The 144,179-nt window shown below is 46.2% G+C and overlaps 1 protein-coding gene across 2 annotated transcripts; it reads left to right on the top strand.

The window, feature by feature from the left end:
• Positions 1 to 47,303: 47,303 nt before the first annotated feature.
• Positions 47,304 to 104,314, top strand: LOC142290495 (retinol dehydrogenase 16-like). 2 transcript variants are annotated; one of them, XM_075334462.1, is made up of 5 exons: positions 47,304 to 47,394; positions 95,966 to 96,304; positions 102,147 to 102,405; positions 103,496 to 103,659; positions 104,036 to 104,314. In XM_075334462.1, exons 2-5 carry the CDS (start codon positions 95,992 to 95,994, stop codon positions 104,269 to 104,271), a joined length of 972 nt encoding a protein of 323 aa, XP_075190577.1. In that variant the 5' UTR covers positions 47,304 to 47,394; positions 95,966 to 95,991; the 3' UTR covers positions 104,272 to 104,314. The 2 variants fall into 2 exon arrangements, with proteins under 2 accessions (XP_075190577.1, XP_075190576.1); XM_075334461.1 differs by having other exon boundaries at positions 47,307 to 47,481.
• The last annotated feature ends 39,865 nt before the right edge of the window (positions 104,315 to 144,179 follow it).

Here is a 144,179-nt window from a genome sequence, read left to right as displayed (position 1 = left end):
GGGGACTGGACCCAGACGAGCTCCCCTCGAGAGGCAACGGCGTTCAGAGACTTGTTTTACCCTGTTGTCAGCGTCTGCTTCATTGCTGAGTGAGTACCCGACTGACCCCTGCACTGCGTCACTGCATCACCCAGCAGAGTCCCGGGGCCTACCCCTACCCGTGGAAGGCAAAGTCACCTAGCTGCCCCACTCCACCACCCCGGGTACTCCCAACCGCAGCGGCGGTACTCCCAATTACCGCACACCACGTGTGGGGTATGCAAGAGGTTGCCCCCCCTACTAATTGTAAGGTAACACCAGTTTCATTGGTTTGCAGTGGGACAGGCGGTGAGCAGAAATCCCATTGCTACCATTGATTGCACTATTTAGCACTTTGAGCACACTTGTCACTTAAACCGTTTATCTCTCTCTCGCTGTATACTAGTGTCCATAGTGAATTCTTCACATGGTTAATTATTTATAAACTATTTGCACATAGCCACTTTATAAGAGCGATATTCTTTGGGCAAAAGTGCAATTATGGAGGAGAAACGGTTCTGCACAATGTCACTTTAAGGGTATGTGCGCACGTGTGCAGCGTAACTGCATGCGTCCTGCGTCCCCTGCACAATCTATGGAGATTGTGCAGGGGCCGTGCGCACGTGGCATGTTAGAACGCAGCGATTCGGCTGCTTGCCGAATCGCTGCGTTCTAACAAGTGACATGTCACTTCTTTCGTGCGTTCTGCATGCTGTCTATAGGGAGAGGCAGCATGCAGAGCGCACGAATCTGCCAGCACCATGTGCTTCAGAACGCAGCTTTTCAGCTGCGCTCTGAAGCGCACATTTTCGGTGCGGTGCAGAGCGCACACGTGCGCATATAGCTTTAAGGGGGCTTTACACGCTGCGACATCGCTAATGCGGAGTCGTTGGGGTCACGGAATTTGTGACGCACATCCGGCTGCATTAGTGATGCCGTTGCGTGTGACACCGATAAGCGATTTTGCATCGTTGCAAACACGTGCAAAATCGCTAATCGGCGACATGGGGGTCCATTCTTAAAAATCGTTACTGCAGCAGTAACGAAGTTGTTCTTCGTTCCTGCGGCAGCACACATCGCTGCGTGTGACGCCGCAGGAACGAGGAAGCTCCCCTTACCTGCCTCCCGGCCGCTATGCGGAAGGAAGGAGGTGGGCGGGATGTTACGTCCCGCTCATCTCCGCCCCTCCGCTGCTATTGGGTGGAGGTTCAGTGACGCTTCGGTGACGTCGCTGTGACGCCGCACGGACAGCCCCCTTAGAAAAGAGGCGGTTCGCTGGTCACAGCGACGTCGCCGGACAGGTAAGTATGTGTGACGGCTCTGGGCGATGTTGTGCGGCACGGGAAGCGATTTGCCCGTGTCCCGCAACAGATGGGGGCGAGTACCCACACTAGCGATATCGGGACCGATATCGCAGTGTGTAAAGTAGCCTTTAGTTCATTTGGATGCACATGAGTATATTAGGAGTGTTAAGAAGAAAGTGTAAATCCCCCTGTGACATATCTTGTGTACATCTACTCTGTATTTTGGTGCTAAAATACAGTGCCTACAAGTAGTATTCAACCCCCTGCAGATTTAGCAGGTTTGATAAGATGCAAATAAGTTAGAGCCTGCAAACTTCAAACAAGAGCAGGATTTATTAACAGATGCATAAATCTTACAAACCAACAAGTTATGTTGCTCCGTCATATTTTAATAAATTTTCAACATAAAAGTGTGGGTCAATTATTATTCAACCCCTTGGTTTAATATTTTGTGGAATAACCCTTGTTTGCAATTACAGCTAATAATCGTCTTTTATAAGACCTGATCAGGCCGGCACAGGTCTCTGGAGTTATCTTGGCCCACTCCTCCATGCAGATCTTCTCCAAGTTATCTAGGTTCTTTGGGTGTCTCATGTGGACTTTAATCTTGAGCTCCTTCCACAAGTTTTCAATTGGGTTAAAGTCAGGAGACTGACTAGGCCACTGCAACACCTTGATTTTTTCCCTCTTGAACCAGGCCTTGGTTTTCTTGGCTGTGTGCTTTGGGTCGTTGTCTTGTTGGAAGATGAAATGACGACCCATCTTAAGATCCTTGATGGAGGAGCGGAGGTTCTTGGCCAAAATCTCCAGGTAGGCCGTGCTATCCATCTTCCCATGGATGCAGACCAGATGGCCAGGCCCCTTGGCTGAGAAACAGCCCCACAGCATGATGCTGCCACCACCATGCTTGACTGTAGGGATGGTATTCTTGGGGTCGTATGCAGTGCCATCCAGTCTCCAAACGTCACGTGTGTGGTTGGCACCAAAGATTTCCGATCTTGGTCTCATCAGACCAGAGAACCTTGAACCAGTCTGTCTCAGAGTCCTCCAAGTGATCATGAACAAACTGTAGACGAGCCTTGACATGACGCTTTGAAAGTAAAGGTACCTTACGGGCTCGTCTGGAGCGGAGACCATTGCGGCGGAGTACGTTACTTATGGTTTTGACTGAAACCAATGTCCCCGCTGCCATGAGATCTTCCCGGAGCTCCTTCCTTGTTGTCCTTTGGTTAGCCTTGACTCTTTGGACAAGCCTGGCCTCGGCACGGGAGGAAACTTTCAAAGGCTGTCCAGGCCGTGGAAGGCTAACAGTAGTTCCAAAAGCCTTCCACTTCCGGATGATGCTCCCAACAGTGGAGACAGGTAGGCCCAACTCCTTGGATAGGGTTTTGTACCCCTTGCCAGCCTTGTGACCCTCCACGATCTTGTCTCTGATGGCCTTGGAATGCTCCTTTGTCTTTCCCATGTTGACCAAGTATGAGTGCTGTTCACAAGTTTGGGGAGGGTCTTAATTAGTCAGAAAAGGCTGGAAAAAGAGATAATTAATCCAAACATGTGAAGCTCATTGTTCTTTGTGCCTGAAATACTTCTTAATACTTTAGGGGAACCAAACAGAATTCTGGTGGTTTGAGGGGTTGAATAATAAATGACCCTCTGAATAAACTTTTCACAATTAAAAAAAAAAAAAAGAAATAACATTCTTTTTTGCTGCAGTGCATTTCACACTTCCAGGCTGATCTACAGTCCAAATGTCACAATGCCAAGTTAATTCCGAATGAGTAAACCTGCTAAATCTGCAGGGGGTTGAATACTACTTGTAGGCACTGTACCTTGTGGTATCACTTGTTTGGGTGTTTGATACTTTAATTGATAACAATAAAGGTTATATTTTAATTACCAGTGCTACACTATTATGGAAGAGGTAGAGAATCTCCTCATAAAGCAAATTGATAAAGCAGCGAGTCTCGGAGAGGTAATTATTATGGGGGACTTTAACTATCCTGATATAAATTGGGGAACAGAAACTTGCAGTTCCAGCAAAGGAAATAGATTTTTGATAACAATGAAAGATAATTACCTTTCACAAATGGTACAGGACCCCACAAGAGGGGGAGCACTACTAGACCTTGTACTAACCAATAGGCCAGACCGCATATCAAATATACAAGTTGGGGGTTACTTGGGGAATAGTGATCACAAAATAATAAGTTTTCATGTATTCTTTAGTAAGATGTCTAGTAGAGGGGCTACAAGGACAGTAAACTTCAGGAAAGCAAATTTTAAACGGTTAAGAGATGATCTTAGTGCAATAAACTGGGATTCTTGTACTAAGTAATAAAAGTACACAAAGCAAATGGGAGACTTTTATGAGCATCCTGAATAGGGCTTGTGCAGAAAATATACCCTATGGGAACAAACATGCTAGAAATAGGAGGAAACCCCTATGGCTAAATAGAGCTGTAAGGGAAGCAATAAAAGAAAAACAGAAAGCCTTAAAAGAATTAAAGAGGGTAGGTAGTGATGAGACATTATATAATTATAGAAAATTAAATAAAATATGTAAAAAGCAAATTAAGTTAGCTAAGTTTGAGACAGAGAGACTCATTGCGAGAGAAAGTAAAAATAATCCTAAAATATTCTTTAACTACATAAACAGCAAAAAACTGAAAAGCGATAGTGTTGGCCCCCTTAAAAATAGTCTTGGTGAAATGGTGGAAGGGGATGAGGGTAAAGCCAACCTGCTGAATGACTTTTTTTCTACGGTTTTTATACAAGAAAATGCCATGGCAGATGACATGACCAGTGATACCATAAATTCACCCTTGAATATTACCTGCTTAACCCAGCAGGAAGTACGCCGCCGCCTCGAAATCACTAAGGTTGACAAATCTCCGGGCCCGGATGGCATACACCCCAGAGTACTACAGGAATTGAGTTCTGTGATAGATAGACCATTATTTTTAATCTTCTCAGATTCCTTAATAACAGGGTCGGTACCGCAGGACTGGCGCATAGCAAATGTGGTGCCAATATTCAAAAAGGGGACAAAAACTGAGCCGGGAAATTATAGGCCGGTAAGTTTAACCTCTACGGTTGGTAAAATCCTTGAGGGTTTCTTAAGAGATGCTATACTGGAGTATCTCAAGAAAAATAACTTTATGACAGAGTATCAACATGGGTTTATGAGGGATCGATCCTTTCAAACTAATTTGATCAGCTTCTATGAAGAGGTAAGTTCAAGCCTGGACCAGGGAGATGCAGTGGATGTTGTGTATATGGACTTTTCAAAAGCTTTTGATACGGTGCCACACAAAAGGTTGGTACATAAAATGAGAATAATGGGGATAGGGGAAAATATGTGTAACTGGGTTAAAAACTGTCTCAGTGATAGGAAACAAAGGGTGGTTATTAATGGTACGTACTCGGACTGGGTCTCAGTTCATAGTGGGGTACCACAGGGGTCAGTATTGGGCCCGCTTCTTTTCAACATATTTATAAATGACCTTGTTGGGGGCATGCGGAGTAGAATTTCAATATTTGCAGATGATACTAAACTCTGCAGGGTAATCAATACAGAGGAGGATAATTTTATATTACAGGGAGATTTATGTAAATTGGAGGATTGGGCTGAGAAGTGGCAATTGAAGTTTAATTTAGATAAATGTAAGGTCATGCACTTGGGTAGAGGAAATAACATTTATGATTATGTACTTAATTGTAGAACACTGGGTAAAACAGACACAGAAAAAGTCTTGGGTGTATGGGTGGATGGTAAACTTCACTTTAGTGGACAGTGTCAGGCAGCTGCTGCCAGGGCTAATAAAATAATGGGATGTATTAAAAGAGGTATAAGTGTTCATGAAAAAAATATAGTTCTACCTCTGTACAAGTCACTAGTGCGACCGCACTTAGAATACTGTGTACAATTCTGGTCACCGATATATAAGAAGGACATAGCTGAACTGGAGAGGGTGCAGAGAAGAGCCACCAAGATTATTAGAGGAATGGGTGGGCTGCAATACCAAGACAGGTTATTAAACTTGGGGTTATTTAGTTTGGAAAAACGAAGGCTTAGGGGGGATCTAATCACAATGTATAAATATATGAGGGGACAGTACAGAGACCTTTCCAAAGATCTTTTTACACCTAGGCCTGCGACTGGAACACGGGGGCATCCGCTACGTCTTGAGGAAAGAAGGTTTAATCATAATCACAGACGAGGATTCTTTACTGTACGAGCAGTGAGACTATGGAACTCTCTGCCGCATGATGTTGTAATGAGTGATTCACTACTAACATTTAAGCAGAGCCTGGATGCCTTTCTTGAAAAATTTAATATTACCAGTTATGTATATTAGATTTTATGACAGGGTATTGATCCAGGGAACTAGTCTGATTCCCGGATGTGGAGTCAGGAAGGAAATTTTTTCCCCATTGGAACTTGTTTGCCACATTGGTTTTTTTTTGCCTTCCTCTGGATCAACATGTTAGGCTACGGGTTGAACTAGATGGACTTAGAGTCTCCCTTCAACCTTAAAAACTATGATACTATGATACTATGAAAACTATGATATGTCTACACAAACTATCAGAAAGTGTTTGCAGATTTGACTTTGAGCCAGATATCCATCTACAGGTTTTACATTGACCTCATGCTAACACTCTCAAAGGCTATAATGGTGCTGAGCAAGACTGCAATTGAGGCTGAAATAAATGCCTATCACTTTCAGCAGACTGCATGGCCTAGGTGTGATACCATGGCCTGCAACTTTTCCGGACTTGTTTCCTATCAAAAACATCTGAAATGTCATTCATTATTAATTGCAAAGTGAGCTGCCAGCAGAAAATTCCTCAGGCAACCATTAATAACCTCATTGATTGCATGCCAAGGCGTGTAGGTGCGTGTATTTCTGCACGTGGTGTTTATACTTTATTCTGAACAAATCAAGATGTTTTGAAAAAAGTTTGTTCCCATTTTTTCATCATTGGCATATTAATAACATGGTTATTGATCCTGTGATTTTCATAATTCCATGCCTTTTCTTTCTTCATATTCCAATTTTAGTGTTGATGAATGTATGCAGTTTGAGGTCAAACTGTGCAGCATATTTTTCTTAAAAATAAGGTTTGTTCCCAATTTATCACAGGTCTAATGATGGGGTGTTATTCTAGCAAAGTGTTTTATACAAGTTACACCATGAATTCTAGACAAGAATCTACTCAAAATGTTGACAGGACTGAAATTTTGACTATGAATGTTGTCAATTTTGGGACTTAAAAATACTTCCAGCTTGACCACTATGATATTGTCAATAATTATATATAATCACTACTGGAGTAGAATTTCAGGATGTATAGATCTATTTGAGGCCTACTAGAATTGTATTAAACCCCTTTTCAACTTTTTAGTGCTTACCCAGTCTTAATAATGTCCAAGTGACTTTAACATACGCGGGGCTGCTGATAATTCTTTGGCTTTACCCAGAAAGAAACAAGATAGGATGATGAAACTTTACATTTATTCCACATAGTCTCCACTGATGTCAACACACTTCTTACATTGGTATTCCATGTTATGTAAGCCTAGCAAAAAGAAGGATTTCAGTGGTGCCTCAAACCATGCATGCTTAGCAGCCATCGCATCAGAAATGGTGTGAAATTTGGTACCGCTGAGATGTTTCTTCAGGTGTGGAAATGGATGATAGTCGGAGGGAGATAGATCTGGTGAAAAGGTGGCTGGTCAACCAGCTGGAAGCCCAGTTCTGCAAGTTTTGCCGTGGGTGCTTGTGCAGTGTGAGCGGAGGCGTTGTCTTGCAAGAACAAGATTCCTTTGGACAGCTTGCCGCGCCTTTTGGCCTTCAAAGCTGCCTTTAATTAATCCAAAAGTTCAATGTAATACCTTGCATTGATGGTGAAATCCTTTTGAAGGTAGTTTACTAGCAGCACACCCTCCTTATCCCAGAACACAGATGCCATCACCTTAGTGGCAGAACACTTTTGCCATAAGCAATAAACACAACATTTTGAAAACATATTAGACACATAAGGCTTTCATGTGATGTAACATTCGTTACATAGAAACAAAAAATGATCACAAAGCCAAAGACTTATCAGCAGCCCATCGCATCTGGCTAGGGGAAAAATAGATTGTAATGGATTAGCAGTAACCAACAGCTGTATTCAGGTGGTGTCTACAGGTTTAATATTAGAATATTACAACAAACAAGTGTGCAAAAAAAATATTTTATTTTACAATTTCACACTTTGTGAGGTGCACAGTTGTGTTTAAATTTCTAGAATGTGGAAACTTTTCATTTGTCTTAAAAACAAACAAAAAAAAATATTGTCTGCCCATCATACAAGCCTGGAATGACATATTTTCTTTGACACACAAGGCTTGGTTTCGGGAGATTTTTCTGAAGTATTAAACTGCCCTCCTTGTCTGCAATATGGGAATAATTATTTAAAAATTGCAGTTAAGTTGCTGTTATTACAGTATATAGAAAAACAGGAGGACAAAGTGTATATGTGCAAAAATAGAAATTTTATTATGAAAAACCACAATAGACAAATGTTAAAAGACAGGTAAAACATCACCACAATGAATCATCTGGGGGATATAAAGTTACACAATAATGGTAAGGCTCTTCTCAGAAATATAATCATAACAAACCTAATACCCAGGATAAATTAAATCCTGAAGATGAAAATTGTAAGGGTGTCAGGATAAGTAATTAAAAGTAGATCTGAGAATCCCAGCCATATATCTAGAGTTTAATTCAAAATGAGGGAGTAAGACCAAGTTCTACAAACACCAAATCAGGGCAATTGATTAGGTTAAGACATAAGTGTCGGTAATAGACTAGAAAAGTTCTTTACAAGTTCTTTACAAGGGCAAAAAAACCACACATAGGTCATATAATGGGTAACCTGTAGAGCTCCCAGTGAGGACGAGTGGAAGGGTGTCGAGAGCATACAGGGTTAAACCCTCAGTCTGGAAACCCCCCCAGAGAGGAACCTGGACTTCAGCGATGCGCGTTTCGCATGGTGAGGTTGCTTTTTCAAGATGGAGAGGCACCTCTTAGCAAACCTAATTGGTTTCAATGTTGAGGATTTTGTTTTTGAAATTACAGTATATAACAGAGAAATCAATTCACAATCAAACCAGGTGACTCTGCAGGTAGAGCGCCTCCCTGTATCATTTGAATGTTTGATAACCTGTGGCTCCACTGATTTTTATCGATTTTTAAATAAAGACGTAGATGTCCTTTACATTTTATTTAACACTAGAAGTCCCAGAAATTTCGAGCTCCCCCCTGAAGTCCCGAAAGAGGGTCAAATGACCCTTAGGGGTACTTTACACTTTGCGACATCGCTATCACTATATCGTCGGGGTCATGTCGTTAGTGCCGCACATCCGGCGCCGATAGCGACATCGCAACGTGTAAATCCTAGATGGAACAATGAATGAGCACAGAAGCGTACAATCTCACTGATCTGTGTAACATCATTAATTTCCATAATGTCGGTTCGACCGCAGGTACGATGTTGTTTATCACTCCTGCAGCTCCACACATTGCTGTGTGTGAAGCCGCAAGAGCGACAAACATTTCCTTACCTCCGTCCACCGGCAATGAGGAAGGGAGAAGGTGGGTGGGATGTTACGTCCCGCTCATCTCCGCCCCTCCGCTTCTATTGGGCAGCCGATTAGTGACGTTGCGGTGACGTCGCTGTGACGCCAAACGCACCTCCCCCTTGAAGGAGGGATTGTTCGGCAGTCACAGCGACGTCGTCGAGCAGGTATGTGCGTGTGAAGTTGCCGTACCGATAATGTTCGCTACGACAGCAATCACCACATATCGCATATGCGACGGGGGCGGGTGCTATCGCACTGGACATCGCTAACCGATGCTAGCGATGTCGCAGCGTGTACAGTACCCCTTAAGGGTGCTTTACATGCTGCAACATCGCTAGCGATCTCGTTAGTGATGTGACACACCAGATCGCAGATGCGATCTGCCAAGGTTGATTTTATAGCGCCGGTCACATGTGCGATCTCGGCAGATCGCATTTGCGATCTGGCGTGTCACATCGTTAACGAGATCGCTAGCAATGTTGCAGCGTGTAAAGCACCCTTTAGTCCAAACTGAATAGAACTAACTAGAAACTAAATGGCTAAACTCAATGGAAAACAACAACCTCCTTTGGTGCGACAGTAATGGCCTTAATTACAGAACAAAAGACGGTGATTATAGGATGTTAGCTAAAATCCTTCAGGTTATTCAACCCGTCTCTGGGTTCCAAAGGTAGAAATGTTAAATGACCCCTCTCTGGGACTTCTATTGTTAAAGGAGTTGTCCGACAAACTCCAAAAAAAATTTTAAGCTAATCTGTATTGTCATATAAAACATCCCTACATTATTATTTTTATTTTGTTTTCTAACTTTTGTTCCTCTTGAATTATCACTTTTTTCTCTGCAGCTCAACCAAACATGACATTTTCCTGTTCCAAACCTCACAGTCAGAGCTGGCACTGTCCGGCCTCCCTGTCCAGCCCCACACTCTGCACACACATTCCCTGTTAGTATTCTGCCCCAGCACCTGACAGATAAAGGAATACTATTTAATGGAGACTATATATAGTCTCCAATGTGAGTCTATCAGATATATACACACATATACTCACACACACATAGAGTTATATAATATATTATATATAATCCCGCCTCATGGACTGTCTCCTCTGCCCCCCTAACTACCCTCTCCCCTGTCTCTCACTCGTGCACTGTCTTCTCTCCCCCTGTACTCTCTTCTCTGCCATCCCCCCGCTCTATATCTCACTCGTGCACTCTTTCTTCTCCTGCACTCTGTTCTTATCCCCCCACTCGCACCCATGCTGTCTCTTCTCCTCAATGCTGTGAAGAGTGCAGCCTGCTTATAGCTAGGTGATGCAGAGCTCAGTGCTGTTGTTCGCTGGTGTCAGGTGACATCCCTGCTCTCTACTCCTGGCTGCATTCATCACAGTGTGAGGAGAGAGACAGCGCATGGGGGAGGAGGGCCACAGTTACCCGGGCCCCATACATCACAATGAGCTGTGGCAAACAGCACTGATGGTGTCCTAGACAGAGAGTATGTGCCCTGTTTGTCCAGAACCCGGGCACATACAGGGTACAGATAGCAGCGCACAGGGATCAGGGGAGAATACGGAATAAGGGGAGAGGGTGGGGAAGGATGAGAGGGGCAGGGGCTCATTACACTGCCCCTGGTCGGCTGCAGGATGGCAACATGACGTCGGCTGTCATACCCATCAACAAGGTCCAGCCCCTGTTGACTTATCACAGGAAGCAGCAAAATCACGGCAGGCGCCGTCACATGACCGCTCTGACTCGGGGGAGGGGGGCTAACAGCAGGGCAGGTAGGTAGTCACGATCTACTTACCTGTTCTAATGTAGTCCATTAGTGAATAACAAACAAGTAAAATAAGCCGGATAACCCCTTTAACACTAGAAGTCCCAGAGAGGGATCATTTAACATTTCTACCATTGGAACCCTATGGGGCTCGAAATTCCTGGGACTTCTGGTGTTAAGGAAGTGCCAATTTTTTTCTATGGATTGAATTCAATATTGCAGCATTGTTAATGGTGATAAGCAATTTTTTTTTCAATTGTTGTTAATTGATATGAAAATTGAATTCTCTGGAACCACGGAATTTCTGAATATTCAACTCAAAGTCAATTTGCAGTAGATCTATCTGCTCATCTGTAATTGTAAATTAATCAAATTGAATTGTATGACGTTCGCACTTCTTATGGCAAGCTGTGAGACAGAGGAGTCAAGGAGTTCTGGGTCAAATACCAGGAGAGCACATAAAGGCAAAAAGGGTAGGGAAAAAAAGAACAGATTGAAGTCCATAGTCTGATCCAAACAGTTAGTATAGAGTCAGAGTCTATGCAAAAGACTAGTCTAAAGGCAAAGTTCAAGGTCAGGCAGCAAAGGATAAGAATAGCAAAACATGAAACACACACACTCCAAGTTGCAAAGCTATAACTGACAATGGTTTGACCATTGTCAGTTAGCTAAATAGCCATATAATCATCCTAAATGGGCGACACCCAGAAGAAACCCAACAGACCTGGTCAGATTGACCAGCTGGGGTGTCATTCCTAATTTCAACAGCCCAACACACCCCTGCTTCTTATTAGGCAGCTGAGCTGTCACTAACAATACTGACAGCGCAGAACACCCTTGATTCTATAGGACAGCTGAGCTGTCACTTACTGTGTCCCTAGGACACTGAGTGGTGAAATCGTAACAGTACCCCCTATTTAAGGTGTGGGGGGGAGAGTCATTGGAACGGTCACAGCTTCCCAGGAAATCTAGAATGGAGGGCCCTGATCAGCAAATCGCCCTTCACAGATCGTGCCAGAACCTGGTATTTCTCTTTGGGTCCATATCCCTTCCAATGGATACGATATCGGAGAAAAATTCGGACCCTCCGAGAATCCACAATCCTCTGTATGTCCTATTCAAGCCCTCCATCGACAGACTGGGATGAGGGAGATAATATAGAAGGGACAAACCTCTTTAGCAGGGATTAATGGAAAACATTAAGAATATGAAGACAGAGAAAGTTTCCATCGAAAAGCTACCAGATTGGCTACTTGCAGAAACTCATAAGGGCCAATGAACTTAGGACCCAACTTTGCCGATGGCACTTTAAGTTCAATATTTCTGGTTGACAACTAAAACCTTACACCTACTTTAAAGACAGGACCCACCTAATGTTTTCTATTGGCCTTCTGTTTTTGATGAGTCTGAGCATAAAATTCTTAACAGTGATTTTGTTCAGTTATAAGAAATTGAGGCAAGGACAGAGACTACCATCCCTCTTTTTTTTACAAAAAAAAAAAAATCCAGCGACTAAAGGGGGGAGGAAGGACGGATAGGACCTTTCCATAATTTTTTTTTCACATAGTTTTTCATGGCAGCACGTTCATGCCCAGACAAATTGTAACAGTGAACTTTAGGTAATTTGGCATCATGGATAAAAATAATAGCACAATCATAGGGACGATGGGGAAGAAGTATCACTGCACTTTTTCAGAAAACCCATCTCTGAAAGTTTTTCAGGTCTCCCAGCTAACACTCCAGACTAGAGAAGCATGCTAGTACAGAACCTGGTTCAGGCTCTACTTAATAATGTTCTTCTGACACAATGGATAACAGGATTGTGAATGGAAGCTCCAGTATCAACTCAGGAGATAAATTACCCAAAATAAAGCAGTGGATTGATTCAGAGGGCTCCCACCCGGAGTGTGAAATTCTGGTACAACTTGACAAGATTTTGAAGTTAAGGTGTTTTGTCTTTGGTGGAGTTTTGAATGGGAATTTCGAAACTAACTGAACTAACTGTCCCGAATCGTAATTTCAGAAACAGTCCTGCATCAATGAAGTTAAAAGCTGACCCACAATTATTAAAAGCCAATGCTGGTGACCTAGTTCTTGAAAAGTAGATCCACTTTAACCCCTTTACGACTGCGGGCAGTAATATTACGTCCTAGCAGTTATAGTGTTAATCTGCCGGCAGCCGGGGGGATATCTGTGCACATTTTAGCTGATTTCTACAGCTGACATGTGTGCCTGCCAGGCACGAGCAGAATGGCATTCTGCCCGTGCTTTTTAACTTCTTAAATGGCGCTGTCAATATGTGACAGCATCATTATAATAGTCATCGTGGTAGACGTTTACTCACAAGGACTCCACTGGAAGTCACGTGACGTGATCACGTGGATCCGGTGGTTATCATGGTAGCACAGGGTCATGTGATGACTCCTGTGCTCATATGACTAAGGTCCTGTAAACAAACAGCCGAGTACTGGCTGTTACAAGCGATAATCATTTCTCCCGGTCTGAGCGATGCTGCTCTGATCAGGATAAATGAATGAGTGATCAGACTACTGATCATTATAGCCCCCTAGAGGGACTAGTAAAATAAAAAAATAAAGTTAAAAAATTTTTGAAAGTAAAAAAAAATAAAAAACCTAAAAGTTCAAATCACCTCCACATTCGCCCCATTGAAAATTAAAGGATTAAAAAAATAAAAAATATACACACATTTGGTATTGCCGCGTTCAGAAATGCCCGCTCTATCAAAATATCAAATCAATTAATGTGATCGGTAAACAGCATAGCGACAAAAAAAATCCAAATGCCAAAATTAAGTTTTTTGGTCGCCACAAATTTTGCACAAAATGCAATAACAGGCGATCAAAATGTGGCATCTGCGCAAAAATTGTACGGTTAAAAACATCAGCTTGAGATGCAAAAAATAAGCCATCACTGAGCCATAGATCCCAAAAAATGAGAACACTACAGGTCGCGGAAAATGGCACAAAACGTACCCCACTTTTTTAGGACAAACTTCTGATTTTTTTTTAACCCTTTAGATAAAAATAAACATGATCATATTTGGTGTCTACGAACTCCCACTGACCTGAGGCATCACATCGACACATCAATTTACCATATAGTGAACACTGTGAATAAAATATTTCAAAAACATGGTTTCATTTAAAACTACAGCTTGTTCCACAAAAAATAAGCTTTCACATTAACATATTGACTGAAAAATAAAAAAGTTACATCTCTCGGAAGAAGATTAGCGAAAAAAAACCCCGGAAAGCACAAAATCGGCCGTAAAGGGGTTAAGAAGTACTTTATCTGATGAAACAAAGGATGCCTGGAAGTCTGAGTGACCTCCTTGACAATCACTCAGACGTACTGTTGAAACAAGAAGTTTACATACTGTACACTATCTAAAAAGACACATATGCATGTTTTTCTCACTATCTGACATGAAATCAGAATAAACCTTTCCGATTTTAGGTTAATTAGGAACCAAAATGATTTATATTTGCAAATGCCAGAATAATAAGACAATGTTTTAAGGCATTTTTACTACTTTCTGCAAAGTGAAACATACACAAAGAGTGCTATGCCTTTAAACAGTATGGGACAGCCCATATGATGATGTCATATCTCTGGAAGCATCCGATAGGTTTATTGGCAAAATCTGAGTTAATTAGAGACACACCTGTGGATGTATTTTAATGCACACCTGAAACACACTGCTTCTGTGTAAAGAATCATTGGAAAGTCAAAATAAATCAGTCAAAATCTCAAGAAGAGAATTGTGGACTTGCACAAGTCTGTTTCATCCTTGGGTGCAATTTCCAGATACCTGAAGGTGCCTGGTTCATCCGTACAAACAATTATGCACAAGTACAAACAAGGTGGTAATGTCCAGCCATCATACCGCTCAGGAAGGAGACAGGTTCTGTATACCTGAGATAAACGTGCTTTGGTCAGATACGTGCATATCAGTATATCTATATTTATATATTATAAAAAATAACTAATAAAATTTACTTTTTGTACAATTAAAGTTTTTTCACTTCAAATTTTTTGGAGCATTTGTATATTTTGGAAGGGATCTGTTAATATAGTGGCCTTTTGGTATTCATCATATATTAACCCTAAGACATCAAAGAAGATGTCAACAGAAAGCAGTTCTGGGGCTTGTGAGGACAAAGAAAATGCACAGGGACATGATTTTTTACACTCGCTGAAACTCATCCCCTAAAGACCAAGGTTGCAGGGTAAAAAATAGCTTACAGCTCTCAGGGAGCATCCTAAACTGTTTTGTTTCTCCCTTGAAAAGTTATGAGGAAAAATCACTACGGGTTCAGGAGAGATAAACTGCACGTCTGAAGGTACCGGTGTTACAGCCACTGCCAGCAGTAAAGGGCTATAGGGAACATTCGTCAAACTACATAACTGACTCTGCAATTGGTACTTCAATTATTCAAGATTCTGGTGCTCTTTAGCCAGACCCTGAATCATTTGAGTCAGATTTGAAACCTGATCACAAAGCATATGAATGGGATCCATGCTTGAGTAAAAAAAAATGTACACAGTCATAATGTGACGCTGGCTGTCGTCATTTCTCACAGCAAGCCATGAGGCAGTCAAGGAGTCCAGTGTCAAATACCAAGAGTGCACATAAAGGCAAAAAGGCTAAGGTAATAGAGTAAACAGGTCACAGTCCATGGTCACATCCAAACAGTATGTATAGAGACAAAGGGGTTAGGCAAAAAAGTAGTTAAAAAACAAAGTCTAAGGTCAGGCAGCAAAGGATCACAACAGCAAAACATGAGGCACACACTTCTCAGAGCAAAGCTACAACTGACAATGGACTGACCATTGTCAGCCAGCTAAAACGCCAGATAATGATCCTGAACGGGCAACACTTGGTGGAAACTCAGCATAGTTGGCCAGATTGCGCAGCTGGGCTGTCACTCATAACTGACACTGACAATTTAGCATACCCCTGATTCTATAGCTGTCACTCACTGTGTCCCTAGGACAGGGTGAGTGGTGAAATTGGGACAAATTGACTACATTTCTAATCAAATTAATCATTATGAGACAACCAAAGAGATGGATAAAACAGTCATCTCTAAGAACAAATGGGTAGTCTGCTAGCCACCGGCTGCAGCCATCATTATAATTGCAAGTGAAAGAGATATGGGTACAGTCTACCAATATGATATAACTAATGTGATCATTCTGAAATACATATGGATAATGCCACTATTTTTTTTGTAGATTTTTGAAAAATCCTGCAAAATCAAAAACCATCATCTCTATTACCTACTAGCTTATCATCACCATCTACAGATGTGGATAAGAGACATTCAGAATATTCTGGACAGGAAAATAGTGATTAAGTCCGATCCATTGAAATGAAAAGAGCAGTGGTTATGCATCTGCCCAAGCAATATATTTAAATAGGGAACTTTGGGACCCCCACACTTGAGATCAGAGGGAGGTTCTAGAGGTTGGACCCTTGAGGTCTTATACTGTACATCCTCTGGATATGTATAAATTATGTTTATGGGACTACCCTGTTTAAGGCTCATGTAGTGACAGAACACAGGAGACCCATAAGTGTGGGTTTTTGATAAAACTTGTGCCTGGCCTCGTGATTTTTTTTTCTGGCTTTATAATGACAAAGCTTAAAAACTCACTGTTCCTAGTGATCTGTATACAAGAGAGGGGCTATAAAACTTTGTTGACATCTATAAATATAATTGCCTTATTCTGTCTGTATGTCTGTCTGTCTGTCTTGCTCCAAAATGAGTCATTACAGTGACAACCATCGCATTGGCCGCTCGGCTCGGCCCAGCCACGCCCCCCGCACGCATTGGCCACTCGGCTCGGCCATGTCCCCACACACTGTGCCCGCTCAGCCACGCCCCCACACACTGTGCCTGCTTGACCACACCCTCACACACTGTGCCCGCTCGGCCACGCCCCCCACACACATTGGGCACCTATATACCTCCCCCCAGGACTACTCCTATTATACTCCTCTCCCCCAGGACTACTCCACCTATTAGACACCTCCCCCAGGACTACTCCACCTATTAGACACCTTCCCCCAGGACTACTCCATCTATTATACTCCTCCCCCTAGGACTACTCCTTCTATTATACTCCTCCCCCCAAGGACTACTCCTCCTATTATCCTCCTCTTTCCCCAGGACTACTCCTCCTATTATCCTCCTCTCCCCCCAGGACTACTCCTCCTATTATACTCCTCACCTCCAGGACTACTCCTCCTATTATACTCCTCTCCCCCCATGACTACTCCTCCTATTATACTCATCTCCCCCAGGACTACTCGTCCTATTATCCTCCTCTCTCCCTAGGACTACTCCTCCTATTATACTCTTCTCCCCCCAGGACTACTCCTCCTATTATACTCCTCTCTCCCCAGAACTACTCCTCCTATTATACTCTCCCCCCAGGACTACTCCTCCTATTATACTCCTCTCCCCCCAGGACTACTCCTCCTATTATACTCCTCTCTCCTCAGGACTACTCCTCCAACACACATACACCGCACAAAACATACCTCCCCCAAAACACACACATGCACCCCACACAAACCGCGCAACACACACACACAACGCTGCAGAGTCACACAGCGCTCCACAAACAACGCAACACACACAATGAAACACACAAACAACACCGCTCTTACACACCGCCACACCCAGACAACACCCAGAACATTTACAGCGCCCTACACAAACACTTGGCAACTACACACAACAACCTCTATATATATATATATATAAAACAAAAATCATACATTAACTACACAATAGATTCTAGAATACCCGATGCGTTAGAATCGGGCCACCTTCTAGTTATCAATAAGCATGCAATTTGCACTTTGTTTCTAAGTGGAAAACCATAGGCTGAGAGGCACGTCAGGGTAAAGGCACGGGCTTTCTAAGAATAGGTGCATGTGTGACGCCCCAGGGGTACTGATCCTTTTCGGGGACGCCACAGGGCTTATTCAAGATGGCGAACAGGTAATGTCAGTTTTTATATGTTGTGACGCCACTCACGGCTTGCGGTCAGGGATGTGGATTACCGCCGCTGCCGGTTTTACCAGCATCTGGGGCTGCTGGGGTCTGCATCCAGATGATGTAGCCTCCCATGAGTGAGGCAGACCCCAGGGGCTCGGGTGAGTAGGATAGCGGGTCTCGGAATAATACAGGCTGAGTCCAAAAGTCTTTCAACTGGTTTTTACTCACTTCAGATGTTGTTGTGAGCTGACCCGGGCGTTGCTGTGATTAACCAGGAAAGACCAGGGTTCCTTCGGGCAAGTCTGAGGGTAACCTGTTAGCTCACCTTCCTAGCACTCTGTGTTGGGATAATCCCCTGACGTGGAGTACCATGGGGGTCTATCCAGGGAGTTGCTACTGCCTTTTCTCCCCTGTGTTCGGCCCATTTGCCGGCAGCGTGGACCAAGTGAGATGGCTCCAGGCTCTGTCCCCTTATGGGTCCCTGCGTTGCTGCTGAGGCTCATACTCTGTGAAGTTGATGAGGTACTTGTAGTTCCCCTCAGCGGCAGGTTTAGCAGGTAGTTAAACTTGAGTCTGCTCTAGGGACCTGTACCCCATACGTGCCTAGTCACCAGGTACCTCTGACTGTCTTCCAAATGACCGTTCTCCCCCGCTAACGGTTACTACCCTGTGTAGGGTCTGGCTAGTAGCCGCGCGTGTATCTACCTCACGACCGCCACTCACCACCACAAGAAAGGCTCTCCTCTCTACCCTGACAACCTCTGCACTTTAGCTCCCAGCCCCTCCGCTTCACCCCTTGACATGATTTGAAAGCCAGCCCCCTCCAGAGACTGCCCAAGGGTCCCATCTACTTGTGTGGGAGAACTGGTTGCTATGTGTTTGTGCGTACACACCTCGTTTGGGCCTTAGGATTACCTGGAAGTACTGTCCCAGCATGGGTGCAGTACTCAGTGGTGCCTGACCGGGTCAGGGGTGCTACACATGCTCGCGCACTAATTGCTCTCTCAGGAGTCCTGTGTGGCATACGCAGGCTCTAAGAGCCGGCCGCAGGGACTGGGAAAGCAGGAGCTTTCGCTGAGCGACTGAGAGGGTGAGTGTATCCCTTTCTCCGCCAAGGGAAGAGGGCAGGACAGTGCGGGGAAGCCGGTAACAGCATTACAATATAATAAAACATCCCCACCACCACCGGATTATAATGTCACTAGCTGTACTACCCGGCTTCGCCCGGGTTAGTAACTGTTGTTAACAAAATAGAATGTATTAACAAAATTTATTCTGCACACAAAAAACACAAAACAAATAGATGGAAACGTAATTATTAAAAGGCAAAAACTAAGCTAATAGAAGCATTTCACAACATACTGTATATTTCAACACCACAGATATTCCCCATAGATTTAACTAAATTGGCCAAGTAATGTGCTCCGTCTGTCTCTTTTCAGGTCTGTTTCTTTGCCCGTCTGTCTCTTTCACCGTCTGTCTCTTTCACCGTCTGTCTCTTTCACCGTCTGTCTCTTTCACCGTCTGTCTCTGTCTGTCTCTTTCACCGTTTGTCTCTGTCTGTCTCTTTCCCTGTCTGTCTCTATCTCTGTCTTTTTCCTGTCAGTCTCTCTCTCTCTGTCTGTCTCTCTCTATCTGTCTCCCCACCGACATCTTATTACCTCACATATAAGCTTCTTATACTATGAATGTTTTTTGTTCCTATAGCAGCCCATCACAGCTCCTACTAAGAACTAGAGATGAGCGAACCGGTCGCGGTTCGGCTCGAGTTCGGTTCGCTGAACGGAGGTCTCGTTCGAGTTTGGTTCGGTGAACCGGTTCGGCGAACCACTCGAACCGCATAGGAAACAATGGGAGGCAATCACAAACACATAAAATCACCTAGAAAACACCCTCAAAGGTGTCCAAAAGGTGACAAACAACTCACAACACAACACAAACACATGGGAAAGTGACAAGGACATATACTCATGCAAAAACAAAACAACTGGACAAGGAAAAAGAGGAGGAGACACAGATATAGGCATGGCATGCCCTTCTAAAATCATGTAAAACACCGCAAGGTTACTCCAAGCGGAATCTCCCTTTTTTTCCAAAAATTGGGCCCCACACACACCCACCCCTTCAGTGGTAGCACTTGTGCCTCAGTTGTACACTTCACAGCTAGATTTGCATCAAGCACATTCAAAAATATGCCATACTTAACCGTCCCCAGGATGACACCGGGGTAGGTAGCTAAGTCTTTGCTGATCCCAGCTCTGTTCATCTTGGATCATTTTTAAAAACAATGTAAGCAAGGGTTACTCCAAGCGGAGTCTCCCTTTTTTCCAAAAATTGGGCTCCACACACACCCACCCCTTCAGTGGTAGCACTTGTGCCTCAGTTGTACACTTCACAGCTAGATTTGCATCAAACACATTCAAAAATACGCCATACTTAACCGTCCCCAGGATGACCTCAGGGTAGGTAGCAAAGTCTTTGCTGATCCCAGCTCTGTTCATCTTGGATCATTTTTAATATAAAAAAGCAAAAAAGAATATCATTACTTACAGCAAGATGGAATTACAGCTGTATATTGGCCAGGCCAAAAGACTACTACTACTCCAGCAGGATACAGCTAAACCCTCACTAGGTGGAGGCAACACAGGTGCATGTGGAGCCATTCACACTCACTTCCAAATATGGAGGAGGTGATGGCTGGATGGTGAAACTGCACACTGGTGGCTTGCATAGAGCACTGTTCACACTAGCAGACGCACAGTCACAAACCCGTAGCCTATTAGGTGACGCCCATACTATTAGATCAGGCGGGCTGCCAAGCCGTACCCCCACTGCGCGCTATGTAGGGACAGAAACTCTGATAGCAAGGCCTAACAAAAAGGGGCCTGGCTGTATCCTGTACAAAAAAAGTTTTTGAGGTTTTTTGTTAGCGTTATGGCCATAAAACGTAAGCCTACAACCCTCGTCACGGGAACCTCATGCTTGTAGGTCCCTACACTATATATAATATAAAAAAGCAAAAACGAATATCATTGTTTGTGACTGTGCGTCTGCTAGTGTGAACAGTGCTCTATGCAAGCCACCAGTGTGCAGTTTTACCATCCAGCTATCACCTCCTCCATATTTGGAAGTGAGTGTGAATGGCTCCACCTGCACCTGTGTTGCCTCCACCTAGTGGGGGTTTAGCTGTATCCTGCTGGAGTAGTAGTAGTCTTTTGGCCTGAGCAATATACAGCTGCAATTTCATCTTGGATCATTTTTAAAAACAATGTAAGCAAGGGTTACTCCAAGCGGAGTCTCCCTTTTTTTCCAAAAATTGGGCCCCACACACACCCACTGCCTTCAGTGGCAGCACTTGTGCCTCAGTTGTACACTTCACAGCTAGATTTGCATCAAGCACATTCAAAAATATGCCATACTTAACCGCCCCAGGATGACACCGGGGTAGGTAGCAAAGTCTTTGCTGAACCATGACTTGTTCATCTTGGCTCCTTTTTAAAAACACAGCAAACAAGGGTTACTCCAAGCGGAGTCTCCCTTTTTTCCAAAAATTGGGCCACACAGACACCCAACCCTTCAGTGGCAGCACTTGTGCCCCAGTTGTACACTTCACAGGTAGATTTGCATCAAGCACATTCAAAATCCACAAGCATTTACTCTCCCCAGGATGACACAGGGGTAGTAAATTCCTTGTGGATCCATGACTTGTTCATTTTGATGAACGTTAGTCTGTCCACACTGGACAGACGCGTGCGCTTATCTGTCAGCACACACCCAGCAGCACTGAAGACACGTTTAGAGACAACGCTGGCAGCTGGACACAACAAAATCTCCAAGGCGTAAGTGGAGAGCTCTGGCCATTTTTCAAGATTTGAAGCCCAAAATGAGCAAGACTCCATTTGCAAAGTCATGGCATCGATGTTCATTTGGAGATACTGCTGTATCATCCTCTCCAGCCGTTGACTATGTGTCAGACTTGTTGTCTCTGGTGGCCTTGCAAAGGATGGTCTAAAAAAATTATGAAAAGATTCAATAAAATTGCTGTTACCAGCACCAGATACGGTGCGGCTGGTACGCGTAGACTGTTGAAGATGACGAGACCGTCCCGTTTTTGTCAAGTTACAACTGGGAGATTCACTCCCTGCACCAGGGTTGTTTGGTGGAAAAGCCGAGCTAAGATCGAGTAACAGCTTCTGCTGATACTCCTGCATACGTGCGTCCCTTTCTATGGCTGGGATTATGTCACAAAATTTGGACTTGTACCGAGGATCTAATAGTGTGGCAAGCCAGTACTCATCATCACTTCTAATTTTGACAATACGAGGGTCATGTTGGAGGTAGTGCAGCAAGAAGGCGCTCATGTGTCTTGCGCAGCCATGCGGACCAAGTCCACGCTGTGTTTGTGGCATAGAGGTGCTAACCGTTCTTTCTTCCTCTGACATCTCCCCCCAACCTCTTTCAACAGAAATTTGACAAAGGTCTCCCTCATCCGCTGAGTCTTCCATGTTCATGGACAATTTGTCCTCCATTTCTTCATGTTCTCCTGCACCTTCCTCAACATTTCACCTGCTACAATGCGCCCTTGTTGATCCCTGTCCCCCATGGTCCCATGCCTGCCGCGTTGGTGATGATGAACGTCTGGACCTTTATGATGTTGTTGTCTCTTGCGCATATGAATCCTCCTGTAGTTCCTTCCCTTCCTGTTGTCCCACCCCCTGACTCCAAATAGTGTTTAGCGTGTGCTCCAGCATGTAAATGACTGGAATTGTCATGCTGATAATGGCATTGTCAGCGCTAAACATTTTCGTCGCCATGTCGAAACTGTGCAGAAGGGTGCATAGGTCCTTGATCTCAGACCACTCAATCAGGGTGATCTGCCCCACCTCTGCATCTCGTTGGCCCAGGCTATACGTCATGACGTATTGCACCAGGGCTCGACGGTGCTGCCACAGTCACTGTAACATGTGGAGAGTCGAATTCCAGCATGTCGGCACATCGCATTTCAGGCGATGAACCAGCAGGCCGAAAGACTTCTGGAGCGATGCAAGTCACTCAGCAGCGGTGGTTGAACGGCGGCAGGGAGCAGACAGTTTTCGGGCCCTGTTCAGAAGGCATAGTGTGTTAAAAATTGCTGGACAACAAGGTTCAACACGTGAGCCATACAAGGCACATGTGTCACCTTGCCCAGGAGAAGGGCCACACCCAGGTTTGCAGCATTGTCGCACACGGCCTTACCAGGCTGCAGGTTGAGTGGAGACAACCATTTACCAAACTCAGTCTCCAGAGCTGCCCACAACTCAGCCGCTGTGTGACTCTTATTTCCAAGACATTTCAAGCTAAAGACCGCCTGATGCTGTTGCACTCTACTGCCAGCATAGTAATGAGGGGTGCGTGATTCCTTCTGCGCAGTTACAACGCTGGTGACCTGACCAGGCAGGCTTGGGGCGGAGGTGGAGGACCCAGACGAGGTGGAGGAGGCAGAAGCAGTGGCGGAACTTGGACAGACAGAGGATTGACACACAAGTCATGGGGACGGCAAGACTTGTGCAGCAGACCCTTCACCATCTATCACCATAGTTACCCAGTGCCCAGTCAGCGACATGTAACGTCCCTGTCCATGCTTACTGGTCCAAGTATCGGTGGTGAAATGCACCCGTTCACACACAGAGTTTCTCAAGGAAGTGGTGATGTTATGTGCGACATGCTGGTGTAGCGCAGACACACCTTTCTTAGAGAAGTAGTGGCGACTGGGTATCTGGTACTGGGGCACAGCGACAGACATAAGGTCTCTAAAATCCTGTGTGTCCACCAGGCGGAAAGGCAGCATTTCGGTAGCCAAGAGCTTACAGAGGGATAAAGTCAACCTCTTAGCTTTGTCATGGGTCGCAGGAAATGGCCTTTTATTTGTCCACATCTGAGGGACAGAGATCTGGCTGCTGTGTGTAGACGGTGGTGAGTAGGGTGTCCCTGAAAAAATGCAGGTTTGTGAGGAAAGTGCAGCCGTAGACATGATGTTGCCTTCATCCAACGTTGATGCTATTGATGTCTGAGAGAGCTGTACACACGCACTTGTTTCCCCTTCCAAACCATATGACGACCTACCAAGCAAACTGCCTGTTGTGGTTACAGTGGTGGAAGTTGTGCGTGGAAAACCAGGTGTGACAGCTGTCCCCACAGTCCTAGAAGATGAAGAGCGCGCGGATGCACTGGAAGGGGCAGGCGGTGGATGGTTCGCTCCGCTAGGCCGCATTGCAGCACGGTGAGCTTCCCACCGGGACATATGATATTTATTCATGTGACGATTCATGGAAGAAGTTGTCAAACTGCTGAGGTTTTGACCTCTACTAAGAGAACCATGACAAATTTTACAGATCACATAATTTGGGCGATCTTTTGCTATGTCAAAAAAGGACCAGGCTAGGCAAGGCTTAGAGGGCATGCGACCTGTTGATCCACCCCGACTAGTGCTCAGAGGCAGAGTGGTGGCTGAGGATGCAGTTGTAGACGTGCTACCAGTACTCCGACTCTGTCCAGGAAGGCGCAAGGTAACTTCGTCATCAGTTGCATCCTGCTCCACCACCTCTGTTGACCTTCTTGAGTGCCTGACTGTGGGTTGACAGTAGGTGGGATCTAGAACTTCATCATCAATTGTTGTGTTTGCACTCCCCTCCCCCTCACACCGAGCCTCTTCTTGCCCTGACCAAATATTTAAGTTGTCATCCCAATCGGGTATCTGCGTCTCATCTTCATCAGTGTGTTCCTCATTGTCTATAACCACAGGTGTTACAGTTTGTGACAAAGGGTCAACATTATTCTCAGAAACTTGGTCCTCACGGCCTGAATCAGAGTCACAAAGGTTCTGGGCATCACTGCAGACCATTTCCTGATCTGTACTCACTGTAGCTTGGGAGCAGACCTCTGATTCCCAGGCTATAGTGTGACTGAACAGCTCTGCAGACTCAGCCATCTCAGTTCCACCATACTGTGCAGGGCGGATGGAGACTTCAGAGCTGGGAGAAAGCAAGAGTGATTGGGATGACAACTCAGAGGACTGGTGTTTTTTGGATGCGGTAGTTGAGGTGGCGGAGAGGGCACTTGTTGGACCACTTGAGATCCATTCAAGCATTTTCTTTTTTTGGCCATCATCTACCTTTGTTCCAGTTGTTCATGTTCGTAAAAAAGGGAGCACATCGGATTGTCCACGGTAAGTAGTAGACATCTTACTTTTACTGGTAGATGGTCTATCTTCAGCAGATGTTAATGGAGCTTTGCCACCTTCCCCACGGACAAACCCTTTTTTTCCCTTTTACAACACGCCTCTTCCCCTTTCCACCAGCATGTGTCATTTTGCCACTCATTTTGATTGCGACAAGATTGTGCACTTAAAATGTGGTAGTAAAAATTAAGAGGTGGCGTAGATTGCAACGGTGGTCTAGCTTTATTAACAGCAGAATAAACAACAATAACTATCCCTGGCAATGCAACTATGGCCCTTAAACTGGCAGCATAGTTTGCTATTAGAATGGCTTAGTAACAATGAGTTTCAGTCTGCAATGAAGAGGTGCCGCAAATAGCTTTGCACCAGTGGAACAATTATGAAGTCCAACAGCCACTTTTAGGATGCCACTAAGTTTCCTCAGTGTTTGCTAGTATAATGGCTTAGTAACAATGAGCTTGAGTGTGCAATGCAGAGGTGCTGCAAATAGCTTTGCACCAGTGGGACAATAATGGAAGTCCAACAGCCACTTTTAGGATGCCACTAAGTTTACTCAGTGTTTGCTAGTATAATAGCTTAGTAACAATGAGTTTGAGTGTGCAATGCAGTGGTGCTGCAAATAGCTTTGCACCAGTGAAGCACAAATTGAGTACAACAGACACTTTTAGGATGCCACTAAGTTTCCTCAGTGTTTGCTAGTATAATGGCTTAGTAACAATGAGTTTGATTGTGCAATGCAGAGGTGCTGCAAATAGATTTGCACTAGTGGGACACTAATGGCAGTCCAACAGCCACTTTTAAGTTGCCACTAAGTTTCCTCAGTGTTTGCTAGTATAATGGCTTAGTAACAATGAGCTTGAGTGTGCAATGCAGAGGTGCTGCAAATAGCTTTGCACCAGTGGGACAATAATGGAAGTCCAACAGCCACTTTTAGGATACCACTAAGTTTAGTCAGTGTTTGCTAGTATAATGGCTTAGTAACAATGAGTTTGAGTGTGCAATGCAGTGGTGCTGCAAATAGCTTTGCACCAGTGGGACAATAATGGAAGTCCAACAGCCACTTTTAGGATGCCAGTAAGTTTACTCAGTGTTTGCTAGTATAATGGCTTAGTAACAATGAGCTTGAGTGTGCAATGTAGAGGTGCTGCAAATAGATTTGCACTTATGGGACACTAATGGAAGTCCAACAGCCACTTTTTGGATGGCACTAAGTTTTTTTTTAAACTCGTTTTATTGAAGGTTAAGTAAGACATTACATTATAGGATGAGTCAGCAATTTGTACTTTACAAGAATACACGTATACTGTTTGATAAGCAGGGTAATAAAGCAGCAACAATTAAATCAACCTCTATTACTTTCAATCTGGCCTTAGCACATTAATCATTGCAGAGGTGTCAGTTAGCGCAACATATCCATTCTGAGGCAAAAAGCCCATGCCAATAAGAGAGGCGCAACCCAGATTACAGAGATCTCGTTATATCCCCAATACAGTATATCATAAATCACGTAATTCTCCTTTCCACCCATCGGAGCACCATTAGTTATTATCACGCTAGTACCGACTGTAGGCTATCAGCTAGGGAGCCGGGTGATCCTCCGGTCAAGGGCGAACCCATCCAACTACCCCATATTTTGTCGAATTTATTCAAAGAACCTCTTATCTTATAAACATAGTGTTCTGACGGAATTATAGCATTTACCAATGCAATCCATGAGGCTCTAGTTGGAGGGTGAGTGCTCATCCAATTTAGTATAATTCCCTTCCGGGCCAAAAATAATACCTTTTTTATTAGCAAATTTTCATTTTGGGTCCAGGAGCGTACATCCACCACCCCAAATAGACACAGAATTGGGCTCAGAGCAACTCCTTTCTGAAGTATGGTGGAAAGAGTCGCTACAACCTCACTCCAATAGGAGAGAATGACCCGGCAGTCCCATATCATGTGCCAGAAATCAGCACCGTCTCTCCCGCATCTCGGACAGCCCATCCCCACCAAATTATTCACCTTTTTCATCTTGTTTAGTCTCTGAGGAGTAATATAACTTTGGTGTATTATGTACAACTGAATCAGTCTGTTATTGACTGCAGGAGAGACCAGCGTGTGGGATTCGACAATGTCATCCCACACTACATCATCAATTTCACGGATCCTGACACTCCACCTCTCCCGGACAGAAAGAGGACTGTTCATGGCCTTGACCCGAATAAGGGAGGAGTACAATTTAGAAATAAGGCCTCCAGGGCCCTGTGATCTGATAATTCCAATGACTGGAAAGGAAGAGAATCTAATCCCACGACCAGAGAACTGAGCCCGAAAGGCGTGCCTAATCTGGAGATACTGAAACCCATGAGATTCCGGCAGAACAAATTCTGCACGCAGTTGTGCAAAGGGGAGTTCACCATCCCGGACCAGTGATCCCAGGGAGACTATTCCTCGATTCCTCCATTCACCAAACCCCGGCAGTCCACAAAAGTGAGGAAGGTCCAGGTTATCCCATAAGGGTATCTCAGTTGGCATATCATGAAATCCGAAAATGGCTTTAGCCTCTTTCCAGACCCTGGCCCCCAGTTTGTCTATTGGAAGGACCCGACCCTCAGGAGCCCTCTTGTGGTCCGCCAACAATCGCCATAGGAGATCCACACCTGTGAACTCTGCCAGGAGACCCTTCGGAGAACCCCTAACCCCAGGAAGTGTCCATTGTCCCAAATATTTCAATTGTCCGGCCAGATAGCATATGTACAGATCAGGAAGGGCCATACCCCCCATGTCCTTGGGTCTCTGTAATTTGGCCAACTGAACCCTTGATCTGGAAGAGCCCCAGACAAAGGTGATCATCAAAGATTCCAGGGACCGAAAGAAAGAGCGGGGAATCTGTACAAATACATGTTGGGTTATGTAAAGACACTTTGGTTGCACTATCATTTTAAGGAGATTAATCCTTCCCGCCACTGAGAGCGGGAGTTGGCTCCACCTATTAAATTTCTCCCCGAGGTGTGTTAATAAGGGGGCAATATTTCTTGCTATCATCTCCGAAGGGCTTCCCGTCAGTATAATCCCCAGGTATTTAAAATGATCCACCACTGGAACTCTACATATGTGGGTATTCATCATTTCCTCCCTGTCCCTAGATAAGAAGAGGAGGTACGATTTTGACCAATTTATTGACAGGCCCGAGAACTCCCCGAATCGGTCGATTAACTCTACGGCTCTAGGAATGGAGGAATTCGGATCAGACGCAAACAATAGCAGGTCGTCTGCATACAGAGACAAACATTCATCTCCCTTACGATGTCTCACTCCCCGGTAGATTGGGTCCGCCCGAATGCGCACTGCCAACGGTTCCATGGCAAGGGCGAACAGGAGAGGGGATAGAGGACATCCCTGTCTGGTTCCCCTCCCCAAAGGGAAAGTTTCCGAAACTCCGCCTCCCACCTGAATGTTAGCAGTTGGAGCTTTATATATAATCTCAATCCATCTAATAAAATCGTTGCCGAAACCAAATGCCCGCAGCACCTCCAGCAGGTATGGCCATTCTATAGAGTCAAAGGCTTTGGCCGCATCCAGGGAGACCAGAGCCCAATCCTCCTCTAACTTGGTGCCCATCTGTAGAATCACCTGCGCCCTCCTCAAATTATCCGAGGTACTTCTACCCGGAATGAATCCAGACTGATCCTCATGTATTATGGAGGAGATCACCTTATTGAGTCTAGTTGCTAGAATTTTGGTAAGAATTTTGTAATCAGAGTTCAACAGAGAGATCGGTCTGTACGAGCCACAATCCAATGGATCCTTATATGGTTTCAATAGTAGCACGATGGTTGCCTCATAGAAGGAATCAGGTAACCGTCCCCTGCGGAACAAGGCCTCAGCCGTTTCCAGGAGAACTGGAGCCAGCTCCCCCCTATACTTGTCAAATATTTCAATCGGGAGTCCGTCTGGGCCAGACGCCTTACCCTTATTGAGGGCTCCCATCGCCTCCACCATCTCTTCCATGCTAATGGGCTCATCCAAGGCCGACCTCTGGGCCAAAGTCAATCTGGGAAACTCTAGATCCTGCAAGTATTCAGTGATCTCCTCCCTTGACACAGTCAGCCTGGACCCATATAGGTTCCTATAGAAGTCCAGAAACACCTTCAGAATACCAGTGACGGAGGTGATTGATTCGCCACCGGGGTCTCTGATCTTAAGGACCGCAGGTGAGCTAGTGGATTGGCGCACCAGGAACGCTAGTAAACTACTAGATTGGTTCCCTTGCTCAAAATATCTCTGGTTCATGAAGAAGACATGTCTCTTAGCCTTATCTTGCAGGTACAAAATATATTTCCTCCCAGCCTGTAGCCATTGAGATCTGTTTTCTTCAGAAGGGTCCGAGGTGAATCTATGTTCAAGCACTCTATTTTGAGTGGCCAATTCCTCCTCCTCTCTGGCCGCCTGTTTCTTGACATAAGAGATAGAGGAGTGACAGCATCCCCTCAAATACGCCTTAAGGGCGTCCCAATAGGCCGAGTGATTCTCTTCCACGGAGTTCGTCTCGGTGTATGCCCTGAGCTGATCAGGAATCCTATCATTGGTACCAAAAAGTGACAGCCACCAAGGGTTAATCTTCCGTGACATTTTACGAGATTTACATCCTTCCCATTTAATGCTGACAAATACCGGGGAATGGTCTGATACTGATCTGGGCAGGTGACATACCGATTGTATATGGGCACAGACTCTTTCATTTCCACAAATGTACCGTATTTTTCGGACCATAAGACGCACTTTTTTTCTCCCAAATGTTGGGGGAAAGTTGGGGGTGCGTCTTATGGTCTGACTATAGGGCTGCGGCTGGGAATGAGGGTGCTGCAGGTCATTGGGGGCACGAGCAGGCAGCAGCAGCGCCTGCCGTGACCACGTGGGCCCGCTCATTACATATGCACGCCCATCCTCCCGCCCATCTCTCAGCGCTGAAGCCGGCGCTGACAGGTGGGCGGGAGGACGAGCGGGGACGCGCGCATAGCAAAAAGCCGGCCGCATGATCACCCCTGGCAATTACAGCCTGGAGTGATCATGTGCGGCTGTATTCACTGCCCCCCGCGCGTCATTACCAGCGCGGGGTGCAGTGAATCAGTACACTCACCCGTCCCCGTGTGTGGAGCCGCCCCCCCTGCTGCACGCGATGTCTTCCTGTCTGTGCCGGTCAGCTGATCTGTGCTGAGCCGGTCAGCTGATCTGTGCTGAGCCGGTCAGCTGATCTGTGCTGAGCTGGTCAGCTGATCGGCACAGACAGGAAGACATCGCGATGCAGCAGGGGAACGGCTCCACACACACAGATCAGTGGTGCAGAGAGGAAGATGTGATCGGTGCTGCAGGGAGTGAGGAAAAGGTGAGTATAAACGTTTATTTTTTTCTCTGTGCTAAAGGATACAGGCCATATACCAGGATGGTATATGAGCACGATGGGGGCATATAGCAGGATTCGAGTATATGAGCAGGCTGGATGGGGGGGTATGTGAACAGGCTGGATGGGGGGGTATGTAAACAGGCTGGATGGGGGGGGGGTATGTGAACAGGCTGGATGGGGGGGGTATGTGAACAGGCTGGATGGGGGGGGGGGTATGTGAACAGGCTGGATGGGGGGGGGGGTATGTGAACAGGCTGGATGGGGGGGGGGTATGTGAACAGGCTGGATGGGGGGGGGTATGTGAACAGGCTGGATGGGGGGGTATGTGAACAGGCTGGAAGGGGGGGTATGTGAACAGGCTGGATGGGGGGGTATGTGAACAGGCTGGATGGGGGGGTATGTGAACAGGCTGGATGGGGGGGTATGTGAACAGGCTGGATGGGGGGGTATGTGAACAGGCTGGATGGGGGGGTATGTGAACAGGCTGGATGGGGGGGTATGTGAACAGGCTGGATGGGGGGGTATGTGAACAGGCTGGATGGGGGGGTATGTGAACAGGCTGGATGGGGGGGGTATGTGAACAGGCTGGATGGGGGGGGTATGTGAACAGGCTGGATGGGGGGGGTGTATGTGAACAGGCTGGATGGGGGGGTGTATGTGAACAGGCTGGATGGGGGGGGTGTATGTGAACAGGCTGGATGGGGGGGGTATGTGAACAGGCTGGATGGGGGGGGTATGTGAACAGGCTGGATGGGGGGGTATGTGAACAGGCTGGATTGGGGGGGGGGTATGTGAACAGGCTGGATGGGGGGGGGTATGTGAACAGGCTGAATGGGGGGGGGTATGTGAACAGGCTGGATGGGGGGGTATGTGAACAGGCTGGATGGGGGGGTATGTGAACAGGATGGATGGGGGTTTATAGCAGGATCATATACAAGGCAGGAGGATCATTACCAGGATGGGGTACCTTAGTAGAGAATTTGGTGACATTACCCCCATAACAGTGTCAGCAGCAGATCCTCGCCCCATAACAGTGTGTCATGACCACATTTTTTGCTTAAAGTTTTATTTTCCCATTTTCCTCCTCTAAAACCAGGGTGCGTCTTATAGTCCGGTGCGTCTTATAGTCCGAAAAATACGGTAATCAATTCTAGATAATGAGTTTTTCCCTGGGGTATAACATGTATATTCTCTCAGTACTGGGTTAAAAAACCGCCACATGTCGCACCATCCCACCTCCTGGAGGAATGCACTCAATCTAGTTTGCATCGTAGGGGAGATCGGGACCTGTCGGGTGTTGAATCTATCCAGTCCTGGGTTATTAATCAAATTGAAGTCCCCCATGCAGATCACCAAGGCTTGTGGGAATTGTGAGGCAAACTTAGCCGCTTCATACAAAATTGAGATTCCCATCGCAGGGGGGATGTATATGGCTAAGATCACTATCATTATCCCGTCGATATGAGCCTGGATAAACACATACCTCCCATCATTATCGTTTATAATCGTACCCGGGTCCCATCGCAATGCTTTATGGACTAGTACCGATACTCCCCTAGAATATGAGGAATGAACAGAGTGAGCTGACCATTGAACCCAAGGCTTCTGAAGCACTCTAGTGGTTTCCAACAATAAATGGGTCTCTTGTAAACATACAATCTGAGCTTTGGATTTTTTGATTTGTGCGAATACTGCCGCCCGTTTCCTGGATGTGCCCTAACATTCCATGTCATCAAGCTTAAAGCCATTGAAGTGTATCTCTTACTGGATTAATAGAGAAATGTCAAAAACTTAACCCACAGTAGAACTTGGGCAAACGTACCCTTAAATACAAACTATCGGTTGCGCACACACAGCCGAAAAGAACTGGTCCAGTAGTGTGACCAGGAGAGAGTGTCCCTAGTAACGACCAGGGTGAACCAACGTGGCTAGATGGTGTACTTGGTACGGGGGTGTCCTCGAAGCAAGGACTTAAGCTTCTCCTGCAGTCCAACGTATTGAATTACCCTGCAACATAGCCTATTAATCGTACGTGGGTAAGAGAACCCAGAGTGAATGGGCATAGAAATAGGGGAGAGGAAAGAAGGGAAAAAAAAAAAATAAAAAGGAAAAGATGAGCGAAAGAAGAGAGAGGGTGAGGAGGAGAGAATATAGAACTATAAGAAGGAGAAAGGTAACGGAAGGCATACTGGGTGGAAACTGGGGGAGAGAGAGGAAGGTTAAAGAGAGAAGCTGGAGAGAATAGCAAGAGAAGACTGGATGCCACTAAGTTTCCTCAGTGTTTGCTAGTATAATGGCTTAGTAACAATGAGTTTGAGTGTGCAATGCAGTGGTGCTGCAAATAGCTTTGCACCAGTGGGACAATAATGGAAGTCCAACAGCCACTTTTAGGATGCCACTAAGGCGGGCTTTGCACACTACGACATCGCAGGTGCGATGTCGGTGGGGTCAAATTGAAAATGATGTATTTCCGGCATCGCATGCGACATCGTAGTGTGTAAAGGTTTGATGATACGATTAACGAGCGCAAAAGCATCGTAATTGTATCATTGGTGCAGCGTCGGCGTAATCCATAATTACGCTGACGCGACGGTCCGATGTTGTTCCTCGCTACTGCGGCAGCACACATCGCTGTGTGTGAAGTCGCAGGAGCGAGGAACATCTCCTACCGGCGTCACCGCGGCTTCCGTAGGATATGCAGAAGGAAGGAGGTGGGCGGGATGTTTACATCCCGCTCATCTCCATTCCTCCGCTCCTATTGGCCGCCTGCCGTGTGACGTCGCAGTGATGCCGCATGACCCGCCCCCTTAATAAGGAGGCGGGTCGCCGGCCAGAGCGACGTCGCAGGGCGGGTGAGTCCATGTGAAGCTGCCGTAGCGATAATGTTCGCTACGGCAGCTATCACAAGGATATCGCAGCTGCGACGGGGGCGGGGACTATCGCGCTCGGCATCGCAGCAACGGCTTGCGATTTCGCAGCGTGCAAAGTAACCCCTTAGTTTACTCAGTGTTTGCTAGTATAATGGCTTAGTAACAATGAGCTTGAGTGTGCAATGCAGTGGTGCTGCAAATAGCTTTACACCAGTGGGACAATAATGGAAGTCCAACAGCCACTTTTAGAATGCCACTAAGGTTACTCAGTGTTTGCTAGTATAATGGCTTAGTAACAATGAGCTTGAGTGTGCAATGCAGTGGTGCTGCAAATAGCTTTACACCAGTGGGACAATAATGGAAGTCCAACAGCCACTTTTAGGATGCCACTAAGTTTCCTCAGTGTTTGCTAGTATAATTGCTTAGTAACAATGAGCTTGAGTGTGCAAAGGGCAGGAGGGTACAGTAGCAGGGTTGTGGGTCAGTGTACAGGAAAGGAAGCCTCACTTTCTATCCCTCCTAATGGGGAAATGCAGCGAGGAAGTCCCTGAGCTTAGCTACACAGACGCTGTTATCTTCTGTAGCTGTTAAAATCTGTTTCCACGGACCTGACTGTCACCTCTGAACCTGCTGTTATTAGCCCTTACAAGGGCTAATAGAAACTTCTATCCCTATTCTGTATAGCGCTGTGTGTAGAGCGTACACAGCAGTATCGGAGACAGGAGCTACGCCAGCAGTGACTGACACCCAGACGCAGAAGAGGTAATGGCGTCCGGACGGGCAGATACCTGTTTTTATAATGCAGGGACATGTGTCATGGACAGCCTATCACATATGCCGTTGCTTCTCTGGCTAAAAATCCACTTAGCTGTGTGTGTGTCTGGGATTGGCTGACATGCTGGCCCTCTCCACTACATGCGCGCGCTTAGGGAAGGAAGACAAGGAAAAAAAAAAAAAAAAATGGCGATCGCCATTATCCCAGCAGCAGTGATCTGAATGCGCTGTTCCCGCACACTATACGCTGAAATTTCATAATAGTGTGAGTCACAGAGTGACTTACACTATTACAGTGGAAAGCCAGCTAGTAATTAGCTTGGCTTTTTGCTGCTGGAACCGTTCTCAAACGTAACTAGAACTATCGAGCTTTAGCAAAAAGCTCGAGTTCTAGTTCGATCTAGAACACCCCCCAAAAGCACTTGAACCGCGAACTGGAGAACCACGAACCACGAACCGCGCTCAACTCTACTAACTCTACTAATAACCTGTAGTTCCAGGCTCCATTTACTTTAATGGAGGCATGTTTTTTGGAGAATAACTGTAAAGCGCGGGGTTACATTTTTTTTTATCAAAACTTAGTCTACGATGTTCCCTGGGTCACATGAGGTGTCTGTGCAAAATTTCGTGATTGTAAATGTGACAGTGCGGATACACTTTTTGTTTCACTTTTTCCCCATTATGTAGATAGGGGCAAAATTGATTGGTAAATCAGAACGCACGGGGTTAAAATTTCGCCTCACAACATAGTCTTTAACGCTCTCGGGGTCCAGACGTGTGAGTGTGCAAAATTTTGTGGCTGTAGCTGCGACGGTGCAGATGCCAATCCCGGACACACACACACACACACACACACACACACACATTCAGCTTTATATATTAGACATCCACTTTTAATGTTCACTAGAGTTGAGCGCGGTTCGAGGTTCTCCAGTTCTAGGCTCGAGTGATTTTGGGGCCTGTTCTAGATCGAACTAGAACTCGAGCTTTTTGCAAAAGCTCGATAGTTCTAGAAACGTTCGAGAACGGTTCTAGCAGCAAAAAAACAGCTAATTCCTAGCTGGCTTTCCGCTGTAATAGTGTAAGTCACTCTGAAATTTCAGTGTATAGTGTGCGGGAACAGCGCCTTCAGATCACTGCTGTATGGATAATGGCGATAGCCATTTTTTTTTTTTTTTTCTTGTCTTCCTTCCCTAAGCGCGCGCGTGTAGTGGGGAGGGCCAGCATGTCAGCCAATCCCAGACACGCACACAGCTAAGTGGACTTTTAGCCAGAGAAGCAACGGCATGTGTGATAGGATGTCCATGTCACATGTCCCTGCATTATAAAAACGAGTATCTGCCCGTCCGGACGCCATTATCTCTTCTGCGTCCTTGGTGTCAGACATCACTGGCGCAGCTCCGTCCTTTGTCCTATCGCCGATACTGCTGTATGCGCTCTATACACAGCGCTGGACAGCTTAGGGATAGCACTTTCTATCAGTCCTTTTAAGGGCTCGTACCGGCAGGGTCAGAGCCATAGGTGACAGGTCCTGAAAACAGAGACAGCGTCTGTGTAGCTAAGGTCAGGGATTTCCTCGCTGCAGTTCCCCATTAGGAGGGAATAGAAAGGCAGACTTCCTTTCCTCTACCCAGAGCCCCACAATCCTGGCACTGTACCCTCCTGTCCTCTGCACACTCCAACTCATTATAACTAAGCCATTATACTAGCAAACACTGAGTGTACCTAGTGGCATCCTAAACGTGGCTATTGGACTTCTATATAGTCCCAGTAGTGCACAGATATTTGCAGCACGTCTGCCTGCATTGCACACTCAAACTGATAGTTACTAAGCCATTATACTAGCAAACACTGAGTGAACTTAGTGTCATCCTAAACGTGGCTGTTGGACTTCTGTATAGTCCCAGTAGTGCACAGATATTTGCAGCACGTCTGCCTGCATTGCACACGCAAACTGATAGTTACTAAGCCATTATACTAGCAAACACTGAGTGTACCTAGTGGCATCCTAAACGTGGCTGTTGGACTTCTGTATAGTCCCAGTAGTGCACAGATATTTGCAGCACGTCTGCCTGCATTGCACACTCAAACTGATAGTTACTAAGCCATTATACTAGCAAACACTGAGTGAACTTAGTGTCATCCTAAACGTGGCTGTTGGACTTCTGTATAGTCCCAGTAGTGCACAGATATTTGCAGCACGTCTGCCTGCATTTCACACTCAAACTGATAGTTACTAAGCTATTATACTAGCAATTTATGCTGCCAGTTTAAGGGCCATAGTTGCATTGTCAGGGATATTTATTCTTTATTATTCTGCTGTTATTAAAGCTAGACCACCGCTGCAATCTACACCACCTCTCAATTTTTACTACCACATTTTCAGTGCACAATCTTGTCGCAATCAACATGAGTGGCAAAATGACAGATGCTGGTGGAAAGGGGAAGAGGCGTGTTGGAAAAGGAAAAAAAGGGTTTGTCCGTGGGGAAGGTGGCAAAGCTCCATTATCATCTGCTGAAGATAGACCATCTACCAGTAAAAGTAAGATGTCTACTACTTACCGTGGACAATCCGATGTGCTCCCTTTTTTATGGACACGAACAACAGGAACAAAGGTAGATGATGGCCAAAAAAAGAAAATGCTTGAATGGATCTCAAGTGGTCCAACAAGTGCCCTCTCAGCCACTTCAAGTACCGCATCCAAAAAACACCAGTCCTCTGAGTTGTCATCCCAATCAAACTTGCTTTCTCCCAGCTCTGAAGTCTCCATCAGCCCTGCACAGTATGGTGGAACTGAGATGGCTGAGTCTGCAGAGCTGTTCAGTTACACTATAGCCTGGGAATCAGAGGTCTGCTCCCAAGCTACAGTGAGTACAGATCAGGAAATGGTCTGCAGTGATGCCCAGAACCTTTGTGACTCTGATTCAGGCCGTGAGGACCAAGTTTCTGAGCATAATGTTGACCCTTTGTCACAAACTGTAACACCTGTGGTTATAGACAATGAGGAACACACTGATGAAGATGAGACGCAGATACCCGATTGGGATGACAACTTAAATATTCGGTCAGGGCAAGAAGAGGCTCGGTCTGAGGGGGAGGGGAGTGCAAACACAACAATTGATGATGAAGTTCTAGATCCCACCTACTGTCAACCCACAGTCAGGCACTCGAGGAGGTCAACAGAGGTGGTGGAGGAGGATGCAACTGATGACGAAGTTACCTTGCGCCTTCCTTGACAGAGTCGGAGTACTGGTAGCATGTCTACAACTGCATCCTCAGCCACCACTCTGCCTCTGAGCACTAGTCGGGGTGGATCAACAGGTCGCATGCCCTCTAAGCCTTGCCTAGCCTGGTCCTTTTTTGACATAGCAAAAGATCGCCCAAATTATGTGATCTGTAAAATTTGTCATGGTTCTCTTAGTAGAGGTCAAAACCTCAGCAGTTTGACAACTTCTTCCATGAATCGTCACATGAATAAATATCATATGTCCCGGTGGGAAGCTCACCGTGCTGCAATGCGGCCTAGCGGAGCGAACCATCCACTGCCTGCCCCTTCCAGTGCATCCGCGCGCTCTTCATCTTCTAGGACTGTGGGGACAGCTGTCACACCTGTTTTTCCACGCACAACTTCCACCACTGTAACCGCAACAGGCACTTTGCTTGGTAGGTCGTCAGTTGGTTTGGAAGGGGAAACAAGTGCATGTATACAGCTCTCTCAGACATCGATAGCATCAACATTGGATGAAGGCAACATCATGTCTCCGCCTGCACTTTCCTCACAAACCTGCATTTTTCCAGGGACACCCTACTCAACACCATCTACACACAGCAGCCAGATCTCTGTCCCTCAGATGTGGTCAAATAAAAGGCCATTTCCTGCGACCCATGACAAAGCTAAGAGGTTGACTCTATCCCTCTGTAAGCTCTTGGCTACCGAAATGCTGCCTTTCCGCCTAGTGGACACACAGGATTTTAGAGACCTTATGTCTGTCGCTGTGCCTCAGTACCAGATGCCTAGTCGCCACTACTTCTCTAAGAAAGGTGTGCCCGCGCTACACCAGCATGTCGCACAAAACATCACCGCTTCCTTGAGAAACTCTGTGTGTGAACGGGTGCATTTCACCACCGATACTTGGACCAGTAAGCATGGACAGGGACGTTACATGACGCTGACTGGGCACTGGGTAACTATGGTGATAGATGGTGAAGGGTCTGCTGCACAAGTCTTGCCGTCCCCACGACTTGTGTGTCAATCCTCTGTCTGTCCAAGTTCCGACACTGCTTCTGCCTCCTCCACCTCATCTGGGTCCTCCACCTCCGCCCCAAGCCTGCCTGGTCAGGCCACCAGCGTTCTCACTGCGCAGAAGGAATCACGCACCCCTCATTACTATGCTGGCAGCAGAGCGCAACAGCATCAGGCGGTCTTTAGCTTGACATGTCTTGGGAATAGGAGTCACACAGCTGAGGAGTTGTGGTCAGCTCTGCGGTCCGAGTTTAATAAATGGTTGTCTCCACTCAACCTGCAGCCTGGTAAGGCCGTGTGCGACAATGCTGCAAACCTGGGTGCGGCCCTTCGCCTGAGCAATGTGACACACGTACCTTGTATGGCTCACGTGTTGAACCTTGTCGTCCAGCAATTTTTAACACACTATCCCGGTCTAGATGGCCTTCTGACCAGGGCACGAAAACTGTCTGCTCAATTCCGCCGTTCAAGCGCCGCAGCTGAGCGACTTGCATCGCTCCAGAAGTCTTTCGGCCTGCCGGTTCATCGCCTGAAATGCGATGTGGCGACACGCTGGAATTCAACTCTCCACATGTTACAGCGACTGTGGCAGCACCGCCGAGCCCTGGTGCAATACGTCATGACGTATAGCCTGGGCCAACGAGATGCAGAGGTGGGGAAGATCACCCTGATGGAGTGGTCTCAGATCAAGGACCTATGCACCCTTCTGCACAGTTTCGACATGGCGACGAATATGTTTAGCGCTGACATTGCCATTATCAGCATGACAATTCCAGTCATTTACATGCTGGAGCACACGCTAAACACTATTCGGAGTCAGGGGGTGGGACAACAGGAAGGGGAGGAACTACAGGAGGATTCATATGCGCAAGGGACAACAACATCACCAAGGTCCAGACGTTCATCATCACCAACGCGGCAGGCATGGGACCATGGGGGACAGGGATCAACAAGGGCGCATAGTAGCAGGCTAAATGTTGAGGAAGGTGCAGGAGAACATGAAGAAATGGAGGACGAACTGTCCATGGACATGGAAGACTCAGCAGATGAGGGAGACCTTGGTTAAATTTCTGTTGAAAGAGGTTGGGGGGAGATGTCAGAGGAAGAAAGAACGGTTAGCACCTCTATGCCACAAACACAGCGTGGACTTGGTCCGCATGGCTGCGCAAGACACATGAGTGCCTTCTTGTTGCACTACCTCCAACATGACCCTCGTATTGTCAAAATTAGAAGTGATGATGAGTACTGGCTTGCCACACTATTAGATCCCCGATACAAGTCCAAATTTTGTGACATAATTCCAGCCATAGAAAGGGACGCACGTATGCAGGAGTATCAGCAGAAGCTGTTACTCGATCTTAGCTCGGCTTTTCCACCAAACAACCGTGCAGGTGCAGGGAGTGATTCTCCCAGTTGTAACTTGACAAACATGGGACGGTCTCGTCATCTTCAACAGTCTACCCGTACCAGTAGGACCATATCTGGTGCTGGTAACAGCAATTTTATGGAATCTTTTCATAATTTTTTTAGACCCTCCTTTGCAAGGCCACCAGAGACAACAAGTCTGACACATAGTCAATGGCTGGAGAGGATGATACAGGAGTATCTCCAAATGAACATCGATGCCATGACTTTGCAAATGGAGCCTTGCTCCTTTCGGGCTTCAAATCTAGAAAAATGGCCAGAGCTCTCCAGTTACGCCTTGGAGATTTTGTCGTGTACAGCTGCCAGCGTTGTCTCTGAACGTGTCTTCAGTGCTGCTGGGTGTGTGCTGACAGATAAGCGCACGCGTCTGTCCAGTGACAATGTGGGCAGACTGACGTTCATCAAAATGAACAAGTCATGGATCCAGAAGGAATTTACTACCCCTGTGTCATCCTGGGGAGAGTAAATGCTTGTGGATTTGGAATGTGCTTGATGCAAATCAAAACATCCTGTTTGCAACTAGGGCACAAGTGCTGCCACTGATAAGGTGTCTGTGTTGCGCCCAATTTTTGGAAAAAAAGGGAGACTCCGCTTGGAGTAACCGTTGCTTGCTGTGTTTTTTAAAAATGATCCAAGATGAACAGAGCTGGGATCAGGAAAGACTTTGCTACCAACCCCGGTGTCATCCTGGGGACGGTTAAGAATAGCGTATTTTTGAATGTGCTTGATGCAAATCAAAACATCCTTTTTGCAACTAGGGCACAAGTGCTGCCACTGATAAGGTGTCTGTGTAGGGCCCAATTTTTGGAAAAAAAGGGAGACTCCGCTTGGAGTCACCTTGCGGTGTTTTACATGATTTTAGAAGGGCGTGCCATGCCTATATCTGTGTGTCCTCCTCTTTTTCCTTGTCCAGCTCTTTTGTTTTCGCATGAGTATATGTCCTTGTCACTTTCCCATGTGTTTGTGTTGTGTTGTGAGTTGTTTGTCACCTTTTGGACACCTTTGAGGGTGTTTTCTAGGTGTTTTTATGTGTTTGTGATTGCCTGCCATTGTTTCCTATGCAGTTCGAGTTCGGTTCGTCGAACGTTCGACGAGCCGAACTCGAACGGGACGTCCGTTCGGCGAACCGACCTCGAGCCGAACCGCGACCGGTTCGCTCATCTCTAATGTTCACCTGTAGTATAATAATTACCTCCAGCCAGTTTTTACCATATTCTCCTGCAGCAATCAGCAGCCACTTCTCACAGATTATAATCACACTTTCCCTATATCATAACAACTAATCACTCCCACCACAGATTATAGTAACATCCCCCACACAGTGCACACATTCTATAAATAAATACATTTTACATAAACCAATCACCATACTCCCTTATCCCAAATGAGCCTGAGTGCTGCAACATTTAATATATAAATACTTGAGTGATGCCGGCAGAGTGACAGAATGACATCAGTGTTCAACAACCTGAGTATTACTGTACGAATTATTGTCACAGTCAACCATGGACAATGTTGTCTCCCAACTCACACGCACTACTCTCCAGCATAGCATGAAAACGCATGCACTGAGTGGGCACTTCCTACAGATTGTGATGCAGGTGCAGATGGTTAACATCTCTCAGCATCTTTACATACAATCCCATCCCGCAGTACATAGCTCCCGATCCTATCAATTTACTATACCATGCTGAAGTACATCAGCTCCCTCTCTATACATTCCCATACTGCAGTCTATCCCTCCTCAGATTCATCATGAAAGACATAACTTCTTGTAGCCCCACTATATATATAGCCCCATCCTGCAGCACTTTGCTCCTCAGCCCCTATAGATACAGCTTCATCATGCAGTACATCACTCCTCCCAGTCCCTGTATATACAGCCCCATACTGCAGTACTTCAGTCTTAGCCCTTATATACAGCCTCATGCTGCAGTACATCACTCTTCAGCCCCTCTATACACAGTCCCATAAAACAGTACATCTTTATTCTCAACCACTCTATATGAAGGACCATCATGGTGCACATCACTCCACTCAGCCCTTTTATATACTGCCTGATCTAGTAGCATGATCTTCAACCCCTCTAAAGCCCCATTATATAGTACATCATTACACTTAGTCCACATACATACTTAGCTTCATCCTGTAGTGCATTAGTCCTCACTGCCCCTCTATATGCAGCTCCATCCTCCAGTACATCACTCTTGTCCTCCTCTCAACCCCTGTATATACAGTCCCATCCTGTAGTATGCAGCTCGTCTCAGTCTTCTATGTATTGCACACTCCTGCAGTACATTACTGCTGTCAGCCCCAAGTCTTGTGCTTTCCTTCTCTCCAGTAGAGAGCAGAAGATATATTTTCAACAATATACAGATTATAATTTACCACAAAAAGAAGAACTGGAGATTTAAATTGGCTGAAGTAAAAATATATATTTTATTAATTCATTATACAAGAAAATATGAAGACAAAAAACACCACATAATTAAAAACAAGGTGCTATTGATATTAACAGGGGAAAGAAGGGAAAAAAGGGGGGGAAAAAAATCCACCCTATCCTGATCCCGCAAGAGGCAGGCACACCAGTGTATATTAAATGGTGTATCAGGGGAGTATACAGTGTAACCATATAATTATAATGGTAGTCAAAGGGTAATAAATAATATATAAAGGGGACAGGGTTATTGCACATTCCAATGTAATTATTCTACTATATTACCCTATGTCCCAGCCTTAATAAACAAGGAAAAAATTACCCAGAGAGAGATGGTAAACGGTTCTCACCCATAATGCAGTAACCCCACCGATGTGCCTCTATCTGCCAGAAACCTCCGACGCGCGTTTCGCGATGTTACATTTACCGCTTCGTCCGGGAGAGTGCACACTCCTGCAGTACATTACTGCTGTCAGCCCCAAGTCTTGTGCTTTCCTTCTCTCCAGTAGAGAGCAGAAGATATATTTTCAACAATATACAGATTATGATGCCGCTACAGATTGAAAGGTGCAAAGGCATCCAGGTGGCCCTAAATAATTGGTAGCCTAACATTTTTTTATGGCTGCCTGGCTGCCAGGTGCCTTGCTGGTGCTGTACCTTTCTTTATCTCATCTGTGGCCACATTACAGACTCCTCTGCCCCTAGCTCAGTACACCCCTTACAAGAGCATGCAAAAAATACACAGACTGTCCTATATCAACGTACCACCAGTGCCTGATAATCCCAATGACCTCAACAATAATGTTATAGGATTTTTTGGCAACCAAACAAATGCACAAGCAAAATATTCTGCACCCAGGTACACAGTCCTTTATATCTGTACTGTGTTCAGAGAATACTGATTTTCTGTTCCATGTCACACTTATGTGTTGAGTGGTCAATGTGTTAACCAGATGGATATGTAAGCAGGAGAAAACAATGTAATTAAAAAGGGCAAAAATGTAATGGACTACCAGGCTACAACATTAGCCTGATATTTCACAAAGAATTAACTAAAAGGAGTTAAGTGGTAAATAAAAATGAGAAGATACAGGCCATTCAATCTGCATATGCCGTTTAAACAAATTATTTTTCTGAACATAACAAGAACTTTTGAACTCCCTTCATATTCTCATTAACCAACCCTCTTAGTAAGGCATTCCGTGAATACAACTCCCTTTTCGGGAAGAAATACTTCCTTGTGTTTCCCTTGTGTAAAATTAACAAACACTTTCAAAGTTTGACCTCCTGTTTTAGCATTTCCCCTCTAAAACATGTTTCCTTTCATTGCTTCGCTATTAAATGTATGCAATTTTCCATTACATTTAACTTCTATAAGTAAAGTTGCATAAGCAAAGGTTTGGCTATGTGAGTTAGACCACCACAGCACAACATCAGATCTTACAAACTCCGGGGCACAGTAATTGGGACTGAACACAGGAGGAAAATTGTATTTTCCAAAAGGTATGCACCATTATGATATCAAATCATAATCTTAGCCTTTTTGGTTATTTAGGTTTAGAATGGTATACAAACTGGTTATATAATTAAGGTAGTCTTATAAGTATACAACAAACAGGAGTATGGTGCCTTATTTGGCTACAGTTTACTTTTTTTTTGGCTGCAATTACCATAATTTAAATAACATGTAGTAAATATGTAAGTAGTATAAGTATAGTAATTTAGAAATAAATCAATTATATTGATACAAGTAGTTTATGTTCCATATAATCATTACATGTATAATGAGTCACGCTGATCTGGTAGACCAAAGAGGACACAAAGAACCAATTAGTAGAGTTAATTAGTGGAATAGGATTAGAATGCCCAAAGTCAGTGAGAGAACATTTTGTCATTTTTGTTGCTGTTTTTATATACATTGTGTTTAAGGTATGTAACTATACATATGCAGAGGCTGTGACTTTAGCTAGCCATTTGACCCTCTTCAGAGGACCTATAAGTATTTTTTCCCAATATCATGGCTTACAAATTTATCATTGGGGTAACGGAATGTCAAGAATTCCTTCTAGTTGGAAGTAGGACAATAAATAATAAGTACTGGTTGTACTAAATAGAATTAGTAGAATGTATTGTATATTTCAAATATCATATAATTATTTTTAGACATTGTAGCTAAAGACAGAGGTTTTCTAAAAGGCTTGACACTAAGATTTCACAAAAGTTATAACATAATATCCTGAGACATATAGGCCCGATTCATGAAACATGTTTTTACAGTATTCTGATGTGAAATTATTTGGAATGTCCTAAATATTGGGCCACAACTTATATCTGAGCAAAAATATTGCAACTTTTAGCATTTTTATTCCACTTAAGCAGTGGGCAGAGCTTAACCAGGAAGGGGTTTGACAAAAGTGTAGTAAATTAACAGATTAACAAAAATGTACTCCAATTCCTGCTTGGAGTACTCTTCTTACACTAGTGCACACAAGCTGAAAGATGTAGACATATAAAAAAAAAATATGTCACTTTTTATTTCAGTGCACCCTTCATTATTATTAGTTTGCAAAACACCAGTCTTGATGAAGCGGCACCAAAATGTGCAACTGTACCTAATATATAATCACCTATTAGTAAGAATATTGTCCCTTCTGTAAAAATCTACTTCTCTACTGCTGTTAAAAATTGAGAGCAAAATATATTACTTTTCTTTCCTTCTTTACCTTTAGTCGCTTTAGGAGAATCTTGTGATTTAAAATAATTGTAGACTGATTTTTTAATATTTCCCCTAAACTGAAAAACATTAGCTTTTACAATATTGTACAATGCAAAAATAAAATTAATAGGATGGTGCTATGATATATAACCAGAGAATGAGCTGTTCGATGCACAGTTTTTGGCATATAGACATAACTTATATTCTACTATATACAGTGGTGTGTAAATGTGGTTGCCCCTTCCTGATTTCTTATTATTTTGCATGATTGTCACACTTAAATGTTTCAGATCACTATACAAATTTAAATATTATTATTATTATTAATATTTATTTATAGAGCACCATTGATTCCATGGTGCTGTATATGAGCAGGGGTTACATACAGAATACATATACAAGTTACAATAGACAGACTGATACAGAGGGAAGAGGACCCTTCTGGGCCTACATTCTAAAGGATTTTGGGGAAGAGACAGTAGGTGGGGTGTTGGTCGAGCAGCAGTTCCAGCTCGGTGATGAGGCGGCAGTTCCAACACGATGGTGAGGCAGTAGTGGTGGTGGTGGTGACACAGTGGGGTCATTGGAGATTATAGGCATTTCTGAACAGATGAGTTTTCAAGTTCTGTTTGAGCTTGTAAGTGTAGCATATACTCTGATGTGTTGAATCAGTGAATTCCAGAAAACGGGGGATGCTCGGGAGAATTCTTGAAGGCGGTTGCATGAGGAGCGAATGAGAGAGGAGAGGAGATCTTGGGAGGACTGGAGGTTACATGTTGGAGTGTAGTGGGAGATTAGTTCAGAGATATATGAAGGAGACAGATTATGGGTGGCTTTGTAGGTCAGTACATAGGCAAATATAACACAATTAAACACAAAATGCAGTTTATACAATCAAGGTCTTTATTATTAAGAGAGAAGGAAATCCAAACTTACAGGGCCCTGAGTGCCATACCTGTTATCAATCAAGAAATCTCTTAAATAGGACCTGTCTCACAAAGGGAAGTAGAGCAAAATATTTTCAAAACCTAGACATCATGCTGCAATCTAAAGAAATTCATGAACAAAAAAGAAACAAAGTAATTGAGGTCTATCAGTCTGGAACAGGTTATAAAGCCATTTCTAAAGCTTTGGGATGCCAGCAAACCACAGTAAGAACTTTTATCCACAAAGTGTAGTGGTGGGTGGACCAATATTACCCCAAGAGTGCAGAAATTACTCAACAAGGTCACAAAAATAATCCATAACAACATCCAAAGAACTGCAGGCCTCACTTGCCTCAGTTAGGGTCAGTGTTCATGTCACCACCATAAGAAAGAGACTGGACAAAAATTTCCTAGCGTTCCAAGACAAAAATCCCTGCTGAGCAAAAAAAAAAAACAAAGGTTCGTCTCAATTTTTCCAGAAAACATCTTAATGATTCTCAAGACTTTTGGGAGAATACTCTGTGGACTGACAAGACAAAAATGGAACTTTTTGAAAGGTGTATATCCCATTACTTCTGGTGTAGAAAAAGCACAGCATATCAGAAAAGGAACATCATACGAACAGTAAAATATGGTGGTGGTAGTTTGATGGTCTGTGTCTCTTTTGCTGCTTCAGGACTTGAAAGACTTGCTGTGGTAAATGGAACAATGAATTCTGCGGTCTTACAAAAATCCCTGAAGGACAATGTCCAGCCATTTGTTTATGACTTCTAACTATAGCACCCTTGGTTATGCAGCAGGACAAATATAAAAAACACAACAGCAAGTCCACTTCTGAATAGCTTAAGAAAAACAAAATTAAGACTTTGGAGTGGCCTAGTTAAAGTCCTGACCTTAATCCGATTGAGATGCTGTGGCATGACCTTAAAAAGGCAATTCATGCTCAGAAACCCTCCAATGTGGCTGAATTACAACAATTCTGCAAAGATCAGTGGGCCAAAATTCCTCAAGAGCGTTGTAAAAAACTCATTCCCAGTTACCGCAAACGTTTGATTGCAGTTGTTGCTGCTAAGGATTGCCCAACTAGTTATTAGGTTTAGGGGGCAATCACTTTTTCACACAGGGCCCTGAAGGTTTGGATTTCTTTTTCCCTTAATAATAAAGACCTTCATTTATAAACTGCATTTTGTATTTACTTGTGTTATATTTGTCTAATATTTAAATTTGTTTGGTGATCTGAAACATCTAAGTGTGACAAACATGCAAAAGAATAAGAAATCAGGAAGGGGGCGAACATTTTTTTACACTACTGTATCTGTATATATTTGAATTGTGCATTAATTTAATATGAAGTTGGCATTCTGGCCCAATGTTTCCTATTCAAAGGCATTTCCTGCTAGCACAAAAGATCTTTGTCTTTTTATAAGCAGTTACGCACCTTTGCCAACCACTTTGTGATGGGAATTACATTCCTATTCATCATTGACATCCAAGACACATCTGGAGCTCTCAGCACAGACTGACTTAATAACAGTATAGAACATCCAGGAATAGGAGGCCTGATGCATTTATACCAAGGGTTTGTGCTCCAGCAGATCTCGGATCTCTCAATATGACTGATTCCCATTTACAGGTAAAAATCTATCATTTCTATAGTTACAAAGGAAATATACTACAGAATGGAAGACAATAGAAGCTGACACAAAATATTGCTTTAAGGGTAAGTTCACACAACCGTATTTTCAATCTAAGTGCTGTCTGTAAAAAACAGACAGACAGACCAGTGTTTCTCATTAGAGCTGAGCAGATGAGAGATTTTTTCCACTGACCAAACTGCGTGTGAAAAAAATCATGGTATGCACTAATTTCTTCTGTAAATCAGATGAGATTCGCCAATTGAAGTCTAAGGCCGGTTTCACACGGATTGACGGATGCGGCGCACGCCAGAACAGTGTATACAGTACACTGGCAGCGCCAGAAGCGCCAATCACATGCTGTCATGTGACCGGAGCATGTGACTCGGAAGTTGCGGTGCTGCCACTGTACTGTATCATACTGTACTGGCGTGCGCCGCATCCATCAAACGAAAAGCAGGATGTGTGAAACCGGCCTAAGAGAGCAAAAAAATATCAGATGCTATATGTATAGCTTACATTTTACAGATACATTGCAATACTTTAACATAGGAGACTTCAAATTGTCTTGTAATTTATTAATATAGTTAATACTGTAAAAATTGGATGATAAAAAGTGATAAACTGTCCATGTTTTCTGGGTGAAACACTAATGTATTTTTTTTTTATGCGGTCACATGAACCTAGCCTTAAGACCCGCAACACACATCCGTTTTTTTTGTACGTGTGCGGTACGTATTTGCACGTACCGGAGACACGGAGACCCATGTTATTCAATGGTAGATGGCACACACACGTAAAATCACACGGAACGTGTGTCCGTGTGGTAAGTACGTGTGTGCGCTTTTCTACACGGACGACATGTCCGTTTTTGGCCGGCAGCACGCAGGCACGGACCCGCTTTAGTCTATTGGTCCGTGCCTACACGGACCGCACACAGAGTATGTCCGTGTTCAGCACGTATCGTCCGTGTCCGTTTTTCATCACGAAATCTGAAACACTTGTTACCAATCTATCAGGTCAATTGAAAGCAAACAACAACACCAGGATCTCATGATGAATGATTAAAATCGTTAATTGGGTAAAAATGCGGGCCTTTAAAAACGCATGGCATACGGACTGCACACGTAGGTATTTTATGTCAATACGGACATTCCACACGCACACAGGGCTCGCATACGTCATCACACAGATGTCATACGTACCGGAGAAACGCCCCTAAAAAACGGAACACGGACCCGAAAAACGGACCGTGAGACACGTACGTTTTTTTGCGGAAGTGTGTTTTAGGTCTAAAAGAATTTTCTAGAGTCATCAGAAATTTCTGAAATCTGTTTGTCACTGCAGATTGCTGAACCATGACAGTGTGCAATAAGCACCTTGTCAGGATTGCCCTCTTTTTTTCAGCGTGAGTGAGAGGTCATGTAAGATCAAATATTAAATATTTCTATAGTTGGGTGAGGTGTCGACTGGATTCTTATATGCTTCTCTTAATAGCACTATTGAGAGAAGTAGATGAGAATCTAATCAGCATATGATTGCAACTATATAAATCACATACTTGCGATCTCGTGACCGCCCACTTGCGCTGGAGATAGAGAGGAGTCCTGAGAATGTGCGCATTGCACACACTGTCAGGTGTGTCTGCAGCCACTTTGTCTCTGATTCATCAATTCTTCACTGCAATGTGAAAAGAATTCTGGCATAAATTGTTTAGAAAAATGGCAAACATTTTTGCGCAAAATTTTTCTGACTTTTGCCATTTTCATGCCAGTTTCTTCCGGCTATAGTAAAATGGGTGGAGCTGAGGGAAGATGTGAGCGCTATGGAAGGATGTTGCCACAACTCATCTAATTCATGATGAGCTGTGGCTTTCCTTACAGCAAATACCTGACTCCAGTTCCTGACTTAAATTTGCCTCTTAATGAATCAGGAGTGCCTAATTCTAGGAAAATCAACGGTGTTGATGAATTGGGCCATTGAGTAACTGCAAAAAATTCTATTGAGCCTAGAAAACCTTTTCAAGAAATAACAGATTGTGGAGTGATGTTAGGCTTTTAATACATAGAACAAATTCTCGCTGAAGCAAATAAGCTACACAGAAGAGACCAGGCAATTGTTCTTTTGTCATCTTGTCCGCACTATCAGGCTGGGGTATCCAGACGGTTTCATGCATTAATTATATTTTTAATCAGGAAGACCTTTGAAAGTTGGATTTTATCATTTGCTGAATTAACATGGAGTACATTTCTGTTGCAATTTAGGCCACTTTTGTGGAGTACTTTAAGATTAATTTACTGCCTGTGTTAGTCTAAGGGTGGCTTTACATGCTGCAATATCCGGCCCGATATCACTAGCATGCGACCCACCCCCATCGTTTGTGCAAAACGGACATATCGCTGCCCGTCGCGCACAAAATCTGGCACCCCCATCACACATACTTACCTGCATAGCGACGTCGCTGTGACCGGCGTACCGCCTCCTTTCTAAGGGGGCGGTACATTCGACGTCACAGCGACGTCACTAAGCGGCCGCCCAATGAAAGCGGAGGGGCGGAGATGAGCGGTACGTAACATCCCGCCCATCTCCTTCCTTCCGCATTGTGGCCGGAGGCAGGTAAGGAGATGTTCCTCGTTCCTGCGGCGTCACATGTAGCGATGTGCACTGCCGCAGGAACGAGGAACAACTTCGCCCCTGCGACAGCAGCGATAACTGGCAGCGGACTCCCATGTCAACGAGGAGCGATTTTGGATGTTTTTGCAACGATCCAAAATCGCTCCTAGGAGTCACACACTACGACATCGCTACAGCGGCCGTATGTGCGTCACAAAATCCGTGACCCCAACGAGAACGCTGTAGCGAAATCGTAGCGTGTAAAGCCCGCTTTAGCCAACCTTTGATGAAGCTTTGCCCACTTTCCAAAAAGTTTGTCGACCTGCCTTTGGAATTTTCATAAATATGATAAACGTTAGAAACTTTAGGTGCAACTATAATATGCACAAAAATGTTGGGCTTTTTCCAGTAGTTTTACACCAGAATGATATGGAAAACTGTTCTTTGATCAATTCCCCATCGTGTTTTCTATTTGGTAAAATACATCCTCAGATTGTAAAACAGTGATATGCTGAACTGTTTGATATGACAAATGAAGCGATGGCCGAGAGGACCACCGCACTGCAGAGTAGGTTACAGTACACAAGACGAGGTGCGAACAACAAGGGTGTATTTATTAACAGGCGGGGAAAGATGTGGAGAAGGCAGGTTCAGGCACGGGGTATACAGTGGCAAAACGTGATTTAACAACACTTTTGTATTCTCTAGCTGGTCCGCTCAATAGCACGGTGCTCCAACTATTACAGGTTCAAGAAACACAAAAACAGTCAGGTACAATGCTACTCTGCACGTAACCTCTCTGGCCTCTGCTAAACGGGCCACACGGATGCCGTGTTCTAACTACTGAAGCCTACTTTAGCCCCTAGTATGTGCACAATATTCAACTCACAGTGATGCTGGGTACGTGGATCCAGTCCCGGGGGCCCCCCAACAACAGTCTCATCTGAAGGTGCGCACGTCTCCTGGGCCGGGTTAAGGAGATCAAAATCTTCTTCTTGCTTCAGATTCCTCGCTTGTTCCCTGTTATCTGCAAGTCTCTCTCTTGATTCAGAAGAAAACTCCAATCCTCCGAGACACACCGGCTGTGTGTTCCTTCACATGCATCAAACAGGAAAAACAGAAACTCACTTCTCTCCTTACACTTGGGCTGTCCATTAGCACACTTTTCTGCAGGGGGATCAGAACATTCCATTACCCCTCAACACGGGGAGGTTTCTGTCTCTTAAAGTGGCAGCGTGTTTCTTATTGCCCATAGCAGTAACACCCCCCAATATGCCTCCCCACTTAATGATGGTCGTCCTTCGAGCCCACTGTGTTTTGAAGGAAGGTTCAAACCTGTAGAGGAGACAACAATGGCAGTACAGCAGACCTAGTACATTGTTCAACATATCGGATTGGTGGAACCCCTGCAGTAGACCTCTGAGATCTTCTAAGATCTTGACTATCAGGCCCGGCTTGACTAGCTTCCGGAGGAACACTTGCTGTGGGAGCTGCAGTGGAATCTTGGCTGGTCTCTTCTTCCCGTGGCGGTAGTGGCTCATCCATGGGATCTCCATTTCCGGAAGGCTGAGGGTCCCCCCTGCATCGGGGACTGCCCACCAGTCATCATCGACTTCACACACGGATGACGTAAGTTCAGGGAGTGGGGCAGAGACTGCAGGAGATCTTGGCGTAGAAAGAGCTTCAGACCGGCATGGTCGCAACATATTTCTGTGTAGTACTCTAGGGCCGGACGCTCCATTCTCACTTTGCACCTTGTAGACCGGGCCGTCAGCATACACCTGTTTGATTACTCTGTAGGGTTGAACTTCCCATCTTTCACTCAGTTTACCCTTGGGGCGTTTCTCTCTGACTAACACTCGATCTCCAGGTTGAAGCGGTATCTCTTGAATCGGTTTAGGGCTCATATGTTCTTTCTTCTGTAGCTGTTGACAAGCCAACCGACGTATTGTCTGTAATCGTTGTTGATGTTCTTTCACCCACGAAGTGACAGTTCGTTCCATGAAATCCTCTGGCTGCTCCAAATTCAGCTCGATGATTTCTCGCCTAACTCTTCCAAACAGCAGTAGATATGGGGTGTAACCTGTAGTGGAGTGAACTCGGTTATTGTAGGCCCAGACCAGTTCTGCCAGGTAATCCGGCCAACATGCCTTCTTATCTTCCTCTAATGTTCTCAGCATTTGAAGTAGAGTTCGGTTGAAGCGTTCACATGCTCCATTGCCTTGGGGGTGGTACGGTGTAGTCCGAGATCGCTCGATGCCATACATACGACATAATTCCTCCATCACCTTGCCTTGAAAACATGCACCTTGATCGATCCGCTTCGGGCATCCATACACCCGGATGAAGTCTTGGCAGATGGCCCGTGCCGCCGACTCAGCAGTCTGATCTCTAGTCGGGGTGACTACAGCGAACTTGGAGAAATGGTCGGTCATAACCAAACAGTATTGTAGTCCCCGAGTGGAGTGTCCCACGAGGAGATAATCAATCATCAACAGTTCTAGCGGTTCTTTGGTCTGTATGGTCTGAACGGGTGCCCTTTGTTCGGTGCTTTTAACGAGGTCGCATACTCGACATTGCCGGCAAACCTCTTCCACCACAGACTCCAACCTGGGGCAGTACACATACTGATGTAACCATTGGTAGGTCTTTGCAGGTCCAAAGTGAGCGCCAAACTCGTGAGCTTCCTTAGCTACCTCTTGAGCCATTTTTCCGGGGATGACCACCTGCCATCTTGCTTCTATATCTTTTGGCTGTTGTCTCTTACGATATAACACTGATCCTCGAACTTCCAGTCTATCCCACTGGTGTAAGACACTCTTCATCTCGGCATCCAGATTAGCCCTTTTTTGTTTGTCTGGCTTCTGCTTCTCAGTTACCTAGTGTTTCATCTGTTGCAGGCCTTCATCTGAATCTTGGGCACGTCCCCATTCTCCATTGGTTCTCCCCAGGGACCGGGGCAGTGTGCAAGCCTGCCTACTTAACTGAGATGCAACCACCGAGGGCCCAAACTTGCTAAAGTCTGGCGTTTCTTCCTCCTCTAATCGTTTATGGAGATCCCCCACTGGGGTCTCCACCGTCACTCTTGACAGCCCATCCGCATTTGCGTTTTTGGTAGCAGGGCGATAACAGATGGTAAAGTCAAACTTTGCAAGGCGAGCCACCCACCGTTGTTCCAAGGCTCCCAATTTGGTATTCTCAAGGTGGGCCAGAGGATTATTGTCTGTCCGGACCTGGATCTTGGTTCCTGTCAGGAAGCCAGCAAATTTCTCTGTCATGGCCCACACTAGGGCCAGGAGCTCTAGTCGAAAGGAGCTGTAGTTGTGGGGGTTTCTTTCGCTGTCCCGCAGGGACCTACTGGCGTAACCAATGACTCTCTCATGTCCATTTTGCATCTGAGACAATACTGCACTGAGTCCATGAAGGCTACCATCTGTGTACAGCAGGAATGGTCAGTCGAAGTCCGCATAGGCCAGGATCGGGGCTGAAGTAAGGGCATTCTTCATAGCCTGAAAAGCCTCATCTTGTCTCTGAGCCTAGGAGATGCCCTGGTTCTTCGACACTCCGGCAGTCCCCCTCAGCAGCTTGTTCAAAGGACCCGCCACCTTTGCGAAGTCTTTGACGAACCAGCGGTAATACCCGGCGAGTCCCAGAAATGCCTTGAGTTCTCTCACCGTTCGAGGGACTGGCCACTTCTGAATGGCCTCCACCTTTTCTGCGGAGGGTAGGACTCCATCTTGTGACACTGTGTGGCCCAGGTACTCGATCTCTCTTGAAGAGGTGGCATTTTTTGGGCTTCACCTTCAGGTTATGAGCCTGTAGTCTCCCGAGTACCTGTCCAAGCCGGTCAAGGTGTTCTTTGAACGAGGCCGAGAACACGATGATGTCATCCAGATAGATCAGGGTCGCTTCAAGATTTAGGTCTCCCAAGCACTTTTCCATCAGCCGTTGAAACGTGCCCGGAGCATTGGAGAGTCCGAAGGGCATCCGGTTAAACTCAAACAGTCCCATTGGGAGGATGAACGTGGTCTTGGCTTTGTCCTTTTCCGCCACAGGTACTTGCCAGTACCCGCTTGCTAGATCTAAGGTGGAGAAGTACTTGGCCTTCCCCAATGCCGTCAAGGATTCTTCGATTCGTGGTAATGGGTACGAGTCACGAACGGTACAAGCGTTGAGTTTCCTGTAGTCTACACAGAACCGGATGGTTCCATCCTTTTTCTTGACGAGTACCACCGGGGCCGCCCAAGGGCTCTGGCTGCCCTGCACTATTCCTGAATCCAGCATCTGCTTCAGTAACGTCTTTACCACTTGGTACATCTTGGGAGGGATCTGTCGGTACCGTTCTCGAATCGGACGAGCTTCCCCGGTTGGTATCTCATGCATGATGGCTTTAGTGCAGCCAAAATCTTCAGCGTGGTGAGCGAATGCGGCCTGGTTCTCCCACAGCATATCTTCTACTGCTTGCACACGCTCAGGGCCCAGCGATTTTACATCCACTTCCATCTGATCGAGGATGGCCTTTCCACTCCACTCTTGGGATGGCATCTCTTCGGCCCTCGCAGAGACTGCTAGGGTCCACCCCGCACCTTCTATCGGCAATAAGGATATCTCTTTATGACTCACCACCTCGTCTTTATGTACGTACACCAGGGCCAGATCCGTCCCTCAAGGCAAGGTGACCTCACCGGGGCCCACATTCAAGGTTCTGATAGGGACGCATCCTTGTTGGACCACAGCTACCGTACGAGCTATCATAACTTCTTGGTCCACTCTTCCGGTTGCTACAGGCTGAACAATCACTTCTATCCCATCGAGATTGCGATAGGTTCCCACTGGGAGGTGTAATATACTTTCTCGCCCGGGAGGCAGGATTATAGGTTCCTTCCCAGGAGCCCTGATGACTAGAGATGAGCGAACCGGTCCCGGTTCGGCTCGAGGTCGGTTCGCCGAACGGAGCTCCCGTTCGAGTTCGGCTCGTCGAACGTTCGACGAACCGAACTCGAACTGCATAGGAAACAATGGCAGGCAATCACAAACACATGAAAACACCTAGAAAACACCCTCAAAGGTGTCCAAAAGGTGACAAACAACTCACAACTCAAACACATGGGAAAGTGACAAGGACATATACTCATGCGAAAACAAAAGAGCTGGACAAGGAAAAAGAGGAGGAGACACAGATATAGGCATGGCACGCCCTTCTAAAATCATGTAAAACACCGCAAGGTGACTCCAAGCAGAGTCTCCCTTTTTTCCAAAAATTGGGCCCCACACACACCCACCCCTTCAGTGGCAGCAGTTGTGCCCCAGTTGTACACTTCACAGCTAGATTTGCATCAAGCACATTCAAAAATACGCCATAATTAACCGTCCCCAGGATGACACCAGGGTAGGTAGCAAAGTCTTTCCTGATCCCAGCTCTGTTCATCTTGGCTCCTTTTAAAAAACACAGCAAGCAAGGGTTACTCCAAGAGGAGTCTCCCTTTTTTCCAAAAATTGGGCCCCACACACACCCACCCCTTCAGTGGCAGCAGTTGTGCCCCAGTTGTACACTTCACAGCTAGATTTGCATCAAGCACATTCAAAAATACGCCATACTTAACCGTTCCCAGGATGACTCTGGGGTAGGTAGATAAAGTCTTTGCTGAACCATGACTTGTTCATCTTGGCTCCTTTTAAAAACAATGTAAGCAAGGGTTACTCCAAGCGGAGTCTCCCTTTTTTTCCAAAAATTGGGCCCCACACACACCCACCCCTTCAGCTTCAGTGGCAGCAGTTGTGCCCCAGTTGTACACTTCACAGCTAGATTTGCATCAAGCACATTCAAAAATACGCCATAATTAACCGTCCCCAGGATGACACCGGGGTAGGTAGCAAAGTCTTTCCTAATCCCAGCTCTGTTCATCTTGGCTCCTTTTAAAAAACACAGCAAGCAAGGGTTACTCCAAGCGGAGTCTCCCTTTTTTCCAAAAATTGGGCCCCACACACACCCACCCCTTCAGTGGCAGCAGTAGTGCCCCAGTTGTACACTTCACAGCTAGATTTGCATCAAGCACATTCAAAAATACGCCATACTTAACCGTTCCCAGGATGACTCTGGGGTAGGTAGATAAAGTCTTTGCTGAACCATGACTTGTTCATCTTGGCTCCTTTTAAAAACAATGTAAGCAAGGGTTACTCCAAGCGGAGTCTCCCTTTTTTCCAAAAATTGGGCCCCACACACACCCACCCCTTCAGTGGCAGCAGTTGTGCCCCAGTTGTACACTTCACAGCTAGATTTGCATCAAGCACATTCAAAAATACGCCATAATTAACCGTCCCCAGGATGACACCGGGGTAGGTAGCAAAGTCTTTCCTGATCCCAGCTCTGTTCATCTTGGCTCCTTTTAAAAAACACAGCAAGCAAGGGTTACTCCAAGCGGAGTCTCCCTTTTTTCCAAAAATTGGGCCCCACACACACCCACCCCTTCAGTGGCAGCAGTTGTGCCCCAGTTGTACACTTCACAGCTAGATTTGCATCAAGCACATTCAAAAATACGCCATAATTAACCGTCCCCAGGATGACTCTGGAGTAGGTAGATAAAGTCTTTGCTGAACCATGACTTGTTCATCTTGGCTCTTTTTAAAAACAATGTAAGCAAGGGTTACTCCAAGCGGAGTATCCCTTTTTTCAAAAAATTGGGCCCCACACACACCCACCCCTTCAGTGGCAGCAGTTGTGCCCTAGTTGCAAACAGGATGTTTTGATTTGCATCAAGCACATTCCAAATCCACAAGCATTTACTCTCCACAGGATGACACAGGGGTAGTAAATTCCTTCTGGATCCATGACTTGTTCATTTTGATGAACGTTAGTCTGTCCACATTGTCACTGGACAGACGCGTGCGCTTATCTGTCAGCACACACCCAGCAGCACTGAAGACACGTTCAGAGACAACGCTGGCAGCTGGACACGACAAAATCTCCAAGGCGTAACTGGAGAACTCTGGCCATTTTTCTAGATTTGAAGCCCAAAAGCAGCAAGGCTCCATTTGCAAAGTCATGGCATCGATGTTCATTTAGAGATACTCCTGTATCATCCTCTCCAGCCGTTGACTATGTGTCAGACTTGTTGTCTCTGGTGGCCTTGCAAAAGAGGGTCTAAAAAAATTATGAAAACATTCCATAAAATTGCTGTTACCAGCACCAGATACGGTCCTACTGGTACGGGTAGACTGTTGAAGATGACGAGACCGTCCCATGTTTGGCAAGTTACAACTGGGAGAATCACTCCCTGCACCTGCACGGTTGTTTGGTGGAAAAGCCGAGCTAAGATCGAGTAACAGCTTCTGCTGATACTCCTGCATACGTGCGTCCCTTTCTATGGCTGGAATTATGTCACAAAATTTGGACTTGTACCGCGGATCTAATAGTGTGGCAAGCCAGTAGTCATCATCACTTCTAATTTTGACAATACGAGGGTCATGTTGGAGGTAGTGCAACAAGAAGGCACTCATGTGTCTTGCGCAGCCATGCGGACCAAGTCCACGCTGTGTTTGTGGCATAGAGGTGCTAACCGTTCTTTCTTCCTCTGACATCTCCCCCCAACCTCTTTCAACTGAAATTTGACCAAGGTCTCCCTCATCCGCTGAGTCTTCCATGTCCATGGACAGTTCGTCCTCCATTTCTTCATGTTCTCCTGCACCTTCCTCAACATCTCGCCTGCTACCATGCGCCCTTGTTGATCCCTGTCCCCCATGGTCCCATGCCTGCCGCCTTGGTGATGATGAACGTCTGGACCTTGGTGACGTTGTTGTGTCTTGCGCATATGAATCCTCCTGTAGTTCATCCCCTTCCTGTTGTCCCACCCCCTGACTCCGAATAGTGTTTAGCGTGTGCTCCAGCATGTAAATGACTGGAATCGTCATGCTGATAATGGCATTGTCAGCGCTAAACATATTCGTCGCCATGTCGAAACTGTGCAGAAGGGTGCATAGGTCCTTGATCTGAGACCACTCCATCAGGGTGATCTGACCAACCTCTGCATCTCGTTGGCCCAGGCTATACGTCATGACGTATTGCCCCAGGGCTCAGCGGTGCTGCCACAGTCGCTGTAACATGTGGAGAGTTGAATTCCAGCGTGTCGCCACATCGCATTTCAGGCGATGAACCGGCAGGCCGAAAGACTTCTGGAGTGATGCAAGTCGCTCAGCTGCGGCGCTTGAACGGCGGAAGTGAGCAGACAGTTTTCGTGCCCTGTTCAGAAGGCCATCTAGGCCGGGATAGTGTGTTAAAAATTGCTGGACGACAAGGTTCAACACGTGAGCCATACAAGGTACGTGTGTCACCTTGCCCAGGCGAAGGGCCGCAGCTGTGTGACTCTTATTCCCAAGACATGTCAAGCTAAAGACCGCCTGATGCCATTGCGCTCTGCTGCCAGCATAGTAATGAGGGCTGCGTGATTCCTTTTGCGCTGTGAGAACGCTGGTGGCCTGACCAGGCAGGCTTGGGGCGGAGGTGGAGGACCCAGATGAGGTGGAGGATGCAGAAGCAGTGGCGGACCTTGGACAGACAGAGGACTGACACACAAGTCGTGGGGACGGCAAGACTTGTGCAGCAGACCCTTCACCATCTATCACCATAGTTACCCAGTGCCCAGTCAGCGACATGTAACGTCCCTGTCCATGCTTACTGGTCCAAGTATCGGTGGTGAAATGCACCCGTTCACACACAGAGTTTCTCAAGGAAGCGGTGATGTTGTGTGCGACATGCTGGTGTAGCGCGGGCACACCTTTCTTAGAGAAGTAGTGGCGACTAGGCATCTGGTACTGGGGCACAGCGACAGACATAAGGTCTCTAAAATCCTGTGTGTCCACTAGGCGGAAAGGCAGTATTTCGGTAGCCAACAGCTTACAGAGGGATAGAGTCAACCTCTTAGCTTTGTCATGGGTCGCAGGAAGTGGCCTTTTATTTGACCACATCTGAGGGACAGAGATCTGGCTGCTGTGTGTAGACGGTGTTGAGTAGGGTGCCCCTGGAAAAATGCAGGTTTGTGAGGAAAGTGCTGGCGGAGACATGATGTTGCCTTCATCCAACGTTGGTGCTATCGATGTCTGAGAGAGCTGTACACACTCACTTGTTTCCCCTTCCAAACCAACTGACGACCTACCAAGCAAACTGCCTGTTGCGGTTACAGTGGTGGAAGTTGTGGGTGGAAAAACAGGTGTGACAGCTGTCCCCACATTCCTAGAAGATGATGAGCGCGCGGATGCACTGGAAGGGGCAGGCGGTGGATGGTTCGCTCCGCAAGGCCGCATTGCAGCACGGTGAGCTTCCCACCGGGCCATATGATATTTATTCATGTGACGATTCATGGAAGAAGTTGTCAAACTGCTGAGGTTTTGACCTCTACTAAGAGAACCATGACAAATTTTACAGATCACATAATTTGGGCGATCTTTTTCTATGTCAAAACAGGACCAGGCTAGGCAAGGCTTAGAGGCCATGCGACCTGTTGATCCACCCCGAATAATGCTCAGAGGCAGAGTGGTGGCTGAGGATGCAGTTGTAGACCTGCTACCAGTACTCCGACTGTGTCCAGGAAGGCGCAAGGTAACTTCGTCATCAGTTGCATCCTCCTCCACCACCTCTGTTGACCTCCTCGAGTGCCTGACTGTGGGTTGACAGTAGGTGGGATCTAGAACTTCATCATCAATTGTTGTGTTTGCACTCCCCTCCCCCTCAGACCGAGCCTCTTCTTGCCCTGACCGAATATTTAAGTTGTCATCCCAATCGGGTATCTGCGTCTCATCTTCATCAGTATGTTCCTCATTGTCTATAACCACAGGTGTTACAGTTTGTGACAAAGGGTCAAAATTATGCTCAGAAACTTGGTCCTCACGGCCTGAATCAGAGTCACAAAGGTTCTGGGCATCACTGCAGACCATTTCCTGTTCTGTACTCACTGTAGCTTGGGAGCAGACCTCTGATTCCCAGGCTATAGTGTGACTGAACAGCTCTGCAGACTCAGCCATCTCAGTTCCACCATACTGTGCAGGGCTGATGGAGACTTCAGAGCTGGGAGAAAGCAAGTTTGATTGGGATGACAACTCAGAGGACTGGTGTTTTTTGGATGCAGTACTTGAAGTGGCTGAGAGGGCACTTGTTGGACCACTTGAGATCCATTCAAGCATTTTCCTTTTTTGGCCATCATCTACCTTTGTTCCTGTTGTTCGTGTCCGTAAAAAAGGGAGCACATCGGATTGTCCACGGTAAGTAGTAGACATCTTACTTTTGCTGGTAGATGGTCTATCTTCAGCAGATGATAATGGAGCTTTGCCACCTTCCCCACGGACAAACCCTTTTTTTCCTTTTCCACCACGCCTCTTCCCCTTTCCACCAGCATCTGTCATTTTGCCACTCATGTTGATTGCGACAAGATTGTGCACTGAAAATGTGGTAGTAAAAATTGAGAGGTGGTGTAGATTGCAGCGGTGGTCTAGCTTTATTAACAGCAGAAAAATAAAGAATAAATATCCCTGACAATGTAACTACGGCCCTTAAACTGGCAGCATCAATTGCTAGTATAATGGCTTAGTTATAATGAGTTGGAGTGTGCAATGCAGGCAGAGGTGCTGCAAATGTCTTTGCACTAGTGTGACTAGACAAAAGTCCAATAGCCACGTTTAGGATGCCACTAGGTACACTGAGTGTTTGCTAGTATAATGGCTTAGTTATAATGAGTTGGAGTGTGCAATGCAGGCAGAGGTGCTGCAAATGTCTTTGCACTAGTGTGACTAGACAAAAGTCCAATAGCCACGTTTAGGATGCCAATAGGTACACTGAGTGTTTGCTAGTATAATGGCTTAGTTATAATGAGTTGGAGTGTGCAATGCAGGTAGAGGTGCTGCAAATGTCTTTGCACTAGTGTGACTAGACAAAAGTCCAATAGCCACGTTTAGGATGCCACTAGGTACACTGAGTGTTTGCTAGTATAATGGCTTAGTTATAATGAGTTGGAGTGTGCAATGCAGGTAGAGGTGCTGCAAATGTCTTTGCACTAGTGTGACTAGACAAAAGTCCAATAGCCATGTTTAAGATGCCACTAGGTACACTGAGTGTTTGCTAGTATAATGGCTTAGTTATAATGAGTTGGAGTGTGCAATGCAGGCAGAGGTGCTGCAAATGTCTTTGCACTAGTGGGACTATAGCAAAGTCCAATAGCCACGTTTAGGATGCCACTAGGTACACTGAGTGTTTGCTAGTATAATGGCTTAGTTATAATGAGTTGGAGTGTGCAATGCAGGTAGAGGTGCTGCAAATGTCTTTGCACTAGTGTGACTAGACAAAAGTCCAATAGCCACGTTTAGGATGCCACTAGGTACACAGAGTGTTTGCTAGTATAATGGCTTAGTTATAATGAGTTTGAGTGTGCAATGCAGGCAGAGGTGCTGCAAATGTCTTTGCACTAGTGTGACTAGACAAAAGTCCAATAGCCACGTTTAGGATGCCACTAGGTACACTGAGTGTTTGCTAGTATAATGGCTTAGTTATAATGAGTTGGAGTGTGCAATGCAGGCAGAGGTGCTGCAAATGTCTTTGCACTAGTGTGACTAGACAAAAGTCCAATAGCCACGTTTAGGATGCCACTAGGTACACTGAGTGTTTGCTAGTATAATGGCTTAGTTATAATGAGTTGGAGTGTGCAATGCAGGCAGAGGTGCTGCAAATGTCTTTGCACTAGTGTGACTAGACAAAAGTCCAATAGCCACGTTTAGGATGCCACTAGGTACACTCAGTGTTTGCTAGTATAATGGCTTAGTTATAATGAGTTGGAGTGTGCAGAGGACAGGAGGGTACAGTGCCAGGATTGTGGGTCTCTGGGTAGAGGAATGGAAGCCTGCCTTTCCATTCCCTCCTAATGGGGAAATGCAGCGACGAAATCCCTGACCTTTGCTACACAGACGCTGTCGCTGTTTTCAGGACCTGTCACCTATGGCTCTGACCCTGCCGGGACGAGCCCTTAAAAGGACTGATGGAAAGTGCTATCCCTATGCTGTCCAGCACTGTGTATGGAGCGCATACAGCAGTATCGGCGATAGGACAAAGGACGGAGCTGCGCCAGTGATGTCTGACACCAAGGACGCAGAAGAGATAATGGCGTCCGGACGGCCAGATACTCGTTTTTATAATGCAGGGACATGTGACATGGACATCCTATCACACATGCCGTTGCTTCTCTGGCTAAAAGTCCACTTAGCTGTGTGTGTGTCTGGGATTGGCTGACATGCTGGCCCGCCCCACAAGACGCGCGCGCTTAGGGAAGGAAGACAAGGAAAAAAAAAAAAAATGGCGATCGCCATTATACAAACAGCAGTGATCTGAAGGCGCTGTTCCCGCACACTATACACTGAAATGTCATAATAGTGTGAGTCACAGAGTGACTTACACTATTACAGCGGAAAGCCAGCTAGGAATTAGCTGTTTTTTTGCTGCTAGAACCGTTCTCGAACGTTTCTAGAACTATCGAGCTTTTGCAAAAAGCTCGAGTTCTAGTTCGATCTAGAACAGGCCCCAAAATCACTCGAGCCTAGAACTGGAGAACCTCGAACCGCGAACCGCGCTCAACTCTACTGATGACCCCTACCGTCTGATGAGATGGCACACTCTTCTGCGTCCCACAGACGCGGATCAGCCGTTGAAGTGCTTCCTGTGTAGGCTTATGTGTAGTAGCTTGCTTCCAGTGTCCGGGTCCCCGTTTGGTGAACATAATCTGAGCTAATTCACGTAGGACATTCATGCCCAATATTACAAGTACATCTTCGTTGATGGGCTCGGGGACTAGTAGGATCCCTTTTTTCCCCACTTCTTGCCCACAGATTCGAACATTCATCCACACAACTCCTGTGACCGGGATCGGTTGTTGATTAGCAGCAATCACCCGGATCAGGGTCTCTTTCTCTGGCCTGGCCAGTGTCTGGAAATGTTGATTGAAATATGCTTCTGGCATCGTCGTCACTTGTGACCCAGTATCTATCAAGCAATTCACTGGGACACTCTCGAATTCAGCACGTAGGATGGGACAACCAGCGATCAAATGTTCGTTATGATACGGAGCGGTCTCCCTTCTCGCCTCCCCCGCAGAGTGCCACACTACTGCGGGGGCTGGTAGTTTAACGATGGCTTCCGTTGGCTTTTAGTGTTATTCCGGCACCCCCTGGCAATATGCCCCCGACCTCCACATCCCCAGCAGTGGATGTCTTCTCCTCGCTGGGGAATACCTCATGCCTCTGGTGGCTGACGAGAGGAAGCCTGCAGCCTCCAGTTCCCCATTGGTAGAGCCGAGGAATTATTGCGTGAGTATGATGGGCCAGGTTGGAAGGAGGAGGATGCAGCTGGGTAGGGATGTTCACCAGACAAGTCCCTCATTCTTTGCTCCATCTGGGTCAGCTTCTCCTGTACGTTGAGAACGGATTTCTGTAAATCTTGCACCACCTGGACCAGTCCCACCTGGCAGTTTTGGTCCACTCTGGAGGTGGCCGTTTGGATGCGCACCACTCCAGATGCGTAACTTTCTTCTTTACTTCGGGCTACTGCTTCTGCTAGGATTTGACGAAAAGTAAGAGCTGGATTCGCTCGGACCCGTTCTGCCAGGGCTTGCCTCAAGGATACGCTATGCAATTCCAGAATAAACTGTTCCCGGAGTATCCGGTCGGTAGAGCCTATGCCGCCGAGTCCATCTGACCCCTTTCTCTGGACCTCCGCTGACACTTCTTGTAGTGCTGTTGCATACTGAGAGATCCCTTCTTCCCGCTGCAGCCTTGAAAAAAATTTGGCGCGAAGATGTCCAGCGTTAGCAGTCTCGCCATAGATCTCTTCCAAGAATCCAACTAACTCTTTCAGGGTACTACGGGTGGGTTCTGGTTGTAGACAGACATTTCTACGTGCTTCTCTCTCTAGGGCAGTCAAAGTGATGTCCACCTCAAGCTTTGGGCCGATGTTATACATTTTCAGGGTGCTCTGCAGCCGGGACACCCAGTCGCACAGTGCCATGTTATTGCCATCGAATTTTGGTAGCACACTAAATATGGTGCCCATTGGAAGTGTCCTTGCAGGGGTTCCACCATTGCCCACAGCACCCCCATTAATATTAGCGTTCCCGCCGTTGCTGTCTGCTGCCTCCATCTTGGTGACCGTACCCTGCTCGCAGCGCCACTTGAAGCGATGGCCGAGAGGACCACCACAGTGCAGAGTAAGTTACAGTACACAAGACGAGGTGCGAACAAAAAGGGTGTATTTATTAACAGGCGGGGAAAGATGTGGAGAAGGCAGATTCAGGCACGGGGTATACAGTGGCAAAACCTGATTTAACAACACTTTTGTATTCTCTAGCTGGTCCGCTCAATAGCACAGTGCTCCAACTATTACAGGTTCAAGAAACACAAAAACAGTCAGGTACAATGCTACTCTACACGTAACCTCTCTGGCCTCTGCTAAACGGGCCACATGGATGCCGTGTTCTACCTACTGAAGCCTACTTTAGCCCCTAGTATGTGCACAATATTCAACTCACAGTGATGCTGGGTACGTGGATCCAGTCCCGGGGGCCCCCCAACAACAGTCTCATCTGAAGGTGCGCACGTCTCCTGGGCCGGGTTAAGGAGATCAAAATCTTCTTCTTGCTTCAGATTCCTCGCTTGTTCCCTGTTATCTGCAAGTCTCTCTCTTGATTCAGAAGAAAACTCCAATCCTCCGAGACACACCGGCTGTGTGTTCCTTCACATGCATCAAACAGGAAAAACAGAAACTCACTTCTCTCCTTACACTCGGGCTGTCCATTAGCACACTTTTCTGCAGGGGGATCAGAACATTCCATTACCCCTCAACACGGGGAGGTTTCTGTCTCTTAAAGTGGCAGCGTGTTTCTTATTGCCCATAGCAGTAACACCCCCCAATACAAATACCACATTACTCCCAATACACACTAAAACCTTATCCATAGTCTTCTCAGAGAACAAGCTTTACCAAATCCAATCAAGTACCATAGTGTTAGATAAGAAATGCCGTAAAAGTGAAGTTATTCACGGCTGGGTTTTGCTTGAAATTTCTTTTGTGAATGTTGTAGATTGTCAGAATTTTTCCACGCTTTTTAAGTTAAAAGTCTATAATCAAATATGAAAATAACTATATACACAGCATTTAGATTTTTTTAGTGTTTTTGTAACATTTTCAGAACATTCTCTATGGATTTATTTGAGCTTTTTTTTTGTAGCGTCTTAATTAAACTGTTTAAATGTCTAAAACGATGAGGCCTAAAGGCTGCTTTACACCAGACAATGTATCGTGCGATAGATCGTCGGGGTCACGGTCTTTGTGACGCACATCCGGCATCGCTGGCGATGCCGGCCTGTGTGACACCTCCTAGCGACGCAGTATCGCTCACAAATCGTGAGTCGTGTACTGGTCGCTAGGTTCCATAATATCGGTCCTGAAATCGGGCGACGGTTGGTCATCGTTCCCGTGGAATCACACGTCGCTCCGTGTGACACCACGGGAGCGATTAACATCGCGTACCTGCCTCCCGCGTCAGCCGCCGGCTCTATGTGGAAGGAAGGAGGTGGGCGGGATGTTTACATCCTGCTCATCTCCGCCCCTCCGCTTCTATTGGCCGGCGGCCGTGTGACGTCGCTGTGACGCAGAACGTCCCTCCCACTCCAGGAAGTGGATGTTCACCGCCCACAGCGAGGTCGCACGAGAGGTAAGTATGTGTGACGGGGGTTACCGACTTTGTGCGCCACGGCCAGCGATTTGCCCGTGACGCAAAAATGATGGGGGCGGATACGATCGATTGTGAAATTGCACAATCGGTCGTACCGTGTAAAGCAGCCTTCAGAGAATAACTATGTTTTAATTGTAATCAAAGTGAAAAAGTTGAAGCAAAGAGAGAAAACTGCTATCTCTTCTTAGAGAAATATGTCTCTTAATTAGTCACTTCTCTCCGCATACCCTAGCTCCTACACTGATTCACTCGCAAACACTACCAAAATCTGTCTTCACATCTATGATTACTGTAGGAACAGATTACATCTGCTGCTTATATAAAGGCCCCTTTACACACTGAGACTTTCTAGCGATCCCACCAGCGATCCCAACCTGGCCGGGATCGCTACAAAGTCTCTGGTGACTCGCTGGTGAGCTGTCAAACAGGCAGACCTGGTCAATGACGCAACAGCGATCCGGACCTGCAGAACGACCTAGCTAGTCATTGGGGACGTTGTAAAGCAGCTTTTTGAAAGGGAAGTCGCTAACGAAGTCACTGTAAAGTCCCCTTTACACACTGAGACTTTGCTGCACAGCAGAAAACAAAGGACCAAAGAATGGTCCTGAATGATTTGTAGCGATCAGCAACTTCACAGCAGGGGCCAGGTCGCTGATGTGTTTCACACACTGCAATGTCGCTGGGGAGGTCGCTATAACGTCACAAAACCGGTGACGTTACAGCGATGTTGTTTGCGATGTTGCAGTGTGTAAAGCCACCTTTAGTCTATGGAGACAAGGGTAGCTATACAGAAACAAAGGTGGAGCATAGAAAAAGAAATTGCTGTAGCTTGATGCAATGCTCGGAGGTGTCTCCTAGTTGCATTGCCATAGTGGGAGTGGGCTGTTGTCTGAGCCGGCTGTGAAGCTGACAGCCGACTCAGAGACTTTGCAGCGTTGCTGTAGCCTGATGCAATGCTTGGAGGTGTCTCCTGGTTGCATTGCCATAGTGGGAGTGGGCTGTTCTCTGAGCCGGCTGTGAAGCTGACATTGCTGACTGAAGCTGCCGGCTGTGAAGCTGACTTTACAGCGTTCCGGCTCCCAGTAATCAATTGTACTCGTGTCTTTCAAGCGTGAGTACAATTAAAGACCTCATCATTAACACTTTCAAGTCAGGGCAGCGTCAGCAGTATGATCAAGTTAGCTGATCACACTGCTCGCATAACTCCACAGAGCCACATAGGCAGCAGAAGTTTGATATGGTAAGTACTCCAATGAAGCTGAAGACACCAAAGATCTATTATAATTAATGGAAGGAGAGAATAAATAAGGAGTGAAGGGAGGAAGAAATTTGAGGACACAGTATGAGGATTGAGGGGGGGAAATTTGAGGACACAGTTTCTGATGTTACAGTTTTTGGGTAATCTGGGAACAGTTGAGGATCTCTGCACCAGGTCAGTTGTGTGGCCTCCCTGCTGCGCTATGTTTCTCCTTGGTACTAGGCTGCCTGTAGCTATACCTTGTCCCTCTCTCACTGTCTTCACCTGTATGACAGGCGGTGGGAGCTTCTCTAAGGGGCACTGCTGTACTCACTGCGGTCCCTAAGCTCTGTGTAGCGGCTTTGCCTTCAGGTGCTGCTGCGGCCAGGAGATCTGCAGTCTCCCTGGCCCCGGTCTTTATTGCTGGGCAGATTAGATCCCTCACAATCTCGGATGCCAGTGTCCAATAATCAGCGCTGTTCCTTGGGGATGAACCGGTCTGGCTCCACCTCCCCGGTCACTCCTCTTTTGCCTCACTCTTGATCCCTCAGGCGGTCACACAGTTACTTGTGCGGGCTAAGCACTGCCCTCTCCATTTTGATGTCTTCCCTCACTCTCTGCTCGCACAGTCTCCTTTTCTCCAACTGTCAACTGTCTCTCTGACTCCGCCTCCAAACCTGGCTTTAAAGGGGACCTCACCTGAACTCGACTTGTAGAGCTCCCCCTCCAGGCTTGGAGTGGAAATGTTGTATGTGGGATAACCTGATGTGGAGATCCTTCCCTGCCCAGGTACAGGTATATTTGTGGCAACTGAACCCTGGGGTGCCACATTCCCCCTTAGTTAAATTCAGTACTTCTGGACTGGAAACACAAACTTATAAAACATTAGCAACAATAAATAGTAGTACAAAGTCTTAAAAAAATAAAAATTACAAAAAACAATAAAACAGAAAAATGCAGTCCTTCCGCTGCAAAATGTGAGTATGGTATATATAAGAAATTTTTTGACCACTACCAGTTCTGTGGTCCATTGGTCCATAAAAGTTCAAGAAGATGCAAAAGTTCATGCAAAAAGTCCTGCAGGCTCAACACGCTTGACGGTTACGGATTTACTTAGTTGCAATAAACAAATAAATAAAATATTTTTACATTTTACTAACTACTACACTTTCTATTTAATATTCTTCTATATAACTGGACGGGGGCTGACCAAAGTTGCTACGGCTAGACCTACGTAATGCCTGTGTCACAACTGATCGGTGCAGTGTACTGGTACCTAGTGCTGGTGCTATGCGTGCACTACTAGTCTGCATGAGGATCTACGCAATATTGGTATGCGTGAATGTTGTCTTAGTCTTACCATAGGACTGGCAGGATCCCCAATAGCAGGGTTCTCTGGTTCTACTGCGACAGGTAGTTCTTCTGAAACGTTGACCGGTTCTTCCAGTCTTTCTGGGACTTCTACTGGTTAAGCGCCAGTCTATAATGGTATAATTATGGCTCCATTGTACTGAGGACAACTTTCAGGAAAATCACCAAGTACTGTTCTTATCATCTTCTCTTTCTTTTCCTCTTTAGGTTGAGGTATACAGGGGATTACTTCTTTTTGCTTCAACTGTTCAGGACATTTTTTAAGGTGGTCTCTAGAAACTGCCGCTGACGTTTTTCCCTTATCCTTGCTGATTAAGTAGATTTTCTTGTTGTCAAATTTAGAGGGCAATACTGTGTATGGTTCTGCTTCCCACTGGTCATCAAGCTTATGGGTCCTTCTTTTTCTTTTTAGAACCATCTCTCCAGGTATTAAAGGAGCAGCTGGTGCATTCTTGTTATAATCTTTCTCTTGCCTTTCTCTAATTTGGTCTAGGCTTCTTTCTATGCACTCCTGTACCTTTTTGTACTGCTCTTGGCGCTTAGTGTCCCAATCAGCTTCAGGTGAACTGGTTTCAGGAACAAAAATTCCCATTTCTAAGTATAAACATATACATTAAATGGAAGTAAACTCGGGACTACAGAACAGGAGAAGGACTTGGGTATTCTCATTACAAATAAGCTGAGCAGCAGCACTCAATGTCAAGCAGCAGCTGCAAAAGCAAACAAGATTCTAGGGTGTATAAAAAGAGAGATTAGATCCCGTGATCCCAACGTATTGTTACCCCTCTATAAATCACTTGTAAGGCCACATCTGGAATATGGGATTCAGTTTTGGGCTCCACATTTTAAAAAGGACATTCAGAAGTTAGAGTCAGTTCAAAGGCAGGCAACTAGACTACTACAAGGAATGGAAGGCCTCCCATATGATGACAGGTTGAAAAAGTTAGATATGTTTTGCTTAGAAAAAAGACGTCTCAGAGGAGATCTCATTTATATGTATAAATACATGTGTGGTCAATATAAAGGACTGGAACATGACTTATTTCTTCCGAAGACAATACTAAGGACCAGGGGGCATTCACTGCGAGTGGAAGAAAAGCGATTCCGACAGCTAAATAGGAAAGGGTTCTTTACAGTTAGAGCAGTCAGATTGTGGAATGCCCTACCACAAGAGGTAGTAATGGCAGATACTATAACAGCTTTCAAAAAAGGGCTGGATGATTTCCTCAGTACACACAACATTGTTGGTTATAAATGACTTTGTGACCAAATGTAGAACTGATGGAGGAAGGTTGAACTAGATGGACCTAGGTCTTTTTTCAACCTTAGTAACTATGTAACTAACTATGTAAGTCAACTGGTAACTTCCCGGGTCTTGCTCTCATCAAGTATGCTGGCGTGCAATTGGTGGAACTCACAGGGATGTTGTTGTACATGTCCACTAAATCAGGTAACTTCTCTGGCCACCTGCTTCTTTCTTCCAAGGGCAAGGTTTTCAACAGGTCTGTAACCACCTGGTTCATTTTCTCACACATGCCGTTTGCCTATGGGTGATTCAGTGTGGTTCGGATTTTCTTACATCCATACAGGTTGCAAAACTCCTGGAACACTTCAGCTTCGAACGCAGAACCTTGATCCGTCAACACCTGTTCCGGGTAGCCATGTGGTCTGCAGAAGTAGGCTTAAAAGGTTCTCGCTGCGGTTCTTGCTGTCAAGTCCTTTACAGGTACTACCACCAGAAACCGGGAATAGTGGTCCACCATAGTGAGGGCATACGTATAACCGGATCTACTGGGTGTTAATTTCACATGGTCCAAGGCTACAAGTTCCAGCGGCTGCTTGGTGACAATTGGTTGTAGTGGAGCTCTTTGACTGTCACGATCCTTTCTTCTCAGGTTGCATGGGCCACAGTTTCGGCACCAGTTCTCAATGGTAGTTCTCATGCCAACCAAATAGAATCTGTTGCGTAACAGTATCTCAGGCTTCTTCCACCCGAAGTGTCCTGCTCCGTCATGGTATGCCTCCAGCACCCACCATCTGAACATCTCTCTTCGGTACCACTATTTGCCACACCCTCTCATAGGTTCGGGGGTTGATGTAATGTCTGCATAGTCCTACCCCTGTAGATGAACAATCTGCTCTTTTCCTTCCACAGGTGCTGCGCTTCCGGTGGGGCATCTGGGCTAAGACTTGAGTCTGGTTGGATTATTATCTATTTAACTAGGCGAACAGCCGGATCGCTGTCTTGCGTTTCCTCCCACCCGTGGTAAGGTAACGAGTTCAGCGTGGCCTCTTGGCGTTTGCCTTTTACACCTTGGTTACACTGGGATGCACTGTTGCGGTGAAAAGCCGGCAGCTCTATCTCTTCTACCTCATCCGAGTCTTCTCCTGCATCTGGTAAATGGGGCATTCTCGACAATGCATCAGCATTAGCGTTTTTGCGGCCTGCCCGATATTTGATGGTGAAGTCATAGTTTGACAACCGGGCCATCCATCGCTGCTCTAGTGCACCTAGCTTTGCGGAGTCCAAGTGAGTAAGTGGGTTGTTATCCGTAAATATGGTAAACTTCGCAGATGCCAGGTAGTGCTTGAATCGTTCAGTGACGGCCCAGACTAAGGCCAGGAGTTCCAGCTTGAACGAACTGTAGTTTTCTGGGTTTCTCTCAGTAGGACGGAGCTTCCTGCTTGCAAAGGCAACTACACGTTCTTTGCCATTCTGCACCTGCGACAGCACAGCTCCCAGTCCCACATTACTGGCATCTGTGTACAGCACGAATGGCAGATTATAATCAGGGTAGGCCAGGATTTCCTCACCGGTCAGGGCCCACTTCATGTGCTTGAAGGAGTCTTCTTCTTTCTCACCCCATTCAAACAGAGGGCCGGAAGTCTTGCCCTTTATGGTCTGGCCTACCAGGAGATCTTGCAAAGGCGCCGCTATTTTCGTGAAGTCCTTTATGAACCTCCTGTAGTATCCTACCAGCCCCAAGAACTGACACACCTCTTTGACGGTTGTTGGCTTTGGCCAGTCTCTGATAGCAGTGACCTTTTCAGGGTCTGGTGCCACACCATCCGCACTGACCACATGCCCAAGATACTGAACCTTCGGCTTCAGCAAATGGCATTTTGAAGGCTTTAGTTTCATACCAAACTTTGACAATGCTTCAAACACCTCGGCCAGGTGCTCCAGATGTTCCTCATACGTCTTGGAATACACGATGACGTCATCAAGATATATCAGTACAGTCTCGAAGTTTCGGTGCCCCATGCAACACTCCATCAGCCTTTGGAACGTGCCGGGTGCATTGCAGAGTCCAAACGGCATGCTGTTAAACTCACACAGACCCATGGGCGTCGTGAATACGGTCTTCTCTCGATCTTCTTCTGCCATGGAAACCTGCCAATACCCACTGGTAAGATCTAAGGTGGAAAAGAAATTAGCAGCTTTCAGTGCAGCAAGTGATTCCTCAATGCGGGGCAACGGGTAAGCATCCTTGTTTGTTATCCGGTTTATCTGCCTATAGTCAACGCACATCCTCATTGTGCCATCTTTCTTTTTTACCAGGACAAGTGGGGCTGACCAGGGGCTACAACTATCTCTAATAACCCCAGCTTCCTTCATTTCCCGTAACATATCTTTAGCAAACTGATAGTGAGCTGGTGGTATACGCCTGTATCTCTCTTTTATAGGTGGATGGTCTCCCGTGAGTATGCGATGGTGTACCCCTTTTATCCGCCCAAAGTCTAATGGATGCTTACTAAAGACCCGTTCATATTCCTTCACCACCCGATAAACCCCGTGCCTTTGGTAAGAAGGGGTGGAATCAGTGCCGACATGCAGCTTCTGACACCAGTCCTCCAGCTGTCCCTTGGAGCTGTTGTCCTCCGCCTGGTCGGACGGGGTCAAGGGTTCCACTGCCTGAATTGAGTTGTTGTTGACAGTGAACAACTTGGCAACAGTAGCATATCTGGGTAGCTTGACCTCTTCCTCTCCACAGTTTAAAACTCGTACAGGTACCCTCCCTTTGCGTACATCAACTATCCCCCTGGCTGTCAGGACTGTGGGCCTACTAGCTGAGTACATGGGCTCTACCATTGCCTGGTAATCCTGCCCTCTGAGGCCTATAGCTGCCCGACACTAAATCATCACTTCACTTCTTGGGGGTAACTCAATGGGGAATGGGTCGCTTACCCGTACACTGCTGATTTCTCCACCAGACAACTCTACCTGTTGTCTCTACAGAAGGGCTTTGATTTCTTTCTGTAGGACCCTCTGCTGCCCGATGCTGGCAGTTTCTGCAACCTGCTGGAGCAAGAAAAGAACTTCTCCTAGACAATTTTCAACATTGGTACCTAATATTGTTGGATTTCTTTCACGACAATCAGTATCCACCAAAATAAGTCCTTGGCCCTTTAGCTCCTCCCTCCCCACCTTTATCGTCACCTCTTTGGACCCTACTTGTGATACCGGCTGTCCATTAGACAGCATATATAGTAAGGTCTGGGTCTTGGCGAGTGAGCTCAGAATCGGCCCAAAATCTTTTGTAAAGGATATGCGGGATTGTCGTCACCTGTGAGCCAGTGTCCAATAGAGCAAGTGTGGGAATGCCATCTAGCACGATAGATAGGAATGGTCGTCCTCCCACATATCTATCACGCCAGTTCAATGGGCCTGGTTGTTTTATTCCTGGTGGCCGGCCCGCTGCCCCAGGAGTGGCTGGTTTAAAGGACATGACCTGGCAAAGTGGCCCGCCTCATTACAACGGCGGCAGATAGGTTGTCCTGACGAGTCGTAGCGGTCGTTGGGTCTTCCTCTGGGCGGTGGATTCCTCCTTCCTCGCATCCACGGGATGTCCTCAGGGCTGTCAGCCAACTGGATCCTCTCCGACGACTGTGGTTTCTGCTGGAGTTGCATGGCCTTTAGGAGCATGGCCACATCTTTTGTCAGCTGCTGTACCTGGGAACGCAAGTCATCAGAGGCACCAGGTATTACAGTCTGTCCATTGATTTCTGCTGGAGTTAAGGAAAGGGATGCCACCTCTGAGGGAGAGGTGATGGCTTGCCGCGGTTGAGGTGCGGGGTCTGTAGTCACAGGGACTCGCAGTGCTCTAATGGCCTGGTTCTTCAGAGTTACAAAGTCTAGACTCGGATGCTCCATGACCCATAGACGCAGCTGTGTTTGATGAATTGGTGAATGTAGCCCCTCAAGAAACTGTTCAATTAACATTTTATCTTCCTCTCGTGCACTTTCAGGGTCTACCTGCTTTACAGCCTGCAGCGCCTCCTGAAGGTTCAATGCATAATCCCGTATGCTATCCTGCGGTCTTTGTTTGCAGTTGTAAAACCTCGTTCTTAGCTCAGCTACAGTACGAGTTTCAAAAGCAGCTTTTAAATTAGCAAATATCTGGGTTATTGTCCTTTTATCTGTATTCAGCCAGGATTTAACCTCTCGCTCTGCTGCACCCGTCAGCTGCCCCAGAAAGACTGACACTTTTTGCTTGTCAGTCATAGAGTATATATCCAGGAAATTGCACATATTTTCTCTAAATTCAGCTAGGGTATTGGGCTCCCCAGCATATTGCGGTAACCATGCCGCCCCTGGGACATACGGCAGAGCAAGCGGCATGATCGGGGCTACAGCTTCAGGTGCTGCAGCTGCTCCAGCGGCATCAGCATCGCCTTGCATCTCCATCCTCACTGTGGCGCAGTTAGTTTTTCAAATGCTCAAAATGGCCGCAAAGTTCAGTTATTATTAAACAGTTTTCAAGGCACACGTTACCCAGGTTTACTGGGCCTTGTCCAGATCCTGTTCGTGACGCCAAAAGCTGACCCGCCCCAGGGCCGTGGGGTACTCGGTTCCGGGTGTTGGTTAATGGGATTATGTCACGGGGGCCTGTGCCCGGTTCCGTGGCCCTGGTGGTCGCTGAAAGTCAATAAATAATAAAAATAAAAAAAAAAATAAAAAAAATAAAAAAATAAAAAAATAAAAGTATCTCGTGACGCCACCTACGGTTCCAGTATGGTTACTGGGGCTGCAGGTCAGACCTCTGGGGTGATGGTTAGGCAGCCAGTTGTTTACGCTTCCCGTAGGTGAAGCGGGGTCCCCAGGGCAGTTTTAGTAGTACACAGATATGGCGGTTTTTCTTCACAGCCTTTTCAACTGTCACTTTAGTGCAGCAGCCTATGGCTTCTCAGATGAAAGAAATAAAGTGCGTCACACCAATTCATTAACTCTGACCAGGGTTTACTTGCAGGTGTTATTAAAAATGGGTTCAGTTTCTGATGTTACAGTTTTTGGGTAATCTGGGAACAGTTGAGGATCTCTGCACCAGGTCAGTTGTGTGGCCTCCCTGCTGCGCTGTGTCTCTCCTTGGTCCTAGACTGCCTGGAGCTATACCTTGTCCCTCTCTCACTGTCTTCACCTGTATGACAGGCAGCGGGAGCTTCTCTAAGGGGCACTGCTGTACTCACTGCGGTCCCTAAGCTCTGTGTAGCGGCTTTGCCTTCAGGTGCTGCTGCGGCCAGGAGATCTGCAGTCTCCCTGGCCCCCGGTCTTTATTGCTGGGCAGATTAGATCCCTCACAATCTCGGATGCCGGTGTCCAATAATCAGCGCTGTTCCTTGGGGATGAACCGGTCTGGCTCCACCTCCCCGGTCACTCCTCTTTTGCCTCACTCTTGATCCCTTAGGCGGTCACACAGTTACTTGTGCGGGCTAAGCACTGCCCTCTCCATTTTGATGTCTTCCCTCACTCTCTGCTCGCACAGTCTCCTTTTCTCCAACTGTCAACTGTCTCTCTGACTCCGCCTCCAAACCTGGCTTTAAAGGGGACCTCACCTGAACTCGACTTGTAGAGCTCCCCCTCCAGGCTTGGAGTGGAAATGTTGTATGTGGGATTACCTGATGTGGAGATCCTTCCCTGCCCAGGTACAGGTATATTTGTGGCAATTGAACCCTGGGGTGCCACATATACACCTGGTATGATTTCTGTATGAGCTGTATACACCTGGTGTGATTTCTGTATGGGCTGTATACACCTGGTATGATTTCTGTATAGGCTGTATACATCTGGCATGATTTCTGTATTCAGCTGTATACACCTGGTGTGATTACTGTGTGAGCTGTATACACCTGGTGTGATTTCTGTATGGGCTGTATACACCTGGTGTGATTTCTGTATGGGCTGTATACACCTGGTGTGATTTCTGTATGGGCTGTATACACCTGGTGGGATTTCTGTATGGGCTGTATATACCTGGTATGATTTCTGTATAGGCTGTATACATCTGGTATGATTTCTGTATACACCTGGTATGATTTCTGTGTGAGCTGTATACACCTGGTATGATTTCTGTATGGGATGTATAGACCTGGTATGATTTCTGTATGGGCTGTATACACCTGGTATGATTTCTGTATGAGCTGTATACACCTGGTGTGATTTCTGTATGGGCTGTATACACCTGGTATGATTTCTGTATAGGCTGTATACATCTGGTATGATTTCTGTATTCAGCTGTATACACCTGGTATGATTTCTATTTGGGCTGTATACACCTGGTGTGATTTCTGTATGGGTTGTATACACCTGGTGTGATTTCTGTATGGGCTGTATACACCTGGTATGATTTCTGTATGGGCTGTGCAGACCTGGTGTCATCTCTGTATGGGCTGTATACACCCGGTATGATTTCTGTATGGGCTGTATACACCCAGTATGATATCTGTATAGGCTGTATACATCTGGTATGATTTCTGTATTCAGCTGTATACACCTGGTATGATTTCTATTTGGGCTGTATACACCTGGTGTGATTTCTGTTTGGGCTGTATACACCTGGTGTGATTTTTCTATGGGCGACGTAACCTATTATGAATATTTGTGTAGGGTGATCGGCATTTTGTGGGTGACATATATTTTGCTCCTGCATCAGGTGATTGACAGCTTGTTGAGGTAGACCAATAATCAGTGTAAACACACCTTAAAGAGCGACTTCATGTTTTAGAAATTATTTTATATGTTTTAGGATAATTAATTTTGAGCGGATCTGAGGGGAACCCGGTCCCGAGTCCCCTACAATTGCTCCAAAGACCTATTAGGAAAGTGTAGGAGAGCAGACAAAGCAGCGCGGATTCAGTAGAAAATCAGAGTTCTGTCTCCTGAGCTGTGCACTTCACCTATGGGGGTCTCAGGACACATTACTGCACCAGTCTAAGAATTAATGGACCTTTTTGATGACCCTTTTTTTGAGAATCCTAGAGCATGGTGCATGCTGGGATACTTGAAAGAAGCGTTATCTTGGGGCAGAGGCTGCAGTCACTGCCACAGCCTCTGCCCCTTCCTGAAATGAAGCGTCATCAAGGGACAGGATAGGAAATTATTAATGTAAGTATATTAAAAAATATATATATTTGGCACTAAATAGATAGGGATTTAGAATGAAATTACTTTGCCTTCAGACCAAACCTTTAAGTTACTCTTTAAATGTTTACTAGTGCAGCTACTAGCAACTAATCAGTACTGTGGTACCTAGTTTGATGATAGTTGGTAACAACAATTTCAATCATCTCCTTACCATTGTTAAGGTATACAAGTTTATATGATAGGGGCTAACCTGACATTGAAAGTGATCGCTGTATAACGTTGGTGATGTGTCATGTATTGACGGTTGTTCTCAGGCTGTATTTATGTACTGACAATTGTTCTGGTGATGCAGTCATGTACTGACAGTGGTTCTGGGGCTGTATTTCTGTACTGATGATTGTTCTGGTGATGTGGTCATGTACTGACAGTTGTTCTGGTGATGTATTCATGTACTGATGGTTGTTCTTGTGATGTAGTTATGTACGAACGTAGGAACGCAGCATATAGCTTTTTTTGAGCGTCGGAATCCTTTTATTTTCTACTGCGCATGCTCAGCTCTTGTGTTTAATAATTGAAATCAATGTTTCTCTCTCTCGGCGGCCGAACGTTCAGCTGATCACCCGGCAGCTGGATTTTGAGAGCGATCAGCTGGCTTTTGAGAACGATCATCTGATCGCTCGGCTACTGTGAACAATCAGGTGATCGCAGAGCGGCCGGCCGCCAGGTGATCAGCTGATCATTCACAATAGCCAGCCGCTGGTAAAACAGAAAAAAAAACAACGGCTCGTTGTTTTGAAGCATCAGTCACATCAGTTGTGCCACTATCTACAACGCATCCGTTGCATAAGTCACACAACTGATTGTGAAGGATGCAAAACAATGCAAGTGTGAAAGCAGCCTTACCGTGTAGGGGGCGTTACAACTTAAAGTGCCTAGGGCAGCATGAATGCCAAATACGGCCCTGGGTATCCCTGTAATCATTACGAACCACACAACACAGCGATCAGAGAATTTATGGGGAACAGTATATGGTGTAAAAACATTTTTTCTCTATTAAATCCATAACAAGTGTAATAAAAATGTAGCGCTGAGGCTGTGTTCACACGTAACATAAATACTGTGTTTTTTCTCAAGGTGTCTGCACCATAAAACGCAATAATAATCCTCTCTGATTATTGCATGTTTGCTGCATTTTGCAAGTGTTTTTTTCCCCAGATATTTGATACATGTTTGGTGCAGAAGTCAATTTGAGTCTTTATTGCATTTTAATACTACAGAAAAGCTTTGATTCTCTGTTTAAATATGGAACAGTATACGTTTTTCCCAGGCTCTACATAGAAGCCTATAGAGAAAGAAAAAAGCACCAAAAACGCACAGTTCAGCAGTTTCTTTAAATGCACCAAGGGCGGAGATTTCATAAAATCACATCCACTTTGCTTGGACATTTAGGACATGTTCACATGTAGCATAAATGTTGTATTTTTTCTGCTGCTTTGTTTGCACAGAAATTCTGCTGTGTTTATGTGGACAAGGAAAGTGGATGTGATTCCATGCAACCTGCGGCGACTGTGCATCTAAAGACGCAGCTGAATTGTGCGGTTTTGTATCTGCCCTTAGTTTGTTAGTTTTAACAGATCCAAGGTAATTTTAACCCGGAATGTGACGGTTACATGTATGTTCATAAATGTTATATATACCTAACACAGAAATTCACTTTTTGAGATTTTTGGGTGTCAGTGTACTCTGTGAAATCAGATGAGATTCATAGACATAAGATGGAAATATGCAGCCAAATGAGCATACAATATAATCTATATATATAATTGCCTTATTCTGTCTGTCTGTCTTGCTCCAAAATGACGTCATTACAGTTACAACCTCGCTCCCCGCATGCATTGGCCGCTCGCCCGGACCCGCCCCCGCACACTTTGCCCGCTTGACTCAGCCACGCCCCCAACACATTTTGACGCTCGGTCACCCCCCCACACACTTTGCCTGCTCGGCCATGCCCCCCGCACACTTTGCCCGCTCGGCCACGCCCCCCGCACACTTTGCCTGCTCGGCCATGCCCACACATTGGGCACCTATACACCTCCCCCCAGGACTACGCCACCTATTAGACACCTCCCCCCAGGACTACTCCACCTATTATATAATAATAATTTGCATTATTAATCTAGAGGCCTCTATATAGTGCTTAAAAAAACGTAGGTAAAAAACTACAGAATCAAAGCTTTTCTGTGATATAAAAAAGCACCTAAACTATGTTCACACACTGCATCTTTTGCTGTGTTTTTGGTACATTTTTGAGGTCACAAAGATGCACCTAAATACATGCATTTCCTTCTCCCAAAAAGTCTATGAGATTTCTATTTTGCTGTCCACACTGGGCATCTTTTTTGTCTCCATCTTGGCTGTGTTTTTGAAGATGCAGCTGTGACGCCCTGGACCCAAGGGTTCACAGAATAACACCACATACACACACACCCCCTCCCCTGGTAGGGAACATCCGTCAAACAAAAACCCTTCTTGCCTTCTCCAGGGTCTGATGTCCACACCAGGTAGGGCGGAGCCAGGCGGTTGGCCCCGCCCACCAAGGAGCTCACAGGTCTGGAGGCGGGAAAAGACAGGCAGATCATAGTAGATTGTAGTAGAGTGTGGAAGTGAGAGGAGGAAAGTCTGTGTGTGTCTGAGTCGGAGCCCAGGCACAATCAGCAAGGTCGGCAGATGGTGGTGGCCGTCTGCAGGCGTTAGTGGAAGTCTGCGGAACCGTAGGACCGGGGTCGGGCGGTGGCCTGCCGGTACCGAACCGGGGAGTGGATTGAAGCTAAGCACCAAGGCAGGGTACTCAGACCCTGACTAGGTTCGGAAGCTGCCGTAACAGTCAAATTCTCTGATTGCGGTCTGGACCTCAGGGGTTCAGTCCCGCCCAAGTCCCGTCAGAAGGCAACAGCCCAACCCGTCCGGATAAGAGCCACCGCCAACGGCCAGAGATCCAAGGGCCAGCGCCTGCGGGCAAAACGGGTTCTCCCGACATGTGCAAGCCGGGGAGCGGACCACCCGTGGGAATCCATAGGGGTCAAACACTTACATACAGGTGCAGGGAAAGACCGCCACCACCAACCCGTCCGGGTAGAGTGAAGAAACCGCAGCCGCCTGCGGGTCCCGTCCATCCAGCCATTTGGGTTACCAGAGACTCTGTTATTGACTACCTGATCCATGGAGCCTCAATATTGACTAAAAGGGCCACTTAATATGGTGGTTATGGTGGTCTCCTAAAAAGAGTCACCCCTTGGCTGGGCCCTTTCCGGAGGGATATCTGGCTGGTTTCTGTGTTGAGACTCTTAACAGAGGCTCCATGGACCTTTTTGATTTGCATATTTCCCAGGGGGCAATGTACCTAGGATTTCACTGTCTTGAGCGCCCTCGCTGGCTGCCGGCAGTGTTTTCTCTGGCTGGTCTCCCCGAGATCAGTGATTGTTTTGTTTTATTGACTACCTGAGTGAGTACACCAGTACCGTCCGGCACAGTGCTGCACCGTAACGCTGACCCCGCATCCGCGCTGCCTCCCCGCATCGGCACCTGCACCCTACTCACCAACATCCACTCTCCCAACCGGGGCCCCGGGACCAATAGCCCCTACCCACGGAGGGGCAAACACCTCAGCTGCTCGCCGCCATCGCTCCCGGGAACCCCCGTCACCAGCAGCGGTGGTGCCTACCATCACCACAACCCCGTGGGTGGCGTCACAACCAACATCCCACCACCAAACCTCCCCTTTTCACTTGTGGGTGAGGAGGCGCTGCTCGAGCCCCCGGGTCCAGCCCCGTGCTCGAGCCACCGAGGAGCAGAAGCACCGGACCCGAGCACCAGCTAACCCCCCAGGCGAGCGGCGTTCCCCAAAAACCCCTCTCCACCCACGACACAGCATGTCAATTCTTTTTGCATTTTTCCAGCGTTTATGAGCCCTTTCAGTCAATAGATGACTTAAAAAATGCATTGGGCAAAATGCGGTAAAAACACGGGTGTTTTTTTATGCGCTTTTGCCACGGGTGCGTTTTTTGGGGCCAAAAATGCTGCAACTTTGTGGTTAGAAAAGATGCACTATGTGAACATAGGCTTAAAAATGCAACTTCATTTCTGCACCAAACACACATCAAATCAGTAAGAAAATGCATAAAAATGAAGCAAAAATCAGGGAAGATTGTTTTTGTGTAGATGTCATATCAGCAGTCGTTGTTTAGGGGTTTATTCTCATTTCATGTGTATATTGTGATAAAGGTACGGTTCCAATTGCGTATGACTCGTGCAAGTCTGGCACCGATATCACCCCAAACGGCCACACACTCTGTGGACACGAGCGCCTCAGCTGCATGGAAAGACATGCAGCCGACCCACTCCTGTCAGGAGTGTGTGTGGCCGTGCCCGTGCCGGGTGATACTGATGCGAGACTCTCGTGAATCGTACACAAGTGGAACTGTACCCTAATATAAGGCTGCACGCACATCAGCGGTATTCTGCCGCAATGACGATTCCGTCAGAAATGCGGTACAGTTCAAAACAGTTAAATGGAATTGCGGCAAGATAAGGTAACATGTGGCCTTATCTTGCCACAATTCCATTTAACTGTATTGAACTGTACCGTATTTCTGACGGATCCGGCATTGCGGCAGGCTACCGCTGATGTGCACGCAGTACTTTCCTTGCCATCCTTCAGCAGCATGAATGGGAAATTCTTAACTCCTTCAATGAAATTATAGGACATGTGATAGCAATTAATCAAAAGAATTGTCAGCCTATATAGCCCTACTACTGAGCAGCATCATTGTGTTTTTCTGTCTGCCAGGTGATTAGTTTGTCTTTTACCTTATGGTTATGTGCATTTAATGATGCAAGTGATGACTTAATAGTAAGTTTGTGTTATCTTTATTGAGGGTATCCACTCTGTACTCCCTTCTATGCTATTATTCTCCATGGTATGCTCCCACACTGGTAACTATTGTGTATGGCAGTCATATGGCCTCCTCTAAGGCCCCTTTCACATTGTGTTTTAGTGGCTCCGTCGGGGCATACGTCCGAAATCCTGCCCAGCTCCCCCCCCCTTCCCCGAACATGTTTCGGACGTATTTGCACGTATGTGCCGACAGGGCCATTGAGTATAAGGAGCAGACAGAGCAAGCGTGTGCTCTGTCTTGCACCATTTTTGGGTCGATGTGCTTTCTGCAGGTGGATGCCCAGATGTAGCAGACTACGTTCGAGTGTCCGCCTGCAAAAAGCGTATAGACCCAAAACTATTGCAAGACGGCATACACTTGCTCTGTCTGCTCCATTATACTCAATGGCCATGTCGGCGCATATATCCTAAACACTTTTTGTGGGGGGAAGGAGCGGGATTTCGGATGTATGCCCCGACGGAGCCACTGACACGCAATGTGAAAGGGGCCTAATTGTTTTGCTACACAGACTATGGAGGTTTTGTTAAGCCCGCTGTAGTCTACTTAGGTTGAATTTGATGGGTGTAGTGTATCACACTGTCCTGCCTAGGCTGTACCCATATTGGCATAGCTGGCTGGAACTGGTGTTCAAATGCAACCTGGCGTGTGGGGGACGTCTCCCCTCCCCCTTCCTTCTGAGTCATAACTATTTTTTTGTCAATCCTACTATTTGAGGGCTTTTATTGCGGGACAAATTTTGCAAGAAATCATTAGTTTTACGATAGTGTACTGGAAAAGGGGGGGGGGGGGGAATAACAAGTGTGGTGAAATTGCAAAAAAAAGTGAACTTGTGACTCCCCAGGGTGATGATCCTTTTCAGGGACGCCACAGGACTTGTTTGATATGGCAACAGGTAAAGTCAATTTTTATTTTGTATGTTGTGATGCCACTCACGGCTTGTGGTCAGGGATGTGGCTGACCGCAGCTGCAGGTTTTATGAGTCTGGGGCTGATGGGGTCTGCAACCAGGTGATTTAGCCTCCCGTGAGTGAGGCCGGCCCCAGGGGCTCGGGTGAGTAGGATAGTGGGTCCCGGAATAACACCGGCTGAGTCCAAAAGTCTTTCAACTGCTTTTTACTCACTTAGGTGGTGTTGTGAGCTGACCCGGGCGTTGCTGCGATTAACCAGGTAAGACCAGGGTTCCTTCGGGCCAGTCTGAGGGTAACCTGTTAGCTCGCCTTCCTAGCACTTTGTGTTCAGATAACCTCCTGACGTGAAGTACCATGGGGGTCTATCCAGGGAGTCGCTACTGCCTTTTCTCCCCTGTGTTTGGCCTGTTTGCCGGCAGCGTGGACCAAGTGAGATGACTTCTGGCTCTGTCCTCTTATGGGTGGCTGCTGAGGCTCTGACTCTGTAAGGTTGGGGAGGTACCTGTAGTTCCCCCTCACCGGCAGGTTTAGCAGGTCATTAAATTGGAGTCTGCTCTAGGGACCTATTCCCTGTACATGCCTAGTCACCAGGAGCTCCGTACTCTTACTACCAGGTAACCGTTCTCCCCTGCCAACAGCTACTACCCCGTGCAGGGTCTGACTAGTGGCCGCGCACGTATCTGCCTCGCGACCGCCGCTCACCACTACCAGACTGGCTCTCCTCCTCCTTTTCTGACAACCTCTGCACTTTATAGCTCACAGCCCCTCTGCTTCACCCCTTGACAAGAATTGAAGGGCAGATCCCTCTGGAGACTGCCCAAGGGTCCCATCTGATGGTGTGGGAGAACTGGTTGCTATTTGTCTGTGCATACACACCTCATTCTGGCCCTTAGGATTACCTGGAAGTACTGTCCCAGCATGGGTGCAGTACTCAGTGGTGCCTGACCAGGTCAGGGGCGCCACAAACTCATATAATAGGGTCTTTTATTCACTGTTTACTATATGGCAAAACTGATGACAGTATGATACCCCATGTCATTTCGAGTATGTAGATACCAAACATGTATGTTGTATCTGAGTTTGTACAATACCCCCCCCCCCCCCCCCCGGAAACAATGCCTGCTGTAGCATTCTTGTCTGGGGCTCAGTGATGGCTTTTTTTTTTTTTTTCTTTTTGCAGCTTGAGCTGAAGATTACCTTTTTTGTGCGGGTGCTGTTTTGATCGCCTATCATTGCATTGTTTAAAAAAAAATTGTGGGGTCAAATGCTATCATTTTGGCATTTGGAAACTTTTTTTTTTTGGGTTTTCTCACAATGTCACATACCATGAAGGTGAGTGTCCCTTGAAATTGTCCTATTGCCCCCCAAAAAATAATCCCCCAACTCTGCTCCTTTTAATGGGGGATAAAAAAAAGCTTTAACTGTCAGAATTTCAGAATATGGCCATGCAAATGGCCAATAATTTCTAATTTTTGTGTGTAAAAGGAGCAAAAAAATGAATGTGGTATTATGGTAACTGTTCTGACTTGAAGAATAACGGTCTTATCACTTCTACCAAACAGTGACCGGCATAAATAAAACCAAATTGTTTTTTTGTTGTTTTTCATTATTCTAACTCCCAAAAATCTAAAATCAAAAAATGAAAACTGTTCAAGAAATGGGACCATTAAACTCAAATACATCCTGCAAAAGAACATGACTTTGGCAGAAGAATATAAAAAATGCTTTTTGTGGCTGACTCAAAATAAAAACAAACTTGATATAAATCTAGTATTGCTGTAATCATACTGACCTGAATAGTTGTTTTCTCACTTATGCTCTATGGTGAACGTGAGGGTTTTTTTCTTCTTTAAAAAAAAAAACAAAAAAAAACCCCCTTGATTTGTCCATTTTGTCTTTTCAGTCCACATTGATCCTACATGCTACACTGAGCACTTATATTGGGGTGTATATAATTCACATAAAATCTCCAATGAAGAATTCCCTTTAATGAGGCATATGGAGCCATTTTATCTATGACCTGGTGGTATCCGACTTCTTATGCATGCGTAAGTCCGGTCAACCAGTTTTGTGCACCTCTGAAGACTGACAGAGTAACTTCACCTGCCCAGTAGTGAATGGATCCGTTGGCGGATTCATCTGAAATGTGTATTTGAGATTTAGATGGAAACCGGTGTAAGCATTCAGTGTAGGGCACAGTACAAATGTGAACTGATCCTCCAAAATCCTACCAATAGAAGCTTCAACTCCTCCCTCAAAAAAAACAAAACAGGTCCGTCATCTGATAACAGAAATATAGAGGGGGGGTGTCCACATTTTGTAGTACAAAGCCTCTGGAGAAAAGTGCTCTGCCAAAATTCAAATGCCCTGCTCCCTTCTTAGCCCCACAATAAGCCTAAACTGCAGCTAGAGTTCACATTTGTCAGTATTGTAGCAAGGCGACCCACCTAACTTTTAAAAGTACAAGGTTCCAGAAGAACAAAATGGGCACGACAGTGGTAGATTTGCATTTTTACTCTACAACTTCCACTGCTAGTCTCTGGCAATTGCCCATGGAGTCAATATCACTTCATTTGTTAATGAATTCCCAGGACGGTGTAAATTCCTCTAAGGCTGGAGTCACACTTGCGAGAGACTCGCGCAAGTCTCACATCGCATCACCCGGCGTGGCCACACACACTTCTGACAGCAGCGGGTCAGCTGCATGTATTTCTATGCAGCTGAGATGCTCCTGTCCGGAGAGCTGCAGGCCATGTCGGGTGATATGATGCAAGACTTGCACGAGTCTCTCACAAGTGACTCCAGCCTAAGGAGTCACTTGAGGAGAGTTTGTGCTTTTCTGGGAGTGGGGCAGGGGGCCTCTGCAAATGGAGTCCACAAACTACTCCAGGAAAAGCTGTGTGCCAAAAGTCAAATGGTGCTCCTTCTCTCCGTAGCCTACCTGTAATGTGGTACAAACAACTGTACAGCCACATGTAGGGTATTGCCAAATTCATGACAAAGTGTAACAAATTGAGGGGCCTTTGTCTTTATTTCCCCTTATAAAAATTCTGTGGCTAAGGACCTGTGCGCGCACTTTTTTTTTTTTTTTTTTTTTTTTTTGTTTGCCACAAATTTGCTGCAGTTCTTGCTGCAGAAAAGGTGCGTATTTTGTTCATAACCTTTCTGCAGTCTTTCCCCAGCAAAATCTATGGGAAATCCAAAATGCTGTGCATTCTGGTACCTGTGTTTTTGCCATAGATAATGGTAAAAAACCGCAGGACCAACCTGCAGCAAAACCGCAACAAACCATATGCTGACTCCGGGTGCATTTTTACTGCAGTTTTTGCAGCGGGTGCAGAATTCTGCCAGAGGCTGCGGCTGTTTTTTTTTACGAAAAGCAAATTTCCAGTGCGCACAGACCCTTAAACCATATTTGTGATGAAAATGTAATTGTCTTTACCACCCCATGGTGTAAAATTCTGTGGTTTAAGTATGATCACTGCATTATTGTATTCACTGAGGGGTATAGTCTGTAGAATGGGGTCACTCAGTGATCTGCTGTTCTGGTACCTCAGGGGGCTCTGCCAATGTTATATGGTACCCACATACCATTCCAATAGAATCTACACTCCAATATGGTGCTCCTTCCCTTCTGAGCTCTTTACTGTGTGTAAGGCCTTCATATGTCCCTGCAAAAATGACCATTTTGCTTGGTTCGTTGTAGGGCATCAGTGTGCAATGTGTGACATCTGGCTACCACACGGAGGGCATCAACTTTTATACTTGCCTGCCTGGCACTGCTATTTCTGGGTCTGTGATCAGTGTAGTGAATATGAATGAGCATAAAGAGTGGAACCCGGAAGCAGCAGCAGTGCCGGAGACAGGTGTAAGGCTATGTGCCCACGTTGCGTCGAGGTAGTTGCAGTTCTAAACGCACCCTTTGGCAGCAATGGTTTTTGCCAAAATTGCTTTTGATCCCAAAAACGATATAAATCCGTGGGCGTTTTAGCCGCGTTTTTAGCGCTTTTTACATGCTTTTTCATTGCTTTAAGTCAGATGCATTTTGGTGACAAATACACTGCTAAATAAAGTTTTTAACATTCAAAGACTATGAAAAAATTGATACCAAATATCAAGATTATAATCAAAAAACAAAAATAGCTTATTTTATTAAAATGATAAATGTTTGTTAATATTTATGTATAAATAAACGTTAAATTAATGTTTTTCTTAATTTCAATTGTCGGACTGTGTGTGTAAAGGGACATATCATCCCCTTAATATTTCAAAAACGCAGGCAATTAAATTGTCAAATGCTTGTTTTCTGCATGTAAAACGCTAGAATTTTGATGTAGAATGAGTTTTGCATCTTCTCATTGACTGTTATCAAAACGCAGCTCAAATGGCAAATTAAAAGCAGCGTTTTAAACAGCATAGTGCGCACAAGAAATCCCCATTTCTCATAGAATTTGCTTGGAAATCAAAACTCATGCATTTTGGCATTAAAATGCTGCAGTTGAAAACTCTGCCGAAACGCATGAAAAAAAGGCAACGTAGGCACATAGCCTTAGAGGAAGAAGAGAATTTTTTTTTTTTTTTTTTTTTTTCCACAACCCAATGTTATAAAATTCTGTGAAGTACCTATTTGTTCAAAACACTCACTACACGCCTAGATTAATTTAAGCAGTTTTTCCACTATTTGGTCACTTTTAGGGGTTTCTGCTGATCTGGCACCTCAGGGGCATGGTCGGTGAAACCCACAATCTATAATGGAATCTCCATTCTAGAAGCAAAATAGTGCGCCTTCCCATCTGACTTCTTCCCCTCAAGCATTAGTGCACAGCGACATATGGGGTACTGCCATGTCCAGTAGAAGCTGCATAACAAATCGTTTGGTCCATTTTCTCCTATTACCCCTTAACTGAATTAAAATTGAGGCCAAAGTTAAATGTAGTGGAAAATTTCTACATTTCCTTTCATAGCCCACTCATGAATATCTGAGTAGTGTTTGTTTGCTCAGCACAACAATAGATTAGCAAAATTGTATCCCATAATGAATTAATCATACTCACATGTGGGGGTTTCTGCTTTGTCACCTCAGGGACCTTAAACAAGAAAAAAAAAACGTTGTCCAATTTTTTTTCCCAAAAATGAATTGGAGCACTTTGAGTTTTGCTATGTGCCCAAACATTATTTAACCATATATGTATATGGGGTATCACTGGGGTTGGGATGAATTGAATGACAAATTATGGGGTCCATTTTCTCCTATTTCCTCTTGTTATAAATTTGGTGTGTCTATTTATCTTATAAAGTCTGTACACCGAACTTCGGGTTTGCTCATCTCTAGTTGTAATTTAACTAAATGGGTAAACAAAATTAAAGCCCCGGGGGGTGAATTCTTTTGCAAAACACTGAAAATGTAGTGTTTTGTCCATCCCCTGTAGGTTAAAAATGCTCAGTACACCCCTAGATGAATTAAAGGGAACCAATCACCAGGATTTTCATATATAACCTAAAGCCAGTGCTATACTGGTACTATCAGAATGATTCTATACATACCTGTAGTGGTCAGCTCGGATGTTTAGATTTTGAAATCCAAGAAAGTAAAATTTATAAAATGAGCAGCTTCTTGAGTGACAGCAGCTGAGGAGCAGATCATATATTCAGTTATCCCCTCCCTCTGTTAGAATTAGCATAAGTATTATACAAACGACTCACTTTATCTAGCAGGACCTGTGGTGAGGTCAGAACCATGTGACCAGAAGGGCCGGGGCCTCAGCCACCAAAGCTGGATGCCAGGTCACATAGGTATGACCCCACACAGGTCCTGCTATAGAGAAAGTGAGTAGTTTGTATAATACTTATGCTAATTGTAAAAGAGGGAGGGGATACCTATGAATATATTATCTGCTCCAGTACAGCTGTCACTCAAGCAGCTAATTTTATAAACTTTACTTTCTTAGATTTCAAAACCTAAACACCCGAGCTGACCACTACAGGTATGTAGAGAATAAGCCTGATAGTGCCAGTATAGCACTGGCTTTAGCTTCTATACAAAAATCCTGGTGATTGGTTTATTTTAAAAGATTTAATTTCCAAAATAGTCACTTGTAAATGTGGGGTGGGGGTGGTGGGGGGGGGGGGGGCAGGGAGAATCTCCTGGAGTTTTGGCATTTCAGGGGCTCTGCAAATGACACATGGCATACACAATCTATTCCAGACAATTTTGCTCTCCAAAAATCAAATGAAGCGCTTTCCTTTCAGAGTCCTGCCGTGTGCCCAAACAGCAGTTTCACAACATATGGGGTATATACCCCCTGCCCCAACCTGTTTTTCACCTTCATGACCCTGACAATTAATAGCAGGAGACCAAAACATTCTATCACTCCAAAATGATACAGTAAAAATATTAGTTTGGGGTGCAAAAAACCCTCACCTAGCTCCCTATCCTGAAGTTTTAAAATGGTCATCATTTTCCAAGTGCCATGAATTAAAAAAAAAACCCAAAACAATTTACTCCACTCTAAAGCGGGCTTTACACGCTACGAGATTCCTACAGCGATGTCGTTGGGGTCACGGATTTTGTGACGCACATCCGGCTGCTGTAACGATCTCGTGTGTGTGTGTGTGTGTGTGTGACTCCTAGGAGCGACTTTGTATCGTTGCAAAAATGTCCAAAATGGCTCCTCGTTGACATGGGAGTCCGCTCCCAATTATCGCTGCTATCGCGTGGGCGAAGTTGATCCTCGTCCCTGCGGCAGCACACATCGCTACATGTGACGCCGCAGAAACAAGGAACTCTCCTTACCTGCCACACACCAGCAATAAGGAAGGAAGAAGGTGTTCGTCCCGCTCTTCTCCGCCCCTCCGCTTTGATTGGGCGGCCGCTTAGTGACGTCGCTGTGATGCCGAGCGAACCGCCCCCTTAGAAAGGATGCGGTTCGCTGGTCACAGCGACGTCACCGAGCAGGTAAGTACGTGTGACTCTGCCGTAGCAATAATGTTCGCTACGGCAGCGATCATCTCATATCGTCATAACGATAGGGACGGGTGCTATCACGCTCGCCATCGCTAGTGTCACGGGCGGGGAGGACGCCACTGCGCTGTGCTCGCTAACGCTCGGGTCCGGCGCTGCTGTGGCTGCTCGGTGGCTTGAGCGGTGGGCCGGATCCGGGGACTCGAGCGGCGCTCCTCGCCCGTGAGTGAAAGGGGTGGTTAGTTTGGGGGATTTAGTCCGTGACGCCACCCATGGGTCGTGGTGAAGATGGGCACCACCGCTGCTGACAGGGATCCCGGGAGTGATGGTGGGGAGCAGCTGGGATGTTGTTTTCCCCCTCTGTGGGTAGGGGTCGGTGGTCCCGGGGCCCGATGATGTGACTGGGAGGCAGGGTAGGTGAGGTGCAGGGTTGCAGAGACAGCATGGCGCCGGATGGCACGGGTGTACTCACTCAGCAAGAAAGGAAAGTCCTCGGTAAACCAAACGGCTGGATGGACAGGTCCCACAGCCAGCTGCAGTGTCTCTCCCCGGACAGGTGATGGCGGCTGTCTTTCCCTGCACCTTGATGTTCTCGTTGACGACTACTATGGATCCCCAACAGTAGTCCGCTCCCTGGTGTATGGGTACCGGAGGAGCCCGCTTGCCCGCAGGCACTGGCCCTTGGGTCTCTAGCCTTTGGCGGTAGCTGTATACCCTCACGGTATGGGTGGTTTCCTTCAATCGGGACTTTTGCTGTTATGAAACCCCTGGGGTTCCAGTCACATTTGGATCTGACTATTGTCGGCGGCTCCAAGCCTGGTCGGGGTCCGATGGCCCTGCCTGGGTGTGCTGGCTTCACTTCGCTCCCCGGTTGGAAACGGCGGGCCGTCGCCCGATCCCGGTTCTGCGTTGCTCCACCACTCCTGCAGACGGCCACCACAATCTGCCAACCTTGCTGTCAGTGCCTGGGCCACAAACCCAGACACCCAAGTGTTCACTCCTCTCACTTCAACCTCCAAGACTGTTCTCCCCGGACTACTCCTCCTAACTGACACTTTTCCCGCCTCCAGGCCTGTGAACTCCTTGGTGGGCGGAGCCAACCGCTTAGCTCCGCCCAACCTTGTGTGGACATTGGACCCTGGAGGGAGGCAACAAGGCGTTTGTGTTTGGCTGGTGTCCCTGTCTAATGGGGGTGGGGTGTTTGTGTGTTATCTGTGACGACCTGGCTAGGCCAGGGCGCCACACTAGCATCGGCTAGCAATGTTGCAACGTGTAAAGCCACCCTTAGAATCTATTTCCCACGTTCTGTTATGTCATATGATAAAATGCATGGTGGCATTCAATATTACAACTTCTCCTTCAAAAAAACAAGCCCTCATTTATCTTAAGAAAAACAAAAGCTTAAAAAACCCAAAATTGCTAGCTCCTTAAGGGTTTAAGCTATAACAGCACAGTTGTAATAACAGCAACCAAAAGATTGCAGTTAAAACTTTGTAACATAAGAAAATAATTTACACACATAAACACACATATAATATATATATATATATATATATATTATATATTATATATTATATGTGTGCATTTGAGACTAGGAAAAACTGTGACAGCTTCAGGGTGCCAGAAGAACACTCAATAAAATATAGCTGTCACTTCAGGTGACTTCTCAGAATACCCTGTCCTGTATGAGTATTCGTAGGGGAACACTTTGTGGAGCTAGTGGGTAGTGACTGATACATGTTCTAGAAACAATAGAAACTTGGCATTATTGAGCAGTGTAGCTGGGAATCCAGCACAGGGTTGAGATAAACACTAGAATGCTGCAGCTCAATCTCACAGGTTTCACTCTTTTCCGCCATCCCCCACTAGTCTCTGTAGACTGTAACAGGCAGTTGTAATCTGCTCCCTCAGGGAACTTTCAGTGCATGTTCTTTTGACCAAATTGGATTTTACCTGTTTTTCTGTCTGAGCTTTAGTGGCAGGGGGAGAAAGACGCATATTTCTCAGGTATACTACAAAATGGCTTATAGTTGCTTGTACAATTGTTTTGATATGACAATGACCCTTTATTCTCCATCTCTTGATTAAAAGGGAAGGGTTTATGTGATGTACTTAAAGCTGAGTTTAATGTTTTTAATCCGGTCATTGTTTTTCTGTAGGGGAGCCGAGGGATGGCTGGCAGGTCTCCACTCTACTTTACTAGACAGTGACTGAACTTGTTTGTGCTCTGCCCCAGCTGGGGGGTGTGAAACTTAATTGATTCTTCAGAGGTGCATCTGCCAGATCACCACCCCACAGCTGGTAACCATTGTAGACATAGCAGGGCAACCAATCACACAGATTAATTGAGAAACAAATAAAACAGTTTTGCAATCCTCTGGACAGACATGGCCATACATTCCTATTCTGCTGCTCTTGAAGGTACTATTCCTGTTTAGCCCTCACCTTGGGTATTAGCCATCACACTGGATATTGGGCCTCCAGCAGCCAAGTCTAAACTTCTGCTTTTCCCTGTTTTTTCTTCTCTGCGGCTTCCCTGGTCTGCTCCACTACCTCAGAAGGCTTTAGTCTCTCAACTTGTATATGGGTTTACTAGCAGAACACTTGCCCCTGACTTCCAACTGCTAGACTCCCCTACGCCTGTCATGAGGTGAGCTGTAGACTCCAGACCGCTGGAAGATACCTCCTGGTCTCATGATGGACTCTAGTACAGGGTTTATCCTTGCTTCAGCAACTACTCTGCAGAACTGCTCTCTTCTGGGCCTGCTTCGCTAAACAACCCTCTGCTTTCACACTCCAACCCGTCTTGGCTCTAGCTTAATCAGCAACCATAATGTATCTATTACACTAGACAGATTATGATCCTTAAGGTGGTGTCACACACAGCGACAACGACATCGCTGCTACGTCACCATTTTCTGTGACGTTGCGTCGCCGCTCGTTGCTGAATGTCCAGCTTCATTTTTTGGTCGTCGCTCTCCTGCTGTGACGCACAGATCGCTGTGTGTGACAGCGAGAGAGCGACGAAATGAAGCGAGCAGGGAGCAGGAGCCGGCATCTGGCAGCTGCGGTAAACTGTAACCAAGGTAAACATCGGGTAACCAAGGTGGTTACCCGATATTTACCTTCGTTACCAGCCTCCGCCGCTCTCACGCTGCCAGCGCCGGCTCCTGCTCTCTGCACATGTAGCTGCAGTACAAATCGTGTAATTAACCCGATGTGTACTGTAGCTAGGAGAGCAGGGAGCCAGCGCTCAGTGTGCGCGGCTCCCTGCTCTCTGCTCATGTTGCAGCACAGCGACGCGTGTCGTTATGATCGCTGTTTCGGCTGCTGTTTGACAGCTAAGCAGCGATCATAACAGCGACTTACAAGGTCGCTGCTACATCACAGAAAATGGTGACGTAACAGCGACGTCGCTGTCGTTTCGTGACCCCCAGCTTTACTCTACTAACATTCCTATTTAAGATATCAGTCACACATGACAGATTACACTATAAAATACACATTCTACAGTAAAATGCAATAAACCACTTAAAACTGCTGGTCACTAGAGGGCACCAACAGCTGCACTAAATGGCCAGCTGTACTCTCTAGCAGGAGCACATGTGCATTAGTCCCATCATGACTGATCCCTTACACGTACATCCTAAATCCTAAATAACTGGCTGCTGCGGTGAGCCTACTGCGATCCCTGCACATGTCAGTTGACTTAAACAGCTGATACTTGTGCCACGCAGGTGGATCCACAATCCACCCACGCCTGTTAACCTCTTAAATCACGCTGTCAAAATATGACAGTGCAATTTAAATTCCCGGAGCGAGTAACGCGCGCTTACCCACTGCCATTGGAACCACCGTGACGTGATCACGGGATGTCAATGGTTGCCATGGTAGCACAGGGTCATGTGATGACTCCTGTACTACTGACTCACTTCCTGTTTCAGCTGGTTGTTACAAGAAATGAGCATGTCTCCTGGGCTGAGCTGTGCAGCTATGATCGGGAGAAATGAATGAGTGATCAGATTGCTGATCCTTTTATATTCCCCTAGAGGGACTAGTAAAATATAAAAAATGTAAAAAAACCTAAGTTCAAATCACACCCCCTCCCTTCGCACCATTGAAAATTGAAGGGATAAATACACACTTGATATCGCCGTGTTCAGAAACGCCCAATTTTATCAAAATATAAAATCAATTAATCTGTTAATCTGGTTAATGGTGTGGACACAAAAATTCCACTATATGGAGAGAAGGTATGCACACCAGTGACTATGCAAGGGGAATACATGTAATAGCAGAAACTGCTGTGTGAATACTGACAGGAAAAATCCAATAGCTATATGTAAGAATAAAAATGGAATCTGCATTACTGCCATGAACATATGAATCAAGAGAAATTTAGCTACTGAATTGATCAATGCAATAGAGCCCCAACACTACGCCAAAGTATTTCTCTACGTTGGGGTCCCTAGCTAGTATGTGTCCTCTCATGCAGTTAAAAAACTTAGTGTATGGGAAGCTGAGACCCAGGCAGGTAATGCAGGTTCCATTTTTCACATTTTTATTCTTACATATAGCTATTGGATTTTTCATGTCAGTATTCACGCAGCAGTTTCTGCTATTACATGTATTCCCCTTGCATAGTGACTGGTGTGCATACCTTCTCTACATATAGTGATGTTTTTTTAGGTTCTTGCACCCAGTTCAGACTTAGGGCGGCTTTGCACGTTGCGACATCGCAAGCCGATGCTGCGATGTCGCACGCGATAGTCCCCGCCCCCGTCGCAGATACGATATCGTGTGATAGCTGGCGTAGCGAACATGTTCGCTACGCCAGCTTCACATGCACTCACCTGCCCTGCGACCGTCGCTCTGGCTGGCGACCCGCCTCCTTCCTAAGGGGGCGGGTCGTGCGGCGTCATAGCGACGTCACACGGCAGGCGGCCAATAGCGGCGGAGGGGCGGAGATGAGCAGGATGTAAACATCCCGCCCACCTCCTTCCTTCCGCATATCCTACGGAAGCCGCAGTGACGCCGGTAGATGTTCCTCGCTCCTGCGACTTCACACACAGCGATGTGTGCTGCCGCAGGAGCGAGGAACAACATCGGACCGTCGCGTCAGCGGAATTGTGGATTACGCCGACGCTGCACCGATGATACGATTACGACGATTTTGCGCTTTCCACACTACGATGTCGCATGCGATGCCGGATGTGCGTCACTTTCAATTTGACCCCACCGACATCGCACCTGCGATGTCGTAGTGTGCAAAGCCCACCTTAGAATGGTGTTCCAATTGTTATTCCTTATTTGTTAGTTTTTCGTTTGAACCAATCCACATTATACGCATATATAGCCTGGGTCTCAGCTTCCCATACATGGTAACTTTTTTTTAACTGCTTGAGAGGACACACACTAGCTAGGGACCCAAACGTAGAGAAATACTTTGGCGTAGTGTTGGGGCTCTATATTGCATTGATCAATTCAGTAGCTAATTTTCTTTTATTCATAAGTTCATGGCAGTAATGCAGGTTCCATTATTCACATTTTTATTCTTACATGTAGCTATTGGATTTTTCATGTCAGTATTCACGCAGCAGTTTCTGCTATTATATGTATTCCCCTTGCATAGTCACTGGTGTGCATACCTTCTCTCCATATAGTGTTGTGGGTTTTTTGTTTTTTTTTGTTTTTTTGTTCTTGCACCCAGTTCAGACTTAGAATGGTGTTCCAAACGTTATTCCTGATTTACAAAACAAAAATTCCAAACGCCCTTTTTTTTTTTTTTTTTTTTTTTTTTTTTTTTTTTTGGTAGTCGCAAAATGCAGTAACAGGCGATCAAAACGTAGGATCTGCACAAAAATGGCACCATTAAAAATGTCAACCCGAGCTGCAAAAAATACATACACAATCATGGAACCACGATTCTGAAAAATGAGAATTGTACTGGTTACAGAAAATCGCACAAAGTGCGCCTTTTTTTTTTTTTTTTTTTTTTTCCTTTTGAACGAACTTCAGAATTTTTTTTTTTTTTTTAACCCCTACGAACTCATACCAAACTGAAGCATCACACCGACACATCAGTTTTATCTATAATGAATAAAATATCCCAACAATAATCATGCAATTGCACTTGTTTTGGCTCTTTTATTTTATTTTTTTTTCCAGTACACTATATGGTAAAACTTATGGTTTCATTTAAAAGTACAACTTGTCCCAAAAAAGCCCTCATGGCAAGATTGACAGAAGATTAAAAGTTACAGCTCTTGGAGGAGGAAAAAAAAAAGAAAACAATCGCCTCGGGGTGAAGGGGTTAAAGTAAATTACTATTATTTGGAGTGGGGTGACCACCTCCACTTCCTTCATTATATGAACAACTCCTTAGTGACCCCTTATTGTATTACAGCTTTAAAGTGCCATACTGTGTAAACCATGTGGCTTCCTCTACTGGTGCTCGTGGGTCTGATTCTCCTGTACAGATGGTACAGACAGAGCCGGATATTGGACAATCTCTCAGATAAATATGTCTTTATCACCGGATGTGACAGTGGATTTGGAAAAATGCTAGCCAAACAACTGGACAAACGTGGGATGAAGGTTCTGGCGGGTTGTCTGACAGAGATGGGAGCTGAGAACCTGAAGGAAGAGACCTCCAGTAGACTGCAGACCATCGTCTTTGATGTCACTGATGACAAAGGTGTGAGAGCTGCTGCTGACTGGATTGAAGAGCTTGTCAAAACTGAAGGTAAAGATGATAAAGCTGCTAGTATCATTTTATGACTACTTCACAATGCTTTAACTCTGCATGAGCAAAAAACTTCTTTTTTTTTTTTTTTTTTTTCTCCCTAACTTTGTGTGACCCATTCTTTGGAAGTGGGGGGCTAATTCTCTGGTAAAAGACAAATGGATCAATCACCCACAATAAATACTTGGCCTTTATTGCAAAGATTAAAAGCCAAGCTGTATAATCTTAAGTCATAAGAGGGGAAATGTCAACACACTTCAAACAAAATGCTCTATCATGATTAAGAGCATTTTTGCTAGAAACGCATTGATGCTTCCCTTTTTTATATATTTTATGCCTTCATCTGGTTATAACCAATCACCAAAAAGCAGGGAATAAATTGATACACTGTATAACATCACACAACCATGTACACTCCCTGACAGACGTTCTGTTGCTTATCTGTTATGTAAATAAATGCTTATAACCTGACTTTAAATTCATCCATTAGTTTTATAAACAACACTTTTGAAAGCTGATACCCCTCCCACTAATTAACCGATCATTTAGTGAGCAAAGGTGAGGATGTAAGAATTTGGTACATTATATGACAAGGTGACAACTTTTGTCTTGCCAAAGTCTGACCTTTCTCTGTTTTATTAAATGATCAATATTTCAGCAACTTTATTTTCATAACCTAAACTAAATTTGGGAGGGTTTCAGCTTTCAAGAGTAATTTATGAAACCAATGGATGAATTTAAAGTCAGGTTATAAGCTTTTATTTACATAACCTGGATAAGCGACACACTCCGACAAAGGTTCTATCATTTGTTATAGTTCCCTTTTATATTGGAACACTCATCTGAATAGACTCCAACCCATTCATTTTTACCTGTGTATAAAACACATGGAGTGATATATTCATAAAATATAGCCTTAATTGATAGAAAAACAGATTATATCTTTAAATGGTTATTTTGATCATCAAAAAGGTATGTGCAGAGGAATTCCAAAACCAGTATATCTCCAGATTAATGACATGACAAAAAGGGAGTCATGATGATGATTAGGGCTCTTTCCCACCTGCAATTTTCATGTGCGAGTGTAATCTGATAAAAAAAATCAGATTGCACTCGCACCACTGTTAATCAATGAGGCAGTTTCCTCTTTAATAATATATATTTCCTGTTCTATATTTCTAGTTAATTTCCTGTTATTTCTTGACACAAATTGTGCTCTTGGTGCAATCGCAGCATGCTGCATTTGGTAGCGAGTCTTGGCTCATGCACCCCCATACAAGTCTATGGGAGAGTGTAAAATTGCACTGCACTCGCATTTTATGCGACTGCAATGCGATATACGCAGACAGGCAGCAGAGAAGGTAGAAAGTGCTCCCTCCTTCTCTGCACCTGTGATTCGATCGGCAGATTGCATCAGTCGCATGACCCTCAGCTCAGACTCCTAGCAAAGGGTCATTAGCATATCTCTGCCGATGCTCTTGCATCAGAAGCGGTACGCAAGTGGAAAAGAGCCCTTGCACGGTTGCATTGTAGCAATCATGTCACTTCAAAATGTAGTATAATCGCACTTTATTTGCAAACCGTGATACCTATGAGCTTACATGAATAGTTAAAAGGGTAAGACAAAGTAGCTACATCTCCTCCTTAGGCCAGGGCATCACACCTTTTAATATCAGGTCGTCACAGGGTATTGTGCAATCTGCACTTCTGCACAGTATCCACCTCCTCCTTAGTTACGGGTCCCTGACCTTTGGTGTTGCCAAGAACAAGCTAATCAAATTCCTTGGAACACTCTGCACCACACCCACCAGACACACCAGTGGACAGCCTGAAGGGAATGGGGTTGCCCACTGGTGGGTTGGTTAAGGGGAGGTTAGGAGTGTCAGGCAGTTCAGTGTAAGTGACTCTCGAGAGGAGAGGTCAGGAGCTGTGCTCCTTAGTACTACTAGGTGGCAGATGTTGGTCTGGACCCCGGTAGCAGGGGATCGTGACAAGGGCACAGACTGTCGAGGAGGACAGCCGGCAGCCTTGTGCCATCACCGGGCAGGGGCCAGGGCACGACTGGGTACGTGGACCCTAGGCCAGGAAGTAGCTTTAGGCGTCCTGGTAATTTACCCGACGAGGACGGAGCCTTCAAGAGCCATTCTCCACCCGCTCCAAAATCTGGGTACTAGCGCAACGAGGAGGATAGGACTTTTCCAATACAAAGTCCAGAAAATCCCAAGCGTGAACCCTCAGAGCAAGCTCACCCAGTTATCCATACTGGTGAGCGGGACCCAACTAGTTTTATGCTATAGGGACCAGTCAGAAGAAAAGGTGCCAAGGAAAAGGTCAGACTAACGGGCAACACCAATGGGCACGGGATCCAGGCATGCTCACTCGCAGCAGTGTCAAGAACTTTGGTTTACCACAGTTGTCGGTTTCAGCGTTATTGGACTGAGTACAAAATGACCCTTACTGTCCCAACGGCACTTCCACGTCGTTCTCATCGAGTCCCGGGGAATTTCCCCCTACCCGTGGAGGGGTTAAACACCATGTTGCCCCACCATCCCCACCGGGTACTCCAACTTACCACACACTACAGGTGGCGTCACAAACTTTCCACATCCTCCCTTGTAAATACCCCCTTTTATTCCATGTGGCCGCGCAACCCCGACCCCTGGGTCCGGAGATCCTCGAGCCACCATGGATCCAGATCTGAGCAGCGGCTGCAGGCTGCTGACGTGGGGGCGGCACCAAGGCACAATCACCTGTTGCTCCTATATAGATAAAAGTGCTGCTCACCCATAAAAAGACAGATCAGGAAACACTGCTCCTGGTCCCTGACGCGTGTTACGTTCGCTTCCTCAGCGGAAGGGGAAGGAGGATGGATATGCTTATACAGCTTGGCTTTTAATCTTTCAAATTTTTATTCATTCTGGATCCATTTGTCTTTTGCATGAGTTCACCTGGTGGCCAGACCAGGATATCAAAGTACTGCACTCCAACTTTTCTAGTGAGTTGTACTACTCCTTCATGAATTTGCTGGTGCAACCACAGGGGCCCATGTTGCGTCTGTGTAGCGCCCCTGAGCCACTCAAGGCACTACTAGGAACTGCATAATCACCAGGATGCAGGGCTTACCCCCTTGGACCTGGAACACCAGTGCCAGCAACACCCACACACACCAAAATTCCAGTTTCCACTCCACACCAGGGGTAATTGGCTAGTCAGACACAAGGGGATGGAACCAGACCAGAGGTACTAGACAACCTGGTTGGAGGGAACAGCAGGCAGTCAGCAGAGTTAGAGCAGTGTAGTAGTAGAGGGGAGGTGCCTGAGTGCTGGGTTGTGTAATGGTGACCCGGGGGCACAGGAGAGTGGTCGCAAGGGCAGGTACACCCGACTACTGCTGGGACCAGAGCACCGACTAGACAGAGGGCCCTAGATCAGATGCACTGGAACTACAGGGACCTGAACTAGCCATCTGAGGGTCAAGAGTAGACTGTTAATTACAACCCACGGTGTAGCTGTGCCACCCCCGTGCCAGCAGCCAGCGCTGCTCAGACCTGGATCTACGGTATGGCTCGAGGGGTTCTCCGGACCCGGAGGTCTCGCGGACACTCCGAATAAAGGGGGACGTATTTATACAGGATTGGTTGTAAAATGTCTGACACAACCCACGGTGTGTGGTGAAATGCAGCACCACTGCTGCCATTGCGTGGCTCCCGGAGACGTTGGACTGGCAGCTGGATGTTAACCCCTCTGTGGGTAGGGATGGATGTCCCGGGGACCAGTGTCTCTATGCTGAGGATGGTGATTGCAGGGGCCGGCACACCCGGCCAGGCTGGGGATGTTACTCATGGTCGAATAAAGCACACAATTCTTGTGGTAAACCAAGGTGATTGTGGCCGGCTGCCGCAGACGGGTGTATCTAATCCCACACCCGGGTTGGTGGTCAAGTCTCTCTCCTCTGCACTCAGTGTGTTTGTAGGTAGGACTTCCCGGTTTGAAACACGGGAGTCTGCTACCGGCCCTTTGGTTGGGAGCATTGCCTGTCTGACGCTGACCCTTGGGATCTACGGGCCCTGGCGGTTGCCCTATCCCTCTCGGTGGGTGGTTGTCTACTTGTCGGGACTTGGGTTGGGACAGGACCTAAAATCCTGCCCTCAATTGGTTAATTAGCTAGGCTGTCGGTGCCGGTCCTCGTTTCAGGGTGTAAGTACCCCCTCTGTGCACACTGTTTCCGGGTCGGTTCTCCGGTGTCGGTACCGGCAGGCTCCAACCCTGTCCCGGTCTACCTCAGATCTACAGCTGCTGTCTTCCCATCTCCTGCAGACTCTGGCTACCATCTGCCACCTAGCCAAGGTGTCAGGGCTCTGACCCTGGCACCTGTCAGACTTCACCTCCAAACTTGAACGCAACCTGATCTTATCTGACTTTTTTTTTTTTTTTTCTTCCCCACCCCGGGCTCTCCAGACCCCTAGCTGGGTGTTCCCTAACCCACTGGTGTCCGTCCTTCCCTGAGGGGGGTGACTAGGGTTTCAGGTCAGCTGATTTTAACTCTTCGCGGGATAGGTTTTATGCAGGGGCCTATATGTACAACTACCTTGTTTTCCAGGGCGCTACATAGCCTCCCTTATTACTCAATCATACATCTCTTGGGCTCAGTAAACAGAAAAGGGGGAGCCAGCATTGCTTGAGAATGGCATGCATACTTGGACCTGTTCCGCCTTCATTCATGGACCCTGGTCTGTCACTGAGGGTCAGTTCTGACCTTGTCCCATTGTCTGTGGCATTCCCTGCACATGCTGGGACCTGGACTGCCTTAATTTGCAGTTGCCTATCCTTGAGAACATGGAAGCTGATTCTTAAATGTTACAGGGATGTGTTGCTTCAATATGGTTCTGCTTTTAATTAATTTAGGAGTCTGCATGGCACAATGTAAATATTAAATAGGGGCGTCCTACTCTATATCGAGATTTGACGTGGCAGGGGTGGATCAAAAAATCTATCAATTTGCTAAAAATCTCATTTTGCATTATAGTACAGTTGGAATATGTGAATTTTTACTTTTAATTGTTTGCATGCCATTCTCAAGCAACGCTAGCTTCCCCCCCCCCCCCCCCCTTTCTGGTATCTCCTGGGCTCAGCCCTACCTACTGAGGGCCTACCACCACATCTGCCATTACCACCAGCCCTAGAGATAATCAACTCAGCAGCGGCGGTTACACCATCCTAACCGCAACCTGCAGTTGGCGTCACACAACTTTAATCTCCCCTGTAAATATTCCCAACTAAACACCGGGGCACGGGACCAGGCAAGTCACCAAAGTGACATTCCCCAGTGATACTGCCCAGGAAAGAGTACCCCATTCTCTGGGCGACACATCTGAATTTTTGTATGAGACCCTACAGTCAGGTCCAAGGTGGCCAGTTCTGGAATTCTTTTCTTCCCCTTTTTATTTATTTTTTTCTCTTTCCCAAGTGATTGTTGCCAATGAGATTTCGAAAAAAGTGGCCTATAGTTTTTGCGAAATGGACTTTAAATGCGGTCTGTCAATGTGCAAAAAGTGCTTAATATATCCCACATTTTGAGATTCAGATGTTAGTAGGTATACTTTATATTTAGTGACTGAATAGCTCTGTAACTATACTAGAAGTATAGCTGTGGGATAAATGCTGGGGGCAATGGCATCTGGAGATTTTCACTGACTGGGTCAGATGACAAATGTAGTACTGTGCAAAAATATTGCATTACTTTATTATGCTACAGTACAGTTAAATTATAGTTAGTAACCACTTTATTTATTTAGGTTTTTTTTGTTTTTTTTTTTTAATTTTCCTCCCATTCTGTTAATAGGTTTATGGGGACTTGTGAATAATGCTGGCATTTCTATACCTATGGCCCCAAATGGATGGCTTTACAAAGATGACTTTATGAAAATTCTCAGTGTCAATTTACTTGGGATGATTGATGTGACCCTAAATTTACTTCCACTAATTATGAGAGCCAGAGGACGAATTATTAATGTGTCCAGTGTGATGGGCAGACTGGCATTTGTGGGAGGAGGCTACAGCATTTCCAGATTTGGAGTAGAAGCTTTCTCGGACTCAATGAGGTACAAGTTTAAACCACATTTAAATTCCTTTTGAATAATCTTGTCTTGAGGGAATATTCTAGTTGATGCAATTCGTCTAACACTATGCAAGATTACACTTGGCACCAATTCTACACTGACAGCTGCTACATAGACTTGTTGGGATAAGAACTCGGAGAAGTGTTCAGTCTTTACACGAGAGATGAGTGGATCAGTCCGTGGAGGATCGAGTTCAAAAGAATGTGAAGCCACAATATTCAGGAAATTCAAATTGAATAGAAGACTGACCAACACATCCAATAGATGTGAACAGGTTCAGGCTGAAAATTCAATGAAATGGAAAAAATATATATAGCTGCACTCTAAAACTAAAATATGCGAACATTGAATATAGGAATTTTGGCACTGCATTACTGCTATTAGCGTTAGGTTGAAAAATGAGATACTTGGCTTCTAAATTGTCCAATACATAAAACTAAGGATCTCCTTTTTAAACATGGTTCCAATAACAGTAATGCAGTACCAAAAAAATACAATGTTTGACAAATATATACAGCAGAACTCTGAAGCTAAAATATGCAAAGTGAAAATTGTTAGCCTATTATACTCTGGAAGCAGCTACCAGCGATTGGCAAGACCGTGTCAGGATTCGCAATTACTGAGCAAACTATCTCCTGCTCAACACTGCCCTATAGGATTAGTGCAGGTGTTTTTTGAGTTGGCTATGCCTGTAACCCCCTAGAAGACATCCTTACTGTTATATAGAAATAGACTTTACATATTCTTGTAGTAATGCTAGGATATGCAAATTCCTTGTGTGGCAGACTCTGTACTGCCAGCTACCATTAGGGGTCACTCACTGGTCCTTGACTCCCTAGCTGGAAAGGAGACTAGACTATGACTGAAAGGGTTAGCTATGAAGAACCCAACCCACAGTGACAGAATGTAGGAGACTGTGCAGGAGGAGAAACTAGGTGACGAGAAATGGTTTGCAGAGTCTTGAGTTTGCACTTGACTGGTCAGTAAATAATTTTATCTGGAATAGACTAAGTGGAAATCCATGTACTATGTGTTTGACTATCCATTTTTACATATTGTGTCTTTTCTTTAGGCGTGAGCTCCAACGCTTTGGGATTAGAGTTTCTCTCATTGAGCCATGTTCGTATAAAACATCCGCTACAGATGTGGGGACCATACTACAAAGCCTTCATTCCCTCTGGTCTCGGGCTCCTCAGTGGACCAAGAAAATTTATGGACAGCAGTATTTTGAAGTTTGTGAGTAATTTTATTAAGTAGCCTTAGGCTACATTCACACATCCGTTCCGTTTTTGCAGTCAACAAAAAAGGTCCTTGTTTCTCCATGGAGGCATCCGTGTGACAACCGCATCTGACGCGTTCTGTTCCATATGTGGTTCGTGTGGTGCGGTTTTATTTTATTTTTATTTTTTTTTCCCATGTGCCATCCGATCCTACACAAGAAATTTAAAGGATGGTCCTGTCATTAGGTCCGCAAAAAAAGGGAACAGGACAGACGGAATGGTTGTCTGAATGGGCCCTTATAGAAAATTCAGTTCTGAGTTACTGTAGGTTATAAATAACAAATAACAAATGTTTACTAACGCAGGGTTTTTTTTTTTTTTTCCTTTTGTAGATTGCAAATTTATTCAATACAGACTTTCCAAGTGCAACCCCCATGTAAACCAAGTAATTGACTGCATGGAACATGCCTTGATTGCTGTATACCCGTGGACAAGATATTCTGTGGGCAGGATTACCAAACTCTTCTACCTCCCTGTGTCATATCTCCCAACTGTCATATCAGATTATCTATTGGCTCTTCCATTGCCAAAGCCACCATGTTCTTTCACTTCCAACACTAGTGAATGATGTGATTTAAACTGTTTTCTCATGTTTGGGGTAAAATATTAAATATAGATCAATTAAAACCTTTTATTTGTGTTTTTGCAACACATTACGACTAGTGATGAGCGAGCATGCTTGTAACTACTCGGTACTCGCACGAGTATCGCTGTACTCGGGCTGCTCGGCGGGGACCGAGTAATCTCGCGATACTCGTGCTGTACTCGTGGTCTTCATTTCTGCATGTTGGCGCTCTTTTGAGAGCCAGCCCTCATGCAGGGATTGGCTGGCAGACCACTGCAATGCCACAGCCCTGTTAGTTGTGGAATTGCAGTGATTGGCCGGCCTGCACAGCATGACCGAGCCTTTATACCGGCCGGCGCGCTGTGCTCTGCTCACAGCTATCCAGACAGTCAGTGCAGGGAGAGTGTCGCTGATTCAGGGAAAGTTTTGCGGCCCTTTATAGTTAGTTCTGGAGCAGGGCTGCAAACAGTGTGACCAGAAGTCCTTCTCAGGACTATTCTAGTTGTATACAGGCAGGCAGGGTATAGCCAGGTCGGAGTACAGTAGCAGAGTCCTTCTCAGGACTATTGTTGCTATATACAGGCAGGGTATAGCCAGGTCGGAATACAGGCTAGTGACCAGAAGAGTCCTTGTCAGGACTATTGTAGCAGTATACAGGCAGGCAGGGTATATAGCCATTCCTAGTGGTGACCGTATACCAGCCTTCATCATATCTGGGGCTGGTGTACACAGTCTAAAACAGTCCAGATAGTGTCAGACTTCTCAGTAATTGTCGCTCCTAAAAACCAGTTAGGTTCTTATTGCGTCCGTGCTTGCATTTAAAAACAGCACGTGTGTGGCAGCCGGTGGCAGCGTCAGGCTCCATATTGTCCCTGGATAGAGACGTGCATGATGGCCTGTAAACATGAAGTGCCCATTGTAAGGAAGTGGGTCTATTGTAGTATAGCCCTTAGGCAGGGCAGCCAAAAATTTGGAGGCTCCACATTGTCCCTGGATAGAGATGTGCATGAGGGCCTCAAAACATTGTTCCCATTGCAAAGGAGCGGGTCTCCTGTCGTTGTAATGCCCATTCAGAAAGAATGGGCGAAAAAATTTACCACTGGGGGTATACCTGAAACAACGGCTTAACTATTGTAACGGTCACCATGATGGCGCATGAGGAGAAGGAGGAGCAGTCCAGCGATTAGCCAAAGTCCAGAAGTGTGTTACCATGGGTGAGTGGAGGTACATGGCAAATTCCCGTTACAAACTTTAAATTCCACTGTCATTTGCTGTTGGTGTGTGGTGAAGTCTGGCCAAATCCAACCCTTGTTCATCTTGATCAGAGTCAGCCTGTCAGCAATTACAGTTGACAGGCGGGTGCGTTTATCTGTAATGATTCCACCTGCGGCACTAAAAACACGCTCTGACAAAACGCTAGCGGCAGGGCAGGCCAGGACTTCCAAGGCGTAGAGAGCCAATTCATGCCACGTGTCCAGCTTGGATACACATTAATTGTAAGGCACAGAGGAATGTCGGAGTACAGTTGTTTGATCTGCAAGGTACTCCTTGAGCATCTGGCCAAACTTAGGATTTCTTGTGGCACTACCCCCTCACCTCAGGGGCTGTGGTATGTGAGGGGCTGAGAAAACTGTCCCACATCTTAAAGACTGTTCCCCTACCTCTGGCGGATTGGACTTGTGCCCCTCTCGGCTGTACGCCTTGGTTGTCCACTGATTCCTGACCTATGCCGCTAGCGTTTTGTGAGGGGAATGCTTTGCCTACTTCCGTGACTATGGCCTTCTGGAACTGCTGCATTTTGCCTGACCTCTCCGCCTCGGGAATAAGAGACATAAAGTTCTCCTTTTAGCGTGGGTCTAACAGTGTTACCAACCAGTAATGATTGTCGGCCAAGATGTTCTTAACGCGAGGGTCACGAGACAGGCAGCTTACCATAAGGTCAGCCATGTGTGCCAGACTCTTAACAGCCATCACTTCAGTATCCTGACCAACACGATGACTGAACATGCTCTCCTCCTCCTCCTCCTCATCATCTACCCTGTCCTCTGGCCAGCCACGCTGAACCGAGGATATGACTGCATGTCATATCCTCAATTTGGCCAGAGAGTTGCTCCATGTCTTCATCCTCCTCGTCATAGTCCTCCACTGCACGTTGTGATGAGACGAGGCTGGGCTGTGTGTTATCACCCACACCCACTACTGTTTCTTGCTCAAACTCATCGCGCTCCGCCTGCAATGCATCATGGTTGTTTTTTGAGCAGAGACCATTTTAGAAGGCAGAGAAGCGGTATGGTGACGCTAATAATGTCGTCATCGCCGCTCACCATCTTGGTGGAGTCCTCAAAGTTTTGGCGGATGGTGCATAGGTCGGACATCCATCTCCACTCCTCAGGTGTTATGTGTGGAGTTTGACCCATTTCCCGACGGCTTAGGTGATGCAGGTACTCAACAACTGCCCTCTTCTGCTCACATATCCTGACCAACTTGTGCAGAGTTGAATTCCAACGCGTGGGGACATCACACACCAGTCTGTGTGCCAGAAGATGCAAACGGCGTCTTAAGCCGGCAAGGCCGGCTGAAGCAGTAGGTGACTTTCGAAAATGTGCAGACAGGCGGCGAACTTTTACCAGCAGATCAGACAGCTCTGAGTATGACTTTAGAAACCGCTGAACCACGAGGTTGAGCACATGGGCCACGCATGGAACATGTGTCAGCTGGCCTCGCCTCAAAGCCGCCACCAGGTTCCGGCCATTGTCACACACGACCTTTCCTGGCTTTAGGTTCAGAGTTGTGAGCCAGTGATCTGCCTGCTGTTTCAGAGCTGTCCACACCTCTTCTGCATTGTGGGGTTTGTCACCTATGCAGATTAGCTTCAGCACTGCCTGTTGCCGCTTCGCCGAGGCAGTGCTGCAGTGCTTCTGTGTCGCCCTGGACAAGCCAGGGGCCACAGAGCACAACACTTAAACACCCCACACTCCCTGCAGGCATATCATAGTCAAAACACAAAATCCTTGTTGCCTTCCCCAGGGGCTGTTGTCCACACCAGGGTGTGGAGCCAGGCGGTTGGTCTCCACCCACCGAGGAGGAGGGAAAACACAGGCAGTGAGAGTTAAGCTAAGGAAGTGTAAGGAGGAAAGTAGTAGAGAGGAGAAAAGTGACAGCAGAGAGCCTGAAGTTGGTCCGGGTGTGTGGCCCGGACAGGACAGCAAGGTTGGCAGGATGTGGTGACCGTCTGCAGTGGAGGCCGATTGGAGTCTGCCGTAAGGACCGTGGACGGGTGGTGACCCGGCCGTACCGGACCGGTATACAAAGAGAAGCCAGCACCATTGGCAGAGGACTTTCGGATCCCGGCAAGGCTTGGTGTCGCCGTGAATTTGCCAAATCCGTTAGTGAAGGGGACCTCAGGGTTTCCAAACAGCCAAGTCCAGATAGAAGGCAACCGTCCAACCGTGAAGGGGAGACACCGCCACCGCCAAGGGCAACCGTCTCCCAGGGCCAGCGCCTGTGGGCAAAAGGGGCTCCTCCAGCCCATATCCAGGTCGGGGAGCGGGTTACCAGTGGGAAACCATCACTACCAACACTGAACTTAGGTGCAGGGAGAGACAGTCATCACTAACCTGCAGGGAGGAACAACCGCAGCCGTCCGAGGGACCCATCCATCCAGCCACTTGTTTAACCGTGAACTGTGTCATCATCATTGGGCTGAGTGAGTATCTCCGTGCCGTGCGGCACAGCGCTGCCCCTGCGACCCTGCACCTCATCAGGCCCCGCAACCCGCCTGTCATCCATTTCTACCCCATCACCAGGCCCCGGGACAACCAACCCCCCTACCCACGGAGGGGAGAAATAACAACAAAGCTGCTCCCTGTCACAGGCTCCCGGGATCCCCGTCCAGAGCAGCGGTGGTGTCCACACAATCGCCACAACCGTGGGTGGCGTCACGGACAATATCCCCAAAACCCAAACCACCCCTTTTCACTCACGGGCGAGTAGCGCCGCTCGAGTCCCCGGGATCCGGCCATCGCTCGAGCCAACGAGCAGCAGCAGCCGTAGAGCAGCGTCAGCCGGACCCGAGCAGTGGGAGAGCGCACCGTCCCCTCCTCCGCCCGCGACACTTCCAGCTTGGGACTGGTGTGGAGGGTAAAGTGGATCAGGATGCACAGGAGGAGGAGGAGGCTGAGGAGCATGACATTCCGGAGCTGTAGAGTGTGTGTGAAACCCTGACTGAGGTAGGGCCTGCAAAACTTGGTGTGTGAAGGACGTGTTCCGTCCCTCGCTCAGACTGGGTCCCAGCTTGCACAATATTAACCCAGTGTGACGTCAACGAGATGTAGCGGCCTTGCCCACATGCACTTGTCCACGTGTCTGTGGTTAGGTGGACTTTGGCTGAAACAGCGTTGTTCAGGGCACGTGTGATGTTTTGTGACACGTGGTTATGCAATGCGGGGACGGCACACCGGGAGAAATAGTGGCGGCTGTGGACCGAGTAACGTGGGACAGCTGCCACCATCAGGTCGCGGAATGCTTCTGTCTCAACCAGCCTAAAAGGCAACATTTCCAGCGCAAGCAGTCGCGAAATGTTAGCATTTAGAAGTGTGGCATGTGGGGCGTTGGCAGTGTATTTGCACCTGCGTTCAAAGGTTTGCTGAATGGATAACTGAACGCTGCACTGGGACAAGGACGTGCTTGATGATGGTGTTATTTCTGCGTGGGTAACTGCAGGTGCATGGCCGGAGGAGGCTTGTTCGCAGGCAGCATGGACAGGGGATTGGCTCGCATGCACAACCAGCGAAGACGTAGCAGTGACATCAGCAAGCACTGCTCCTCGACTCTGTACTTCCCACAAAGTCGGGTGCTTGGCTGACATGTGCCTGATCATGCTGGTGGTGGTCAGGCTGCTAGTTTTGGTACCCCTGCTGATGCTGGCATGGCAGGTGTTGCAAATGGCCTTTTTAGAATCATCTGGAGCCAACTTAAAAAACTGCCAGTGTCAGAGTTCCGGGTTTTCCAGTTTTCTTTTGAAAGAGCTTGCCCTTTGTTAACATGGAGTTTTCTGTTCTGTTGCCCTACTTCCTGTCCATCTGTTTAAAAGCCGCCCCTAAAGCTTAGTCCAGTGCCTGAGTATACTGCTTCCTGTGTGCTCCTGCCCTGCTGCTTTTGGTTCCTGATTGTTATTCGGATCCTCTTGGAAAACAACCGACACCGACTCTGGACTTCATCTGGTATCATCTAGCTGTGCCCGGACTCCGTTTGCCGTCTTTGGTCGGCACTTCTGCCCGGTTCCTTCCGTTTAATACCACTCTGCACTCACATCACGTACGGACATTTTTGGACTTACCTATTGCCCTTTTGTGTCCCGGCTGCTGCGCATTTAGGGCTTCTGGGGTGATTGCCAGACAGTCCCTGTATAGGGGTTCGCTCTTGGTGGTCTCCCTGGGGGAGTCCGGTGCGCGGTCCCGGGAATTCCCTTTCGCTCCGTCCCTGGAAGGTATTTCCTGTATTTATGTTCTACTGTGTTTTTGTTCCGTTTATGTACATATTTGCTGGTTGCATATTATAAACGTCTTGCACCAAGAACTCGTCTCTGGTTGTCATTGCCCTAACGCAATCGAAATCCTCAATACATACAATAGTATTACAGCCAGACTCGGGAAGACCTAACATTTGTACAGGCACCTTGTGTCGTGTTGTTCCGGGGAACAGTTGCCTGACGTCTGCCTGGGGCCACCACTCTGCTTCTTACTGCCTGTTGGGATGCTACGCCTCCCTCCCCCTGTGCACTGCTGTCCTCGCTCTGCATATCCTCCTGCCAGGTTGGGTCAGTTACTGGATCATCCACCACGTCGTCTTCCTCTTCCGCACCCTGCTCCTCCTCCTGACTTCCTGACAATTGTGTCTCATCATCGTCCACCCCTTGTTGAGACACGTTGCCAACTTCGTGAGAACGTGGCTGCTCAAATATTTGGCATCTGTACATACGATCTCGTCATGACCCACTTCAACAGGAGCTGGCGAGAGGCCAGAATTTGTGAATGGAAACGTGAACGAACAGCTCTTCCGAGTGTCCAAGTGTGGGATCAGTAATGTCCGTGGACGTGTACTCGGCCTGGTGGTAGGAAGGAGGATCAGGTTCTGAAATGTGCGGTGCAGTATCACGGCTACTGACACTTGACCGTGTGGAAGACAGAGTGTTTGTGGTGGTGCCAATCTGACTGGAAGCATTATCCGCTATCCAACTAACAACCTGTTGACACTGGTCTTGGTTCAAGAGCGGTGTACTGCTGCGGTCCCCAAGAATTTGGGACAGGACGTGCGAGCGACTAGATGTGGCCCTTTGTTGTGGCGAAATTAGAGCTTGCACACAACCTCGGTCTCTGCCTGCACCACCATCACGTCCACTTCCTTGTTCGTTGACAACGCCCTTGCGCATTTTGCAATCCTGTGCTGATGTGTATTCACTAGACTTGTGCGTTATATCCAAGTTTTTGCAAAACTCACACAAATGCAGCGGAAAGCTGCCACCAACAGGCACACACGTGCGGTTTTTAAATGCAAGCACGGAGGCACTAAGAACCTAACAGGTCTCTATCCAGGGACAACGTGGAGCCTCCCAATTTTTGGCTGCCCTGCCTAAGGGCTATACTATAATACACCCACTTCCTTCCAATGGGCACTTCAGGTTTACAGGCCCTCATGCACGTCTCTATCCAGGGACAACGTGGAGCCTCCCAATTTTTGGCTGCCCTGCCTAAGGGCTATACTACAATAGACCCACTTCCTTCCAATGGGCACTTCAGGTTTACAGGCCCTCATGCACGTCTCTATCCAGGGACAACGTGGAGCCTCCCAATTTTTGGCTGCCCTGTCTAAGGGCTATACTACAATAGACCCACTTCCTTACAATGGGCACTTCAGGTTTACAGGCCCTCATGCACGTCTGTATGCAGGGGCATTGGTGAACCTCACAATTTTGGACTGCCCTGGCAAAGGAAAATACTACAAAGACTCACTTCCTCAAAATGGGCACATTAGACTCAAGAGGCCTTCATGTACGTCTCTTCTCAGGGACATCGGAGTGCCACACAATGTTTTCACGTAAAATCTTTCATGTATTAATCTCAAAAAGTAACATACACCAGCTCTATCTCACTATTGGGTATGTGCCCTTAACATTTCCGCCATGAAAAATCATTTTGGGGTCATTTTGGAAGGTTTTCTGGTGAGTCCGTAAAAATGGCGTAAAACGCGGACAAAATTGTTCACAGCTGTGACTTTTCAGTGATAAATGCTTCAAGGGGTCTTCCCCATGCTGTTGCCATGTCATTTGAGCACTCTTCTGAGACTTTTGTGACATTTTTAGGGTTTCTCCATGCTGCCGGGGGGTCATTTCACAAAAATACTCGGGTCTCCCATAGGATAACATTGGGCTCGTTGCTCGGGCCGAGTACACGAGTATCTTGGGAGGCTCGGCCCGAGCTTCGAGCACCCGAGCTTTTTAGTACTCGCTCATCACTAATTACGACATACAATAGTTACTATACATTATACCTTACAATATAGATCAACTCAACACTACTGACAAACAAGAGTAACAACGTTTTGAATGTCGGGCTCCATATCTCTCAATCACTAAGTGTGTTTCACTTTCGCTACTTTATGTTGCAAATTCAAGCCAACACTTCTTATGCAGATATTTAAGTTGAAGTTCCTTCACCTTTTTTGGGGCCACCATTCCAGACTTGTGTTGCATGGTACTTGCATGGACCTCTGTGATCTAACTGTTGCGAAAAGAACGAGCCACCTCCATTGTTGTGTTTGAGAACTGCTAGACCTTGTGATAAGTCGACTTGTTGAGTGATATTTGGCCTTGACTTCCTCCTCTTAGCTTTTGAATGGAAGAACAGATGTCACTTCATATTTTCCAACTGTCATGGCATTCACACAATGTACCTTAGCAATTCCCTTGGCCGAGAAACTGATATCAATGAGCTGGATGATTGTTTGTTTCTTTCTTTGGAAATCTTCATGGCTACTCCCCGATCATACTAGTGACCTTTCACTTGGGAATTAACCTAGTACGGTAACATACTGAGCGCTTATGGAATGTGAATTCTTTATCTTTCTGTAGACTACAAATTACACACACCAGAAGCAAAACAGTAATGCAGTGACAGAACAATCTGCATAACTAATCATATGCTAAATGGTTGAAAGTCAAATTTATGTATGTTATAGCGAAGATTTTCTATATAAACTTACAGTAGTCCCAAGCTCAAAGCTGTAGTGGATGATGAGAAATAAAGCCTGAAAGTCAAATGTTCAAACATTGTTACTCTTTTGCTTGTCAGTGTAGCATGGATTTTACAATGCAATTCATGTGATGCAATAATCACAAGACACAGGGCATTATTCCATTACACTACAATGATGCTATTGGGTGATTCGGGGGCAGAAATACCATAGCTACAGAGGAGAGGAATGAGTGGTGGGCTATGGTCATCCTTGACCATTTGGGCATTTGTCTTCTCCTCTTTTGGCTCAATGTGACCCCAGTCCCAGTAGGTTTGGTCTCCAGAAACATGTGTCCTTTTAACTGTGAAGGGACCTTTAGCCAACATAACGCACAGCCCTTTCATTCCAAGAGGACAGTCTGAGGGGTCAAGCACAAGATAGAATGGGGTAAAGTCCAGGGTGAAGGTTGTAGGACCTTCTCACAGATAAAAAGCCATCAAACCAGCAGGGGAATACTCAACAAAACAAAGGGAGGGGTCATGCATATCTTCAGCCATCTGTAGAAAAACAACAAAAAAGTCTTAGATTTGTCTGGTTTCTTGGGTATTTAGGATTTTAAAACCTCCCCAGCTCAGGGATGCAACAGGCACAATCATGATCCTGGATGTGTGAGGACTGGTATCGGTGATAGCCTTTGCAACTGAACCCTAACAGTGCCCCAAACAAATACCTACTGGTCTCTACCTCACACGTGTGCTGATCTGATCAGCAGACTTGTGGCTAATGGGCGCAGATGGATTGGAGATCACCCACACCTGTTAACCCCTTACATCATACTGTCAAATACTGATAGCGCAATTGAAATGGCTGCAGCAGGGATCACACTGTTAACCCCCCCCCCCGCCTCAATCGGCAGCCCTGTGACCTGATCACCAGGTGCCAATGTATTGTCATAATAGCCCTATAGTTGACCCTGACGCTACCATGGGGAACTTTCTGAGAGAGCCAACAGATCACTAGTACTCACAGGAAAGCAGCATGTGAAAGCAGTGCCGGATGGCACTGTTGTACTCACTGTTATTGACACACACAGGTCTCTGGTAAACAAAGTTGATAGTGGTCGGTGCCCGCAGCCGGATGTGTCTGGTCCGGCCCCCCACCCCCACCCTGGTTCGGTGGTCTTGGCCTTTCTCCTGCACTGTGTAGTGTATTTGGGCTGCCTGCGCTCCAGCTGTGTGAATGTCGGGAGAGCCCTTTTGCCCGCAGACGCTGGCCTGTGGGATCTCTGCCTGTGCGGTGGCTTTCTATCCCCCTCGGTGAGCTGTTGTCTTCAATCGGGACTTGGGTGGGAAAGGACCTATAGGTCAATTAACTCGGACCAGTGGATTCTGGACCTAGTTTCAGGGTCTGAGTACCGCCCTTGTGTACTCCGGTTTCTGAGTCTGTTCCCCGGGTCGGTACCAGCGGGCCACTACCCTATCCCGGTTCCACCGAGCAGTCTTCCCAGCTCCTGCAGGCTAAGGCAACAGTCTGCCTCCTAGCCAAAGGTGCCCGGGCTCCAACCCCGGCACTTGTCAATCTGTCACAGGCCTGTCCTACAGGCCTGACCACCTCCACTCAAAACTCAACTCTACTACTGTGTTTCCTGCCTCAGGCCCTCTGAACTCCTTGGTGGGTGTGGCCAACTGCCTGGCTCTGCCCCCTGGTGTGTTCATCAAGCACTGAGGGAGGTGACTAGGTTTTTATGGTTGGCTGTTACCTTTTTGGGGGACAGGTGTAATGCAGGGGTCTACCTGTGACTACCTGGCTATTCCAGGGCGTCACATCAAATATATAAAGCTCAGTGTATGTATGTACAGTATGTCCACCAAAGGAATCCGCACCGTCGCATTTACAATCACAAAATTTTGCACAGATGCCCCATGTGACCCAGGGAACGTCATAGACTGTTTTGACGGGAATATTTAACCCCGAGCTTTAGTTATTCACCAAAATCCTGCCTCCATTTAACTGACTGGAGGTGGGAACTACTGGCTATTAATGCCAACTGTCAGTGGTTGCTATAGGAACAAAATAAACTTAGTATAAGACGCTTATGAGTGAGGGAATAAGATGTCTGTGGGGAGATGGATAGAGCGAGACAGACCGGGCAAAGAGACAGACCAGTCCAAGACAGACACACACACACACACACACAGACACAAACACAGAGAGATAGAGACAGACACTGATACAAATACAGACAGAGATATAAACAGACAGACAGACAGCGACACACAGGCAGAGACTGAGAGAGACAGTTACTATCCTAGCCAATGCCTGGGTACTACAGCTAGTATATATAGATATAGACAAAACAATTAAATAAAAACTCAAATCGCCCCATTGAAATTAAAACTGTTAAAAAAAAATTTAAATATACACATTGGGTATTTCTGAATGAGGCAATACCAAATGAGGCAATACCAAATATATCAAAATCTCAAATCAATGAATCTAATTGGTACATGGCATGTGAGGGGGGGAAAAAGGGGGGGCAAACTTCTGAATATTTTTAACACCTCACATAAAAGTATACATGTTTATCTGCCAACTTGTACAGACATGAGGAATCCTACTAACACATCAGCTTTGCCATATAGTGAATACTTAAAAGACCCCAAAACTGAATGTGCAAGTACACTTTTTTTTATTTTTTTTTTTATTTTATTTTTGCAATGTCACTGCACTTTGAATTCCCCCCCCCCCCCCTATTTTCCAGTACACTATATGGTAAAACTAACTCGTCCTGCAAAAAAAAAGCGTTCATATGGCATGAAATGACAAAAAAAAATGGTCCGTGGGATGGCAGATAATGCTTCTAGTATGTTTAGTACGTGTGTTTGTATATGTGTGACAGGTAAGGGAGAAAATATTGTACTGCGAAATAAAGATTTTCCATATTTGCCTGCTGGCTTTGGCTCTGCTGCCTCCCACTCCTGACCCTCCCCCCCCCCCCCCCCCCGCCCATTAAATTCATCGATTTATTCACTGCACTCAGGACCTGGAAGCCGGAGCAGTGCTGGGGACAGCACCGCCAAGGACAGCATCGCAGGGACAGGGGAGTATTCTGCAAGCACAGTGACATCCAGGAGGTTATGAGTTCCCAATGAACTCTGACATCCTGATGACACCCGTGCTACAGCTTCACGGGTTCATCAGAGTTCATTGGGAACTGTAAGTTCCCGCGATGTTCCGGCTTCTAGGTTCTCAACACATGCATGCACACACTGAGCGCATATACACACATGGATACACTGAGCACACACAGAGCGCCCATATACACTGAACACACACACCCACCTGTATACTCACATGTCCCTAGCGATGCGGTCCCCGGCACTGAAGTCCCCAGCGCTATCCCCTCTTCCAGCTCCTCAGTGCACTGAATATTCAGTGAGTAAAATGAGCGGCGGTCAGGAGTGGGGGGCAGCAGAGTCGGAGACAGCATTGCTGGATACAGGTAAATCTAGAAAATCTTTTTATTAAAAAGACCCATTTTTTTTTCTCCAGGACATGTCAGTGATACGGATCACATCAGTGTGCAATCCATGTGACACTCGTGCTACAGTCAAAAAACGGACCTGCGTGTGTGTGTGTGGGGCCACGAGGGGTCACACGGTCTGTGTGAAAACCTGGATAACCGCAAATAATAACATGGGTACGTGTGGCATCAGTATTAAAAACAGATGTCACGTACCTGAAACATGGACGTCTGAAACCAGCCTTACGAAGAGACTAATCCTCCTCCCTCCCCCCCTCCCCCGGGCGAGTCGCAGATGACAGGTGATCCCACACTCAAACATTTCAAGGAGCTCTTTACATTTCCTTTTATTGATTCTTGCCTCTCACCCTTCATGTTTCAAGAGGTACATGATGAGATCGGGTGTAGTCATGTTAAATAATTTGAGCAGCCATGATCAGAAAAAGGCAACGGTCATGAATGGCAATTAGTGTCTCAAGATGATGGAGACACAGTTGACAAATGATGTTAAGGCAACAATTCAGGAGGAGTACCAGAGTGCGGAAATAGAAGACAATGTAGTGGACAATAGTCACTGACCCAACCTGGGATTGAGCTATGCAGAGCGAAGACGGTAGGGATCCACAGCACCACAAGAGACAGTGGGGTGAACAGAGGCAGAAGGCAGGTAACTGTACACACGGCAAGTTCCCAGGCTAGGAATTAGATGTTCCCCCAGTTTGGTGCTTCCCCCCCCCCCCAAGAAAGTGTGAACTATTTAAAAAGAAAAAAGTCATTTGCAACCTGTTCCGTATCAATATCAGCAGGGGCCTAACCAACACCAGCATCAGTAATCGCTGCCATGAGTCCTCTGATGTGTTTCCCTTCTTTTGTGGTTATTGACACAATCCCCATTTGAAGACCTTACTGAAAGGGCACTCTTCTGGAGTACCCAGAGGACCAATGGTAAAGGTTCAGCAGCACTTTTTTAGCATGAGCTCGTGGTATAAGGGTATGTGCACACGTTGCTTTTTTTTCCGCGCGGAAAAAAACGCACCCTCTGGCAGAGGGGAGAATAGTAAACAATGCTTTTGAGAAACAACGCATTGAAAACGCATGCGTTTTTCATGCGTTTTTTAAGACTTGGGTACCTATACGTCAGAAAACCCTCACAAGTGACCCCATTTTGGAATCTGCACCCCTCAAGGATTTTATTCAGGAGTATATTAATCATTTTGAATCCACAGCTACTTCCCCCAAAATGTAGCTGTAGCAACAATATTCTCACTGTTGGGCTATGTGGCCATGATCCAGCGACACGGCGTCTAGAACCCAGTGTCAGCCTTCCTGCAGAGATGTGAGTGTTTCCCACGGGAGAACGCAGCTGCCCATGCCCACGATTTGGGTTCAGGCTGCTGTGGAGCTCTATGCTACCTGCAGAGAACACTCATCTACGCAGCATAAATTGACATGCTGAGGCTCGGGAAGCTGCGCCACCGGTCGGTTTATGCTGCGGAGAAAAGAAGCACAGTGGGCATGAGATTTCTAAAAATCCTTCCACTGTGCTTCTACTGCACAACGCAGCGTCATGGACGCAGGGAAAACAATCTGCGCCCAAAACGCTGCAAACCCCGATTGTGGGCATCCAGCCTAAAAAGCGTCAATGGAGGTCAAATATATATACAACGTCCCACCCCCCCTGCATATTCTAAGCTGGCACCTTTAGTACCTTTCATGTGGCACTAAAGGGTGCCTAGCCTAGTTTTTATCACAAAAACAAAAAAAAAAATGGCGTGGGGTCCCCCCTATTTTTGATAGCCAGTCAGGGTAAAGCAGACAGCTGTAGCCTGCAAACCACAGCTGGCAGCTTCATCTTGTCTGGTGATCAATTTGGAGGGCTCCCCAGGTTTTTTTTTTTTTATTTATAAATAAAAATAATAAAAAAAAATAACATGGGGTCCCCCAAATTAGATCACCAGCCAAGGTGAAGCTGACAGCTGAGGTCTGGTATTCTCAGGGTGGGAAGAGCCATGGTTATTGGACTCTTCCCAGCCTAAAAATAGCAGGCCACAGCCGCCCCAGAAGTGGCGCATCCATTAGATGCGCCAATCCTGGCGCTTCGCCCCAACTCATCCCGCGCCCTGGTGCGTTGGCTAACGGGGTAATAAATGGGGTTGATACCAGATGTGTAATGTCACCTGGCATCAAGCCCAGCAATTAGTGATGTCACGGCGTCTATCAGATACCCGACATAACTAATTGACAGTAAACAAAAGCAAAAAAAGACAACAAAAAATTTTTTATTAGAAAAAACACTCCCCAAATCATTCCCTTGTTCTCCAATTTAATCAAAAAAATGGGTCCGCAGAAATCCATTTGGATGTCCCACGTCGCCTCTGGACCTTCTAGAATATGGGGGAACGCTCAGGGAACATATCCCCCATTTTCTAGGAGGGCAGACCCTCCATTTGAGGAGAGTGGGTGCAAAAATCTGCACCCACTCTCCCCGGGTCACAGCTGCAGAGTGCGAGCAGCCAGCACAGCTCTCTGAGCACAGTGCTGGCTGTCAGCTGCTCTGCTCATATGACCGGCCGGCGTCTGCTGTGAAGGAGGAGGGGGCCGCGGGGGATCAGCGCTGCAACCGGACAGGTATGTATGACACCAGGGGGAATTGGGGTGAACGGGCAGGGCCTGGGTGCATTTTTCTGTCGCATGTCTCAAGGCACATGCGACAGATAACATAGGAGCAGGGCGGCCGGTGCGCTACTGTGCGCGCGGCCATGTTGGATTTTCGGGAGGGGGGTCGGGGCGGGCACTTTGGCGACACCGGGGGCTTTGCCAGGAAATGAGGTCAACAGGAAGCCTCTTGACCTCACTTCCAGGTAAATGCCTGCGTTCTGGCGTGCCGACAAAGCCCGCGGACCGCAACAAAAAAGCAGGTCCATGCGGTGTAGCTGCGTTCTGACCCCACATCATTGATTTCAATGGGGGAGAGAACGCAGCCACAACGCACAAAAGAAGTGACATGCTGCTTTTCTTTCCGCACCGATTTTTGGCATCCAAAACGCTGCGGAAAGAAACGCAGCGTGTGCACTGATTTTTCAGCTTTCCCATACACTTTGCTGGGAAAGCTGAACGCATGCAATTTGCCACTGAAACGCTGCGGTTCAAAACGCAGCGTTTCCGCGGTAAAAAACGCAACGTGTGCACACAGCCTAAGCATGTGGCTGACATGTATCGGGTCTGTACCATCTGTTTGGCAGAAGATGCAGATTTGGTGCAGGAATATGGTGTATAAATTCTAGCACCAAATCTACATCTTTTGCCAAAAAAATGCTGTTTTCTGCCAAGATATGCAGGTCTGTGAATTCAGTAACCTCACCTTAAGTGAGGTCATGGAGTTTAATGAGGTCACCTGAGGTCTGGTTATCTGGGGTTACAAGTGGGGGACCATGGAAACCTCCAGCTGTGACCGCAAATAACCTGAATGACGTCACCGCTCATTGCTGTACCTCAGTCATTCTCTGCCTGAAGCCCACATCGTGTGGTCATGTTCTGTGCCCATGCACTGTGCCTTCAGTACATAGCAGAGCTGGAATAGTCGTGAGACCTCATGTGGAGTACATCGAAACTGGATGTTTTTGAGGTTAATAAATTGGTGAAAGAGAATAGGGATTTTTGTATTTTATTTCAAATAAAGGATTTATTCAGTGTTTCCGTTTCTTTCTTTTCACTTAGATTATTAAGTCTCATATACACTTCCCATTACTAATCTAGGGCTTAGTGGCATCTGTGAGCTGTCATTAACTCCTTATTACCCTGACTGCAATCACACTAGGGCAACCGGGATGAGCTGGGTAAAGTGCCGGGATTGTCACATTTAATGGATGCAATAATCCTGGGTGGCTGCAAGCTGCTATTTTTAGACTGAGGGGACCAATAACCATTGGTCTCCCCATCCTGAGAATACCAGCTCTCAACTGTTTGCTTTATCATGGCTGGGTATCAAAATTGTGAAGAAATAATTTAAAAAAAAACAAAAAAAACTGCATGGGGTGCACTTTGATACAAAGCCAAAATAAGGGAAAACCGTATCCAGCAGTCAAAGGGAAAAAGGGGTATATTTCTTCCAGTTAAAAAAGAAAAAAAATATATACGAAAAGCTACACCATAAATTGGCAAATTTACAGATTGTATGTTTATATAGGGACAACACATTTCCGCATTCTTCATCATCCATTCACTAAAAAAAATTATCTGTGTAAATAAAAGAAGTTCAAGCCTTTGCAGGAAGCAGGGTGGGGATAAATTAAAATGGGGAGTGTTTTTCCCCATACTGATTGTACCAAATATCAAACACTTGTGTTATCTGGATAATTTTAGCAACTATGATGTTGTGATTAAGGAATTTTTAATTATGTCTGTAGTTTTTATTTTTTGAATATATCATAATTATTTCTCCTTTTAAGTGGTCAATTATTTTTTTTTTTTTTTTTTTTTATATAGACAAGAGGAGTCAGCAGTTATCCCCTTCTCTGGTGAATATGGTCATGGCCAGATGGGGAAAGATTTTCTCTATGATAAAAAAAAATTAAAAAAAAAATTCCCTTTAGAAATAAGCCTGGATGGGTAGATTCATACAGTAGATGATCTGCTTCTGGTTCGGAGAGGTACAAAAGAAGAAGCAAATGAATATTATTAATACTGTAATTTAATCTTAAATTTACCAGCTGTGCAAATACATCTATAATTAATTTTTTGACATTACACTATCTATTAATGCCAACAAAAACAAAGTGCAGATTTCACCATATAGAAAGCCCACTGCTCAGTGGCGTAACTAGAGTTCAATAGGTGCGGATGCAACATTTTTACCTGGGCGCCCCTCCTGTCCTTGCTACCCTCGGGGTAAAGGATAATTATGCTGACACTTGGCTCTTAACCTCAGCACCCAGATTTCCCATACTACGATATCCCAATATAATATTTGATACTATAATGCACTCCTTTTAGTCCTTCAGATATTATAATGCACCACCCATAGTTATCCATATATTATAATGCATCGCCCATGGTCTTCTTTTCATATCATATAATGCATCTCATAGTCCTCCATATATTATAATGTACCCCTATAGTACTCCATATATTGATACACCCCCCCATAGACCTCCATTTATTGTAATACACTCCCCATAGTCCTCCAAGTATTATAATACACTTCTCATAGTCCTTCATATAGTATAATGCACCCCATAGTCTTTCATATAGTTTTTTGCAGCCCCCATAGACCTCCTTGCATTTTAATGCACCACATAGTGCTCCGTATATTATGATACACTCCCCATAGTCCTCCACGTATTATAATGCAGCCCCCTTAGTCCTGCATATAGTTTAATACACCCACATAGTCCTCCATATAGTATCATGTATCCCCCATATAGTATTTTGCAGCCCCCAAATACCATTCTGCAGCCCCGATATTCCTCCATATAGTAGCATACAACCCCTATATCTTTTAATGCACCCCCTTAGTCATCTGGGCACGTGATTAAATACATGTACTCATGTCTCTTCTTTCCCTCGCTGCTCCGGTCTCCTTAGCATGTCCACTGTTCCGCCGCTCTTCACATCTCAGCACAGCTAACAGTATTGACGTCATCGCGCTCCACTATGCTGACACATCAGAGCGCAGACATAGCGGAAGAATGATAAGAGAGGGCGCAAGACACTCACTCTCTCATCATTGCTTTCCATTGTATCGGCATCTACAATGCCAATACAATTGAAAGTGCAATCCTCGGTGGTGGGGGACCCAATGCCAGCGCTGGCAGAGGGTCCCATAGCGATGGAATGTCCTGCCACCATTGGCCGAGCCCGGTGACGATGGCGACCCCTGCAACCGCGATCGTTCTGCCCCTGCCACAGCCTCAAATGATATACTCGCAGCTAATTCATGTCACCCACCCCATATTACAAAAGGTACACCCATAGGTGAACTAATACGCATAAAATATAATGGTTCTTGTGGAGATATATATGATTTGGAAAGCACTATTCTGTGAAAGACTGTTTGTTTAAAAGGGGATATCCGAGATGGTCCCTTAGTAGAGCTAAAACCATTGTAGGTGAATTGGATAGCAGTGATTTACTAACTAATCCCCCAAAAAATAGATAATGTATTAATCTAAGATTTTTTTGACACAATATAGTCCCCAGTTTAACAATATCAATACTTACCTGTGTTCAATCAGGATCTGGATTTGAATTAATAGAGAGAAATCAGATTCAGTTGTTGCAAAAAAAGCCCCCACATCGCAAACAATTTAATCACCTGTTTAATGATAACATATTAACATCTTCTAAATCTTGGCTTAACCTAAAAGGTTTTTATAAATGTGGCACTAATAGGTGTAAATGCTGTCATTTTGCTCATAAAACAATAAATTCAATTCTATTAAAAATAAAAATGAATTCACAATACAGAACTTTATAAACTGCAATACTACTTATGCAGCTTTTTTTAATAGAATGCAAAATATGTGAAGTCTAGTATGTTGGCTGCACTCCAGGACCTCTTAAAAATCGCATCCGAAAACATCTATCGGATAATGTAAGGGTATGTGCGCACGTTGCTTTTTATCTGCTTTTTACCTGCTTTTTTGCTGCTTTTTCTTCTGCGCTGTTTAATGGCAAAATGGATGTGTTCTTCTATTCAAGCAAAGTCTATGGGAATTTGGGTTTCTTGTTCACACTATGTTGTTCAAAATGCTGCCTTTTTGTGGCAGAACTTTGGTCAAAAACTCAGCTTTGCAGTGCAAAACCCAAATGGCAAAAACAATTGACATGTTGCTTCTTTGAAAAGCTGAGTTTTTGACCAAAGTTCTGCCACAAAAAGGCAGAATTTTGAACAACATAGTGTGAACAAGAAACCCAAATTCCCATAGACTTTGCTTGAATAGAAGAACACATCCATTTTGGCATTAAACAGCGCAGAAGAAAAAGCAGCAAATACACATACTTACCTAGTGCTCCAGCGGCTGCAGAGCAACTTCCGGATCTGACAATTATCACTAATACATACTCACTGCTTTCCCCTTCCACCGGCATCTCTGATTGGCTGCCATTGGAGCATGCCCCTACCCTCTATGACAGCGTCTGTGATTGGTTGGAATCACACACGCTGTCTGTGTCCTTAGACAGTGATAAATAAAAAAAACAATTGGCATGCGGCCCCCCTTGTATTGATAACAGCACAGATAAAGCCACGGCTAGAGGCTACAGCCCCCAGCCATGCGTTTATCTTGGCTGTGTATCAAAATAAGAGAAACTGCATGCTGTTTTTTGTTTTTTTTTATTTTTAAATAAATAAATAAAAAAACAGAGTGCAGTTCCCCCCAATGTTGATACCCAGCCAAGATAAAGCCAGACAGCTGGGGGCTCGTATTCTCAGGCTGGGGAGACCCGTGCTTATTGGGTGTTTATTTCTTTTTACTTATAGGATTAGTGTTTGGAGAGTCTCATAGAACCCTACTCATTACTAATCCAGGGCTTTGTGGCAGCTGTGGGCTGCCATTAACCTCTTATTACCCCGATTGCCACCGCACCAGGGCAATCGGAAGAGCAGGGTAAAGTGCTGGGATTTATGCATCTAATGGTTGCAACAATCTTGGGTGGCTGCAGACTGATGTTTTTAGGCTGGGTGGTTCCCAATAAGCATGGGTCTCCCCAGTCTAAGAATACCAGCCCCAACTGTTGGGCTTTATCACGGCTGGGTATAAAAATGGAGGGGAACTGTATGCTGTTTTTTTAAAATTATTTATATATTTAAATATTTAAAAAAAAATAAATAAAAATAAAAAAAACGCCTGCGGTTCCTCTTATTTTGATTCATAGCCAAGATAAGCGCATATCTGGAGGTTGCAGTCTGTAACCCTGGCTTTATTTGCGCTGGTATCAATACAGGACCGCACACTAATTGTTTGATTTATTTATCACTGGTCTAAGGACACAGACAGCGTGTGGGATTCCAACCAATCACAGACGCTGTCTCAAAGGGTAAGGGCATGGTCCAACGGCAGCCAGAGATGCCGGTAGAAGGGGAAAGCAGTGAATATGCATTAGTGATAATTATCGGACCCGGAGGTTGCTGCAGCTGTTAGGAGTCTAGGACACTCAATAAGTTTGTTCTGTTTTAACCTTTTCATTTTTACAGTGGCCATTTTTACAGTGGCCAATCACAGTCATGGCAATACTTGACATGGCTGTGATGGGCAGGGAGAGGATGGTTTTTACAATCCGATCATTTACCAATCCTTAGCAAAATCACTGATTTTTGCGGTAAATGCTTGGATGTTTATTCCCGATCCAATCTGGCCAAAGACCTTACGATTTTAACATTTTCCGATCTTTGCAGATCAGGATCGCTCATCTCTATTCTCCAATGCATATAAACTTAAGCATTGCCTGATTGCATTGATATACACACAGGATGTGGCCTTGCATTTTTTTTAAAAAAAAAAAAAAATCAAGAGATGCATGAGTGACAGGCGTAGGCCTCTTGATCCCAGAACCCTGGCAATACAGACAAGACACAACTTGGAGACCCAACATTCCCAATAGTGTAAACAAGAACAGTTTCCAAACAAAACCAAGTTTAGTCAATTTTTGAGAAAAGTGTTTGTGAATTCGATCCCGACCAAGACTTGTGCCGAATTTGAGATTGGCAAACCTTTTTCGAACAATTTCACTCATTTCACTCACAGCTGACCTGTTTCTCCACTTTACCTTACTTTTACAAGTTGTTGCCAAAAGTTGTTGCAGCACTGATATTGTCATGTTTGCACATACTTACAAATGCATGAGAATAATACTTAGGTGTGCGTGTTCTATGCTGATGAAAAGGACTGGTAAACTGTACATTCTTACTGTGCACACTTTCCTGCAGGTATGTGCAGATGTCTTCTTAGCAGGTATGTGCACATACTAGCAGCACTAATGACATATGACATCATTAGTGCTGCTTACCTCCAAATACAGAATTGAGTGATGCCAGACAAATCCTTTAGTAGAGTGGTGAGTCATGTGACGAAAAAAATGATGCTATGGCACATATTGAACTTTATTTTTGGGATCGGAGTAAAGGAAATGTTATATGTTGGCTGGAGCGGGCTATGTGGCAGGGCTGTTTTTTGGTCCCTGTTCGGCCCTGACCTAGCCTTAATTGGGCTTTACATGCTACGATATTTCTAGCAATTGCTAGCGATATCGTACGCAAAAGCACCCGCCCCCGTCGTGCATGCGATATCATGTGATCACTGCCGCAGCAAACATTATCGCTACAGCAGCGTCACACGCACTTACCTGGTCGGCGACGTCGCTGTGACTGCCGAACAATCCCTCCCTCAAGGGGGAGGTGCGTTCGGTGTCACGGCGATGTCACCGCGACGTCATTAAGCGGCCGGCCAATCAAAGCGGAGGGGCGGAGATGAACGGGACGAACATCCCGCCTACCTTCTCCCTTCCTCTTTGCGGGCGGGACGCAGGTAAGGTGAGGTTCCTCGCTCCTGCGGTGTCACACATAGTGATGTGTGCTGCCGCAGGAATGAGGAATAACATCTATAAACAACCATTAACAATTTTTGGTTTTAGGACGATCTCTCCATGGTGAACGATTTTCACCACTTTGGAGGACGTTTAAGGTCGCTGGTAAGTGTTGCATGCTGCGATACTGTTAATGACGCCGAATGTGCGTCACTAACGACGTGACCCCGACGATAAAACATTAACGATATCGTAGCGAGTAAAGCCCCCTTTAGTTTGAACCGCTGCCAGAGCAGATTTAGCTGATCGTGAAAGTATCAGATCCCCACCAATCTTATGTTTATTTTAGTTTTCAATTGTTTTGTCCTGGACAGTTCTTGCTGCATAAGTCTTCAGAAGCACAAGCCAGGCATCATGTATTAGGCACTAAAATGTCATATTTCCAATTTTCACTCTGCAACATCAATTGTGCAGTAATTTCTGGAAAATACCAGGAGGCTCAAAATAGTCACTACACTCCTAGATAGCAAATAAATCCGCAATTGCAGAAACACTGTCACGGTTTTCTCAAGGCCGTGCCAGCACACCTTCAAAATTGAGAGGAAACGATAGAGACAATAAGGACTTTGTGTGCCAATTATTGATTCAAACATAATTATTCATTCTACAACAGGATATTCCCCCCTCATGAAGCTTTCTGCGAGACGTGTTGGGGCAATCGTTACTTATCTACACTAAAGGGGGCTTTACACGCTACGATATCGCTAATGCGGAGTTGTTGGGGTCACGGAATTTGTGACGCACATCCGGATGCATTAGCGATATTATTGCGTGTGACACCGATGAGCGATTTTTGCATCGTCGCAAAAATGTGCAAAATCGCTCATCGGTAACATGGGGGTCCATTCTCAATTATCGTTACTGCAGCAGTAACGATGTTGTTCCTCGTTGCTGCGGCAGCACACATCGCTCCGTGTGACGCCGAAGGAACGAGGAAGCTCTCCTTACCTGCCTCCCGGCCGCTATGAGGAAGAAAGGAGGTGGGCGGGATGTTACGTGCCGCTCATCTCCGCCCCTCCGCTTCTATTGGGCGGCCGCTCAGTGACGTCGCTGTGACGCCGCACGGACCGCCCCCTTAGAAAGGAGGCGGTTCGCCGGTCACAGGGACGTCGCCGGGCAGGTAAGTATGTGTGACAGGTCTGGGCGATGTTGTGCGGCACGGGCAGCGATTTGCCCGTGTCGCACAACAGATGGGGGCAGGTACCCACGCTAGCGATATCGGGACCGATATCGCAGCGTGTAAAGCGGCCTTAAGCGTGACCTCTCCATAAGGATGAGTTATAACAATCCTGCATGGACTCCCTCTTATGTCATACTGGTGGATGCTCTTAGGTCCTTTTAGGGCTACCCTAGATACTTTTTATATGATGTTGAGGGCCTAGTCCCTCAGGAGTCTCTTCTATATACCACATTTTTCTGTGTTATACTTTATCAGTGGTGAGCTCATCCTCCTTGTGCGGCATTGTTATCTTTCTCTTCTTGTACATGCTTTGGAGTTACTACAGTGCTGGCCAAAAGTATTGGCACCCCTGCAATTCTGTCAGATAATACTCAGTTTCTTCTTGAAAATGATTGCAATCACAAATTCTTTGGTATTATTATATTCATTTAATTTGTCTTCAATGAAAAAAATAAAAAAAAATGTCATAAAGCCAAATTGGATATAATTCCACACCAAACATAAAAAAGGGGGTGGACAAAAGTATTGGCACTGTTTGAAAAATCATGTGATGCTTCTCTAATTTGTGTAATTAACAGCACCTGTAACTTACCTGTGGCACCTAACAAGTGTTGACAATAACTAAATCACACTTGCAGCCAGTTGACATGGATTAAAGTTGACTCAACATCTGTCCCATGTCCTTGTGTGTACTACATTGAGCATGGAGAAAAGAAAGAAGACCAAAAAACTTGAGAATCCAAATTGTGAGGAAGCATGAGCAATCTCAAGGCTACAAGTCCATCTCCAAAGACCTGAAAGTTCCTGTGTCAAGAAGAAGTTTAAAGCCCATGGCACTGTGGCTAACCTCCCTAGATGTGGAAGGAAAAGAAAAATTGACGAGAGATTTCAACGCAAGATTGTGCGGATGGTGGATAAAGAACCTCGACAAACATCCAAACAAGTTCAAGCTGCCCTGCAGTCCGAGGGTACAATAGTGTCAACCCGTACTATCTGTCGGCGTCTGAATGAAAAGGGACTGTATGGTAGGATACCCAGGAAGACCCCACTTCTTACCCTGAGACATTAAAAAGCCAGGCTGGAGTTTGCCAAAACTTACCTGAGAAAGCCTAAAACGTTTTGGAAGAATGTTCTCTGGTCAGATGAGACAAAAGTAGAGCTTTTTGGGAAAAGCCATCAACATAGAGTTTTCAGGAAAAAAAAGAGGCATTCAAAGAAAAGAACACGGTCCCTACAGTGAAACATGGCAGACGTTCCCTAATGTTTTGGGGTTGCTTTGCTGCCTCTGGCACTGGACTGCTTGACCGTGTGCATGGCATTATGAAGTCTGAATACTACCAACAAATTTTACAGCATAATGTAGGGCCCAGTGCGAGAAAGCTGGGTCTCCCTCAGAGGTCATGGGTCTTCCAGCAGGACAATGACCCAAAACACACTTCAAAAAGCACTAGAAAATGGTTTGAGAGAAAGCACTGGAGACTACTAAAGTGGCCAGCAATGAGTCCAGACCTGAATCCCATAGAACACCTGTGGAGAGATCTCAAAATGGCAGTTTGGAGAAGGCACCCTTTAAATCTCAGGGACCTGGAGCAGTTTGCCAAGAAAGAATGGTCTAAAATTCCAGGAGAGCATTGTAAGAAACTCACTGATGGTTACCGGAAGCGGTTGTTCGCAGTTATTTTGGCTAAAGGTTGTACAACCAAGTATTAGGCTAAGGCGGGCTTTGCACGTTGCGACATCGCAAGCCGATGCTGCGATGTTGCACGCGATAGTCCCCGCCCCCGTCGCAGGTACGATATCTTGTGATAGCTGGCGTAGCGAAAATTATCGCTATGCCAGCTTCGCATGCACTCACCTGCCCTGCGACCGTCGCTCTGGCCAGCGACCCGCCTCCTTCCTAAGGGGGTGGGTCGTGCTGCATCATAGCGACGTCACACGGCAGGCGGCCAATAGCAACGGAGGGGTGGACATGAGCAGGATGTAAACATCCCGCCCACCTCCTTCCTTCCGTATAGCCGCCGGCGGCAGGTAAGGAGATGTTCCTCGCTCCTGCGGCTTTACACACAGCGATGTGTGCTGACGCAGGAACAAGGAACAGCATCGTACCTGTCGCTGCAGCGTAATTATGAAAAAGTCGGAGCCTGCAACGATGATACGATGAACGAGTGCAAAAGAGTCATTATCGTATCATCTAGGATTTACACACAACGATGTCGAAAGTGACGCCGGATGTGCATCACTTTCGATTTGACCCCACCGACATCGCACGTGCGATGTTGCAACATGCAAAGCCGCCCTAAGGGTGCCAATACTTTTGTCTGGCCCATTTTTGGAGTTTTGTGTGAAATGATCATTGATTTGATTTTTGTTTCATTCTCTTTTGTGTTTTTTCATTGCAAGCAAAATAAATGAAGTTAATAATACCAAAGAATTTGTGATTGCAATAATTTTCAAGAAGAAAATGAGTATTATCTGACAGAATTGCAGGGGTGCCAATACTTTTGGCCAGCACTGTATATGTTCTCCTCACAAGAGTTAAGCGGGCTTTACACGCTACGACATCGCTAATGCGGAGTCGTTGGGGTCACGGAATTCGTGACGCACATCCGGCCGCATTAGCGATGCCGTTGCGTGTGACATCGATTAGCGATTTTGCATCGTTGCAAAACAGTGCAAAATCGCTAATCGGCGACACGGGGGTCCATTCCCAATTATCGTTACTTCAGCAGTAACGAGGTTGTTCGTCGTTCCTGCGGCAGCACACATCGCTGCGTGTGACGCCGCAGGAGCGAGGAAACTCTCCCTACCTGCCTCCCGGCCGCTATGCGGAAGGAAGGAGGTGGGCGGGATGTTACGTCCCGCTCATCTCCGCCCCTCCGCTGCGTTGGGCGGCGGTTCAGTGACGTTTCAGTGACGTCGCTGTGACGCCGCATGGACCGCCCCCTTAGAAAGGAGGCGGTTCGCCGGTCACAGCGACGTCGCCGGACAGGTAAGTATGTGTGACGGCTGTGGGCGATGTTGTGCGGCACGGGCAGCGATATGCCCGTGTCGCGCAACAGATGGGGGCGGGTACCCACACTAGCGATATCGGGACCGATATCGCAGTGTGTAAAGTAGCCTTTAGGATTGTTGGACAGGCCTGCTATTTTATGTCTACCATGTAGGGAATTTTGTGCCGTTTTCCTATCTCCCCTTTTTACACTGAAATATGTATTTTGTACTCAATTTTTATTGTGGTAACCCAAATTTTTGTACACAATAAAAATAATTTTTATATGCAATTATTCTGTTTTGGGTTTGAGTAATTAATTATGTTTGAATCAATAATTGGCACACAAAGTCCTTATGATCTCTATCGTTTACACTCCTAGATGTTCTCCCTCCAGTGTAAGTTGCAAAATTGAGCCATCTTTTGGGAATTTCTGTTGTTTTGGAAGCATAGGGGTGCTACAATTCGTGCTTACAAATTACTTTAGGAAACTGTTCCCTAAAAACCAAATTAAATTGACATGTGGATTTGAAACATACACTGCAGGTCAGTTTACACTGAGTCAAAAAGCAGCTCAGTGGGCATGAGATTTCTATAAATCCTATCCACTTTCCTAGAACTGTAAAGGGTGCTTTACACGCTGCGACATTGCTAGCGATAGCGTGCGTGATAGCACCCGCCCATGTCGCTGTTTCGTCATGGGGGTGATCGCTGCCGTAGCGAACAATATCGCTACGGCAGCGTCACACTCACATACCTGCTTAGCGATGTCGCTGGAGACACCAAACAATCTCTCCTTTTAAGGGAGCGGTTCGTTCGACGTCGCAGCGGCGTCACTAAGCGGTCACCCAATAGCAGAGGAGGGGCGGAGATGAGCGGCCGGAACATGCCTCCCACCTTCTTCCTTCCTCATTGCTGGTGGACGCAGGTAAGGAGATGTTCGTCGTTCCTGCGGTGTCACACATAGCGATGTGTGATGCCACAGGAACGACGAACAACCAGCGGCATGCACCACCAACGATATTATGAAAAGGAGCGACGTGTCAATGATCAACGATTTTTGACGTTTTTGCGATCATTGATCATCGCTCCTTTTAGTCACACTCAACGATATCGCTAACGGCGCCGGATGTGCGTCACTAACGACGTAACCCCGACGATATATCGTTAGCAATATCATTGTGTGTAAAGTACCCTTAAGACACTCTGTGTTTGACAGCAAAAAAACATAATATCAAAAACTCACCAAAACACTATGTTGACATGATACAGTGCCTTAAAAAAGGATTCATACCCTGTCAACCTTTCCTCATTTTTTTATGTTACACCCCCACAGTTAAATGTGTTTATGAGATTTTATGTGATTTACCAACACAAAGTAGGAAGTATTTGTGAGGTGTTAAGGAAATTATAAATTGTTTTTAAATGTTTTAAAAATATAAATCTGAAAATTGTGGCATGCATTTGTATTCAGCCACCTGAGTAAATACTTTGCAGGACCATATTTCGTTGCAATTTGCTTCAAGTCTCTTGGTTATGTCTCTAGCAGCTTTACACATCTTGAGGCTGAAATGTTTGCTCATTCTTTTTTGCAAAATAGCTGTAGTTCAGTCAGATTGGATGGGAGGCGTCTGTGACCAGCAATTTTTTTAATTTTTTGCCACAGTTTCTAAATACGATTTAGGTCTGAACTTTCAACCACACCATTCAACCACATGAATATGCTTTAATCTAAACCATCCTTTGCAGCACTGGCAGGATGTTTTGGGTCAAAGCCAGCATGTGGAAGGAGCTCTGGTCAGATGACACCAAAGTAGATCTTTTTGAGCTAAATGCAAAACTATATGTGTGGCAGAAAACTAACAGTGCACATCACCCTGGAAACACCATCCCTACCGTTAAACATGTTGGTGGCAGCATCATGCTTTGGGGATGCTTTACTTCAACAGCGACAGGGAAACTGATCCGAGATGATGGTAAGAGTAATGTAACTAAATTCAGGACAATCCCGAGAAAAAGTTGTAAGAGACTGCAAAAGACCTGAGAGTGGGGCATATTTTGACCTTCCAGCAGGAAAATTACCCTAAACATACAGCAAGAGCTACAATGAATGGTTTAGTCAAAGTAGAGACCTATCTCCTATTGAGAATCTGTGGCTAGACTTGAACATTTTTGTTCACAGATGCTCTTCATTGAATCTCGAGGAGCTAGAGCTATTTTGCAAAGAATGGGCAAAAGTCTCTACATGTGCAAAGCTGGTAGAGACATACCCCAAAAGATCTGCAGCAGTAATTACAGCGAAAGATGAACATTTCCTTTACACTTCACAAATACTTGTTATTTTGTGTTGGTATATCACACAAAATCACAATAAAACACATTTTAGTTTTTGGGTGTAACATGAAAAAATGTACAAAAGTTCACGGGGTACGGATATTTTGTCAAGACACTGTAGTTATTTTTTGAGATTTTGTACAAATTTTATTAAGTACATTCAGTCACTTGCGTTTTTTTCATTGAGGTTTCAGTGCATTTTTTCCATGTGTTTTTATCTCATATTTTGACGCTGTCGTTTTTGTCACTTGTTCGTATGTAATGCCTTAAATAAAGCCATTCTGTTTTTGATGCTTCCTGGTGTTTGGCTTTGACAAACGTTATGGATACAGTAGTCATGCGTGGGAATGCTCTAAAAAAAAGTGTGTTTTTTACATGTGGATTCTCAGCATCTACTGCAAATCTATGGGGAAAATAGGCACATAACACTAAGCACACTCGCAAGAGGAATTGACATTTTAATAATAGTTTAAAAGTTGAAAAAAATGAAGGGGAAAGGTATAGGGATTCCTTTTTTCAAATTTGAACACAATCTAAATAAACTATTATTTTTAACTCATTTTTGTCTTGGATTTGCTGCTGGACGCACCCTTGGAAAATTGATAATTTGTTAATTAAAAAAAAAACAAAACAAAAAAAATTATATAATAAATATATATATATATATATATAAGAGTTAAATTCTAATACAACTATTCTAAAGAACATTTGTGGTCTTTCCATAGACAATAATTTTAGCTTCAATTTGAATATATGGCTATTCAGTAAACTGACCCCTGTGTTCTTGACTAATATCCAATGCTGTTTGGAAGATGAAGTCTTCTGGTTTTGAGTTCCAAGTCCTTTCAGCCTTCTCAGGTACTTACCTTGACCCTATTCAACCAAGGAATGACAATTTATCCATCAGATGGGTACTTTAGACATGTTGGAAGCACAAACACAAAGTCCAGGATCAGAGAAGTATCCTATTTGTACAATAATTAATTGTACAATTAAGGAGCATATACAAGTCACTGGCATATACCTCTTAATTGATGCCTCAATAGAATTTTATTGTGCAGCTAAGATCCTTCTGCATTCTGGAATTTTTCCTTCTTCGTTTCCCAGTCCTGTCAGTCCTTTCAGTCCTGTCCAGTGTATGAAGCTTTGGAGTGATTATCCTTACCTGCCCGCCCGTCAGTTATAGAATTACCGTAATTGTTAGTTGTCTGCATAATAAAGCATTGAGTCAGGTAGCTTTAGGGCTGTGGGTGTAACTCCTATACATACTTAGACCAATAAAAATAAACAGGGTTCTTTGGTAAATAGTATTTTTTCGGAAAACAAGTTATAATTTAAAGCGACACATCGTCTGTTGTGAATGAAGCTTAAGGCCCTGTGCGCACTAAAAAAAAGGATTTTTCTCAAGAAATTTCTCAAGAAATTTCTTGAGAGTGAAAGATTAGCGCACTTGCGTTTTTCCGCACGTTGGTACCTGCATTATTTTACCATTATCTATGGCAAAAAAACGCAGGTACCTGCAGAAAAGAAGTGACATGCTCATTCTTTTTCTCAAGAAATTCTGCAGAAATAATTTTCTTGAGAAACAAACGCAGTGTGTTGCGCACAGCTATTTTTTTTCTTTTTTTGCTAGGAAATGTCTGCAATAACGTTACAACCATTTTCTCAAGAAATTTCTGCAGAAAAAACGCAGGTAAAAACGCTGTGTGTGAACAAGGCCTTAGATGCTTCAGTTTGTAGCAATTCTATCTACAAAATCTTAAACAGAACCTGTCATATTTGATAGTACTATTAACCTGCAGATATGGGGTTAATCTGCAGGTTAATAGCATTGTGAAGGTGCCCAGCCTCTGAATTGAAAGTACAGCATCCAGGAGAATGTGAACTTTATTTTTCTTGGGACATACTGGCTTTCAGTAGTGCAGGAGTTCCGGAGGAATAAGGCTCAGCTCACTCTAGCAAGCATTCTCTCATGTGAGCTAATCAGATGAATTATGCAAACGACACTCAGATCAGAGTTTGAGCCTGATTGAGCTTGGTTCACATTTATCCTGTGCTCTCTGCTGAGCACTTATGTTAGGGTTTCCAATTAAGGGTACAGTCATACTTGAATATATTCTCTCATGCTAAAGAATTAGATGGATTATTCAAATTACACTATGACACTCAGCTGAAACTCTATAGAGATGAGCGAGTACCGTAGTATTTGTAATCACTATACTTGTAACTAGAGATGAGCCACCTCCCTGGTGTTCGAGTTCGGTTCGTCGAACCATTCGACGAACCACTCGAACCCATTGAAAACAATGGAAGGCAAACACAAACACATAAAAACACATTATACATGTACACATACAGTTCATAAACATTGCCATAACACTTACAGATTCCCGCGACGCATCTGTCGCGGGCGGAGGAGGGGACGCTGCGCTCTCCCACTGCTCGGGTCCGGCCGCTGCCGCTGCTGCGGCTGCTGCTGCTCAGTGGTGGCTCAAGCGGTGGGCCGGATCCCGGGGACTCGAGCGGCTTTCCTCGCCCGTGAGTGAAAAGGGGGATTTTAATTGTGGGGGTTTTGATTATTGTCCGTGACGCCACCCACGGTTGTGGTGATTTTGGTGACACCACCGCTGCTCTTGACGGGGATCCCGGGAGCGGTGACAGGGAGCAGCTTGGTTGTTATTTCTCCCCTCCGTGGGTAGGGGGTTCGTTGTCCCGGGGCCCTGTGATGGGGTAGGGATGGATGGCAGGCAGGTTACGGGGCCTGGCGAGGTGCAGGGTCGCAGGGGCAGCGCTGTGCCGCACGGCACGGTGGTACTCACTCAGCCCAATGATGCACACAGAGTCTCTGCTGAAACAAACAGCTGGATGGACGGGTCCCACAGGCGGCTGCGGTGTTTTTTCCCTGACCCCAGGTTGGTAATGTAAGTCTTTTCTTTCACCTCCATGCAAGCTCCTCCTGCGCTCCGGTTTCCAGCTGGCTCCCCGGTTCGGTACCGGTGGGCCACCGCCCAGCCCCGGCTACCTACGGTTCCACCAACTGTCTGCCCGGCTCCCTGCAGACGGCCACTACCGTCTGCCTCACTCTCTACCTGAGGGTCCTAGGCTCCAACCTCGGCCCCTGTCGGCTTCTGTCTCCCTGCAGACCTCCTCTCTCCTGCTCTCCTAGACTTGTCTGGACCTGCTTCCTGCCTCAGGCCAGCTAGACTCTTCGGTGGGCGTGCCTATATGCTTGACTCCGCCCACCTAGTGTGTCTGTCTGAACCCGAGGGAAGGAATCAGGTTTCACTGGGGATGTTTGCTGTGAAACTGCTGGGGGTGGGTGTGTGTGTGTGTTGTTACCTGTGGCCCCTGGCTCGTCCAGGGCGCCACATTCCCCCTTGGTAAAATGCAGACCGTCCGCGGGCTGCCCGTCCATCACCGGTTTTATTTTTCTCTTTTAACTGTGAAAGATTAAAACATTAAACACAAGCATTACTTTGATATGCCTCCCGTTGTGGGAAGTTTGCAAACATTAAAACACTTTTAATAATAACAATGGAACGTGTCCTTCAGTCACCCACCCAAACAAACCTAGCCTTGGTGCTGCCCCTAAGAAACGGGCAGCACCCCTTGACCCCAGTCCAGGAACGGGCCCAGATTGGTTAATGGGACCGGTACTTCACTGCCGTTGTGGCCGGGCGGACTGCCGGAGCCGTCGTCATCTCCGTTGTGGCCGGGCGGACTGCCGGGGCCGGTGGCAGGGCGGTGACAAAAGTGAGGCCTGGGGACCGCAGGTCTGGGCCCTCCCCCACAGACGCTGCGGGCTCAGCTACCGGTAACAGGGGTAACGGGTCGGTGCATCGCTGCGGCGGCCTCTTCCAGGAACCACAAGATGGCCGCAGGGTCCTGGCGTCCCTGCCTTTATAGCCGCGGTCTACATCAGACAGACCTTCACCCGCCACCCCTTGGTTCTTTCTACCACTTCCGTTTGTTGGGGGCGGGGCTTCGCTTCGCGCCTTCCCTGCTCGGGGAAGACGCTTGAGTGGGAACTTTTCGCGCCCAAAATGGCGGCTTTTCAAATTTTCCGGCCGGACACCTCCGGCGGTCACACAAGGTGCAGTTCCACCAGTCGGTAGAACGGTAGGATCCTGTTCGTGATGCCAAGTTGTCGCGGGCGGAGGAGGGGACGCTGCGCTCTCCCACTGCTCGGGTCCGGCCGCCGCCGCTGCTGCGGCTGCTGCTGCTCGGTGATGGCTCGAGCGGTGGGCCGGATCCCGGGGACTTGAGCGGAGTTCCTCGCCCGTGAGTGAAAAGGGGGATTTTGATTGTGGGGGTTTTGATTATTGTCCTTGACGCCACCCACGGTTGTGGTGATTTTGGTGACACCACCGCTGCTCTGGACGGGGATCCCGGGAGCGGTGATTGGGAGCAGCTTTGTTGTTATTTCTCCTCTCCGTGGGTAGGGGGTTCGTTGTCCCGGGGCCCAGTGATGGGGTAGGGATGGATGGCAGGCAGGTTACGGGGCCTGGCGAGGTGCAGGGTCGCAGGGGCAGCGCTGTGCCGCACGGCACGGTGGTACTCACTCAGCCCAATGATGCACACAGAGTCTCTGCTGAAACAAACGGCTGGATGGACGGGTCCCACAGGCGGCTGCAGTGTTTTTTCCCTGACCCCAGGTTGGTAATGTAAGTCTTTTCTTTCACCTCCGTGCAAGCTCCTCCTGCGCTCCGGTTTCCAGCTGGCTCCCCGGTTCGGTACCGGTGGGCCACCGCCCAGCCCCGGCTACCTACGGTTCCACCAACTGTCTGCCCGGCTCCCTGCAGACGGCCACTACCGTCTGCCTCACTCTCTACCCGAGGGTCCTAGGCTCCAACCTCGGCCCCTGTCGGCTTCTGTCTCCCTGCAGACCTCCTCTCTCCTGCTCTCCTAGACTTGTCTGGACCTGCTTCCTGCCTCAGGCCAGCTAGACTCTTTGGTGGGCATGCCTATCTGCTTCACTCCGCCCACCTAGTGTGTCTGTCTGAACCCGAGGGAAGGAATCAGGTTTCACTGGGGATGTTTGCTGTGAAACTGCTGGGGGTGGGGGGGGGTGGTGTGTTGTTACCTGTGGCCCCTGGCTTGTCCAGGGCGCCACACATCCTGCACTCTGTCTCCCGCCGCTTTTTCTTCCGATAATCACTGCATCTTCCCGGTAACCAGCACTGATGATAGGACCTATCGTGACGTCAAAATAGCATGAGACCAGTCACGTGTCTATTATCTCATTGGCTACAGACTGGTCACATGGCTAGACATCATGCTAGGTCCCGTCAGTGCATCTCTCCGGTACGCGGTGATCGTTCCAGCATCTCCGTGTACCAGTAAAATGCTCTGGCACATGGTCGGCTTCCCCGTTCCTGCATGTGTGCGCTCTTTACAGAGTCAGCTCACATGCAAGGACTGGTTGCCACAGCCAGTGAATAATGGAGATCACCGTTGCTATAGCAACCCGCCTGTCAGCAGAGACGTCACCGCTTACAGCCAGCAGCTTCTGCTCACTCACTGAGTGAATAGACTGCACGGATCAGCAGCGTCCTTCCTCCCATGCTGTGCTGTCTGATGTAGCAGAGCTGCATGGGTTGAAGGAGAAAGAAGACAGAAGACCATGGATCGTGGAGGGATGACAGGGAGTAATAAACATGGAGTCTCTAAGTGTGTCTGTGTATTTATTTATATTAAAGTATTTTTTCTCTGTGTGGTGTCTTTTTTTTAACCCTTTATTGGAGATTCTTAATGGCCGGGTCAAACTTGCCTGACATTAAGAATCTCAGCTTAATACTAGCTAGCAAAACAAAGCTAGTATTAACTCATTATTACCCAGCAAGCCACCCGGCTTCAGGGCTGCTGGAAGAGTTGGATACAGCATCAGATGATGGCTAGTGATGAGCGAGTATGCTTGTCACTACTCGGTACTCGCACAAGTATCACTGTACTCGGGTTACTCGGCGGGTACCGAGTAATTTCGCGATACTCGTGCTGTACTCGTGGTCTTCATCCCTGCATGTTGGCACTCTTTTGAGAGCCAGCCCTCATGCAGGGATTGGCTGGCAGACCACTGCAATGCCACAGCCCTGTTAGTTGTGGAATTGCAGTGATTGGCCGGCCCGCACAGCGTGACCGAGCCTTTATACCGGCGGGCGCGCTGTGCTCTGCACACAGCCATCTCATATTCCCTGCTTTCCCCGCCCACAGGCACCTATGATTGGTTGCAGTGAGACACGCCCCCACGCTGAGTGACAGGTGTCTCACTGCACCCAATCACAGCAGCCGGTGGGCGGGTCTATACTGTGCAGTAAAATAAATAAATAAATAATTTAAAAAAAACGGCGTGCGGTCCCCCCAATTTTATTACCAGCCAGATAAAGACATACAGCTGAAGGCTGGTATTCTCAGGATGGGGAGCCCCACGTTATGGGGAGCCCCCCAGCCTAACAATATCAGTCAGCAGCCGCCCAGAATTGCCGCATACATTAGATGCGACAGTTCTGGGACTGTACCCGACTCTTCCCGATTTACCCTAGTGCGTTGGCAAATCGGGGTAATAAGGAGTTAATGGCAGCCCATAGTTGCCAATAAGTCCTAGATTAATCATGTCAGGCGTCTCCCTGAGATACCTTCCATGATTAATCTGTAAATTACAGTTAAAAAACACACACACCCGAAAAATCCTTTATTAGAAATAAAAAACAATAACAAAGTCCCTCATCATTAATTTATTAACCCCGACAAAGCCCTCCATGTCCGGCGTAATCCACGGACCTCCAGCGTCGCGTCCAGCTCTGCTGCATGCAGGTGACAGGAGCTGCAGAATACACCGCTGCTCCGGTCAGCTTCACACAGCAACTGAGGTGAGTAGCGCGATCAGCTGCTGTCAGTCAGGTAACTCACGGCCACCGCTGGATCTGGATCCAGCGGTGGCCGCGATTAACCTCAGTGACAGCTCAGCTGATCGCTATACTCACCTCAGTTGCTGCGTGTAGCTGACCGGAGCGGCGGTGAGTAGCGCGATCAGCTGAGCTGTCACTGAGGTTTCCCGCGGCCACCGCTGCATCCACCGCTGGATCCAGGTAACCTCAGTGACAGCTCAGCTGATCGCGCGGCTGTCTTCAGTTGCTGTGTGAAGCTGACAGAAGCGGCGGTGTATTCTGCAGCTCCTGTCACCTTCATGCAGCACAGCTGGATGCGACGCTGGAGGTTTGTGGATTACGCCGGACATGGAGGGTTTGTCGGGGTTAATAAATTGGTGATGAGGGACTTTGTTAGTGTTTCTTATTTCTAATAAAGGATTTTTTGGGTGTGTGTGTTTTTTAACTGTAATTTACAGATTAATCATGGAAGGAATCTCGGGGAGATGCCTGACATGATTAATCTAGGACTTATTGGCAGCTATTGGCTGCCATTAACTCCTTATTACCCCGATTTGCCAACGCACTAGGGTAAATCGGGAAGAGCCGGGTACTGTCCCAGAACTGTCGCATCTAATGTATGCGGCAATTCTGGGCGGCTGCTGACTGATATTGTTAGGCTGGGGGCTCCCCATAACGTGGAGCTCCCCATCCTGAGAATACCAGCCTTCAGCTGTATGGCTTTATCTGGCTGGTATTAAAATTGGGGGGACCGCACGCCGTTTTTTTTAATCATTTAATTATTTATTTCACTGCACAGTATAGACACGCCCACCGGCTGCTGTGATTAGGTGCAGTGAGACACCTGTCACTCACCGTGGGGGCGTGTCTCACTGCAACCAATCATAGGCGCCGAAAAGCAGGAAAGCAGGGAATACGAGATTGTTTAATGAGCGGCAGGCTTTTTCAAAAGAGGAAAAGCCGCCGGAGTTTAGTGAACAGCTGTGCAGCGCTGCGGCAGTGATCGGGGAACGGTAAGTATGAGAGAGGGGGGAGAATGACCGACAGACTGTGAAAGGGGGACAGACAAGACAGAGAGATAGAGACAGACAGAGCGAGACCGACCGACGGGAGATAGAATGAAAAAAAAAATGACCGACATCGCTAGTAAAAAGCACAAAACGTGCGTTTTGGACATCGGAGTGCCACACAATGTTTTTACGTAAAATCTTTCATGTAATATTCTCAAAAAGTAACATACACCAGCTCTATCTCACTATTGGGTATGTGCCTTTAACATTTCCGCCATGAAAATTCATTTTGGTGTCATTTTGGAAGGTTTTCTGGTGAGTCCGTAAAAATGGCGTAAAACTCGGACAAAATTGTTCACAGCTGTGACTTTTGAGTGATAAATGCTTCAAGGGGTCTTCCCCATGCTGTTGCCATGTCATTTGAGCACTCTTCTGAGACTTTTGTGAAATTTTTAGGGTTTCTACATGCTGCCGGGGGTCATTTCAGAAAAATACTCGGGTCTCCCATAGGATAACATTGGGCTCGGTGCTCGGGCCGAGTACACGAGTATCTTGGGATGCTCGGCCCGAGCCTCGAGCACCCGAGCTTTTTGGTACTCGCTCATCACTAATGATGGCGCTTTTATGAAAGCGCCATTTTCTGGGGCGGTTGCGGACTGCAATTCGCAGCAGAGAGGCCCAGAAAGCTTGAGCCAACCTGTGCTGAGGATTCCAATCCCCAGCTGCCTAGTTGTACCTGGCTGGACACAAAAATGAGGCGAAGATCATGTCGATTTTTTTTTTTAATTATTTCATGAAATTCATGAAATAATTAAAAAAAAGGCTTCCCTATTTTTTTAGTTCCCAGTCGGGTACAAATAGGCAGCTGGGGGTTGGGGGCAGCCGTACCTGCCTGCTGTACTTGGCTAGCATACAAAAATATGGTGCAGCCCACGTCATTTTTTTTGGTGGCCAAAAAACTCCTGCTTACAGTCCTGGATGGACTATGCTGAGCCTTGTAGTTCTGCATACTCCATCCAGGACTGTATGCAGGAGTTTTTGCCCCCCAAAAAAATTACGTGAGCTTCGCCATGTTTTTGTATGCTAGCCAGGTACAGCATATCAGAGAGGCTGTGGAGAGAAAGGGCACATAGGGTCTTATCTGATAACAATGCGGGTGTAGAGGATAGGACAGGTGCTCACCTGTGGAGGTTGTGACAGGCACAACGCCTATGAAGGCATAAAATGAATGCAGAAATGGTCAAGCAGCAGCCCCGATGATGCAGTGGAAAGGTATAACGGTGGGTAGGAGAGTCGGGTTCACGCTGCGCTAAAAACCATGATGCCAGACGTGAACAGCATGTTCTTTTCCCTGTCCTGATGAAGAAGGCGGACATGCCTTTGAAACGCGTTGACCTGTCCTAAATAAAGAAAAGAATTCATCATATCGTCTGGCATCGTGGTTTTTAGCGCAGCGTGAACCCGACTCTCCTACCCACCGTTATACCTAGCCAGGTACAGCAGGCAGATACGGGCTGCCCACAACCCCCAGCTGCCTATTTGTACCCGGCTGGGAACCAAAAATATAGGGAAGCCCTTTTTTTAAATTATTTCATTAATTTCATGAAATAATTAAAAAAAAAAAAGTGACATGGGCTTCGCCCAATTTTTGTGTCCAGCCAGGTACAAGTAGGCAGCTGGTGATTGGAATCCGCAGCTCAGGGTGCCCAAGCTTTCTGGGCACCCCTGCTGCGAATTGCAGTCTGCAGCCGCCCCAGAAAATGGCGCTTTCATAGAAGCGCCATCTTCTGGCGCTGTAACAAACTCTTCCAGCTGCCCTGGTGACGAGTGGCTCGCTGGGTAATAATGGGGTTAGGGCTAGCTTTATATTATCAACTGGCCCTAAGCCCGAAATTCATGGTGTAACGCCAATATTAGACATGGCCACCATGAATTTCTAGTACAGATAAAAAAAAATACAACACAGAAAAATATTTTTATTAGACATAAAACACAGCACAATTAGTGACTCCATCTTTATTGAAATAAAGAACCCCTCTCTGCAGTAATTCTGGGTCAAGGGTCCTGTGCCGTCCAATCTGCATCCAATATCATCTGATCGGTTTGCTGGAAGGCAAAGCGATCAGATGATGTGTCAGGTTCAAGGGCCTGAATCACATGACACAGCAGCTGATTGTATAAACGGCTTTTATACAATCAGCTGATGCATCAGTGCAAAAAAATTTAAAAAAAAACTACACACTTCAGTGCAGATTCCTGTCCGACAGCAGCAGCTGATAGTTTAGCCAGCCAGGTGGTAAAAAGCCGGCCTCACCGCTCGACTTATAGTGTCAGCTGATTCCGTCAGGTGACCGCATCAGCTGATCATCACCAGGTCTGAGAGAGCGAGAGAAGAGAGAGAGAAGATAGAGAAAAGAGACAGAGAAGAGAAAGAAGAGGAGAGAAGCGAGAGAGGAGAGAGAGAGAGGAGAGAGAAAAGAGAGAGGGAGAGAGAAGAGAGGGAGAGAGAGAAGAGAGAGAAGAGGGGTGAGAGAACATAGAGAAAAGAGAGACAAAAGTGACAGAGAAAAGAGATTGAAAAGAGAAGAGGGGGACAAGAGAGAGAAGAGGAGAGAAAAGAGAGGAGAGAGAGGATAGAGAAGATAGAGAAAAGAGAGAGCGAAAAGAGAGAGAAAAGAGGAAAGAAGAGAGAGAGAAGAGGAGAGAAGAAAGAGAGAATAGAGAGAGGAGAGAGAGAGCGAGAGGAGAGAGGAGAGAGAGAGCGAGAGGAGAGAGGAGAGAGAGGGAAAAAGAGAAACAGAGAGAGAGAGAGAAAAAGAGACAAAAAGAGAGAGAGTGAGAGAGAAGAGAGCTAGAGAGAAGAGAGAGGGAGGGAGAGAGAAGACAGAGAGAAGAAAGAGGGAGAGATAGAGAAGAGAGAGGAGAGAGAGAGAGAGGACAGCGGAGAGAGGAGAGAGAGGGAAAAAGAGAAAAAGAGAGACTGAGAAAAAGAGAGAAAAAGAGACAAAAAGAGAGAGGAAAAACGAGAGAGAGAGAGAAAAAGAGAGAGAAAGAGAAAGAGAGAAAGAGAGAGAGAAAAAGAGAGAGAGAGAGAAAAAGAGAGCAAGGGAGATAGAGAAAAGAGGAGAGAAGAGAGAGGGAGAGAGAGAAAAGAGGAGAGAAGAGAGAGAGGAGAGAGAGAGAAGAGAGAGAGAAGAGAGAGAAAAGAGATAGGGAGAGGGAGAGAGAGAGTCCATCCATGGACGAGGACATGAAACTCCGCTTCCTACTTGGGGAAGAGGAATCAATGGTGGAGATCGCCGCCCAATATATCACCACATGTCATAAGCTGAGGGGAACATAAGGCCCCTAAATGGACTTTCAGAGCCCAAATTGTGCCCCCAACTCCCCATAACCCTGATCCCCTACCTCCACACTTACTGTATTTCTCTTGCTTTGGCAACACTAATTGTATTTTGATCCTGCCAATAAAGCATATTTGAATTTGAATTTGAGAGAAAGAGAGAAAAAGAGAGAGGGAGAGAGGGAGAGAGGGAGAGAGGGAGAGAGGGAGAGAGGGAGAGAGGGAGAGAGGGAGAGAAGAGAGAGAGGAGAGCAATGAAGCCTCATTCCGTGAACTGCTCCGATTTTAGAGGTGTGTCCTGCGGCTCACAGCTGATGTCCAGCTCCTCCCCTCAGTGCATAATTAAATTAAATTATAATTATAAATAAATAATAATTATAATTTAAAATAAATTAAATTCTTTACCGGGGGAAGCCGGGACTTGAACTCATGCTTCTTAGGCGAGAGCTCTAACCATTGAGCCACTGGCTCTAATAAGAAACATAGGCAGATTTGTTAATCATTAGCTCTATATTGCAGTAGAGAATCTAGAAGCAGATTGTTCAGCTGAAAGGATGGATGGATGGATGGATGGGCGGGCAGGCAAACACCGGCAGTACCACACTTATCACCGCACACACGCAGGCACTACAACCACCATCATCACCGCAGGCACTACAACCCCCATCATCCTCCCCTAAATTAATTTTTTTTCCCGGGACGGACTTGAACTCATGAACTAATGCTACTTAGGCGAGAGCTCTAACCATTCAGCCACTGGCTCTATTGAGAAACATAGGCAGATTTGGTAATCTTGACATCTGCATTGCAGACTGAAGTCTCTGGTGACAGCGC

Source organism: Anomaloglossus baeobatrachus, chromosome 2 (genome assembly GCF_048569485.1).
Source record: "Anomaloglossus baeobatrachus isolate aAnoBae1 chromosome 2, aAnoBae1.hap1, whole genome shotgun sequence".
NCBI lineage: Eukaryota > Metazoa > Chordata > Amphibia > Anura > Aromobatidae > Anomaloglossus > Anomaloglossus baeobatrachus.
Note: the sequence above shows the minus strand (reverse complement) of the source record. Positions and strands in the feature narration are given on the sequence as shown.

Excerpts from the sequence above, each read along its gene's own strand:
- LOC142290495 (XM_075334462.1), top strand. The coding sequence starts at position 95,992 with ATGTGGCTTCCTCTACTGGTGCTCGTGGGTCTGATTCTCCTGTACAGA. Across the intron at positions 96,305-102,146 it reads AGAGCTTGTCAAAACTGAAG|GTTTATGGGGACTTGTGAAT; the intron begins GTAAAGATGATA and ends TTCTGTTAATAG. Across the intron at positions 102,406-103,495 it reads GCTTTCTCGGACTCAATGAG|GCGTGAGCTCCAACGCTTTG; the intron begins GTACAAGTTTAA and ends TCTTTTCTTTAG.